Source organism: Phycomyces blakesleeanus, assembly GCF_001638985.1.
Source record: "Phycomyces blakesleeanus NRRL 1555(-) unplaced genomic scaffold PHYBLscaffold_27, whole genome shotgun sequence".
Lineage (NCBI taxonomy): Eukaryota > Fungi > Mucoromycota > Mucoromycetes > Mucorales > Phycomycetaceae > Phycomyces > Phycomyces blakesleeanus.
Window position 1 is genome coordinate 424,539 of NW_017265160.1, and position 136,681 is coordinate 561,219.

At 36.3% G+C, this 136,681-nt stretch overlaps 41 protein-coding genes across 41 annotated transcripts in view; 29 read left to right on the forward strand and 12 right to left on the reverse strand.

The window, feature by feature from the left end:
* Positions 1 to 249: 249 nt before the first annotated feature.
* On the forward strand, positions 250 to 1,705 carry PHYBLDRAFT_188898 (basic-leucine zipper transcription factor). Its single transcript, XM_018439578.1, has one exon. It carries the CDS (start codon positions 738 to 740, stop codon positions 1,539 to 1,541), a length of 804 nt encoding a protein of 267 aa, XP_018285958.1. The 5' UTR covers positions 250 to 737; the 3' UTR covers positions 1,542 to 1,705.
* An 892-nt stretch (positions 1,706 to 2,597) lies between these two features.
* PHYBLDRAFT_173830 (hypothetical protein) lies at positions 2,598 to 4,805 on the reverse strand (the record flags this gene model as incomplete). The annotated part of the gene is made up of 5 exons (XM_018437115.1): positions 2,598 to 3,097; positions 3,148 to 3,432; positions 3,502 to 3,536; positions 3,714 to 3,841; positions 4,341 to 4,805. 5 exons carry the CDS (start codon positions 4,803 to 4,805, stop codon positions 2,598 to 2,600), a joined length of 1,413 nt encoding a protein of 470 aa, XP_018285959.1.
* Positions 4,806 to 5,484: 679 nt separating this feature from the next.
* On the reverse strand, positions 5,485 to 8,851 carry PHYBLDRAFT_79108 (secreted alpha/beta hydrolase domain-containing protein; the record flags this gene model as incomplete). Its single annotated transcript, XM_018443430.1, has 14 exons — positions 5,485 to 5,565; positions 5,653 to 5,902; positions 6,048 to 6,100; positions 6,312 to 6,365; positions 6,419 to 6,544; positions 6,674 to 6,718; positions 6,823 to 6,861; positions 7,002 to 7,073; positions 7,254 to 7,320; positions 7,638 to 7,810; positions 8,208 to 8,258; positions 8,423 to 8,496; positions 8,661 to 8,701; positions 8,795 to 8,851. 14 exons carry the CDS (start codon positions 8,849 to 8,851, stop codon positions 5,507 to 5,509), a joined length of 1,161 nt encoding a protein of 386 aa, XP_018285960.1. The 3' UTR covers positions 5,485 to 5,506.
* A 4,973-nt stretch (positions 8,852 to 13,824) lies between these two features.
* PHYBLDRAFT_173832 (hypothetical protein) lies at positions 13,825 to 14,728 on the forward strand (the record flags this gene model as incomplete). The annotated part of the gene is made up of 4 exons (XM_018437116.1): positions 13,825 to 13,846; positions 13,917 to 14,006; positions 14,371 to 14,429; positions 14,486 to 14,728. 4 exons carry the CDS (start codon positions 13,825 to 13,827, stop codon positions 14,726 to 14,728), a joined length of 414 nt encoding a protein of 137 aa, XP_018285961.1.
* A 1,770-nt stretch (positions 14,729 to 16,498) lies between these two features.
* PHYBLDRAFT_173833 (hypothetical protein) lies at positions 16,499 to 18,451 on the reverse strand (the record flags this gene model as incomplete). The annotated part of the gene is made up of 1 exon (XM_018437117.1): positions 16,499 to 18,451. One exon carries the CDS (start codon positions 18,449 to 18,451, stop codon positions 16,499 to 16,501), a length of 1,953 nt encoding a protein of 650 aa, XP_018285962.1.
* A 455-nt stretch (positions 18,452 to 18,906) lies between these two features.
* Positions 18,907 to 20,727, reverse strand: PHYBLDRAFT_188900 (hypothetical protein; the record flags this gene model as incomplete). The annotated part of the gene is made up of 3 exons (XM_018439579.1): positions 18,907 to 19,243; positions 19,301 to 20,116; positions 20,234 to 20,727. 3 exons carry the CDS (start codon positions 20,725 to 20,727, stop codon positions 19,000 to 19,002), a joined length of 1,554 nt encoding a protein of 517 aa, XP_018285963.1. The 3' UTR covers positions 18,907 to 18,999.
* Positions 20,728 to 24,566: 3,839 nt separating this feature from the next.
* PHYBLDRAFT_178280 (hypothetical protein) lies at positions 24,567 to 27,957 on the forward strand. The gene is made up of 18 exons (XM_018437970.1): positions 24,567 to 24,786; positions 24,883 to 25,232; positions 25,313 to 25,346; positions 25,412 to 25,466; positions 25,535 to 25,542; positions 25,610 to 25,621; positions 25,693 to 25,784; positions 25,866 to 25,895; positions 25,961 to 26,035; positions 26,113 to 26,197; positions 26,317 to 26,454; positions 26,540 to 26,710; positions 26,769 to 26,868; positions 26,933 to 26,993; positions 27,058 to 27,150; positions 27,217 to 27,403; positions 27,468 to 27,564; positions 27,629 to 27,957. The coding sequence occupies exons 1-18, from the start codon at positions 24,600 to 24,602 to the stop codon at positions 27,867 to 27,869; spliced, it is 2,016 nt and encodes a 671-aa protein (XP_018285964.1). The 5' UTR covers positions 24,567 to 24,599; the 3' UTR covers positions 27,870 to 27,957.
* A 915-nt stretch (positions 27,958 to 28,872) lies between these two features.
* On the forward strand, positions 28,873 to 32,903 carry PHYBLDRAFT_68295 (hypothetical protein; the record flags this gene model as incomplete). Its single annotated transcript, XM_018441924.1, has 4 exons — positions 28,873 to 30,030; positions 30,102 to 31,974; positions 32,048 to 32,172; positions 32,235 to 32,903. The coding sequence occupies 4 exons, from the start codon at positions 28,873 to 28,875 to the stop codon at positions 32,901 to 32,903; spliced, it is 3,825 nt and encodes a 1,274-aa protein (XP_018285965.1).
* Positions 32,904 to 33,541: 638 nt separating this feature from the next.
* On the forward strand, positions 33,542 to 34,381 carry PHYBLDRAFT_173837 (hypothetical protein; the record flags this gene model as incomplete). The annotated part of the gene is made up of 1 exon (XM_018437118.1): positions 33,542 to 34,381. One exon carries the CDS (start codon positions 33,542 to 33,544, stop codon positions 34,379 to 34,381), a length of 840 nt encoding a protein of 279 aa, XP_018285966.1.
* Positions 34,382 to 37,563: 3,182 nt separating this feature from the next.
* PHYBLDRAFT_127912 (hypothetical protein) lies at positions 37,564 to 38,886 on the forward strand (the record flags this gene model as incomplete). The annotated part of the gene is made up of 3 exons (XM_018429195.1): positions 37,564 to 37,882; positions 37,967 to 38,108; positions 38,173 to 38,886. Coding segments are annotated over exons 1-3 (1,080 nt in total), but the record flags the coding sequence as incomplete, so codon positions are not given.
* A 355-nt stretch (positions 38,887 to 39,241) lies between these two features.
* Positions 39,242 to 41,724, reverse strand: PHYBLDRAFT_160306 (hypothetical protein). The gene is made up of 6 exons (XM_018434158.1): positions 41,699 to 41,724; positions 41,589 to 41,643; positions 40,552 to 41,479; positions 40,269 to 40,495; positions 39,725 to 40,194; positions 39,242 to 39,641 (listed from the first exon to the last, which is right to left on the reverse strand). Exons 1-3 carry the CDS (start codon positions 41,700 to 41,702, stop codon positions 40,738 to 40,740), a joined length of 801 nt encoding a protein of 266 aa, XP_018285968.1. The 5' UTR covers positions 41,703 to 41,724; the 3' UTR covers positions 39,242 to 39,641; positions 39,725 to 40,194; positions 40,269 to 40,495; positions 40,552 to 40,737.
* Positions 41,725 to 44,749: 3,025 nt separating this feature from the next.
* PHYBLDRAFT_79113 (hypothetical protein) lies at positions 44,750 to 46,100 on the forward strand (the record flags this gene model as incomplete). Its single annotated transcript, XM_018443431.1, has 6 exons — positions 44,750 to 44,759; positions 44,861 to 44,916; positions 44,983 to 45,053; positions 45,198 to 45,297; positions 45,382 to 45,609; positions 45,679 to 46,100. 6 exons carry the CDS (start codon positions 44,750 to 44,752, stop codon positions 45,988 to 45,990), a joined length of 777 nt encoding a protein of 258 aa, XP_018285969.1. The 3' UTR covers positions 45,991 to 46,100.
* A 1,421-nt stretch (positions 46,101 to 47,521) lies between these two features.
* Positions 47,522 to 48,828, forward strand: PHYBLDRAFT_188905 (hypothetical protein; the record flags this gene model as incomplete). The annotated part of the gene is made up of 2 exons (XM_018439580.1): positions 47,522 to 47,695; positions 47,756 to 48,828. The coding sequence occupies 2 exons, from the start codon at positions 47,522 to 47,524 to the stop codon at positions 48,791 to 48,793; spliced, it is 1,212 nt and encodes a 403-aa protein (XP_018285970.1). The 3' UTR covers positions 48,794 to 48,828.
* A 102-nt stretch (positions 48,829 to 48,930) lies between these two features.
* On the forward strand, positions 48,931 to 49,558 carry PHYBLDRAFT_68301 (hypothetical protein; the record flags this gene model as incomplete). Its single annotated transcript, XM_018441925.1, has 3 exons — positions 48,931 to 48,985; positions 49,072 to 49,089; positions 49,143 to 49,558. 3 exons carry the CDS (start codon positions 48,931 to 48,933, stop codon positions 49,556 to 49,558), a joined length of 489 nt encoding a protein of 162 aa, XP_018285971.1.
* A 287-nt stretch (positions 49,559 to 49,845) lies between these two features.
* On the forward strand, positions 49,846 to 50,244 carry PHYBLDRAFT_68302 (hypothetical protein; the record flags this gene model as incomplete). The annotated part of the gene is made up of 2 exons (XM_018441926.1): positions 49,846 to 50,049; positions 50,122 to 50,244. The coding sequence occupies 2 exons, from the start codon at positions 49,846 to 49,848 to the stop codon at positions 50,242 to 50,244; spliced, it is 327 nt and encodes a 108-aa protein (XP_018285972.1).
* A 1,561-nt stretch (positions 50,245 to 51,805) lies between these two features.
* On the reverse strand, positions 51,806 to 52,958 carry PHYBLDRAFT_136683 (hypothetical protein; the record flags this gene model as incomplete). Its single annotated transcript, XM_018429804.1, has 6 exons — positions 52,857 to 52,958; positions 52,695 to 52,761; positions 52,261 to 52,642; positions 52,024 to 52,212; positions 51,911 to 51,970; positions 51,806 to 51,855 (listed from the first exon to the last, which is right to left on the reverse strand). The coding sequence occupies exons 1-6, from the start codon at positions 52,859 to 52,861 to the stop codon at positions 51,806 to 51,808; spliced, it is 753 nt and encodes a 250-aa protein (XP_018285973.1). The 5' UTR covers positions 52,862 to 52,958.
* A 206-nt stretch (positions 52,959 to 53,164) lies between these two features.
* PHYBLDRAFT_117938 (hypothetical protein) lies at positions 53,165 to 54,242 on the forward strand (the record flags this gene model as incomplete). Its single annotated transcript, XM_018428607.1, has 3 exons — positions 53,165 to 53,497; positions 53,566 to 53,850; positions 53,901 to 54,242. The coding sequence occupies 3 exons, from the start codon at positions 53,165 to 53,167 to the stop codon at positions 54,240 to 54,242; spliced, it is 960 nt and encodes a 319-aa protein (XP_018285974.1).
* Positions 54,243 to 54,544: 302 nt separating this feature from the next.
* On the forward strand, positions 54,545 to 55,508 carry PHYBLDRAFT_68305 (hypothetical protein; the record flags this gene model as incomplete). The annotated part of the gene is made up of 5 exons (XM_018441927.1): positions 54,545 to 54,552; positions 54,610 to 54,796; positions 54,862 to 55,113; positions 55,182 to 55,342; positions 55,490 to 55,508. The coding sequence occupies 5 exons, from the start codon at positions 54,545 to 54,547 to the stop codon at positions 55,506 to 55,508; spliced, it is 627 nt and encodes a 208-aa protein (XP_018285975.1).
* Positions 55,509 to 56,363: 855 nt separating this feature from the next.
* PHYBLDRAFT_23190 (hypothetical protein) lies at positions 56,364 to 57,877 on the forward strand (the record flags this gene model as incomplete). Its single annotated transcript, XM_018439798.1, has 8 exons — positions 56,364 to 56,630; positions 56,712 to 56,870; positions 56,902 to 57,009; positions 57,070 to 57,121; positions 57,179 to 57,303; positions 57,373 to 57,593; positions 57,659 to 57,704; positions 57,797 to 57,877. The coding sequence occupies 8 exons, from the start codon at positions 56,364 to 56,366 to the stop codon at positions 57,875 to 57,877; spliced, it is 1,059 nt and encodes a 352-aa protein (XP_018285976.1).
* Positions 57,878 to 58,903: 1,026 nt separating this feature from the next.
* On the reverse strand, positions 58,904 to 60,005 carry PHYBLDRAFT_32712 (hypothetical protein; the record flags this gene model as incomplete). The annotated part of the gene is made up of 6 exons (XM_018440000.1): positions 59,914 to 60,005; positions 59,701 to 59,852; positions 59,392 to 59,618; positions 59,175 to 59,327; positions 58,979 to 59,094; positions 58,904 to 58,931 (listed from the first exon to the last, which is right to left on the reverse strand). Coding segments are annotated over exons 1-6 (744 nt in total), but the record flags the coding sequence as incomplete, so codon positions are not given.
* Positions 60,006 to 60,386: 381 nt separating this feature from the next.
* Positions 60,387 to 61,732, forward strand: PHYBLDRAFT_117908 (hypothetical protein; the record flags this gene model as incomplete). Its single annotated transcript, XM_018428604.1, has 6 exons — positions 60,387 to 60,815; positions 60,877 to 60,944; positions 61,005 to 61,098; positions 61,151 to 61,321; positions 61,397 to 61,543; positions 61,604 to 61,732. 6 exons carry the CDS (start codon positions 60,387 to 60,389, stop codon positions 61,730 to 61,732), a joined length of 1,038 nt encoding a protein of 345 aa, XP_018285978.1.
* Positions 61,733 to 62,657: 925 nt separating this feature from the next.
* PHYBLDRAFT_188909 (hypothetical protein) lies at positions 62,658 to 64,515 on the reverse strand. Its single transcript, XM_018439581.1, has 8 exons — positions 64,225 to 64,515; positions 63,848 to 64,180; positions 63,597 to 63,765; positions 63,443 to 63,521; positions 63,341 to 63,398; positions 63,210 to 63,278; positions 62,995 to 63,144; positions 62,658 to 62,919 (listed from the first exon to the last, which is right to left on the reverse strand). The coding sequence occupies exons 1-8, from the start codon at positions 64,315 to 64,317 to the stop codon at positions 62,728 to 62,730; spliced, it is 1,143 nt and encodes a 380-aa protein (XP_018285979.1). The 5' UTR covers positions 64,318 to 64,515; the 3' UTR covers positions 62,658 to 62,727.
* Positions 64,516 to 66,918: 2,403 nt separating this feature from the next.
* Positions 66,919 to 68,388, reverse strand: PHYBLDRAFT_188910 (hypothetical protein). The gene is made up of 2 exons (XM_018439582.1): positions 68,022 to 68,388; positions 66,919 to 67,941 (listed from the first exon to the last, which is right to left on the reverse strand). Exons 1-2 carry the CDS (start codon positions 68,356 to 68,358, stop codon positions 67,358 to 67,360), a joined length of 921 nt encoding a protein of 306 aa, XP_018285980.1. The 5' UTR covers positions 68,359 to 68,388; the 3' UTR covers positions 66,919 to 67,357.
* Positions 68,389 to 71,439: 3,051 nt separating this feature from the next.
* Positions 71,440 to 72,621, forward strand: PHYBLDRAFT_173853 (hypothetical protein; the record flags this gene model as incomplete). Its single annotated transcript, XM_018437119.1, has 3 exons — positions 71,440 to 71,534; positions 71,648 to 71,803; positions 72,420 to 72,621. 3 exons carry the CDS (start codon positions 71,440 to 71,442, stop codon positions 72,619 to 72,621), a joined length of 453 nt encoding a protein of 150 aa, XP_018285981.1.
* Positions 72,622 to 74,067: 1,446 nt separating this feature from the next.
* On the forward strand, positions 74,068 to 77,120 carry PHYBLDRAFT_178284 (hypothetical protein). Its single transcript, XM_018437971.1, has 8 exons — positions 74,068 to 74,090; positions 74,175 to 74,471; positions 74,554 to 75,053; positions 75,114 to 75,125; positions 75,186 to 75,239; positions 75,307 to 75,365; positions 75,466 to 76,596; positions 76,784 to 77,120. Exons 3-7 carry the CDS (start codon positions 74,990 to 74,992, stop codon positions 75,727 to 75,729), a joined length of 453 nt encoding a protein of 150 aa, XP_018285982.1. The 5' UTR covers positions 74,068 to 74,090; positions 74,175 to 74,471; positions 74,554 to 74,989; the 3' UTR covers positions 75,730 to 76,596; positions 76,784 to 77,120.
* A 181-nt stretch (positions 77,121 to 77,301) lies between these two features.
* PHYBLDRAFT_183433 (hypothetical protein) lies at positions 77,302 to 78,074 on the forward strand. Its single transcript, XM_018438767.1, has 4 exons — positions 77,302 to 77,315; positions 77,397 to 77,529; positions 77,664 to 77,765; positions 77,833 to 78,074. Exons 2-4 carry the CDS (start codon positions 77,403 to 77,405, stop codon positions 77,928 to 77,930), a joined length of 327 nt encoding a protein of 108 aa, XP_018285983.1. The 5' UTR covers positions 77,302 to 77,315; positions 77,397 to 77,402; the 3' UTR covers positions 77,931 to 78,074.
* A 2,570-nt stretch (positions 78,075 to 80,644) lies between these two features.
* On the forward strand, positions 80,645 to 82,185 carry PHYBLDRAFT_68316 (hypothetical protein; the record flags this gene model as incomplete). The annotated part of the gene is made up of 6 exons (XM_018441928.1): positions 80,645 to 80,694; positions 81,181 to 81,273; positions 81,312 to 81,471; positions 81,677 to 81,725; positions 81,914 to 81,972; positions 82,162 to 82,185. The coding sequence occupies 6 exons, from the start codon at positions 80,645 to 80,647 to the stop codon at positions 82,183 to 82,185; spliced, it is 435 nt and encodes a 144-aa protein (XP_018285984.1).
* A 1,093-nt stretch (positions 82,186 to 83,278) lies between these two features.
* Positions 83,279 to 84,652, forward strand: PHYBLDRAFT_173858 (hypothetical protein; the record flags this gene model as incomplete). Its single annotated transcript, XM_018437120.1, has 5 exons — positions 83,279 to 83,444; positions 83,502 to 83,799; positions 83,892 to 83,995; positions 84,056 to 84,326; positions 84,457 to 84,652. The coding sequence occupies 5 exons, from the start codon at positions 83,279 to 83,281 to the stop codon at positions 84,650 to 84,652; spliced, it is 1,035 nt and encodes a 344-aa protein (XP_018285985.1).
* Positions 84,653 to 88,511: 3,859 nt separating this feature from the next.
* Positions 88,512 to 90,299, forward strand: PHYBLDRAFT_127928 (hypothetical protein; the record flags this gene model as incomplete). Its single annotated transcript, XM_018429196.1, has 4 exons — positions 88,512 to 88,566; positions 88,633 to 88,971; positions 89,016 to 89,278; positions 89,939 to 90,299. Coding segments are annotated over exons 2-4 (960 nt in total), but the record flags the coding sequence as incomplete, so codon positions are not given.
* A 2,273-nt stretch (positions 90,300 to 92,572) lies between these two features.
* On the forward strand, positions 92,573 to 94,539 carry PHYBLDRAFT_173860 (hypothetical protein; the record flags this gene model as incomplete). Its single annotated transcript, XM_018437121.1, has 7 exons — positions 92,573 to 92,624; positions 92,819 to 92,911; positions 93,679 to 93,704; positions 93,742 to 93,839; positions 94,114 to 94,204; positions 94,313 to 94,359; positions 94,455 to 94,539. The coding sequence occupies 7 exons, from the start codon at positions 92,573 to 92,575 to the stop codon at positions 94,537 to 94,539; spliced, it is 492 nt and encodes a 163-aa protein (XP_018285987.1).
* A 3,993-nt stretch (positions 94,540 to 98,532) lies between these two features.
* PHYBLDRAFT_23209 (hypothetical protein) lies at positions 98,533 to 99,632 on the forward strand (the record flags this gene model as incomplete). The annotated part of the gene is made up of 3 exons (XM_018439800.1): positions 98,533 to 98,994; positions 99,069 to 99,292; positions 99,362 to 99,632. Coding segments are annotated over 3 exons (957 nt in total), but the record flags the coding sequence as incomplete, so codon positions are not given.
* Positions 99,633 to 99,715: 83 nt separating this feature from the next.
* PHYBLDRAFT_173863 (hypothetical protein) lies at positions 99,716 to 100,485 on the reverse strand (the record flags this gene model as incomplete). The annotated part of the gene is made up of 4 exons (XM_018437122.1): positions 99,716 to 99,826; positions 99,925 to 99,963; positions 100,032 to 100,276; positions 100,350 to 100,485. The coding sequence occupies 4 exons, from the start codon at positions 100,483 to 100,485 to the stop codon at positions 99,716 to 99,718; spliced, it is 531 nt and encodes a 176-aa protein (XP_018285989.1).
* A 712-nt stretch (positions 100,486 to 101,197) lies between these two features.
* PHYBLDRAFT_183435 (hypothetical protein) lies at positions 101,198 to 105,608 on the forward strand (the record flags this gene model as incomplete). Its single annotated transcript, XM_018438768.1, has 24 exons — positions 101,198 to 101,228; positions 101,286 to 101,335; positions 101,392 to 101,524; positions 101,579 to 101,835; positions 101,888 to 101,974; positions 102,049 to 102,178; positions 102,240 to 102,314; positions 102,400 to 102,458; positions 102,510 to 102,744; positions 102,809 to 102,945; positions 103,007 to 103,132; positions 103,188 to 103,302; positions 103,373 to 103,428; positions 103,500 to 103,761; positions 103,855 to 103,918; positions 103,971 to 104,032; positions 104,089 to 104,184; positions 104,244 to 104,308; positions 104,356 to 104,523; positions 104,567 to 104,658; positions 104,736 to 104,905; positions 104,978 to 105,094; positions 105,153 to 105,193; positions 105,271 to 105,608. 24 exons carry the CDS (start codon positions 101,198 to 101,200, stop codon positions 105,430 to 105,432), a joined length of 2,790 nt encoding a protein of 929 aa, XP_018285990.1. The 3' UTR covers positions 105,433 to 105,608.
* Positions 105,609 to 106,333: 725 nt separating this feature from the next.
* PHYBLDRAFT_68324 (hypothetical protein) lies at positions 106,334 to 106,648 on the reverse strand (the record flags this gene model as incomplete). Its single annotated transcript, XM_018441929.1, has 1 exon — positions 106,334 to 106,648. The coding sequence occupies one exon, from the start codon at positions 106,646 to 106,648 to the stop codon at positions 106,334 to 106,336; it is 315 nt and encodes a 104-aa protein (XP_018285991.1).
* A 705-nt stretch (positions 106,649 to 107,353) lies between these two features.
* PHYBLDRAFT_79125 (hypothetical protein) lies at positions 107,354 to 108,468 on the forward strand (the record flags this gene model as incomplete). The annotated part of the gene is made up of 5 exons (XM_018443432.1): positions 107,354 to 107,382; positions 107,473 to 107,661; positions 107,735 to 107,878; positions 107,933 to 108,141; positions 108,202 to 108,468. 5 exons carry the CDS (start codon positions 107,354 to 107,356, stop codon positions 108,357 to 108,359), a joined length of 729 nt encoding a protein of 242 aa, XP_018285992.1. The 3' UTR covers positions 108,360 to 108,468.
* Positions 108,469 to 115,801: 7,333 nt separating this feature from the next.
* PHYBLDRAFT_117876 (hypothetical protein) lies at positions 115,802 to 116,665 on the forward strand (the record flags this gene model as incomplete). The annotated part of the gene is made up of 2 exons (XM_018428602.1): positions 115,802 to 116,023; positions 116,090 to 116,665. 2 exons carry the CDS (start codon positions 115,802 to 115,804, stop codon positions 116,663 to 116,665), a joined length of 798 nt encoding a protein of 265 aa, XP_018285993.1.
* A 6,990-nt stretch (positions 116,666 to 123,655) lies between these two features.
* Positions 123,656 to 124,757, forward strand: PHYBLDRAFT_173868 (hypothetical protein; the record flags this gene model as incomplete). Its single annotated transcript, XM_018437123.1, has 2 exons — positions 123,656 to 123,935; positions 124,705 to 124,757. 2 exons carry the CDS (start codon positions 123,656 to 123,658, stop codon positions 124,755 to 124,757), a joined length of 333 nt encoding a protein of 110 aa, XP_018285994.1.
* Positions 124,758 to 125,715: 958 nt separating this feature from the next.
* Positions 125,716 to 126,184, reverse strand: PHYBLDRAFT_151038 (hypothetical protein; the record flags this gene model as incomplete). The annotated part of the gene is made up of 2 exons (XM_018432590.1): positions 125,716 to 125,953; positions 126,096 to 126,184. The coding sequence occupies 2 exons, from the start codon at positions 126,182 to 126,184 to the stop codon at positions 125,716 to 125,718; spliced, it is 327 nt and encodes a 108-aa protein (XP_018285995.1).
* A 1,765-nt stretch (positions 126,185 to 127,949) lies between these two features.
* Positions 127,950 to 132,636, forward strand: PHYBLDRAFT_68328 (hypothetical protein; the record flags this gene model as incomplete). Its single annotated transcript, XM_018441930.1, has 17 exons — positions 127,950 to 128,063; positions 128,186 to 128,340; positions 128,429 to 128,697; positions 128,777 to 128,894; positions 128,955 to 129,063; positions 129,130 to 129,321; positions 129,390 to 129,568; positions 129,653 to 129,986; positions 130,061 to 130,208; positions 130,295 to 130,566; positions 130,634 to 130,848; positions 130,913 to 131,057; positions 131,118 to 131,198; positions 131,273 to 131,352; positions 131,461 to 132,074; positions 132,150 to 132,249; positions 132,312 to 132,636. 17 exons carry the CDS (start codon positions 127,950 to 127,952, stop codon positions 132,634 to 132,636), a joined length of 3,450 nt encoding a protein of 1,149 aa, XP_018285996.1.
* A 545-nt stretch (positions 132,637 to 133,181) lies between these two features.
* PHYBLDRAFT_89450 (hypothetical protein) lies at positions 133,182 to 134,896 on the forward strand (the record flags this gene model as incomplete). Its single annotated transcript, XM_018443715.1, has 6 exons — positions 133,182 to 133,370; positions 133,467 to 133,665; positions 133,783 to 133,973; positions 134,218 to 134,327; positions 134,408 to 134,582; positions 134,639 to 134,896. Coding segments are annotated over 6 exons (1,122 nt in total), but the record flags the coding sequence as incomplete, so codon positions are not given.
* A 794-nt stretch (positions 134,897 to 135,690) lies between these two features.
* The window catches only part of PHYBLDRAFT_173871 (hypothetical protein), a gene marked incomplete at both ends in the record, with an annotated part of 1,349 nt that continues 358 nt past the window's right edge, over positions 135,691 to 136,681 (forward strand). The window contains 5 exons of the mRNA XM_018437124.1: positions 135,691 to 135,793; positions 135,844 to 135,961; positions 135,995 to 136,004; positions 136,487 to 136,540; positions 136,620 to 136,681. The exon at positions 136,620 to 136,681 is cut by the window's right edge and continues 24 nt beyond it. Coding sequence (XP_018285998.1) covers positions 135,691 to 135,793; positions 135,844 to 135,961; positions 135,995 to 136,004; positions 136,487 to 136,540; positions 136,620 to 136,681 — 347 coding nt within the window. The remainder of the gene's footprint in view (positions 135,794 to 135,843; positions 135,962 to 135,994; positions 136,005 to 136,486; positions 136,541 to 136,619) is intronic.

A 136,681-nucleotide genomic window follows, 5' to 3' on the forward strand; every position in this document is an offset into this window, starting at 1 on the left:
GATAAAGATGAAAAAAAAAATTAAAAGATTATGATGTTGTGGGTGAGAGCGGAGATAGTATATGTATATGACAGTTAGAGTATTAGACCAATCAGAGCTGAGACATAGATTGATTGGTGCGGTTATGGCTAAAGATGAATAATAGTGTCATGTGTGAACTGATGAACCAACCAATCATGACACAAATGGTGTCATTATCGAATATAAAGTCTTGTGTTCTTATTCCACCCCCCTCTTCTTGTTCTTCTTCTTGTTTTTATATATCTTCTTTGAACCCCCCCTTTTTTATTTTTTTATTTTTTTCTTTGGTTAACGTCCATTTTTTTATACTTCCAAGATGTTGGCCATTATTTTCTAATCGTTTTACCCTCAAAAAGTCTTAATATCGTATTGTTGAACCTCGTTTATCAATCTCTTAGTGTCAATCTCAATATCCATGTCTTTCTCAACCTTTGAATTTGTGTCTCGCAAACACCTCTCCTGCTCAAACGACTCCATGCTCGGTCCACCTTTCTTCTCATACACCACAGACAAGCCTTCCACCTGCACCCGTAAAAAAACAATCCAGAACGACAACAATTATTATCAACAGTAATATCAACAAAATCCAGAACAAAATTATTACAAGAACAAGAACAAGAACAAACAAAAATCTCCAACAGAATCAAATTTCCCCCAAAAAAAAACAAACCAAAAAAACAAACAAACCAACAAGAACAAAAGAATATTATTAAGAGATGACCTATCAACAACTCTTTGCCCTGAGCGCTGCGCTCACTCAACCAAATGACATTTCTGATGGTCTGCGTATCCTTGCTGATGCCTTCCCAGATCAGTCCCAACTACCATTCCCAACTTCAGTTGACGAGTGGCTGGCAGATGATCTCTGTCACTCTGGCCTCCTGGCCATGCCACCAATCGACCCTCTCAGTATCTTTAAACAGCAGCAACCAATTCACCACCAGCACCAACAACAACAGCAGCAGCAGCAGCAGCAGATGTGTTCAAACACTTCTCAGCATGATCTTCAGCAAGCATTGCAACAGCTCTTACCTGTCTCGCCACCTCTTACGGCCAGCCCTCCAAACCTGGACCGCTCTCTTGAATCACCAGAACACCAGCTTAGGGTCCCTCTCTTCCCAGAGATCCCTCGCCAGCGTGTCCTGATGCCCAAGACCAGCACCAATTGTCCTCGGACGATTGCACCGAGACCGTCGACAATGCCTGTCACTGTCGAGTCCAAGAAGCGGTCGGTCGATGATATGAATAACAACAAGGACGGCGACGACATTGCTGTCAAGCGCCAGAAGAACACCGATGCTGCCCGCCGCTCAAGACTTAAGAAGCTCAAGCGTATGGAGTGTCTGGAAGAACGTGTAAGCGAGCTCGAAACTGACAATACTCGTCTCACAACCCGCATTGCTGTATTGGAGTCTGAAAAGTCAGGTCTGGAATCTAAGGATAGAGGTCTCGAAGAGAGAGTCCGTATTCTCGAACAGCAGCTGGCAGAAGCACATAGAGCATTGACAAACAATCGCTAAAAAAATTATTATTATTATTTTTCTTATCCTTATCTTTATATCTTTATCTGTTTTTTTTTTTTTGCTATTTTGTTTTTCTCTTGTAATTTTTTTTTCTAAAAAAAAAAAAAAAAGATAATAATACAAAATACACTCAAATAAATGAATATTACTACTATCAACTCAAAACGATTCAACAACATTATATACAGTATGTATAGTAAATTAATGGCAATAATGATGGTAAAACAAGATTTTATATTATAAAATTATATTAATATAAATCTTAAAATACAGTGTCAAAAAAAATAAGAAAAAAAAAAAAAGGTAAAAGGTAGTAAAAAAGGAAAGGTAGTCAAGAAAAAGAAAAGGAAGTGAAGAGACTGTGATAAAATGTTGGGGAAAGTGGAAATTTGGATTTGGTGATGACCTTGGTGATGGGCCAGAATATGTACATAATATAGGAAAATGAGAAGGAATGGGACTATATAAAGTGTGTTTGTGGAAGGGATTTAGGCAGGAATATAATAATAAAAGGGCATGGATAATAAAGGAATAAAAAATAGTGCGTGGTGTAGTGAAGTGTAGTATAAAGAGAGAGAGAGAGAGAGAGGTGTGTGGTGTGCATGTGTAGTGTGTAGTGTGTAGTGTGTAGTGGGTGGTGTATATGCGTCTAAGCGTAAATGATTGTGTCTAGGTTTTTCTTTCTTTCTTATCTTGGAGTCAAAATGATTCCAAAAGAAGAAAAGGAAGAAAAACATATACGCATGCGTCATATACATATGGACATATAGAACATATGAGCGGACGGCCGGGCAGACGGACAGGCGGACGGACGTAATGTACACCACACAAGACACAGAACATGAATGAGATAATATGGGATGGGATGGAATGTGGTGTAGTGTAGTATAGTGTAGTATAGTGTAGTGTGGTGTAGTGTGGTGTAGTGTGGTGTGGTGCAGTGGATAAAAGAAGCACAACACAAAGCAATAGGCTATCCATGTGAGTGACGTATAAAATATATATAGAGAGAGAGAATATAAACCAATAGATAGATATGTGGGACAGCTGGTACTAGTCAATGTAACCTTCGACAAAGTCATTGATTGACTCCCAGGTCATATCTGCCAGATGGTGGTGCTCATCGGCTTCAGAAGCAGGGCTTGGTGTAGCAGAGGCTGAAAATGTGGCTTTGCGGGGAGTTGGCGGGTTGGAGATGGTGTCGGCAGAGTTCATAGGTGGTTTTTGGCCATAGCAGACAAACCAATTGAGATGGGACTGGTACTTTTTACATTCGCGCATAGCATGCTGGATCACTTCGTTTGACAGCACGTCTTCGTTGTCCGGGTCGGAGGATCGGGCCGCTTCTTTGATCCGAGGATTCAGCGACTGGAAAAAGGTCTCTAAGTTCTGAGCATGGACGTCGCCCAGCTGACCACCCCACCCGAGCGGAATTGTGATCCGTCGCTGGTGCACATCGACAAACCCATTGTTGCCTGGTTGAGTCATAAGGAAGGTGGAGATGTGGTGGCTTTTGTAGAGCTCAATGCCTTGGGACATCATTGTCTTGCGAACTATAATGATCATTAAGTAAAAGAAAAATATTTATTTTTTGGTTGCTTACCCTTTTGATTCAAAAGAGAATCACACACAGGTCCAGGTCTTTCAATACGATATTCAGTATCCTTGAGTTCATAGTAGCCACCTGGCTTCAGGACACGCGTGATCTCGGCCAAAAGGTTCATAAATTGGGCGTGGGTTAAGGTGAAAAGCAATAGGCTCATGTGTACATAATCAAAGGAGTTGTCGGCATAAGGAAGTCCCTTGAGGAAGTTGTGCTGGCAAAAATGAGAGTTTGATGGTTTGATGGCAGTTGGGAACATAGTGCGTACATCAGTGCCATAGAATTCTAAGTTCAATTAATAATATGTAAGAATTACAGTGATTTTATGTAATTTAAGTTTATTCTATTTCTTACCTGCATGTGGAAAATCTGTAGCCATTTCAAGAACCCTAAAAAGACGAAAAAGAATAACATAAAATAGATTGTGAGTGGGACAAGTAAATGTGAGGCATCAATAAGACAGGGCATGAGGTGCGGATAGAAAAGAATAAAGAAATAGTAATAATAGCAAAAAATAGAAGCACAAAAATAATACTTTATAACGTATACATAAAAAAATATCTCACCATGTGCCTGGGCCACAGCCAATGTCGAGCACGCGAGGTGGTGTCTTGTCCTCCAGGCGTCGGTCGCGCAACGTATCAGCAATGGGTGCTCCAAAGTTACCACTGAAAGCATATCGTAGTAAAAAGTGCTAACAAAAATAAATCAAAATAAAATAAAATAAATTAAATTAAATTAAATTAAATTAAATTAAATTAAATACATATACATATATATATAAATGTATTTCAATAAATTATAATTATTATATGATAATGGCAATGATAATTGTCGTTTCTATGGTTATTCTTATTCATATTTTGATCTATAATTCTTAATTCTTTATTATACTATATATTACTATTATATAGTATTTATATGTATATACAAAATCCCAAAAAAAAATCCAAAAAAATCCAAAAAATCAGTCGATTATTTCGGGTTTCCTTTTTTGGAGTTTCAGAAGAAGAATTGTCACATTCGCACAAATTACTGTGCTGTGTAAGAAAAAAAAAAGTATATATATATAAAAAAAGGAAAGGCAAAATAGTGACAAGAGTAGAGAAAAGCAAGAAATAATAAGATATTTCTAATTAAAGAAATACGAAAAGAAAAGCAAAAAAAAAAAAAAAAACTAATAAAATACTAACCAAAATTACTAGCCGATCGGCTTCATCATCGTCACAAGGAAGGTAAAAGTGTGTACCTGGGGTGACAAGGTAACGTCTACCGTCAACGACCTCAAAGATAAGATCAGACGTACTGTTGTTGTTACTGTCTGCACACTCTAGTAATGGTGAGACAAGTGTGGATGTTTCGGATAAACCGGATGAAGAACGTGTAGTTTGAGGTACTGGTTGATTTTGTTGATTTGGTAAGGGCGGTAAGGGTGGAATTGATGATCTTGCGTCATTTTTGGACGAAAGCGTGCTGCTGCTGCTCACAGCCAAAGATGGCGTTCTACTCTTCTTTCGGTTGGCGTTCTTTCCAAGTGGAGTTCCCTCAAAAAAACTAATGAATCCCGGGTTTTGCGAAATGCGGCGTCGGACATTTGGTGAAAGAGTAGAGCTGACTGCGTCTGGAACTTGAGTGTGCTGAGAAGAGGAGTTTCCCATTGCAAACCGACAGTATAATATATATATTTATATATATAATGGAAGTGAAAGTAGGAAGTGGTAGCAAAATATAAATATAAGTATAAATATATATTTAAATATATATATAAATATATAAAATATTCGTGTATATTATAATGTGAATGTATAGATGTGTGTAGTGTATATTGTATAGTGTATAGTGTATGTGTTTGTGTTTGTGCGTTGTATGATGATTAGTGCGAGATGTCTAGGGTGAATTGTTGGTGTTGTAAAAAAAGTTGTGTCCAAAGCATAAGCGTAGGCGTTGTTCTATTTGCGGTTTTTTTTTGCACAGCTCAGGATTGACAAAGAGGAAGAAGAAAGAAAAGAAAAGAAAAGTAATGTGCAATAAGAATAATAATATATATGTAAAAATATATAATATATATATATATCGATGGACCATCATCTATTTCAAGACAAGGCCAATCAAACACTATTGAATAACCCTTTCTGCTTCAGCTCATCTGTGCTTCCATCAAATATAAATAATAATAGTAATATAAATAAATAAATAGAAAGGAAAACAAGTGAGGCACGTCGCCTGTTCAATAACACATGCGCCCGAGTTGCAAAAGAGAGCAAAATAAGAAGAAGAAATAAATAAACGTAAATTATGTATACAATTTACTCATCTTACATTCTATAATATGTCTTTAGTATATGTTTCATTTATTTATTTATTGTTTCCAATGGGCTGTCTCGGCAATGGCTTCATAGCAGTAGTCATAGTAACCAACTAGTAGATGAGTAGATAATTAAGAATGAATATCAAGATGTAAAAAATTTAACCATTGATCAACATATAACATATAATTCAATATACCATTATTGTGATCTGCGTGATGCAATTTCACCAACCGAGCGTTAGGGTTACGCTCCAGACTGGTGTACACAGTGGCCTCGTTGGGTATCGTCTGTTGCTTGACCATCCGATCATTTTCGAGCCAATGTTTCGTGAATGGCGCGGGCGCATCGGAACCGTAGATGGCACGATGAAAGAGTTGGTGTGAGTTGTGTCCAGGAATTTCAATATCCGATCCTCCGTATACAATTAAGACGGGGCAGTCGATATGCTTTTAGTCATATAATTGAGTGACAGGGTCGATCAAAAAAAGAAAGAAATACACATACAGTGAGACGGTAAATATCAATGAACAAAAAAGATAAAGTTTTTTCTTTTTCTTCTTTCCTTTTCTTCTATATTTTGGCTGAACTTACCTGGATCCGTGAAATAGAATCAAATGTGTGAACCAATTTTGATAAAACCCAATCTGTCAAATAATTATATAATTATAATTATAATTATAAAAATAAATAGATTATAAGAATAAGCACATGAATAAAATCACAAATTATATGTATATATATATTTTTTTATAAATATAGTTATTTATACACACTCCCTCATACTCACTCACTGAGTAAGTAACTAGGCAACTAACAAAGTAACTAGGCAACTAACAAAGTAACTAGGCAACTAACTCACACCACCATACGTAATACTACTGATACTAATGCTATTACTATTACTATTATCTATTTTTAATATATATATATATTATATAATACACCCTCTTTCTATTACTTACTTTGTAATTGTGGGACATAGTTGAGGGGCCCCAGGATTGGAAATATCTCCAACATACGATACTCAAAAATCAAATTGGGAAGCGAACTATAGGCTGCCTTGAGGATCAATGCTTGAGGTGGAGTTCCTATATATAATGTATACATATTTATTAGGTAGACGATTTGTAAGATGAATTATTTTTTATTGAATTTATTTCTGTATATATTTGTGTGTGCAAATGTTTTTTGATTTTTGATTTTTGATTTTTGATTACCTGCTTTTGTCATGTCGTACGCCAAAGTTGTAGCAACTCCCGTACCTTTTTTTTTTGAATTTTGATGGATTAATTAAGGTTATCCATGGCAATATTCTACCCATTCAGCAGAATCCCACACTCTTAATATATATATATATATATCTCACCGAGAGAATGGCCGATGAGTGTAATTCGGCCATGTGGGACTAAACAATCAAAATAAGAAAGAACAGTATTCATATTCAATTAAAATGGTATATTTTTCTTTTTGTTATTATTTATCGATTATACTCTATTATATTTCATATGTAAAACGATAATAAAATTAATAATTATTATGATTTACCATTTCTTTGAACAAGCCAGTCTATGGTGGCTTTAGCGTCCGAGCGTAATCCTTCTTCAGAAGGAACTCCATCTAGCGTGACATTCAATAAATCACAATCATTATTATTATTATTATTATTATAGCTTTTGTTAGTATTTTAGTATTTTAGTATTTTAGTATTCTAGTCTAATATACATAATCTTATTTTGTCACTGTAAGCGTTCTTTAGAAATAAGGTGTTCTGGCTTTTCTTAGTGCCAAAAAGCTTACCCGAGTCACCAAATCCGCGGTAGTCAATGGTTACCAGATTCACCAGGCCAAATCGGTTGGTCAAGGCCTGGAAAAAGTTTATATGGTGCATGTGCAAATAAAAGTATTATTGTACATCCCAACAAAACCAACCATATCGAACCGAATCAAGCCAAATCAAATCAATGAATTGGAGAAATCGGTATAGATATTACAGATATAGATGCAGATAGATAAAGAAAGAGTTTATTCATTAATTATTTACAACAGCAACAATAATATCTTGGTTAGTTGAATGTAGTACACACACACACATATATATATATAAAGACAGATAGCCAGGCAGTCAAATATATACACACATCTTTAAATTGTGGTAGACCACAAAGATTTTTTTCCCTTTACCTTGTACAGATCGACTCTCCATGGTGCGGCTCGATTCATTGCGTTACCATGCAAATAGACAACCGTCGAGTAACTTGGATCAGCCAACGCGTCATCGTAAATTGTATCAGTAACGTTCTGGTACCGGATGTCCTGACGCCGGTAATAATCGGAGGGAAGAATATGCCATGCACCTTTATATATATATATATATATATATATATATATATAATTTGTGTATGTGTGTATGTGTGTTGTTCATTGTATTGTATTGTATTGCATTGTCATTATTATTATTTTAAGAATAAGAAAAAAAATGAACACACACGCACACAAATATACATACAAAAAACGTACGTTTGTTAATGATCCCTTCGTTATTCTTACTGTAATTTTTTTTTGACTCGTGAAAGATTGAACGCGTGCAAGCAAACAATAAACATCTGACCCTTTGCGCACGCTCTCCCCCACACCCATTAACACCCACACACCCACACACCCATGCGCATGGTCATGGTTATAGTCATGGTCATGGACACCCGATAAACCAATAATTATATATATATAAGTATATAATTCAAGCGCACTTACCAAGCGTCACATTATCGGATGTCTTGATACGTACATTACGAACTTGGTTGTCTAGACAGAAAGTAATATATATAAAAGTAAATAAATTATTATTTTTCGGGAATTCGGTGTAACAGCCAAGAAACGACGTGATTATTATTTTGCAACGTATTCACAGCCTTTTTTTTTTGTTATGTGTTGTACATGGTATTATTCTGCCATGTTCTGTTACTTACGCCCAAACCCATAGTATTCTGGTAGAGAAAACTTTGGTCGAAAAGGAAATTGAACCCAATTACAATATATTATCCTACCCACAAACAAAAACACGAAATAGTATATATATATATATACATTACGTAAAGAAGTTGTATTAATTTGTATACACTTTCTTTTTGGCACATAATATTTACATATGCATGTACATTATTGCATAATATCATATCATATATAATATATATACATTTGACATACATTCTTTGAGGGGTTGGAAATGTCAACAAGAGCAAAAAAGCCTTTTTGATTTTTTTGATTGTTATTATTGTTATTATTTTAGTTTGCTTAATTGTTCATTGTAATCTCAATCTTCTCATTCACATCATTCTTACAGCATAAGATAAAAAGCCAAATGCTGAAACAGCAACAAGCTTCTTCATTATCCCCATGGCGAACAGGAGAAAGAAAAAGAGATAAAGATAGAGTTTTTTTTTTTTTTTTTAAAAGAAAAAAGAGTAAGACACAGAAAGGTGCGTGAGAGAGAGAGAGAGAGAGAGAGAGAGAGAGAGAGAGAGAGAGGGAGAAAGAAGGTAGGGGAGAATGAAGTATTAAACCTAAAGGGCTTGAATACTATTACTATTACTATTACTATTACTAATAGTAGCGTATATAATATTTGGCATTCTAAATGGAATATTAATGTAAAAAAATAAAAGCAAGCATAATAATAAACATAAGAATGGAAATAAAGACTATTGGAGTATCCAGTAACTGAGACAGTGTTTGTACTGCCTGTGAAGCTTAAAGGTATAAACTAGTATAAACACATTTCAGAATACTTCTTTGTTTGTAAGTCTCAAGCCCACCAAGGGTCAAGTCAATGAGGATTTTCTCCTTTTTACTGAGCCACACTTAATCGGAGGTGCGAGTGTAACTGTATCTGAAGCTGCTGGCAGTGAGCTTCCTTGGGTGAATCAAGGAAAAAGCAAGGCAAGGAAAATTAGAATGAGTAGCCGACTTTGTTTTTCTTCTATACAAGATACATGATATGCCGCTATTATTTAACGAGTCCAGAGCTACTCTTGCTCTTCTACTACTGCTACCACTGCTACTACTTTAGATAATAATGGCGATAACAGTGGTAGCTGTAGTAATTGTAATGAACAGGATATCACAGCCCCTTGAATTCAACCTAGGATTATCCGCAAGTTTCACCCAACAAAAAAGAGTTCTAAAAAAAATCACAAAAATACTGTCAGCCTGATACCTGACCTGACCTGAATTGATCTGATGTGATATGATACATTGACATTGGGCAAGTAAATAAAGAGAGGGGGCCTTAACACACACACACAAATATGCATATCTTATTTATCTAGTACAACAAATCAGTGAAACTCCCCCAGAGGTGTTCCTCAATCGGTCTATTCATCGGTAAGCCCATGGTTTAGAACTTTGAAGTCCAGAGTCCAGAGTCTAGAATAAAATGTGGAAAAAAACTACTTCTCTCTCTCTCTTTGCCTGCCTGCCCGTCTTTTTTTCTGTGCCCAATATAGAGTGTTGGTGTAAGACAAAAAGAACAGGGTGCGGCGGCTGTGCGGCCTGCTCTGGCGTTGATTCACGAAATTCACAAAGATGGCCGTACATTTTATTTATTTATTTGAAAAAGACTTGTATTGCCAACTTCCTTTAAATGTTTGAGAAAATCTGGGTTACCAAACACACCCACATCCAGATCTACACCTATACCCATAGGCACACACGCACATGTACACGCACATACCCATTTAAGTGAATTTGAATTTTGAAAGAGAGAGGGAGTGGGATGTCTAAATTATATCTGATTGTCAGAACTCAATGGGTCACAATAATTCCAAAATATTCACTTTGCCTTGATGTGAAAATTGGTTCTCTTCCTTTTGCGGAAGAAGGAACCTTGGAATTTCCAAAAACAATGCCCCAGAGTATCGGCAAGAACTCTTCTTCTTTTCTTTCTCAAAGAACCGGGAATTTAGGGTACTAATGGCAATAAGAATAAAGAGGAGGAGAACGGACAATAGATGAAGACTGAACACAAAAAGAATATAATAGAATAGAAAAAAGGTCAGGATCCATGGTCACAGGCGAGAATAACAAGTGGGTAAACGTTTCATAAACAAAGCAAAATAGAATACAATATAATACGATAAAATTGGCCGAGAGTTCGGTACAAATATTTACTATCCACGTACTAATGTATATTCTTTCTTCTCAATAAAGATAATATATTTGATCAAATTTTGTAATACAATTGCTACAAAATAAAGTAGATTATTATTACCTGTCCAATTGAATTGACTCTGAACTACAATTACAGCACTTGAGAGCATAAGTTCATGCCAGAGTATTCATTTTTATTGTTATTATTATTCAGAATATCAACTTTTTTGTACCTTAAACAATAGCTCATTATCCATTGTTGGCCTGGATCATACTTATATATAATAAGATCTGTGTCTGTCATGCTCACACAAACACAATGTGAGTCTATAAAGCCATAGTAGCTTGTTTTTTTTAGAGCCGACAAAGTCTGTGCACAGACTACAAATATCCACTTGTACAAGCGAAAATATTTTATCGTGATCTTTTCTAAGCCTTACGCACTGTGTCCACATATGTAGTGTCTAAACTTGAGATCGGGACAAGTTTTTTTCTTTAGTTTTTAGTTCTCTAGACAAATAAGGGTTACTTTGTAGACAGCTTACCGCTTAATAATAATTATTTAATCTACCATTTCAGGCAGAGCCGTAATCTGTACGACGGTTTTTCTTATGAAGACTATTGATTTATCATGTCCTTTTCAAATGGAAAATGAGACCTTGAGTATGTTTTTTTATGCATTGATATGTCTATTCCGCAATATACCACAGTCGTTGCATTTCCTCCATCAGTTCCTCAAGATATTTTCCATATTTGCACTGCTTCTTTGACGATCTTAATAGGCATCGAATTTGAATTTGGAAGAATGGAAAACATAAAACAAGAAAATAGTATCTGGATTGCCCAATATATATGCTGAATTTTCCATAGTCTACTGAAGTTAATCGATTTTGTTGTTAGCATGTTTGAACTTATATACTTTACGTTTATATTTTTTCCCCTTCAACTTTTCCTGATAAAGCACTCTTATCTTTGGACCAGCATAACACTGACGTTTTTTGATCCTGTATCTCCTAATTTATTGCTCATAATTAGAATGCCTTATAGTTGCTGTGAATACATAGCGCCAATCAGGATAAATTGCAATAGGTAGAAAATACCTGACAAGCTCTTCTTGATCAAAGTCTGTTAAAGCAAGTACGTTTTAATCTACTCGCTGATCTACTTTTTTTATAGAAAGACTGAAAGAGGAATAATGCTACCAGGTCTGTATATTGCAGCCAAACAAGCCAAACTTGTTATTTGGGTTAATCAATTATTTATACTAAGGACATGTAAGGATAACCTAATATCTGCTGAATGTTCGAATATATATTCTTTTAACGACTTTTTGTATTTTATACTTGAGATCTTAAAAGTCAAAAACTGCACGGAACTGTTTAAAATTTGTTTCATAAATGCCAGTAGCTTTTACTTTCACCAATGACTGTATATGTCTGTTATTGAAAGTAATAGAGAGCTTGCTATCTGGATTTAAATACTGTATACCAAAAGTAGCAAAATTCTTATGTCTGTATTTAAATTATTCATCGACTTAGAATAGGGAGACGATGGTTGTGATGAGAGAGAAAAAACAACCATAATGACCTTGTTAACATAATTTTTACAAATAATTGGCCAATACAATATCTATATTAATATTTTCTTTATATATTAGAGAGCTTGTTAACAGAGTCGATTAAGCTTATACTTCGACTTAGGCTTATCGGAGTATATATTTTCTTATACCGACTACAACTTCCATTTTTGATAAGCCTAAGTTCTCTACTTCGACTTAATTTAGTCGAATAGCGAGAACCTTATCCTACAAATTCATGAAGACATATACAATAATTAATTTTCAATACTCCTTGCATAAAATCAATTATAAGACTCTTAGCTACAATATACTAAAATATCAGGGTGAAATATCAATTAATTCTCTCTAAAAGTCATTATGTTTGTCATGTAATAAAATAATAACATAACATTCCAAGTCTTGGGTATAAAACTCATAATAAATCAACTTTTTCTATTTCATACATCAACTTTTTTTTACAAATCACAATCTTTATTACTGTCATACATTTATAAATATCTAACCAACTATGGTACCAAATAAATCAAACAAAGCTACAAGAAGAAACAGAAAGAACTTGGTCATTCACCAGTACATACCGTCACCTCCAAGAACAAAAGATCAAGAAGGTGAGAAATTTGTCCCTACGGTCAGCTCGTCGGGTTCTCTAGGTAGCTTAACATACTACAAAAAAACTAGTACTACTTCAAGAGGATCATACTTAGTTAAAAAGGTTATAGTTGAAGTATTTTGGATTGATTATAATAAACTTGAGATTGAAGAGATATGAGATGATATGGAGACGATGAATAAAGTGAGACTTTTGTATGGTGGTTTATTGAGAAATTGTTGTATCTGTTGAAAGATGCTGTTTCTAGCTTGATGTTTTCTATCTCTTTTATATCTTTTTCACTTAGAAAAATTTATCTTTTGTTCCTTGATATTCGTTCCTGTTGTTACTGTCTTTTGAGAAAATATTTTCATGTTATATTGTCCGCAATGGTTTAAGGAAGTGTATTGGCTCTTGGATAACAACTACTTGTTGTTGGTGTTGTTTCAGATTGCTACTTTGACTTGAGTCACGGATTTCTAAGTCAGTTAGTTTATATCCCAGATTCTGCAAATACAACAATAGTGTAATTTTTAAAGGTAAAATATAGTTCAAAAAGACATAAAATCGATGTTTAATCTACTTTATATATTATTGATGGTATTGAAATACGCATCAGGCGAATCTAATAAAAGTAGCCTCTTTATTGTAGATATAATTCATAAATACACTCAAAAAGAGCACGGAAAAGCTCAATAACAACAGAGAACACTTATACTTCTTTATAAATCTTCTGACATTAATCTGACAAATTAATGCATAATTTCACTATAAATTTCTAATAATATCCAAATAATTTATGAAAAAAGTGGACAAATAATTGCCACAATCATAGCCTAGTCCTAAGTCGATGAAATAATTCCAGCGGCGAAAATAAACGACTGCTAATTTTGGCAGGAAGAAGTTCGACTCTATTAACAAGCTATCTATTATGTTTTGTTTCCAAGGTTTTACTGCTATTTAAGAAGATTTACGTTATATTTACTTGTATTTGAGCTTATTTTATTAAAATAAGCATATCCAAAGAACAACCTAATACGTTTACCACTTCAATAATGCGCTTAAGAAAACATATACGTAAGATTCATCATAAGTAAGAGTTTGCAGAGGTATGGAGAACATTTTAAATTATATAGCCAAATAACAGACACAGTAACACACGAGTTTACCCTTTTGATAATTGTATCCCGATCCTTTAGGACAGATACTCTGGACAAACAGTTGTATAGAGGTCCGGGTACTCTTATATTAGAGCAAGCTTATTTTTGGTAGTTTACTTTTTATATTCTTTCTTTGGCTTTAATGTTATACCATGCAACCTTCTCGCAATTGACTACTTGTCTTTTTCATATGGAGAAGTGTAACTTTTGAAGATTAACTTCCTTTTACTAATTATGAGACTGTTTTTGAGAGTGATAAAAATCATACTAGCTTGTATATAAGAGCGAAACATGTGAAATAAAAGAAATTTAGCAAGAATGCGAAAGACAAATGTTCTTATTTACACTACACTCTTTGATGTGTTATGCTAATAATTGATATCATGTCAAATATAATGAGTTTTACAAAGAGCTAATTTATATTTCTGATTGACATTGTAGTAAATTTTAGCCAAGGGCCTCCTTCTATATTTTATGCTATGGAATTTGAAAAATACGAGGTAAATATGTCTTCAAGAATCCAGAGGATAAGGTTCAGCTTTAAAGGCTTAGATAGCCGTTAAATCTTCAGCAGATAGCTTTAAAGGGAAGCGAAACACCGGAGTTACAATGTTTTCACAAATTTGGGAATTCACTTGGCCTACGCCTACGCCTACGCCGATGGTTTAACGGCTTAGATAGCAAACTGGCTATTAGAAATTGTTTCTTTATGAGTTTTGCTATTTCCACAAAAACTACCTCCGCTATAACCGCTTTCTTTCTTAAAGAGAATATTCTTGTTTTAGCTTTAAGCATTTAAGTAGATATAAAGTGTAGATGTCAAGAGCTTTAGTTGTCTAACAGCAATTTGTATAGCTATTTCTGATATGCGGATTCCATACAGGAACTTGGTAGCAGACAAGGAGCCAAAATCTATTTTTTTTTACATATTGTACCTCCTCATATCTGAAATTGTATACACTGAAGCAAAAATCAATTGAAAATCTTTATAAATGCACTGTTGATACGCAAATTGTTTTGGACACGATCATAAAGCTTTTTTCCCACTAGTAAGTAGTTTGATAAAGAGGGCTCGTCCTTAACTAATCCTAAAGTTTGCGTGAGAGACGCTTGTTTTAGCAGTATAACACTTCATCGATCAGGTGATTGTCGGTTCTCTTTCCTTCCTTTCGGCCCACTGACTCGTCTTTTCTTGTTTTTTCTTTGTTTTTTATATATTTTTTTGTGTGTAGCAACAACGACAAATTTTTATGAACATATATGTAGATTTTTTTTGAAGTGTAGCATTATAATATAGTCAAATTGTTTTTTGCAAGAATCTTCAAACAACTACGTATGTACGCCTTGAAGATACTCATAAAGGATACAGCCTAAAGCTGTCGTTGTTTAAATACGAGAGCCCATCAAGAAATCAAAAGCCAGTGTAAATCGATAAACAAGAAGTGTCCAAAAAAGCAAAAGCTCGTATTTTTCGTCCTTTACAGCAATATAGTATACCTCATATATTGATTTCATATCTGCCCCTTACTCACCATTTCTTAACCCTATTGAAGAGTGCTGGTCTAAAATTAAAACGCATGTCAAAAGAAACCCACCACTCACCTCATTAGACACTTTGACACCTCGAATTAAAGCTACCTGCATGAGTATTACCACACAAGATTGTCTTGGTTGGACCAACAAAGAGACCGGTATTGCTTGCTATTCCAATAGAATTATCTTTGTTTTTAAGTTGTGCATTGAAGAGTCAGCTCCAATAAAGTATTCAAAGGTATTTGGATGTGTTATACTCTTCCTTCCATTCATGCAAGAAATATGATTGGAGAGACTCTGGATTTAAAGCAGAAAAGTTTACCCAGCTCCACGAGTAGATTGACATTGGTGGTATGTGGTTTGTGGTATACACACCACAATTGAGTGAACAACAGTCTCCGCAACTAAACACTGGTTCCTTCTTGCTAATGAACCTGGCAATTTAACAATCTCCAAAACTGTTGCACACCAGGCACATGTACACTACACACTCATATAGTGTAAACCAACCATTGCACAACAGAGATTTGAATTACAGGGGTTTTAACAGTAACATATATAAGCAATATCATTTTGTCTATTTAATAAATAACACTCTCACCGTATCTACTTTTCTCATTTTGAGATACTGGTCCATAAATTAATTCCGGATACCTCATGGCTCATCCTCATTCTGATGACAAAAGTCTTGGTAAAAATTTGGCCATAAATATTTTATAACCCCCTCAGTTCTTAATAAACACTCTTCAAGAGGTTGGCAAGGATAACAAGAGTAGAAATTGTTTTGTGTGCTGTCTTTCTTTTCTTTTAATTGGGTTTGTTAATCTCAACCTTAATTAATCCTGTGGAAAATAAACAACGGTATATAAAAGATAAAGCAACGAGTTTAAAGGACCAGAACAATAAATACATACGTATATATAACATTTGGTACTTTGGACTAGCTATTAAAATAGGAATAAGGATAGAAATGACAATAATAGTAATAGTAATAATAATAGTAGTAAGAACAAGAATAATGAAAAATATCTAAAAATTAGTCAGAGTTTACATTGTCCACAAGTCTAGGATATAAACCAGCAAAAATATTCCAAAACACCTCTTTCCTTGCAGTCTCAAACACACCAAGAGTAAACGTTTGCTTATTTTCTCCTTCTGATTCAGCAGGCGTGAGAATTACTGGATCTAGACTATTGACAGTAGACTCTCGATGAGCTGCGGATGAGCAACCAGCTTTTCCGTAGGATGCTTGACCACGATCCATATAAATATCATCCAACGTTCCAGCGCTGTTCTTCTTCTCTTTCTGAGGTTGATTGTCTTGGGAATTAGCACGGTTCCACGCGGTCGTCCGGGATTGTTTACGGGTTCCACCCAAAAAAAGGTTTTTGAAAATAGTGTCAATTTGATGTCTGGCCTGGTATGATATATTGACCTGAAGAGGCGAACCATCGCGAATATACGTCTGATAAAATTCCATAAAAATGTCCCAGAGGTATTCCTCAATTGGTTTATTAATCAGCAACCCATGTTCAGACTTGGATTCAAATTCTGGGGCACCCTCTTTTGTGATATCAAACGAAGTATCAATGTTGGTGTCGGTGTCTGTGCTAGTGTGAGACAAAACGGATGAGGTGTGGTGATTCTGTGGGCTACACTGACATTGTTTCACAAGATCACAAAGCTGACCGTACTTTTCATAAAACAGCACGTTCTCTACACTAAAGTCTTCGATTGCCAGCTGTTTTAAACGTTTGAGAAGGTCTGGGGTATTAAAGACGTACTCGAGTGAGCTGGGTGCCATGTCCAGATTGTACCTGACCGTCAGGGACCGATGATTCACAACAATTCCAAATATTCGCCTCGTCTTGATATGGAAGTTGGCTTTATTCCTTTTTCGGAGGAGCACCTTGGAATTCCAAAAGCCCCAGAGTATTGGCGAGAACTTCTCAAAAAACCGAGAATTTAGAGTACTGACGAGGGGGAGTACAACCGACAAGAGATGACAAATGAAAACAAAGAACATGATCCAATTCACAGACGAGAATAACAAGTAGGTAAAAGTTCCAGTGATAAACGAACGTGGCAAAAATACAAAAGTCCAGACGATGTAGATAATAAAGCAAGGAACACCTATTGAAACTTCCATCAGAAGTTCACGCTTTATTCCGTGAGCGTCCTTTTCCGATCGTAGTGCCCATCCGATGTACGGTGCAACCACAAGAAGAAAGCTGGCTGCAAGCCCAATGCAGAGATATATTCCCCACTTTAGATAGCATCGTTGGCCATATTTGTAAAAAGCGATTGCCTGTCCGATTGCACATGCTGCGATTACTATTGCAACGGTGATGATGTAGACAATGGCAGAGCACACATTAGAAAACTCCTTTTTTGAACAATGCTTTACCATCCATCGATAGTCTGGCTCGTCGTTACGTTTTAGGCGCTCAGACTTTGTTAAGCTCATATAACGAACTATCAACTTGTTGAGCCGTAGTAATTTTTGGAGGCGATAGGTCTGTGCACACATAGCGAAAATCCACGTGTAATAGCCCAGAAGAACTCCCCAGAGCAGTACATCACATTTTTCAATGGCGGTAAATGATTGGTATACGAGTACAGTGTCAATAAAAACAAGGTTGCCGAACGCACCAAGTACTGTATGAAATAGACCTCGCTTTCGTAATGAATCTGATCTCCACCGGTGTGGCAACGCCTTTTGTTCTTCTTCTAAGTGGATCACTGATAGGTCGATAACAGCATCAGGCCCTCTGGAAGTGTAATATATAAATAAACCTGTAGTTATGATTATAAATATGGTTGTGAATACAGCACAAGAAAAGTATATTCTGCAAGATAACATCTTTCGTTGTATAAGCATGCATTGTTGGTAAGGTGGCATTGGTGACGGGGGTGCCACAAAGCCTTGGATAGCTTTGGCAGGATCAGAACAATCCGGAAAGCCAGTAAAGGCATTCATACGCTCCATAACTGGATATAATGATCAAAGGGAAAAAAAGGATGATAGAATATATGCATTACTTTTTCTTTATTTCTATAGGTTTAATTTGTATATCTACTATATATATATCTACCAATCAAACTCACTTATATTAATCTATTTATGGTAATTAAAATGGAATTAAGAATTTCTATTGGCTAAAAACATTTTTTTTTTGCTTTACATGTCTAAACTCAGAAATGGGTGTACAAAATGATTGAGAAATGTGACAAACAAAGTAGCCGTATTTTTTTGAGTAGAGTAGTTTTATTCTCAGACAGTACAATTACCCTATAGAAAAAAAAATAGGCGATTTTAGTGAATTGTTGCAAGTTTTTCGGGGTGTAAAGTGTATTGTAGTTTAGTTTTAATTAAGCACCAATTTCTACTCCACCATGTTTTTTTGCAGTCAAAGCAAAACATCTTTTTCTTGGCTTTTTCAACCCATTACAAAACTAAATACCAAGTTATTCAAATCTAATGGCTTACCAGCGGTAGATTGGGTGGGTCCTAAGCGGTAACCAGGACGAAATTTTTTATTTTCTTTGAATTCTAGTCAGTCTTTGTCTCAAACGACGACCCTCCTGGAGATCTTCTTCTGCTTGTCTTCTGATACGTCCAATCCGAATGACGCGGGTGAACCTTACAGGTATAGTCCCATCATATCTCAGATTGTTAAGTATACGTCGGAAGTTCAGGACAGCAGCAACATCCCGATTCCACAAACGATGCATAACCTCTGACCCGTCCATGTTCTCCAAACAATTTAGATTGGTACATCTAAAAAGGACTTGTCAGAATATATGATAATAAAAACGAAGCGTTTATATAATTCACCTTAGGAGACCATGACGTGTCATAGTTAGCATTTGAGAGCGGCGATATGGGCGAGGATTCTCGACTTGCTTGAAGGTTTGAAGAGACGGCTGGTAGCACCTCGGGCAGTATCTAGAAGTAGCATACTCATCGATCAAACAAACATTGAATCCATGTTTGCGAAGTAGATTCCTCATTTCTACACCCTTGATATGTTCGTGGTATCTATTGTGATGGGCAGACCAGTTTACCATAACCAAGACACAATCTTGGCCAAACTTAGCACGAATATCTTTGGCTAGACGTTCGCTGGCTTTACGTTGGTTGATGTATGAGGAGAAGCGAAGCTTGCGGAACAAAGGTTTCTTGCTGGTACGACTTACGGTGCTGGTATAAAAAGAAGAGAGGATAGAGGAGTTGGCTGCTTTGACTGAAGTATGAAAGGCAAAGTTTGTGGTGTTATTGGCTCGTCCCGACGTTTGGGAAATTTCACGTTCTGCAGCAATAACATTGGGGGCTTGAGCTTTGAGATCCTGAAGAATATGACGAAACTTGGTTCTCTTGAGTCTGATGTTCTTTTGGTTGGAGGTGTACCGGTAACATCTCGGTGTTTTCACCGTAGACTCCTCGTGCATGCAGTATAAAAGGCCTCTTCTTCCAGGATCGATAAGGACACAACGCCCGCAGATTATTTCATGCTGTTCTGGGGACAAGTCATGAATGTAAGGAATGTTTTCAGGGTTGATTGTGGTAGCCCTTCTGGGATTCGGTCCTTGGGTGGTGTCTTTGTTCTGCCTGATAATGGAAATACCAACACCATCGGTGTGGATTGTTCCTCTGAACTTCATCACGCCGTTCTGCTAGTCACGGAAAGCCTTTTCGTCCAAGTCCACCACTATTCCACACAGCTCTAGCTTATTCGCTCCTTCTGACCAAGTTCTTTTCAAGAGTTACTGGGATAGTATCCTGGTGTCAATTTGCATATAACCTGGTGACCAGGATCGGCGAAGAGGGAAGCAGTTGAAGGATCTACGCCCAAGGTGTTCTAAGAGTTTGACCATACGGAATAAGGCGAGGAAGTGGTTGTGTGGAGAGGCTTTTGAGTCATAATAGATAGAGTCCTTTTGGAACTCGTATCTTTTAGGATATGCGGTCAAGATGGGGGAGATTTCCATGAAGGCTGTTCTGTATCCCTCTCCGATGAAGACATCTTCAAGTCGGCGAGTTGAAACTCCTTCTTTGAACATCCTGGTGGGTTCGAAGATATGCTCTGTTAGCATTCTTTTGATTCGTTCCTCAGTTGCTCTTTGAATATGCAGTTGTTGGGTAAGCTCTCGCTGTTTGTTTTTTATATCGAGCAAGATATTGATCACTCGGCGGAGATGCTGGCCAAACATCAGCTTGATATTGACTATGTAGGCGGTGTGGATTTTTGTGGCCTCGTACATAGCAATTTGGTGGACGTTTAGGAGGGAGATGCGTGTGCATGAGCTGTTATGAATATAGGTGTTGATGTGGCGGGAAATGAGCTTACAGTTCAGCCTTGTTCTTTCTGCTATTCGGGAGGAGTCAGTGTTCCGGTCGATTAAAGAAAGAAACACCTTGACAAAAAAGGGCTGATTAATCCATCCATTGAGGCCAAAGAATGGGTCAAGTACCAGCTCGGCAAAGAAAATGTGCTTGCTTAGTGCGAAGGTGTGGGTGACAATTGTGTGGAATTTAGCGACAAGGACTTGTAGGGGTCAAAGGAACTCTGGATTCCACCCTGTTGTCTTTATTGATGCCTTGACAGTAAGGGCTAGGAATGGGGTAGCTTCGTTCATTGTATTCTAATCCACAATGGACCAGAGATATGAGGCTTGGGCAGTACTTTCGAAAGTGCCAATTTGTAGTGATATACTAAGATATTGAATAAGTATATATGCTGCAGGTCAGTTAATAGATTACTTACAAGAGTAAAGACCAAATGTATGTAGAGTTTAAAAATTCTTGCCTGTCAATTGTGCTGTCTTTTATAGACCTTTTCTTTTATATATCATATGTTACTTTGACGCATGAGAATATAGTACGTAATCAGCCAGATAAATATAATGCTATATATATTAAGGAGAGCTGCCTAAAGGTATTGATCATTTCGGTAGCATCTTGCAAATACATCAAAATAAGATTTAGTTTCTTATATCTGTATTGGCGTTTTATATTCGTTGTTCCGAATTTTGTGTGCCTATCACTAAAACTTACTGAGAATATGTGTGGGTGTGTATAACCATTGTATTGCTTGCAAACCTTCCTCAAGCCTTTTATCATAGAAATTGAATAATAATATTAATATGATTAATTTGAAGGACTTGTAACTTTGATACTTCTAGCAGTTAGGCTTAGGGTGATATTCAATTATCATTATCTTGGTTTTTAATCCAAAAAGTCATTTTACGTGAATATTAGGGGGTTTCAACAGTCCTTTAAAATTTAAGCCTTGAGTTTTAAAGCAGTAACCAATAATACGTAAGAGTTACTAAGTGTTTTCGAGTACCCTAAATACTTCTTTCAGTTCTATTAGGTATTGTGATAATAGGATATAAGCTTAAAGTAGTATTGAAAGAGACACAGATATTTGCATCAAGGATTTATTAAAAAATTAAAACTCTCGAACAAAATTTAAGTGTTTTAATCTTTTTTTTTTAATGGTTATAGACTCATTTCAGCCAATTATTTCTCAAATTTAAACTCAAAAGCTTAAGTTTAAAAGCTTGAATGACTGTTGAAATCCCCTATTGAGCTTTGGCTGTTATGCATCTTTATTTTGAAAAATGATAACTGGTCTTAAAAAAAGATGTCAATATGACTGTTTCTGGTGTTAAGGACATATATAAGTTCAGATTGGAGATACGAAGAGTTCATAGGGTTTGTTTGACCCTTTATTCGATTTTTTTTAAATCAAAAGGCAATTCGCCATCAGTTATGCGCTAAAGTTGATTATCTGTATTGAAATCAAGAGCTTTCTTTTTCTTAGGAAATATATAGGAATATATATATACTCTAAAATATTGAAACACTTTTGATAGATCTTATTGGTTTAATGCTGTCCAGAGAAAGTAGGAGGGGTGTTTTACTCTTTAACGAATAAGGAGAGTATACTAGAGAAGAATCATCGAACTCCATTATAGTATATACATACAAAATCAACAATATTATATTAAAACACTCTACTGGTACAATAAATGGAGCATATACATACACTGATATACACTTTTGATACTGTTTAGCAACATATTCCCTTTTTCTGCGTGTTACCGATATTTAAGGTTCAATTAAAATAAATATGTTAATTTTTGAGTATGATAACAGACATATATTCTTATAATGATAAATAATATCGTGACCTGTAACACGCATTCATCGCTGCTGGATATTCAAGTATACACACCAACCAACATATACCTATACATAGGCACATTTGTAGATACAATAAACTATATCTTACAAACAAGTACTGGTTCTCAAAGCCCCTTTGGCTTGTGTAAATTGGTTTATTGTGAGGGCTCCTTGCTGATCAGCCCTATCATTTTCATACACATTACAGAACAGCACAGAACAGCATATCATCTGTCGATCATTTTGGGTCCATATTCACAACTGGTTTGTACCTTATTAACCTTTAAATGTTTACTCATACAACTAAACATCCTTTTCGATATCGAGTATTGACTCACTAAATATTGACACACAAGTGTATCTTTTTTTTTAAAAAAAAATTAATACTTGGATAGGAAAGGTGCTCAATAAGTTCTCTCTTTGACCATATAAAGGAATATTGGTTTATGAATTGAAGCTCTTTAAATAATATTAGATCAGCACGTTTTTCTTTCTTTCTTTCTTTCTTTCCTATTTGACAAGTATCAATCTTTAAATTCTTTATTCAACAACTAATTGGCTCGATCGATTCTTCCTTTCCTCCGTGTTTTATTTGGGCTTCATAAATTATTAAACTTATTTGTACCTTATAAAAATGTAGATTTTCTCCTAAAGCTGTGAGTTGGATTAAGGTGCAAAGTTCAAAGTTCAAGTAAAAAAAAAAGATTTATTGGTATACGAATGAATAAATGAATACATAAACTATTTATTAAAAAAAATGAAAGACCAAAACGGCTATATTACATACGCATTTTGTGCAGTAGTTTAAAATAATAGAATATATAATTAATTATTGACCATTTTAAACTGTATTAGAAGAGTTTAAATAGAAAATAAACAAGATATTCGAGTAATGTAGTATTAGGATAAGCTTAAATGGAGAATTATTAAGGATTCTCAGGTACGAGTAAAAATTTCCGAAACTGAAGGATTAATAATCAAGTCGTATAATCAAGTTATATCCCATAACATTTGTTTTTCTTTTATGAGTCTGTCACAAAAAAATACATAGCCAATAGCTATATAAGGACAATATATACTTAGCGCTTTAGACTCGATGACAAATTATGTATGTACACTTATGAGGATCACTGACAAATACTGTATCGTAGGTTCCTTTTTGTATTAAAGGAAAGAGATTTGAATCGAATAAGGCTTTTGTATGCAGTTTTTAGATGTTAAAATCTTCCGTATAACAAATAAGCCAAGCCAACTAATAATCCGAATTAGATTCTGTAAAGGCATTTTTCAAAAGAGAATTATTCACCATATACTGGTAAGCTAGTATCCATTTTCTGGGTTATCTGACAAGTAGGACCCCTTACATCCCAGCTCTAATGGCGTGATAAATGATGTGTGTGTGTATGGGTGTTCAACTGGGGCTACTTAGGGACCATGCAATCATACATTGTGGGTCAATTGTGCCTATAGACTTCTCTCCGGGCATACGGAATCAATAGAAGAGCAAGGATGCTCAGTAGTGATTATATCCATTTGCAGCCTTACAAATATTGTAACACAGTAATGCCCAGAATTACAAAAAGGCTATTTATTCCTTATTTAGCTTTTAGTTTAATTTTTCCCAGCTTGAATATATTTCTCTAGATTCTACTTCATCAGATATCACTCCTAATAGACCAGATGATTCCGATAGGCTACAGACCAATCCAAAGCTTACACACTATATTATCGAGTCCATGATCAGGTTGTGTAAGGTTTGTAGTAGAATCCAGCCAAGAAAATTGCCCTTTACGATTTTCTTGCCAAGAAAGGCAGGACGAGTTTGTCGTGACCGTCACTTACAAAGAACCCCGTTATAAGAGTGCTCTTTTTGTATGCCCTTTCAAAGAATTAAGACTTGTTCTCTCTCTATCTCTTTTTTTTTGTACTCCTATTACTGCTCATCATGACACGCGTTGCTCCTCAGCCTGCTCTTGACTTTAGTATCACTGATGACCAAGTCGCTAACATCATTGCCTCCGTGATTGAGGAAGAGCTTGCAACTAACAACGCCATTGCTGCCTTGAAACCTGAAGAACAAACCTATGAGACTATTGTTGTTCCTCTGGCTCGTATTGAGAACAATTTGTCAGGTAAATTTAAAGAATAATACGGGGGTAAACTTTCACGGAAACCTTTGAGAAATAAAGTGAAATTGACGCGTTTGCGAATTGGGATTATTTCTACAGGAAAAATCCAGCTGGCTAGCTCACTCTCTCAGATCTCACCCGATGCTGTTGTGCGTGAGGCATCCGTTGAGGCCGAAAAGAAATACGAAGAATTTAGCATCGAGCAGACCATGCGTCATGATCTCTACGAAGTTATCCAAGAATTCATTAACAAGACAGACCTTAGTACCCTCGATCACGAGGACGCACGCATGTTGAAGAAGATGGAAACCAGCTTCCGCCGCAATGGTCTCCATCTCTCTCAAGAGAAGCGTGATGAATTTAAGGAGCTCCGCAAGCGTTTAAGTGAAGTCTGCATCGAGTATATGAAGAATTGGAGTCGTGAGAGCAGCAGCATTACTTTTACAAAGGCAAGTCTCACAAAAGAGCAGAAAAAGAACAGTGTGGATTGGTCAGGACATGTGTATTGATTTTTTATTAATTTAAATAGGATGAACTTGAGGGTTTGGATGACGATTTTATTGGTAAGTTTTCAGCTCAAGTTAGTTGTTGAATTCATAAAAAGATAGCTTACCAATATGTATTAAAGGTGGTTTGGATACAAGAGAAGAAGATGGCGTCAAGAAATATGTCTTGACAATGAAGTAAGTACTTGTTTAAGAGACTTTGATTACCAAAAAAAAAAGATGAATTCTGACATGCTTCCCTATAGATATCCTGGTAAGATCTTGTAGTAATGTTAAACACATACAAAAGTTGATGTTTTGATTAACTATAATATATGTAGATGTCCGCCCATGTAAGTATAAAAATATTGTTTATTCTGTTTTATTTTGAGTCCCATATTCATCAAGTATATTCTTCTTTTAGTGCTGAAACTGTGCAAGAACGAAAATACCCGCAAGGTCCACATGACTGCTTTTGAGTCGCGTAACCGTGAGAACGTTGCTCTTCTGGATGAAGTAAGGAGCAAGGCCAATAATTCAAAGGCTTAGTTTTCTTTTTATTTTGACTACCAGCTAATAATCTCAACAATTCTCTAGGCTGTCAAAATTCGTAGAGAATGTGCAAAGGTATACCAACGACAGAAAACACTGTACAAAAACAAGGTGCTTACGATTGAGATAATCTGGTTTAGATCCTTGGTTACAAGTCTCATGCTGCCTATGTTCTCGAGGTCAAGATGGCCAAGTCAGTCGAATCAGTTCGTAACGTAAGCTCCCTACACACACGTACACACATCAAAACGCATGTATTACTAGGTTTAACGTTTCTTGGCTGGTACTTTAGTTTGTAGACGATTTAGCCACTCGCTTAAAAGAGGCTGGTATCAAGGAAATTGAGATTCTCAAAAACCTTAAGGAGGAAGAGAAAGGTAAACTTTAAAGAAACCTTATTTTTCTGTTACACCAGCGATATTATTTATTAACAAATACTTTCTCTCTCTCTCTCTCTCTCTCTCTCTCTCTCTCTCTCTCTCTCTCTCTCATTTAGCTCTGCGCAATGAGCCTTTTGATGGCAAGATAAACTCTTGGGACACCAGCTATTATGAGCGTATCCTTCTTGAGAAAAAGTATTCTGTTGACCAAGAACAGATAAAGAAATACTTTAGCTTGGAGCCAACTATCCAGAGTAAGTAAATATTGTATTGATAAAACACACACACACGCGTATATATATATATATTTAATCAAAAAACACACTTTTTTACATAAAGAAATGCTTGAAATTTATGCAAAGGTCTTGGGTCTGCGTTTTGTTAAAGTACCAAGTGACAAGGCTGTGGTGTGGCATGAAGATGTTCAGTTGTTCGAGTGCTGGGATGATGTGGAGGACAAGAGCTTTTCTGGTTACATGTACCTCGACCTGTTCCCTCGTGACAGCAAATGTAAGTCTTTATCTTTGGCTTCACACAATAGGATAGTTTTTCTGATAAGGTATCATAGATCCCCACGCTGCCTGCTTCCCATTCCAGCCTTCTTATATCAAGGAAGATGGTGAACGTGTAGCCCCAATTGCCGCAATGGTGGCCAACTTCACTAAGCCGTATGTATATATAGATGTTTTGTTTAGTTGAATTCTTTATACCTAAAATTTTGTTTTTTCTTAGTACTGCTGACAAACCTTCCTTGTTGAAACATGAAGAAGTCGTAACTCTCTTCCACGAATTGGTAAATTATCCGTACCCTTAAATAATTTTAAAAGGATATTTTGTATTCATTTCTTTTTTAATAGGGTCATGTCATGCACCATCTTTGCAGTCGTACAAAGTACGCCCGATTCCATGGCACTTCCGTTGAAGGTGACTTTGTTGAAGCACCTTCTCAAGTAAGTAAAGCAAAAACAAATAATACAAATGTAAAATATACTTATTTATTCTCTATAAAAAAACAGATGCTTGAGAACTGGTGCTACGACTCTAAATCTCTAAAGTACTTGTCTTCTCATTTTGAGACTGGAGAGCCAATTTCGGATGAAATGATTGACCTGATTATCAAGTCTAAGAACGTCAATGCAGCCATTTCAAACTTACGCCAACTCTTCTTTGGTATCTTTGATATGGAACTCCACACTTCAGATGGTAACTATAATGGATCGAATTGTTTACGGGAGACTAACAAATATTTGGTTTTTTATTTCAAAAGATGAAAATTTGGACAGCAATAAGCTTTACAATGACCTCCGTGAAAAGGTTTCTTTGATTGCAGCACCTGAAGGAAGCTGTGGTCAGGCTGCATTTGGGTGAGTAGTGTTAGCCAGAAAACTGAGCTACCACGAGTTTACTTATGCGTTTATTTCTTGGTAGCCATATAATGGGTGGTTATGATGCAGGCTATTATGGCTACATGTGGTCAAAGGTGTTTTCAAGTGACATGTTCTATAGCAAGTTTGAGGAGAACACCCTGTCCCCTGAAGTAGGCTATTCTTACCGTAAGTGTATTCTTGAAAAAGGTAGCAGCAAGGACGGCATGGATCTTCTGAAAGACTTTTTGGGACGCGAGCCTTCTTCAGATGCCTTTATGCGAGAAAATATTGGTATTAATTAGATACTTGAAAGCTAAAATCAGGATTTCCCTGGTATTAAGTATTTGGAGCTAAACACCAATAAACACACAAACTCATCCACACACGCGCGCATATATACACACGACCCTTGTAATATTGCCCTTTACCCCAATATATTAAATTTAAGCAAAGATAAAAGGGGGAGTTTTCCTTTTTCTTTTATCTTCTAAAAGGGTATAAAGGAGTTGAGCATGAAGATGTAAATACGTGGATACCTATCCCGCCTCTTTTTAGGCTTTAAGGTTTCATCTCCTTTATGCTATATACATGTACATATTGTACTAAATCTGCAGCCGCTCTTTCTGTTTTCTTATTGATATCGCTATTATCATTTACTCCTGGTAGAAGTTTCCTTGTCAAATATTGTTTACAAGCAAAATATAATCAAATATATTACTGAATAAGTCACAATTTTTGTTCCTTTCCTTTTGATTGCCGTAATAAATTAGGCTTTTTTACTATTTTATATTGTGGATATAAATGATACCATTTTCTCGTATTGCTCGTACTTATTGTTAAATTACGTAATACCGTGGTCATCTATATGAACAAGAACAAGGATATGGTACTTGCCAAGGATCATTAAAACGCCAAGCTATTAGACCAATAATACGTCTTTTAAGCTGAAGCTATCTAATGACGATTGTATACATCAATACACATAGTATCTCTGACAAGTAGAAAAATGATGGTGTGCATGACGTCCTTGGAACCCCGCTCTACCACAGGGACCCCTTTTTTCATTCGATTAGATTTTTCTCATTTCGCTTCTTCAAAGACTTTGTCCTTTTTGCCTTGGATCATTCTTTACACATTCCTTTTTTTTTTAAAAAAAAAAACCTCATTTAATAACTCCCTTTCTCTACCCCAGACGCTAGCTTTATATGTACATCTTCTGGCTGTAACATATTCTTCTTTATACAGCATCAATCTCCTTTATTTATTTTCATATCATTCGTGCTAATTTCCTTTTATTGTCATATAATGAGCTCATTACCAGATGAACATTCTCAAAATGTTCAAGAGCCAAATAAATCAGAATCTTCCCGAGATTCATTTGCGCCGTCAAAGGATCATCCTCCAGTACACACCTTAGCAAGCATGTCCCGAAAAAAAAACCAACATTCCAGTCGACCAAGCTTAGTGAATTTACGTTCAGCATGGTCATCAGAATTTACACCGAGGTTCGTTTCTGAATCAAACCAGATCACCTTACCCGAGCACAGCTTTCATCTGCAAGATCAACCAATTCTCCAAGAGATCAAACATCTAGCTCTTGTAGTAAGTGCACTGTGTCTTGGTAATGCCGTATATGTTGTGAGAGCAACAACATCTGGTGGACTACTAGTATCAATACCTGTCGTTGGCTGGGCTATTTACGTTGTCTGGATATTATTGCACAATAAAAAAGATCAAAGAACTCTTCAATTGGGTTATTTTGGTGCTATTGCAACTGGATTTATTCAAACATTGTCAAACTATCATTATAATAACTACCATTATTATCATTACTCTCACTATTCTACTTACGAATGGGTTACAGTCGGAAACAATCTTATCATCGCAGTCTTATTTTATGGATTACAAAGATTATGGTCAGCAAACTTTCAAGGCCGAAAGTCGGTACAGGATCATTACACAGTTAAACAGCAAGACGCACAGAGCCATGTCAATGAACATCTTGAAAAATACACGCAAGAGCAGACAACCTTTATAAAAACAATAACCGAAGAGATCCAAGATGCAGCCTTGATGGTATTAACAACACTCGAACAGTTCTCGCCATCAAGTTTGTTGACCAACACGCACGAGTTATTGAATGCATGCTCAATTCCCGTACCAGTAGCAAGTGTGACAGCAATCCATACCACAATACGCCAGGTATTTCACATGAGCGCACACCTACAGCTACTATCACAACTCGTCCGCCAAAATACACGGGTTGATTCCGATGATAAACATCTGCAGAGCAGTGTACAACTTTCATTTGATGTGGGAGAAATGGTCCAGAGCGTAGGTGACGCTATTGCAGGAATGGCATCCCAATTGGATGTGGGATTTGTTATCTACCATTCAGATAATGTTCTTCATCACGCCACAATATTAGGAGATGAAGATGCTATTCAGCACACTCTTATTAGTGTAAGTATTGATATCATTTTTCATGAAATGATTGGTACTGAAGTTTTCAGAACCAACCTTGTCTATTTTAGTTATTGCGCAATATTCTTGAAGGAAGTACTCCTGGCGCATGTATCGAGCTTGGCCTTAATATCGTTTCCGTGGACACAGGACTCAAAGTGACATTTGAGATTATTCACACAGTATCACCTGCGATTCCACCCGGATTGAAGGCAACCCTTTTGCCTAATCCAAACCTGACAACACGACTTATTCAGTACATTGGAGGCGAATTGGTAGTAGAGGATTTGGGTAAACAGAAAACACGATTTGAAGTAACTCTTGAAGGAACTAGTCCTGGAAACTCTTTTGAACGACCTCTTGAGCGAAATTTGAGTAGTCTTCAATATTCACGTGAGCCGACCCTTGGTGAACTTGTCGGTTTTATTGGTCAACTCAAGGGCGTGAAGCTGGTTCTCCATGCACCTGAGAAGAGCGTGTTTGCAAAGCATCTGACAAGCTGTTTGGCGAGTTGGAATACTGACATTAGTCACATCCCCATATCTCATTGGGACGATACGGTGATGGAACCAGAAAGCGTTGATACCTCAGTATCGCATGACAGCATCGAGTCATCTAGCGCGAATTCGGGCTCTTCACAAACACAAATTCCTAAATCTGTTTCACCTTCTGGATCTCTCCATTCAAACCATTCAGCTACTTCTCAAAGATCGAACACTTCTTCACAAGTACCATCCCCTGCTCTTGAAGAAGACAACATTCGGGCTATACCACCTGCATTTATCCTGATAGACGATGATGCTGCTACGCTCAAGGCTAAATTGAACGAATTCCGCTCACAGCCACCTGCTTCATCATCCACTTTACAAGCTCACCACCAACAGAGTAGACGTAAACACAAAACACAGATGCCCCACAACTTCTTCCATCAGGGTACGACTGGTATAATCTTCTTCACTTCCTTACACAATTACCGGGACGTACGTAGCATCCTGCAAGTGTATATTGGGGCGAGCCAACATCAACTTCCATTCTCTATGCCACGCGTTGTAGTTGTACCAAAGCCAGCTGGCCCACGTCGATTCTTGACGGCAATCCACACAGCATGGAACAATGCGATTGTAGAACCTCAATTTTTACCCATTGCTACTTCTCCTTCTCATGCACTTGTGAGCGCACATGGAATGTCAACACCAGTTCCTGAGAAAGATGATGTTAATACGCGCATACCTGATCTTAACGCCATAGGGACGGAGATAGACGGTTCCGCCACAAATGAAATGATCGGTGGCGATGGAGTCAGTGGAGTCAGTGGCGGGAGTGCGGGTGCAGGGTCTCCACCTTCAGAACTCCAACGTCGTGCTATGGCCAATAGTGGTGGATTGTTCACAACATCAGTTGGTCTTGTGCCTGATGCTGGATTTGAAAAGGGAAACTATTTCTTTGAACCTATGCACCAGTCTAGTTCAGGGAAAAGGCATGCACGCGCCCAAAGTGGACCATTTGTTTCTCCTGGTCGTCGTGCACTTGCTGCGAGTGACATGGCATCGGATTATGTGACTATAGGATCCACCAATTCAGGGCAAATTTCAGGACATATACATGGACAGGGATCTCCTACTGTCGGCAGTCCTCTCAAGCAAACAATAGCACCTTTAATGGAAGATGATACAACCAATAACAACAACAGTTTGAAAATTACCACTGTTGTATCTAGTCCCGCCAAAAGCACCGGTAGTAGTAACCACAATTCTGGTCAACTAGGAGATGCTTCTGTCGTTAGTTTGGTAGCTAATAATACCCAGACAATCGAAGCTGCCCAGACTACAGCCAAGGTGCCTACCAAAAAATCAATGCGATTCAAGATTAGCAATCGCAAAAAGAAAGACAAGGGAAAGGGATCTGGTGTATCAAGCCCACCGATCAAGGTGTTAATTGTTGAAGGTAAGACGGATCGTTATTTAACAATAGTGACAATGACTGTAAGAGTAACCAATCGATAATTTTTTGAAAACAGATAACATGATCAACCAAGCTATTCTGTCAACTTGGATGAAAAAACACAAGATCAAGTATGAGGTGGCCAGCGATGGTAGGGAAGCAGTGGACAAATGGAAGAAGGGTGGATTTCACTTGGTTCTGGTAAGAATTCAATATATTTGCGTTTACAGAATATTCATTTTATATATAAATATATAACCTAGATGGATATCCAGTTGCCAGTAATGAGTGGTATCGATGCAACAAAAACAATAAGATCCATTGAAAAGGAGCAAAAGATCGGAGTACTACCAACCATTCCCTCCTTTCATCATCAACAGAGCCACGACAGTACTTTATCAGATACTCTTTCACTCGAGGGGTCAGAATCTATGACTCCAGGAAGCTTGCAAGTTCTCCCACCTCCACCTTCACCATTCAGATCACCGGTGATTATTGTAGCACTAACGGCATCATCTCTTGAGTCTGACAGACAAGCCGCGCTTGCAGCAGGTTGTAATGATTTCTTGACCAAACCTGTTAGTCTCGAATGGCTCGAGCAGAAGATTATGGAATGGGGTTGTATGCAAGCCTTAATTGATTTTGAAGGCTGGCGTAAGTGGAAGCAAGCTGCTCAACCCTTGGTAACCGCAGTACCTACGAAAACAACAATACCGACGACAACAGAAGGAGAAAATGAAGCGGAAACGACAGTACTCTCTTTACCAAAAGTGGCACGATCGTCATCTCAAAGACAGGGCATTGTTCTGCCAGGTGCTTCTGGATTAGCTGTTCGCCGTCGTGAAGATCGATCGACACGCCGACCAAATCCAGTCAAACAGGCGTCTGAAAAGACGAGTTTGGAAAAAAAATTTGAGACTAAAGAGTCATAGAGAACGGAAGGAGATGGAGTACGATACATGTAGTGTATATATGATTTAATGATCTAAAAGTCACTGGGAGACTTACCTCTTTGTAAATTATATAATGGAATAGCTTTTAATATATATATACATACACACACACATACACACATACACACATACATATATATATAATTATACATATTATGATAACTAAATTAAGAAAATTAAATGTTTACTGTAATGTAAATCCATTGAATATGTATGTAAATACAAGTACTTTGCCAGTTTAAGCCAAGGTTTTAATGCAGACCTTTCATGCACATCTTGTAAAGAATCAGGAGTCTTGTTCTTTTTAATTTTCCAAGATTATTATTCATTGAATAGAAAATGGAGTTAATAAACAAATGTTGCGCTGCGAGTCAAGACCACAAGGGTAATATCTAGGGGTCAAGAAAGGCATGGATATTATTTGGAGGTTAAAGAGCGTGCTTTTAGTTTTCTGTTTAGGAAGGGTTGAGAAAGGGGTGGTAGTGGTGTTTGGGATTTATTGTTCATTCTCCAGGAATGGACCCTTTTGGTTTCTATTCCATTTGGTTTGCTCTTGACATCCTTTTGCACCCAAAGTGTGCTCTGTGTATGGCTACACTTACGTCCAACATTTCACCATGCTTAAGACTATTACGCCGAAATCTTTTGGCCAGCGCCAACAACAAAGACCCAAGACGGTTACTTTCTTTGACGAAGAAGACCTGTATGATGATGACATTAGTTTCATGACTGACGACGATAGCGTCCATGAGCCTGGCCAAACCACACTTGGGCTGGCAAAGTTTCTTGCGACAACAGGGCCAGAAGAGTTTGATAAAAAAGATTGTTCATCAAATCCGAGCAGCAGTCGAGCGTCAAGATTATTGAACAAATTGCGTAAGCGACCCTCCTTCAAACCTCCAGCCGGAGGGGGAGGTGGTATTGGAGGCGAACGTCGCAACCATATTCCCTTGCCAGTCTACTGCCCAACAACTTCCTCTGAACCGAGACCAACTCTGCGAGACTCGGGGATTTACAGTATGAGCGACAAAGAATCATCCATAGCTCCTCCTCCTCCAGTGCCTAGTTTGCCTTATGTAGCATCACCGCGGCTACCGTCATCGACTTCGTTGAGCGACCTCCACTTCCCTATGCCACCCCTCGCTGCCCCTTCACCGACCTCTTCAACCTCACTCCGACCCCTGCGCCCGAACCCATTGCCGGCAGCAGTGGCCTCTGCTGCAATTGCGGCAGCGATGCATTCCCATCGCGCCATGTCCGTCTGCTCCGATCTATCCGAAAACCCTCAACATCGCCCCTTGCCACCCCAAGTCATTAAGCGAAGGTCTGTAAGGATACGGCATGCACAAGTTCAAACAGATGATCTAGACTATACAGATCTCTTGAAAATGGTAGAGTCCCTTCAGCTCCAATTAGAAGAAGAACGGGCTCTCCGTGAAACCAATACTGTTCCCTAATGAAGTAATTATTTCCCTATTTCTCTTTTTTTTTTTTTTAATTCTATCTCTTTTTTTTTGCTTTTTTTTTTTAAAAAAAAAACTCTCTCTTTTTAAACTGTGTACTTCAACCCTCATATCTCTATCTATCTATCTCTTTATCTCTTTCTCTTTATTTCTCTATATATGAAGGAGCTCCTTCTGTCTCCCCAATTTAATTCGTTTCTATTTCTAATGAGTACTTTTTGACTCCCTTATCTTGATGGGTTCTTTTCCAAAACATTACGACCAGAAATTATTACAGTGTTTTTACTTGATATTTAGGGACCTTGGACAACATCATACAATTTTTTTTGGAAACATTTAACCAAATATATCATTTTATATGGTCTCACGTTTTAGTTCCAACACGTCTATACACGGTCAAAATGTGTGATATTTCAATTATCAGACATGTTAATTTCCTAAGCTCATAAACATAAAAACATACAATTAATGCAATCCAAAGTTTGTTACATTTTGCCATAGGATTATTATAACTGATTAACTTTCTAGACATTAAAGCTAAAACACTGTTGACTACTATTGGTACAAGTAAGATTCTTGCGTAAATAAAGAGAAAGAAAAAAGCTTATGTTTGGGTAATGTGGGCTTCTTTATAAGCTTACTTCAAAACATATATATATATTATTTCAGGTTTTATGACATCGTTAGTTTAACAACAAAAGGTATCAAAAGATGATTGGATAATAAATTTTATATCATCTTTTTATATCATGGAAGATATTTTATGTGGTGTGTCAAAGGTCCCTAATCCCAAGTAGAAACACTGTATTGACAATCTGACAGAACAGTATGTGACGTAAATATATATCCCACAGCTAACGACACTGCGTCCAATACTATCTTTATTTTATAATTATAAATCGTTGAGTGATGTATATATTATTCTATATCCTATATGCTCTTATATATACACATAAAAAGAATTACCATTTTTCTTTGGTCAATATGTTAATGAGCTGTAAAATACTCGATTTTCAATATATGTATACTTGTGTATATCATTTAGTACTTCTAACATGTCCATAACTTTGATGCTTCAATTATTTATTTATTTTCATTGAAGTGTTATAAATGCTAAAGTAAGGCTACTGGGGGATGAACATGGAAGCACACATAAATGTAGCATATTGTCTAGACAAACCCCCCCATGCCAGAAGGTCTTCAAGGTCTTTCTAACCAGCACTCCTATATTTTGAAAAGAATCAAAGCAATAGTCATCCAATACTTTTTTTTTTAAAAAAAAAAGATATCTATTTCTATAAGTTTATAGTTTACTTCTATATAAGCCATCACAAGTATGCGCATACAAAGTATTTTTCTTTTTCTTTTGGCTTCAGTGCAGCCAGGAACACTATTAGATACTACAAGTAGGTGTATTTGATAGTTGGAAGTCCATGTTATCAAATACTACTTTTAGGCTTCTATACAGAATTGAACGTGAATAGATATAAACACAACGGTTTAACAGAGTAAATGAAGGAAGAGTTAATTAACCTATTATCATATTATGGTCTATGACAATAGACTCTAGAGGGGAAAAGAATCGACATCCAATTATTATTATAACTCATTACATGACAATAAGGAGCAGGATACTTGGGTGCATACACTGCGGTAAAAAAAAAGGATGCTTTTAGTAGGTGATTTTGCAAAATACGCCTCTAAGTACACCCCGTAGCACATACAGAAATATATACCCTAAACATGCATTTTTCTTATAAAGACGGATTACTTGGTGAGAGAGCAGAGACCTGGAAGAAAATTGTATAGCATAGAGCACATGATTAATGATACTAGACTTCCAGAAAATGTACACCTTTTTTGACCTATCCTTGGTAAACCAATTTTTACAAAAAATAATAGTTCAAATGCATATTAGATAAAATTGTGCTCATAGTATCAACTCTGCTATCATGTAAAAAAAAATAGTATTGTATTGCGTTCTTTCTAACCCTTTGGAACTGTGGCTTATCTCTCCTATAAAAAACATGCTCTTGTTCTCAATCCGAGTGACAATAGAAGAAGCCTAGCTAGTTAAAGTTGCTCAAAAAATTCTATCTTTTAGTCTGTCCACACCATGTATTTTCTTTTTTCAAAAAGGAACAATATGCTCAAAGCCAAAAAAAAACATCCCTGCTAGAGAGCAGGTAGAATATATTCCTGATGCCCCTATATAAAAGTATATTTTGATTAATTTTAACACTGCCTGTGAGAATCGTTCTTATTTTATTGCCCTGTGCAATTTTTTGCTCTTTTTTTTTTGTCTATAAACAAGCACCTCTTTTATTCAAAGTAAAATAAAACATGGCACATTTGGTAAAGATATTTTTTAATGGTAGTATATCTGTATCTCATTGACAATAAATGTAAAATAAATAGCTTTTCACTTACTATGCTTTCAAGCAAGGCTTTATCTTTGGAGTATAGTACTTGCCATAACACCAATTTATAATTCTGTATACAGTACCTATACATGGCATTTTAGACACTAATATTATTTGTCAATGTATTTTTCGAGAATAGTCTCACTCTCAAGTAGAAAAACTGTAGTAAATTATATTTATCAAACAAAATCCCAGAAAACGAAAACAGGAAAAACACTGCCCTTCAACATTATATAAAATAAAACGGTTCTTTCCTCTACGTTATAAAAATCGTGTCTAGCATCAAAACCCAACTCTTTCCAGAAAAGCGATTTTCTTCTTCTTCAAGTATGAGAGTATTATACGTATATTTTACGGAATTAGATCCAATAAACCTTGCAATAGCTACTGTAATAATCTTATGCACATTTGAACATTATATAGTGTTTTAGAAAGACCATAATGCATTTAACTTGAAGAAATGAACGGGTCAATAAAAGTGATCAAAAAGCGGAATGAATTAATTTGATCTTTACGTCGTATAAAAGAAATCACTATAAGCTTCTATTAAGGTAAACATATATATATGTACTCTTTTCAATAATTAATATGTGTAAGTAACACAATATTGGTGTACCAAGAATTAAACAAAACCAAAAAATAATAATAATAATAATAATAATAAGACGTCAAAGATGCACATTTGGCGGGGTTGTGTTTACCAAGCACCAAGACTTTTAACTACAGATTTTGCCCACACAAAAAAAAAGAGATATTTTCACAAGCAACACGCCCACGCAAATACCCGCGTACATATACATATATTACCAGTGTATTTTATTACAAATTACCTACTTATTTATTAGAAATGACTTGTCTCAGCAAGACACAGTGGATACTGTGCATCTTGATGGGGTTGAGCGCCCTAGCAATTCATGTCATCCTCGATGCATTCTATCATCCTTATGATCCGCCTGCTTGTAGCATGTCCTATGCTCGGCCATCGTATCATCAAATTCCAAATGTTGTTTCTCGCCTCTCTGAAAAATACACACTCTATCTTTATCGTGAAGTTACCGTTGATCGAGAAGATGTATGTATTATATACAGGATACTAAAATACGTGTAAAAAAACACGTTCATAGGAACCATGAAAATTAAAGAGATGTGCGCATAGTTGAGTGGTGTACCCGTTCTTTTTATCCCAGGACATGCTGGTAGTTACAAACAAGTGCGATCCATAGCGGCCCAAGTAGCCAATCATTACTACTATGAAATTCCTCTTCATGAAGGAAGTGCATCGATGGATATTTTCACAGGTAATCAAATGTGCTTGACTTATGAATTTATAAATTTATCATTTGTGTATATCAATCTATCTAGTTGATCTTAATGAAGAGTTTTCTGCCCTGAGCGGCCAATTACTCCAGGATCAAGCGGAGTATTTGAATAGTGCAGTCTCTCGTATTCTTGAATTCTATCCTTCGGCTTCATCTGTAATGGTGCTGGCACATTCTATGGGCGGTATTGTAGCAAGAACCATGTTTACGTTACCAAATTATCAACCAGGAAATATCAACACTATCATAACCTTGGCTACTCCACACGCCACAGCCCCATTGGTCCTGGATCCTACACTGGATAGGCTATATCGGTCAATGGAGACATTCTGGAAAGAAGGTTATGCTAATGGAACATTAAATGATGTCAGTGTAATATCGCTAGCAGGTGGCAGTCTTGACACAACCGTAAACTCGGATTCCGCAAGTGTGGCAGACTGGGTTCCTGAATCGCATGGTTTGACTGTATTCACAACTGCAATTCCGAATGTGTGGACAGGGTGTGATCACAGAGCAATTTTATGGTGCAATCAACTCGTCAAAGTAGTTGCCGCTATGATGGCTGAGGTTGTAGACCAGCGTAAACCACAGCAAACTATCCCAGTAGAGCAACGTATGGCTGTGTTTCGCCGGCATCTTGGTCTCAGGCCCCAGACACATCCTTGGGTTCATTCTTCTTCACTTCGCAACCTTCAGCTCCGTACCAAGATCAATCAAAGAGGTCCCACCAAACGACAAGGAATAAGAATTCTCGTCGAACCAAATAGCACATTTGCTTTGGTGACTAATGCATCCCCAGATAACTTTGGTTTTTCTGTATGGTTGTGTAGCGAAGACAACGGATGTGTGGATATAATCGAAGATATTAAGGCTATGCCAAGTGCATTGGAATCTACCTTGAGGTGGTCCTTGGAATTACAGCCTAATAGACTACAAAACTATGACTATATCGTTTTGGTCCATCGCCAACCGATCACCCGTGAAGATTTCTTTATGGATGCTTCTTTTGTCTCATCAATTACGACTCTAAACAATTCTTTATCCGGTAAGAGTTCTTGGCATCGTTTGATAGCACTCCAGAAAAGGATTTACGCCTTTGAAATATTTGTGTAGATATTGCCCATTCTGGACTCAAGTTTACCTTGAAGCCAGATATCGTTTCCGAAATACAAATACCAGCCATTCACAATCCACTATTGATCTACCGTCTTGAGCTATCGTCTGAGTGCAACGAGCGTATAGTGCGTCAAAGAATGGGTGCTGAGGGAGAGACTAAATTCAGTCACGGAAATACAATACATCTCACCTTCCATCATCACAAGGACGAAGGCTTGGTACTAGAGTTTTGGGGTACACAGAGTTGTGCGCCTTTTGAGGCTTTGCTGAAAATAGATTGGTACGGTAGTGCAGCTCAATGGATTTTGCGTTATGGTGCAGCTAGTATTACCACATTTTGGCTAGTTATCACTCTCTCTATCATAAGCTATCAACTTGAGTATCAATCTTCTGAAGGTAAGACCTATCTTGTGTTGATGATAGCAACATCTATTCTAACACTCTTTTTCTTCTATAAAACAAACAAAACAATATAATAGCAACATTTATACCTTTTGAAGAAGCCTTTTTGCAATGCCTTAAAGGGCGACTCGCAATTTTGACAGGCGTACTAGCGTTGTGTGGATACAGATCCTTGTGGGCTCCATGTATTAATAACATACTACCTTTTACTATAACACCACTTTCATTCCTTCAGGATGAGTTGCTGTTAGGCGATCAAGGAGATTTCTTCTGGTGGATGCCAGTTGGTCTATTTATTTTGGCTGCTGGATTAACAGCCCTTGTTTGGGGTATACTAAGTATCGGATTCGTTCTTTTGAGCCGTGTTTACAAGGGATTGGGATTCTCAACACCAACAGACAATCAATCATCTACCACTGTATTGTGGGTTTCGGCTTTGCTGGCCATCCTGGGCCAGGGTATCATACCTACTTGTGTCGCTTTCTCATTGTTTTATATTGCAAGAATAGTTGTTACTATTTCAGCAAGAGTGGGTGCCCTGAAGCAGGTGGGTCAGCCTTAAACTACTTTATCAATTACACTGTACTAGATACTAAAATTTGCTTTTGCACACTTTTGTAGAATACGGACTATTCATGGCAATCATATTATTATCAGCAAACAATTGTTCTTTTTTTAACTAGCATGTTGCCATTTTATGGACCAGGAACAGTTGTATATATCAGAGATCTCTTGGTGGGTTGGATAGAGTTCCCCTCCATGGCAGATTGGCTCTCCAATCTACCCATTTGTTGGTTGTTGGTATTCATCACCATAGCAGGACAAGATACCAAACACTTTGAACACAGGCATGTAAAAAAAAGCCATCCCCACTTTCTATGTTTCTAACTCGAACCGAATATAGATACCCCTTTATGCCTCGTTTGTTGCATACATATATATTCTTGAAGACACTCTATGGTATCAAAACACCTTTTTTACTCCAAACTATTCTATCCTAACACAATTCAAACCAATACATACAACAATTACAAGCGAAAAAGGAAATCTTTATGATGTGTGTGTGTTTTTTTTTGTTCTCACAAGTGTTTTAAACGCTAGTAAGGACAGGGGGCTCGACAAACTCCTTGGAGATCTTGGCACCGACATCGGAATCACCAGCAGAGGCACCACCGTGGAGAGCCAAGAGGGCAGAGACATCAAACTTGGGTGCCTTAAGGATCTTGACCTTGCGGGTGTAGGTGTTCTGGAGAGGGTAGATACCGTGGCAAGCCTTCTCGATGCGGACAGCAATAGAGTCCTGAGCGGAAGCAGAGGCAGAGGAGGTAACCTTGGCAACCAACTCCTTCAAGTCACAGACGACAGCCTCCTCAGACATGATCTCGAACATCTTCTTGCGAATCTGACGGATCTGGGCGGACTGAGCATAGGTGGTCTTCTTGACCTGATCGCGGCGGCGGGAGGTGAAGGCAACGGTGAAGATACGGACGAGGTAACCGTCAGTGGTCTTGACATCAACGAAAGCCTCAATGAGAGTCTGCCACTTCTTGACCATGGAGCGGAGCTTATCAGTGGTCATGTCCATGCCGTAGAAGTTGGTGAGGAGGTTCTTGCCCTGGATCTCATCAACCTTAAGCTGGATCTTGCGGAAAGCACGAGTCTCATCCTTGGCGAGGTCACCGAGGGAGAGCTCGAGGACACGACCGTCAAGAGAGTCGTTGGCGTTGCGGAGACCCTGAGTACGGTTGACGAGGGTCTTACCGGCCTGACGAACCTCGAACATGGAGGGGGCCTTGATATCGTACCAGTCCTTGCGGGTGAAGGGGTCAACGCTAAGAATTAAGAATGGTTAAGGGTTAATGATTGAGATTTGAGATTTGACATGTAATGCCATGTCCACATGCCACCAGGTGAGGTTATGTATGATTTTTTTTTACTTACACCTTCTTCTTCAATCCCTTCTTTCCCTTACTAAGGCGCTTGTTCTTGCCAACAGCTGCATATAATTTGGTGGTTAATGGATGGATGGATGGATCACTTGGTCTACATACCCATGGTGGACAATAGATTTTTTAAAAAGGAGGGTGTATGGTTTGCACTGGCCGGTTCGTTTAAAGCGGGCCCATCGCTCCCTCTGAGCTCGACCGGCGTATTTTAAATCCCGCTATTACACCGTCCTATTTTTTTATTGTACGCTCGAGGAAGAGAAAAGGACTGCGATTCTGTTCTCCTGGATATGTGTTTACTCTTTCCGAAAATCCATGTCATAGATTGTCAAACATGACTTTACAGGTTGAAAAACGTTAAATCAATAAACCAATAAGGTCTTTAGCTCATGATCAAATATCAAATTCCGTATCTACAGGAAAAATTACTATGTATAAATTTGGGAACTTAGCCATGTATAAATGCGTCAGCAATGTGAATTCTGAGGTTAATTTTAATCTCTTCACCCCTATCTCAAATTGAACATTCGAGTGTTTTTTTTTAATAAAAAGATGAGCAGGATAATTTCGATGAATGTGATTTTAATGAACCTATGAACCTTGCTGCTAATAAGAAATTACAAGCTTTTGAATCAGTTTTTCTTTTCACACGAAATATGCGTGTTTAACTATTAGTATTATTCGGTACAAGTCTGAGCCTGTTACTATTCTTATCACCAAACTAAACGGTACAAATATTCTTAAAGAAATTTATATTCCAGATATGCCGGGATGTCCTGCATAGATCAAGATAAAACAAGGCGTTTCAAACTGGTGATTAATGAGATTGAGTGAATAAGTTGTTGAAAAACAGCTAGAAATACATATTCACTTAACGCAAAGGTGGGTGAAATAGTATGAATTGCTTCTTCTGGTGACATATTTGAAAAACGTAAAATCATTTTTTATATTCCCTTATATTTTATTACAAAAAATGATACTTGCCTAAAGCAGTTGATGAATCAACTGTTTCAGATATTTGAATGACTACAACTACAGATATCAATGCCTCGTAGTTTTTGTAAAGCGCAAATATAACCTATTCTTGAATAATACTTGGACTTTGTCTGTAGACCAAAATGGTGAGGCTGACATCCAAGAAGGCTTTAATTAAGTGTTTAGGCTAGATATAATTGACGCTAGCTTTAGAAAAAAAATCTCTTGATGAAACTATCTTCAATATAAGCATAAAATGCAGTATGGCATGCTTAAAAAACAGTTTTTGAATATTTGCTACCGAAAATAAAATAATAAAAACTATGTTAGTTACAAGCTCTATATTAGAACTGACTGGAACGGGGTTGAGGTTACTACAAATAACGTTATGTTGTTAAAGAAATCATATTTCAGAATTATGGTGGTTTTTGAATTAAGGAGTATAGAAACGTCGGGTAGCACGGATTATACTGTGGATATTTGCTTATAAAACTTTTATTAATCGCAACAGATCAGGACGATTGATTTACTTTACTTGCTTTCACAAAAATAACATCAAAATGGTTGAATATTTGGTTGAATGATTCATTATATATTGATGGTTTATGATCTTGGGATTTTGGTTATTCTTTAATAATATATATAATGTTGGTGTATCATTTTCTACTCCCAGAATAAGATAATATTACACTTTCTCTAGGTAATCACAACAGTGTAAAAGGTTTATTATATATGGACTGTTGATCATGTAATATTTACTATATATAATAATATGGTTACTATAGCAACCAATTCTCTATATTTATCTTCCAATCCTTCCGCCTAAGCGATAAAATAATTTTATCACTCAGTTTTTTTTTATTTATTTATTCATGCACATCTCTTTCTCTTATATTAAGTACCCATACTTTCATGGTAAGATTCTCTCTTCAGGTAAGCACTTTTATTTTATTCTTTAAAAGATAATGCTTAGCAAACATAATAGCAAATTGTTTCCTACATATCCAAATAAGAACATATATATTTTGTATATGCTAAGCCAAACATGGGATTTTATATTATTCTTTGCAGTAAAACACACTATACAAGGTGTATAATTTGACAATATGTGTATGTATTCTCGACACGGCTGTTACGCCTGGGGCGACAGGTGTTCATCATATAATGAAAACACAAGGCGTACAATTTAAGATTATGCGCCTTACAAATGTGTTTTACTATATAATATATATATCGTAGGGCTAGTTCTATATTAAAGGTATGATTTTACTTTACTAAAATTTTTACACTTGATATTGAGACGGTAATAATATTATTTCTAGACAATAGTATCTAGCATGATCTAAGATGCCATCAATTACTGTTTTTTTAACTGCCACCTATCTTTTAACCTGAGACATGAGATGATTCTTTAACCATCTGCACAAGATATATTTATGTCCGTTTGACAACATTTATTAGTATTTTGCTGAAGAGGCTTATACCTATATATATATATATATATATATATATAGTTTATCTTGTTTCTTTTACTTGTTAATGTATTTTTTTCCACGTTGTAGTCGTCGGCATGAGTGTTTAATGTTGATTACATCAAAATCTTCCAAATGAATGTATATAACGTATCCATACCAGTAATTGTCATCTTACAAAGTCTACAATTGAATTAGTTTAATAAAATAATATTGAGATAATATATATATATATGAAAAATATAAGAAAAAATCTCCCCTTTCTAAAGAAATGTGATGGGTTAAGTCCAATCTATAGCATATAACAATTAGTGTCTAAAATAATTTTTTATAGTGCAAGAAAAAAAAATTGAATCGGGTCGCCTAGGCTCAGACGCTGATTTGTCTAAAGTTTATCCGAATATATTTAATAAGAAAAAAAAAAGAGAGAGGGAGGGAGAAAATTGGGGAAGGTGAAAATGTTAAAGTGTGTGTATATAAATGTGTGTGAGTGTGTGAGTGCGTGAGTGCGTGAGTGTGTGTGAGAGAGTGTGTGTGTGCTTTGGACAAAGAAGAGAAAACCTGACTGCTTCCCTTTTTCCCTTGAACCCGATACGAAGGAACCAAGGAAAAAATAAATAAAAATAAAAATTATTCGTTTTTGTCGGCCAACTTTGCGTCCGCCCATTTGTCTTAGTTCATTGCACTTTTCATTTTGGCATCCTTCCTAATGACTCAAGGTAAACTTGACCAATAACCATCTATTCCCTTTACATTTTCTGTCTTTTCTTTATTCGTATCAACTGTGTGAGAGAAACATAATAACTAAGAATATTATCAGACAAGCTTAGAGACAAGTACAGAGAGCTCAAGAAGCGTATCCGGGATATGGAAAGCGTATGTTTGAAGATATTAGCACATATTCTTATATATTGAACTAAAACATACACACACACACACCAGGAGAATGAAGTCCTCCAAGTGAGAATTCATAAAGCTCGCAGAGGTGTCAGGCAGCTTAAATTGGAGAGAACGTGCGTTTGTAGCTTGCAGATAATAATAATCATAACCATAAACAGATACACAAATACATATAGTGGGGATCATTATTACAGCGATTATTTCTACGAGTAATCAACCAAAAGGGTAGACCCACTCAATACTTTTATTGTTCCTAGTGTTCTTCTTGAACGAATGGAAAGACACCAAGGCTCTTTTGGTGACAACGATCACTATGAGATTGGTTCTGATAATGGGTCTCAAGATGAATCTTATATGGTAAGCAGATTCGTTCTTTTCAACCTATTTGAGTTGGATCCCTTTTTTTGCTGTGTTTTCTTATTAGTTTTATTCTTATATAAGTTAAAATACGATCATGGAAAGCACATGGACAAGATCATCGGGAATCATGCAAAGGCGCCCCGGAAGAAAAAGGATCCAAATGCCCCCAAGGGTCCTGGTAATGTCTTCTTTCTTTTTTGTCGTTTTGAGCGTGACAAAATCAAGGATGAAAATCCCCAAGAAAGTCTTGGTGATGTAACTCGTCTCCTTGGTCTAAAGTGGAAGAGTTTATCGAAAGAAGAAAAACAGGTTAGGCACCTCAACTTATACCCCACAGCTTGTCTAACTTTTACCTTTTTTTATTATTATCCTTTACAGGTCTATTATGACATGTACAAAAAGGAACTTGACGAATACGAAGTTGCAATGAAAACATACACAAGTGGCGTTGCAGGATTTCCAGACGTTATGGAAGAATCCACTGCATCCTCACCTGCTATTTTACAGACAGAACCTCTTTTAAATGATCCTAATCCCCAGGACTATACTGAAGATAACATGTTAATGGAAGAAGTTGGGGATGAACCCCTAGAATTAAACTTGCCCAAGTCAGAAGCAGAAGAAGAGGCAGAAGAGGCAGAAGAAGCGGAAGAAGAAGACGACGACGACGAAGAAGACCCTATCTCATAAGAATTGCATCACCCTATTGTTTACTTAGACTATTCATTACATTTTCATTTCTTCTTTATCTTCTTAATTATTAGTACTATATATATAGCTAATGCTCATCTTGGAAAGGAATAGGTCAACCACCAAAGAGTATTTTCCTTTAAGAATTTATTATATCACATTTACATGAATAGTCTTTCTCCTCTCGTGCTCTTCATCATTACAATTATTATTTATCAATATGTCTGTATACACTCAAAGTTATTTCTTGGTCTACCACTTTGTATAACACAATCTTGTTAAAATCACGTTGATGAATCATTTTTTTCTTTTTAAACAAAGACATCACGCTTAGCAGAATATGAAGATAGGGAAGTACGAAAGATAAAATAGATCCAAGAGCATGACGATAAAATAAATAGCTTAGGTAATAATAATAATACAATTACTACTATTCAGTTTTGATTTAGAAAAATATCCACAGAGTATATTGCAACTTGTGGAACTTATATTTGCCGATAAAGCTTGAGTTGAAGGTAAGTGCTAATTTACAAAATACTGTGAATACTAATAATGCTCTTGTCGTCTGAAATATTGATGACATAAATAAAGAAAAAGAAAGCTTGATTGCATCTTTTATAATGGATTTTAGTTGGAATTTTATAAATGTATTTATTTAAAAAGGACCGTAATGTTCTGTTAGATACACTAACTGTAAAAAATATATAAGACCATAACGAACTTTAATTGTTTTATCTTAATTTTCATTCTTATATATCTTTGTTCTTGAGCACAAAGATAATCCCAGCAGAAATGCAAAATATTAAGCTTGTCCAACAAGTAAACTCCCAAGAATACAACTTCCAAGACACTCCACTAGATATTTATTATTCCAGTGTATAAAAATGTAGAAAATTGATTTCTAAATTCTGCCTAGCAGACTTCTCATGGAGATAGAGTAGTAAATTAATACTAAGCCTAAAGACTTTCACAGACTACTTTATTGAAACATAATACAGACCAAGGGGAAAAAGTTTTGATAACTGCCAAAGTCTGATATATACCCTTTCATTAGTAAAACACTGTTTTCTTGCAACTATAAAAACCTTTCATTCAGCTAAAGCGTGTGCATGAATTAGAACTATACAAGTCCTGAATATCTTGCTCCAAGTTTAAAGATAGAGAAGTATATATTTCATGAGCGGATATCGAAATTTATTAAGACTTTTGCCCTATGTCTGTAAATTACAAGCGTTCTTTGTTATTTTGTATTTTGACCTTCTCTTACTCGGTTCTTTCAACAGCATCATAATGGCTTGAGACAAGATTTATCATTTTTTTATTTGTTCTCATACCAGAATAATGTTGGTGCTAAACACAGTTTATTAGTCTTACACAGATACGCTCAATTGTTATAGATCAAGAGCTTACTTTCTAGTATGAGTTTCACGTAATCATAACGCGTGACTGTGGATTATAGTCTCCCCTCCCCCCTCCCCCCTCCCTTTTACTTTGGTTTAGTAAGTTTAAGAGCCATGGGTACCAAACTAACATGTTACGACTCACACAAAGACGATTAACCTCCCGGTTATATTCAACAAGCCATGAACACAAAATATACGCGCTTCCATTCAAGCTTGATCAAAGCAAGGTACCAGAAATTGTTCATTTGGCCTCCTATGTGAGCGAGCACAAATTTCTCGCGTTTTTCAAGATTCTGAAGGGTGTAAGTGAAAAAGATAATACCAAGATGTATACTTTACAGTGTAAGCTAATTTTCATACAGATGTTTCAAAAAAAAATCCCTCATGTTGAAGCATCAGCCAAGTCAATTGAAGTACGCATGGCATACATGCCGATGTGGTACTACGACATGGCCGTCTCTGCAGACGTCATACCCCTCGATACTTCTGGTGACAAGGAAACCACCTTAAAGCGTATGGGACCAGAGAGACAAGCACTTGGGATTGGAATAGACTGTTACTGGCCTGGCCATACTTGGTCTCCTATGTCTTATTTGAGTTTCGGACAGCCAGGAATGTTGAAGAAAGCTGATCTGGTACCGTTCACAAACGAAATGGTTGGTGAAGATGTACAGGTCCTTCCATTTACCGTAAGTCCTCTTGAGGACCTGGCACCAAACGTATCGGCGCTGGAGAATCTAGAACTAGAGTCTAAAGTCTTAAAAGGGACTTGGACGATTAAAAATCCCAAACTGGCCTTCAGTGCATGCTATCCTATCTACTGGCCAGTTTATATTGCCCAATTCCAAACTGAACACACTGAAAATAAGCCAACAACAGTGGTAATCGGAGGGCACAGTCCTCATCCGCCCATATACAAGTGGGATGAGTCCAAGAGTGGCCCTGAGCAGTGGATTAATAACGGTCCTTGGCTCAACCTCGAAGTAACTGAACATTCGTGGCAAATGAATTTTGGCGGATCACCCATGGCTCAATTATTACAAAAGTACCACGATAACGTTGTTGGAAATTTCTCTCCCACTAAAGTTGATTGGGCTGAAAAGAGAATACAACCTTATCCGGTCTACCATGAGCAGAACAAGAAGTATCTAAAGCAGCTCTTCAAGGTGTGGGCCCAGCAAAACATGCTTACCCAATTAGGAACAATGAAGGACGATGAATTAACCATTGGTGTTGGGGACTCCAAATTCCAATTTAAAAAGGCTGGCGACTTTAGAAAAGACATTGAGAAAAAAGTTGGGGATGAATTAGAAGTACTTGAGGAAGTAGAACCAGAGTGGCTTCGAGATTATGTAATTGAGCAAAGGCAGAAAAAAGATGCTTTGAAAGATTCAGAATAAAAATTGAAATTGCCGGATATCACCGGGACTTAAAAGTGACGCGCTTTCAACAAAGCCACTATGATTTCTCTAGGTACCCCTATCCTGTCTGTCTCTTTTTACTTCATTTAAAAAAAAAGTCCCAACCATTGCCAATCATGTTCTCGACCGCCCTCAAGAGCGTGGGTGTTTTGACAGCATCAGCAACACGGGGTGAGATTTTTTTTATGCTTGAAAAAGCATCGCGACAATAAAACAACCAAACTGACAAAACCCCTTGTACAATTGTTGTTGTTTAGCTGTCAGCTTCAACACAGGTAAGACTTACACCAGACAGTACAATTCGTCTCATTCCCAACTTTTTTTTTAGCTTTTACTCGTAGTATACAGACTTCAGCTGCAATTGATACCACCACGAAAACCTCATTACAGAAATTACGCGAACAGCTTCACTACTACGCAATTGCAGAGGTAGCCGGACGCCCCTTTTTGATTACCCAGAACGATAAATTGGTTGTCAATCGTTTAAAAGACGTAAATGTGGGGGATGTTCTCAAGCTTGACCGTGTTCGTGAGCTCGGAAGCAAGGACTATACTCTCAAGGGCGCACCATATGTAAACGAGGCTTTCTTTGATATCAGTGCCACCGTTATTGAGCACCCAAAGAGCAAGCTTATCCAGATCGTTAAAAAGAAGAGAAGAAAGAACTACAAGCGTACAATCGAGCATAAGCAGACCCACACCGTCTTGAGAATCTCAAAGGTGGATATTAATGCATTGGATTGAAAATAAAAACAAAAAAATAGATGACAATGCGTATTATTTATATTACAATGGGGTTGTATGATGATGACGTGCATTAAACCAAAAGAAGGGGGAGAGGAGGGAAATAGAGGAGAAACAACCATGTGGATAAGTATGTATCGGAATGCATTGGGCTGTGTTTGTATAGCAAAAATTGACAATTAAATGTCTTAGCTAGGAGAAGACATAAAGTATAAAATATCTATGAAGCAAACAAAAAGAGCTTTCAATCTTTCTTTCTCCCTACATCATTCTCATTGTTTATTATCATGACAGCACACATCTTAAAATATATATTCTATGGTGTACTTGACCAAGCTTGTAAAGCAGCTACACAGAACTCAGCTATAACGATAATGAAGAATATTGCATTTGTACTGACAGTGACTAATGGCTGGTCCATGTTTTATGCCAATGTAATCTCGAAAGGACCGAAGCAGGCATTTCGAGAACTAATGTTTCGTAGCAAATCGGTAATATTTTGGCTGCTCTATTTATTCATTCATTCGTTTATTTTTAATTCCACAAACTAATAAGTGATACAGATTGCTTCCAAATCATTCGACAATATTCGCTTTCCCAGAGGCAACTCGCCCAACAAAAGCATTGATAATATTGATAATACCGATACTCAATCTCCAATTGAGGAAATCAATGGTCCAGCATAGATTTATTTACCTTTAATTGTTTGATAGTATCGATAATTGTTTCTTAATATATATATATATATTGTAGACTGTAAGAATTGAGTGATACAGTATCTATCCAACTAGACTTTCTTCCCACCAAATTAACACAATTAAATAAATATTTAAATAACTCCTTTATTTTTACTGGTGGTAAAATACCTTTCATAGAATTTTTAAAGAAGTTCTTAGGTACTAGGATCAAATGATCAATTTTTCTTTAGACCGAGTATAGTCAAGACAACACCTGGATTCAAAACCCTTCTAATATTCTTCCCCTCGCCATCTTTTAAAAGTAAAAAGTGTACGTAATATCTCCTAGGGCATATTGGATTTATCCTAACCCTTAATAAATTCCAGGATGGTCTAGTATAGCTTTCTGGTAGAATAAAAAGAATCCCTGTTTTCTCCTTTTGCTAATTTGTAGAATAAATCAAATAAATAATCTCTTTTCCAGAAGTGAGGAATTTTTATACCGCCTGTCAACTTGGAATTTTGAATATATAGGAAGTACTATACATGTCGTTGTACAATTAGAGTAAATACTAATCTTTTACGTACATTCGATTTATTTGGTCAAAGAAGTATTGGATTTCATAATAGACTTTTTGAAATACTGGTCTTTGTATGCTCTCTCTCTCTATATATATGATAAGCACAACAATTCAATTATCTAATATATCAACCACCCTCATAAAGAATAAATTGTAAGTATCATTTCTGCAATCCAAAATATATGTACTGTTTATCAAGTCTAGACTTTGCCAAATAGGCTGTTAAAATTTTGATAATTCCTTCATTCATAGTCTAGGAAACAATTAATAAGGACAATCAAATCAATACTTTATTAATATATTCCGTATACTATGTTGTGTTATGATACAATATGTTATGCTATGTTATGCTATGTAATATGTTATATTATATATATATATATATATTCGGCTTTAATGATATAATTTCGATATTCAACACACATATAAATCATTTAGGTTAAATAGCTTAAAATGTAGGTTCAAATTAAACTGAGCATAAATTGAGAACAATTGAAGGAGAGTCTCTACCCATTTCTAATATATATATAAACAATATATTTTGATAATTGTAAGGAATTATCCATACATGCCCTAAATTATGCTTTTCGCAAAATAAACGCTTGCTACAAAGTCACTGTCTTCTATAAATGAGTCTAAATATCTCTATCATTTAATACTATCATTTAATAATTCAGTCCTTACGAACATCTTAAACTACCTATCCTTCGTTTTGTTATTGGGGTTTATCAACGTCGATCTTATACTTTCTAGATATATAACCAAAGTAATAAAACATAGTCAATATATCACTAGATTTATACAATTCTGTGTAATATATAACATTTAGAATGATTACTTTTTACAAGACCTGCTATTTACTTATAATAATAAAAAAATACGAGAAAATTTCACACAAGCATGTTTCTCAATACATAATAACAAATTTAATTTATAAAAGTTATAGAAGTTATATATATATATATATATATATTACTTCTGTCTATTCCTTAAGAAGATCGGTAGACAGTACGGGCACCAGACTGGTTTGTGGGGAAAACTATCAAGCTTAATTGATAAGTATTCAGAAAACACATATTTATTCTCGATATTACCCAGCATATCACAAATATTAACGTGGGGAGGACGTGAAGCAGTAAAGGTGACAAGTTCAGCTATATATATGATATTAGTTATTGTAAGCTTCCCTCAATTACCCAAAACTTACCAATATCTCGTCCCACCAAAGGTTGGATTCCCTTGTACACCCCATCGGCTTTTTGTTTATCGCCACCGAAACGAACAGTCGAAAATTCGGTATTGACCATACCAGGACAAATAAGACTTACTCGAATTGGGGTATCAATTAATTCATGTAAGAGGGCTCTAGTTATAGCCTCCACTGCATGCTTTGAAGCTAGATACAAAGTGAGTTAATGTACTCCTACAAAATAAGTTTGCATACCACAGTATATGCTTCCTCCTGGGTAGCTCTCTTTGCCAGCCACAGATCCAAGGTTAATTATATGCCCTCTTTGGTTCTTCTTCATTATAGGTAATACGGCCTGAGTGAGGAAAGTAAGTCCTTTAACGTTTGTGTTAAACATGATATCGTAAGCCTCTTCCGTGACCTCAGCTAGGGGATCCATGCCAATGACAAGTCCAGCATTATTCACAAGCACGTCTATATTGTCTCGCAAATCATCCGGCATATGCGACATCGCATTTTCGATAGACGTCTTTTGGCTTACGTCCAAAGACAGAGTGTGGATCTTGATAGATTCATACTTGTTCATTAATTCATTCTTGAGAGCATCCAATCGATCAGTACGTCTAGCAGCGAGGATCTAAAATGATATGTTATGAGTCGAAGGCGTGGGAATTCATCCAAGTAATTACCAAGTTAGACCCTTCACTTGCAAATTCTCGGGCACACGATTCTCCAATCCCTGCTGATGCACCTGTACTGGATATATTTCATAAAGAATAAATATATTGTATAAAGAATAAGGGCAATAGTTTGAATAGTTTCCAAGGTGTTAACAGAATTATTTAACTTACATCATAACATTCTTTCCTACAAGTCTGCCCCGGGTATAGAAGCGCTGATAGATAGAGAGAGAAATAGGCGAGAGTTTTGGGACAAACTGCTTAAGAGCCACACCAAACATCGAAAAGAAAGTGAAGTCTACAGTGCTTGCATACAAGATGTTTAAAAGGCAGAAAGACAGACTGTGGATGACGCATTCTCAAAATTGATGCTCTCTTTGAAATCTCCACCAGAACAGGTCCATGTGAAAAATAGGATTTTGTCAGCGGATATTTGAAGTGAATACCCCGCATTCTGTTCTTCCCTCCAACACTTCAACATGCGTGAGGATCTCATCACTTCGGCAATCTCGTTTTTGTCAGACCCCAAAGTCCAGTCTGCCCCACTTGCAAAAAAAGTGTCATTTCTGGAATCCAAGGGAATGACCTCTGAAGAAATAGAAGAGGCCATGGCACGGTCTAGTGGAAAGGTAGCCACTTCTTCGGTACCTTCTTCTGTCGGTATTCCTCAGGGTCCAGGAATGCATGTTAGTGGTCCAATGGTAATGCAGCCACCTCCTGTACCTCAGAGACCTTCTTATGATTGGAGAGACATATTTATTGCTGCAGTATTGGCAGGTGGTGTTGGATATGGTGTCTGGACATTGGCCAAGGTAAAAAAAAAAGACGCACTAATTTATTTGATAGAAGAAATTGTGCTTATGTAATTATTTTTGCTTAGCGACTTTTTGGCCCTTGGTTTAAAGTTCCCACACAAAAAGAACTCGAGGAAGACAAGGAGAAACTAGATGCCCAGTTCCAAGCAGTAGAGGACTCTCTAAAGGATATCAAAGAACAGACAAACGATGCTCTGGATACCGTTTCATCACAATCCAAGAAAGTAGATGAAAGTATAGTCAGTCTTGAGGGTGTCTTGAGAGACCTTAAGCAAGGTGATCTCTCGCGAGAAGAAGAATTCAAGACTATCAAGGGTGATGTTGAGGCATTAAAAGAGCTTGTACCAAAGGTAACTTTGTCACTATAATTTCTTTCCTGACTCTCTTTCTTTACCTGCAGATGCTGGATCGTAATAAGGAGTCTCAGGGACTCATTCTCAACGATCTCCAGACTGAGATCAAGTCTTTAAAGTCCCTTTTGCTCAGTCGTCGTCCCACCAACGGAGCTTCATCGTTGCTTGAACAGGGATCAAGCACACCTGTATCTCCAGTACACACATCTACTTCAGCCATTGACACCACTCCTGTTGGCCTCTCTCCTCGCCTCTCAGCTGCCTTCAGTTCAAGTCCCCGTGCTGGAATTCCTTCCTGGCAGATTGCAGCAGCAGCAAAGTCAACCTCAGCTGCAGATCCCAAGCCTACCATTGCAACTGCTGAAAATGCCACTTCTACCGAGAACTAAACAATTCTATTAAAAGAAAAAAGCATTTGCAATACACTTATCTTTTATATAAACCTCAATACACATACATACAAACTAAAATAAGGGCTATATATATATCTTCTCTCTTTCCCTTTTTATTTCTATCTAATCATAGTAGCCATAAGTCTGGTAATTGAGCTCGATTGCAACGGAGTTGAATGCTAGTTTGACAGCAATAATGCAAACGAAAAACGGTGGCTTTGCTCTTCTTTATTCCACATTATTTTTTCGCCAATGTTGTACCTTTGTGTTTTCCAAAAAATAAAGATAAATATAAAAATATGGTTAGGTAAGGGTTTTTTTTCAGCTATTAATCGCATTATAATATACTAATTAATGTACACAGCTTTCAATGTGACGGTTGCAGCGATGTAGTAAAGAAGCCTAAGCTTAACCAGCATGGCCAGAGATGCCGTGCAACATTTACCTGCATTGATTGTTCCACTACTTTTATGGGCTATGATTATCAATCTCACACCTCTTGCATCACCGAAGCAGAAAAGTATCAAAAGGCTCTCTACAAAGGAAAGAAGGTGCGTGACTACGATACAAATATTTATATAGTTTGGTTTTTTGATTAACTTTAATTGTATTTTAGGCTGTACCCCAAAAAGCTGCTACTCCTAAATCCACCCCTGCTGCTGTCACAAAGCCAGTTTCACTTGTTGAACAATTAAAGCAGAAGAAGGCAGAATCCGAGGAGCCTTCTGAAGAAACCAAAAAGCGCAAATCATCAGACGAATTAAAAGATGCAGCAAAGAAGCAAAAATCGACTGAATGGAGCTTAACCGAAATCAGCAGCGACATGGCTGAGAACATGGAATTTGCCTTGAAACATGTCTTGAAGGAGGTGAGATGTTGTATAAAATTTTGCTGTGAATAGAAAATAACTGATGTAAATGTATGAACGTTAAATAGAACTCTTTATCACTCAATGATGCCCGTAAAAAAGCATTAGAGCTGATTGAGAACCACCCAAAATCATCATTGAGCAAGTCCGAGAAGAAGGATCTCAAAAAGCAGTTTGATAAGTCTCTTCAAATTACTTTGGAAAACAACACTCTTACACTGAAGAGAAAGTAAAGAAAATTCATTACTTTGCATCAAAATCACTATCATATTTTACTTCAACCATATTAAAACCTACTCGTTTGACATCTATTGAAATCCCATAAAACTACAAAGAAATTATTTTCCTTTCATATTATAGTATAAATACTCTATAGACTATCTTGGAATCCTTAAATATTAAATGTGCTTTTTATAAAACACGCTTGTACCTATTATGCTTGATATAAATATTAATTACTTTGGCAATAGAAAATTGGTGTGGACAGACTAAAAAGTTCAAAATAATCTTAGCCAATCAGATTACCTCTTAGCTCGTACCTTTTTTTTTAAAAAAAAATAGTTCAAATGTATATTAAGTGTTCAAAACACCATCTCTTCTATCAGGCGAAAGTATTTTATTGCGCATTTTTTCAGGTCTTGCACCCTGTAGAACATCTCTCCCATCAAAAGCATGATCTTCTTCTAAATCTAATTGGCAATTAATTTTGATTACTCAATCAGACCCGTTTGATCTTTCTTTGATCTTCGTTTTGAAAGATCAAATATTTTAAAATCTTTTTCAAAACTCTGGTCCAATAATATCGCTTAATTGTTTGACCTTCGTTTCATATTTGATTGATCTTTTCAGTCTGTCCACGCCAATTGATTTTTATTCTTTGCAACAAATCGATCTTTATTTTTACACCAATAATTCCCGTAAAGAGTATATAATGGGTTTTTGGTAAAGCTGAGTGGTAATAAAATATGTATTGTTTAATTAAAAGTATCCTTTGGATTTGATATAATTTACACTGTTAGATGTAAATCTACTTTTTTTTAAAAGCTCAAAATTCACTTGAAAGAGCGTAATAATTTAGAAGACTAATATTTCTTCTTTTTATTTCCTTTTTATACTGCCCAATTTACTCCAATAATATATACATATCTTGTGTAAATACACCAAGTTTTACACACATACACACACATATATATATATATAGACATAAAAGAACCTTAACTGTGTATTCAGCCAGCATCCTCTCAACTATGATGAAACCACGAAAGAAACGAAACTTCAAGAACCTCACCCTGCCAGATTCACCTATTACAAAGCCTACCGAAACAAAGCCTAAAGATGATGATTGGCAAGACAATACACCATTGACGGTTGGACTAGGTACATTTGATATTAGTGTTGAACTAAGATTGGATCTACGTTCAGAAGATTTCGAAACATTGGATGAGCTAGGAAGAGGAAATGGCGGAACAGTACTCAAAGTGATGCACAGAAAAACACAGACAGTCATGGCTTGCAAGGTAATAAGAAAAAGAAAAGAGGTTCAATTTTGAGCTCAAAAAGTCTGAAATACAAACTTATCCTGGGGCTTATTATACCAGATGATTTATGTACAAGCCAACAACGCAGTTCGTAAACAGATCATGCGAGAGCTACAATTTATGCACGACTGCCACTCAAAGCATATTGTGAGTTTCTACGGTGCATTTATCAAAGGAGGAGACATCTCTATTTGTATGGAGTACATGGAATTAGGGCAAGTAAACCATACGGAAAGCAAGCACTTTCCAGGCAATTAATATGGATTATAACATGTGTTTCTCGTACAGGTCTCTCGACACTATTTATAAAAAACATGGGCCGATTGAGATTCTGGTTTTGAATAAAATCACTTACGCGGTATAGTTTTAATCCGAAACCTTTGACATGAATTTGGAGAACTCATTTTCAAATGTATAGGTACTCGATGGACTTATCTACCTCTACGACACTCATCGAATTATTCATCGCGGTAAGAAAGCCCTAATCCAAGAAGGATAGCGATCGACTTTGCTATATATCTCACTAGATCTTAAACCATCCAATGTCCTCGTCAATGCCCACGGCCAGATCAAGTTGTGTGATTTTGGTGTATCTGGCCAATTGATCAACTCTGTTGCCGACACATTTGTCGGAACAAGCTCCTACATGAGTGTGAGTATATTAATATAAGTCCAAGAAAAGGCTCTAAAATCTAGTACCAACAATAAATCCTATTTGTAGCCAGAGCGTATTATGGGATCACCATATTCAGTGAAGTCGGACGTTTGGTCCCTTGGTATGACGGTAATGGAACTGGCACTAGGGAGATTTCCATTCCCATCCGACGGAAGACCGTTGTCTATTTTTGAATTACTCCAGCACATAGTCCACGAGCCGGTACCCAGCCTCCCAGTTCAGCCAGATAAGTATCCGCCTGAAGTAGTGTCGTTTTGCAAAGCATGGTAACTATTTCTCTTATGCCCAAACACCACAAAACAAATTTATTTATCTCTTTCAACATCTACAGTCTCGTCAAGGATGTCCAAACACGCGCCACGCCAAACGAATTAATGGTAATGTGTACTGATTAACCCAATACATTCTTGTGCACAAACCAACCCACATTTCCATACATATATATATATATATAAACACCACCAAATAGCATCACCCATGGATGATCGGTGGAATAACAACCAAAGTCAATCTTGAAAAATGGGCACAGAGCATGATGCGCCCTTGCTAAGGCCACCTTTATTTTCTTATATAATTATACATTATTCTAATTATAAATAGCCAACCAAAGAAGAAGAAAAAACTAGTAAAAACGCCAGACTTTATTACTTTATGTAAATTATCGAGCCGGAGGTGGGAATGGCATGTCGTAGTGTTGAGGATGCATAAGTGGCTGGCCCTGGAACAACCGAGGAAGTGGGTGGATAGGCAATGTACCATGCGACATTGTAGGCTGGCCGCGTAACATAGCCATCAAAGGATGTCCCTCAGCGGGTGGAAAAGGTGCTCCGCCAGGATGTCCTTGGAGTATATTCAACAAATTGTTTCTCTGTGTGCTATCTGTAGGTGAAACACTTTCAGACTCCACGGGAGTTGGCCCGGCAGAAGATGTATGATTTACATTGGCTTTGTTCTTCATCATCTCTTCTATAATCGATGCATGATGCATTGCAGGGGGAGAGTAAGAAGGCTCTGATCTTTGCTGTTGGGCTGCAAATATATGCTGAAGAAGGTTATTATTTCCTGGTTGTTGCATGGGAGAAGCCATGGGGTGATGTTGTAGCTGTAGTTGAAGCTGTTGCTGCTGGTGCTGGTGATGCTGGAGCTGCTGCTGCTGCTGATGTTGATGCTGGTGCAACTGTTGGCGCTGTTGTTCTTGTAGCTGAAACTGCAACTGTTTCGCCTGTTGTGCCATCTGTAATTGCTGCTGCTGTACAAGTATCTGCTGCTGTTGGGATGCGGAGGATTCAGACCCAGAATAAACTTTAGGAGATGATGTACCCAATACACTAGCTTCACCTATACCGAGCAATGACTTTAATACATCAGTAGACTCCTCAGGCTCTATACTGGAGGTTGGGCTGACAGATTCAGGCTCATTCGCAGCGGTTACTGCAGCAATTGCTGCAGAGGCTGATGCTGCCGCTACTGCTGCCGTTGCCGTTGCCGTTGCTGTTGCTGCTGCTGCAATTGCGGTTGTCGCTGCTGTTGAGGGTTGAGCTCTGTGTCCGTCATTTTGGCGTCGTAGAGCCTTTTTACGCTGGCTCACAAAATGTTTCAGCTTGCTATATCTAACGTCAGTCTCTTATAGCTTCCTAGTAAATTCTCTGACCTCACAAAAGGAACTACCATATAAAATCGATAGCCGCCCGTTCTGATGTGGGCTTCGGGCACATTGTTAATTGCTTTGTAGGTTGGCAATTCATCGAATTTGAACCATGCGATTTCCTGTTTTAACACCAAATAGAGAGAGAGAAAAGACGTTCACATTCACTCGGCGGGCCCAAACTTGTCATTATATCACTTACACTAATCTCTTTGCGTGTACGAGGCACAAAGTCTGTATCTTCTGGGACCCCCACAATTAAATACAGCCGAATCCTTTGTTCACGCATTGTGAGCTCAATATAATCTTGCTGTTTCAACAGCGGCTCTACATCATAACCTGTCTCTTCTAACACCTGATCTCAATAGCCCATTCATTTGTCAGCTCACAAGTCTTTCGACCGGACTTATATCATATACCTCTCTGATGGCACAACAATCATACTCCTCATCTTGGTTGATCTTGCCTTTCGGGAATCCCCATCCGGATTTTGAGCTCCATCCTTTCACCAACACACATTTGTCGAGTGCGGCATTGATCATAATGGCTCCACAAACAGGGATTCGGAATCGATATTGCATAAAGTCAGCATAAGCACGCTCATGCTCATGTGCCCATTGGCGTAAAAGAGGGCAATGCTTGAAAAGTGAGAGAAAAAAAGTCAAGGATAATATTTAAAAGAGATGACGTTCAAGTGGTACTCATCAACGAGGTATAAAAAAGGATATTTTTTGCAGAAAATGTCTTGAGTTGAAATGATGGCAGTTCTGGTTTAAGCTCTCGTACAAAATCTTCATAGAACCAGTGAGCTTGTTCCACTTGGAAACAGATGCGCTCGACTGACTTGAGCTCGACGTCGGGAACGTTAATAATAAAGCGACTACGATACGATACACGTGTTAGCCCTCTGCAGTGACCCTACTGCATGGGATGTAGTTTGCCTGGAGAGGTCATCGAGGATTTCTTCAAATGTGGCATTTGCCAAGACAACGCCGGATTGTAATGCCATGGTTTGTTCTTTACTAAATGGAGATGGAACAAGAAGGCGTAAAGAATATGACGAAAGGTCAGAGAACGAGGCACTCTCGCTTTCCCCACCTCCTTTGTGACTTGTTTGCCATAGAAAGATATCTTAGCGCCCTTCTTCTTGTCAAATTTTAAAGCCTTTTATATATATAATAAAAAAAAATTGCTTTGACATGCATTCTTTACAAAGAAGCATGTTTGCCATTAGGAACGCAGCTTTCCCTCGAATTCAGGCTTATTCAACCAAAGGTATTGGGCTAATGAACATAAAAAAAACAAAGGCTCATTTTCTAATTCTACATGTTATAAACAAGCTCTTCCTACATCGAGAATCACTCCTCCTCTTGCTGTTAAACTTGGACAGATGACTCAACGCCATGATACTTTGATGGAGCAACTCAATAATAACTTACTAGACCCTCAAGAACTGGCCAAGGCATCCAAAGAGGTATCATCGCTATCAAACAGCCGTCAGCTTTTCTTAGATTGGCAGCAGTCCAGCCAGGATCTTGCTCAACTGGGCGAGTTATTATCTAATACAGACGACGAAGACATGCTCGAGTTGGCCAAAGAAGAGTTTTCAGAGCTAATGGAAAAGAGAGTAATGATTGAAAAAGACTTGGTTACTGAACTGGCACCCAAAGACTCAGCGGACGAAGCAAGTGCAATTTTGGAAATTAGAGCTGGTGCAGGTGGAGATGAAGCTGCTCTATTCTCGGCAGAGATGACCCGAATGTATGAGCGCTTCTCTCAATTGAGACGGTGGAAGTGGGAAGTACTTTCGTTGTCTGAAGATACCAGTAGCAAAGGGCTAAAGGTCAATTTACAGTTAACGACGACCGGGATCCTTTATATTCAACAATGTAATATGATTGTAGGATGTTACTGTTAATATTACGGGAAAGAATGTGTTTGGTTTACTCAAATATGAATCTGGTGTCCATCGGTAATTGGTTTAAGAAACAAAATGAAAATAAAAAGGCGGGACTCATTCTTTAGAGAATAGTGTTCAGCGAGTGCCTGCCACTGAGGCTCAAGGGCGTATCCATACATCGACTATTACAGTGGCCATTTTACCCCAACCGACAGAGGTAAGTTTTGTTGCACATCAGCACAATAAAGTTTGTACTAAATAAATGAGTAAATTTCAAGGTGGATGTTCAAATCCGTGAAAGTGATCTACGCATTGATGTTTATCGTGCGTCCGGTGCAGGCGGTCAACACGTAAACACAACTGACAGCGCTGTTCGAATGACACATATTCCTACTGGCCTTGTAGTATCTATGCAAGACGAAAGATCTCAACACAAAGCAAGTAAAAGTGTCTTTTATGCTTTGAACCTCACTGTGATATATATGTGTACTAAATACTTACTATTTTACTGATCGCTCTTATAGAATAAAGCAAAGGCTCTCAAAGTGTTGCGCGCAAAGATTTTTGAAAAAGCGCGCGAAGAGACTGACAATCTTAGACGAGACTCACGTAACAAGCAAATCGGTACAGGTGATCGATCAGAGAAAATCCGCACTTACAACTTCCCTCAGGTAATTTGTACATAAATAAACATGATTTGTAATAAATACTTACTCTACGCCGTATAATAGAACCGAGTTACTGATCATCGCATCAACTTGACACTCCATGAACTAGAGCCTGTAATGACTGGCGAAGCCTTGATGAATGTTATTGAACCTCTTCAAGAACATTACTTGGCTGAATCTCTCTTGAATTAAATAGAATGTACAACTAGAATTTTTATGCAAAGTTATTTTTGCTGGCAACAGATAATATATAGATCATGTCTTTTACAAAGTTCGTTTTTTTTTTACTTGGATCAACCAACTAACCTTTTTACATGTGTATATTAACTCGTGAGCCTTAAGACTTTAGCTTATATAATTCATGTGAATAGATTACTCTATATGCTTTTGATTCGTACTTGTATATTTTAAGTCTTATCTATAATGTATATTGCTTACAATCAGGAATAGTAGGATTAACATCATGCTTTTTAAAGTCTATGCTTTCTACTTGCATATTATTTACTGAAAATATACTTTCATCATAAATTTTGGATTCTTTTTTTTGTACCATTTTCTTTCCAAGACTTAACATAGACAAAAGATAAACGTTTGCCAAATGGAAAGGCAATATTTCAAGAGATATATAATCTGTTGGGTATCACTACGGGAAAAAAGTGGGGTTTTACGGCGGTTTTCCAAGGCGGTTTTCTAACGGGGGGGTTGCCAAAAATCCATTTTACCGCCGTGTATCTAAATGTCTCAGAGACAAACTGTTTTTAATACAACGATAGAGTTGGTGTTGGTGTTGTTCCTTGTTTTTATCATATCCTTGCAAGACAGTTGGTCTATGTGTTTCTCCCAGAGTTGGCAAAGCAATTGTCATCATATTTTTACAGTATTAACACCTCGATGCCACAGCTTGTTGCAGGTTTTACTTGAAATTTGATGTGAGAATCTACCTGAAAGAACTTATTAAGAATCGGTCTCTCTACAATATTTTAGGAAGGAATCAAAGTTTAACTATTTGTCCCAGCTGTATATAATATATTTTACGATATTAAGCATAAAGATTAATTCTACATTTTGGATTACACCCAATAAATAAATAATGTAGAACACATTGTAGTCCTCTAATGTTGATACACTCAAGAATACACATCTTTTATTGTTATTTTTTAGGGTAGTGGTGTAGTGAGGCAAATCATTTAAACACTGCTTTGGATACTTTCCCAGATTGCGAGTTTTTGTTTTTCAAGAAATATCTGGCTTCTTGCATATTCACGCAAACAGCTAATCATATCTCTACTAAGCTTAGGCTGTTGTTCTCTCATGTCTTGTTCGATGTGATGGTCAATAGCTTCATATCGTTTCAAGCTATCTCTTTCCGTACGTCGAGCCTAACATTGAATCCATCAATATAGTTAGTGAACCCACCAGTAAAATATTATATGATAAGAAAAAACACGACTTGCAATCTCAAGATCTTTTATGGCCCCATCTGCTCTTGTCCGGTCAATAGAACCCGATGATTTCAAACGTTCTACTTGTCGAAGGCTGTGTTCGGTTTGTTTACGGCTAGTGAGGTATTCAGATAAGGCACCCAATCGGCGTTGCATAGTGGCCTACAATGAGAAATAAGACTTAGTGATGATAGCTGTGCAAAAATAAAAAACTAAACTTGACTCACTTGAGCTGCTTCAGTATTTCTAATCTGGTAATTAACCTCATCTCCTAAAGTTTCTGTTGTTGAACACGCCTTTTACACAATAATGAGAATCAAGATTCGTCAATATTTTTTATTTTTCTTTCTATTCTTACTTGTGATTTTTCAATGGCTGATAGTTGCTGACAACCTTTGGTAATCCCTTTATACAGACTATGCTTGAAGGTTGGAATCATATCACGCATAGAAAAACTTACATAAACAGGCAAGGGTTACGTTCTCTACCGCCATATGTGATCCAAGAAGATCCAAGCTCAACCCATGACTGGCTAAGCACTAAAAGAGAAATAAGAAAGTATTTGGTAAACTTGTTATCAGCACAGCCGTGTTTCTACTGTGTTCTCTACTTACTCTTGTGTTCGCTAGAAGTACGTTCAATCTGTCGAGAAAGGTCTTGAAAAGACTGGAGAATATCGGCCAAGTAGGCTTGCTGTTGTATATAAGCAGGCTCCATATCTCTTTCGGAGACAGGTACGGTTGCAGGTTTGGTTTGGCGACCCTTTTTTAGTAAAGGCCTAAACTACACTTGTGCATTCAGTGTCCCACAAAACAACAACAATGATAAACTGTTGACTTGAACTATTCCCCCCCTTAATACGTACTCCAACTTCACTTTCAACAAATTCCCGGAGGCCTTCACTAGGCTGAATACGAGGGTGATCAACAATACGATCCAACCATCTTTGGAGCTTATACTCGACTCGATCTGTATTATCGTTATTATCAGACTGAATTATGGTATTACGGCCAACATTGAACCACCACTGGCGTACTACACGCCGACCTTCCTTATCATAACGCGGAATAGGACAGGCGGGTAAAACTGGCACAAATACGTCTTCCAGTGTTGCAACAAGATGATCATGGAGTTTCTGAAGTTCACTATAGTATCTCGGAAAACGCCTATGTTTTTGCTTGTATTTTTGCAAGTCCGTCTAAAGCTAGGATGAGTTGCTGAATGAGAAACAATAAAGCTTACGTTTGCTTCTATCCAAAACACTGGGTCTTTGCGATGGTAATCAACTGTTGAGATGAGTAATTCAACTGAATTCATTTGATTTTGTTTGCTCATCTTGTAATTAAGAAAAAAAATAAAGAAAAAAAAAGACACACACACAAAGGGAGATAAATAGAGCAAGAGCAAGAGAGGAAGGGAGAGAGGAAGAGTGCGAAATAGTGGGGAATTACTTTACTCTACTTCTAAGGAGAAAAGGGACAGATAGAGAGAGAGAGAGTGAAGTAGGAAGTGGAATAAGATATTATGCTAAATAAAGAAAAAAAAAGAAACAAAAAGAAAGAAAAAAAGTAAGGTAAAATAGGTTATGCACTATCGTCCTCGAGACCATGTATGCCAAAGTCAAGAACCTCAAACGACGTCACGTTTTCCCTGAAAAGTACAAGAAAAAGATTGAGTGATGGCCAAGAGATAGGGCTCTAATGAAGTGCAAAAAAAAACTTACTTGCGGACAGCTGCTACGCAACGACGTTTATTAAATGCTACACGCCACACACTTGTGACGCCTGTGATAAGGTCTGCCACGTGTCTTCCTGTCTTAATGTCCCACATTTTGAGACCTCCTTCTGAGCCAGATATTACTTTAGTAGCGTCATGCTGGAAGCAGGTTATAGCACCTTGATGACCTGATAATACATGCTCACAGACCCCAGAATCTGGAGACCAGATACGGAGTGTGGCATCTGCTGCAGCAGAGACAAGATGGCGGTCGGTCAAACCCAATAATCCGACCAAAATTGTGTGTCCACCGAGAATGCGCAGACACTCGCCTGTATTAAGGTCCCAAATACGAACAAAATTGTCCATTGATCCGCTCATGCAGTGGTTGTTTTTTGGATCAATTACAACAGAGTACACCTTTTGGGTGTGTCCTTCCATACGATGCAGTAGCCGTCCGCTTTGAACGTTCCATACGCCTACCATATTGTCGTAACTGCCACTGACTAATAAATTACCGTGGGCAGCAATTGCTCGCACTGACTGGGAGTGACCTGTTAATGTGTGCACAAACCATGGGTTTGGCCCCACACCATGATATTCTGGCTCATCTGCTTGTGGTAATCGCCATACTCTTAAAGTAGAGTCACGCGATCCGGTTACTATGAGTGGCTGGGACGGTTCCATCCGACCGTCGACAAGTGTGGGCAGGATTATCTGCAGACATCGGACAGTTGAAGTGTGTCCTGCAAAAACATGTGTACACACCCCGCGTGCAATATCCCACACTCGGATAGTACGATCCGTTGAGCCACTAACAAGTGTATTCCCAACATATTCTAGTGCCCAAACACCTCCTTCGTGGCCTTTCAGTTCGCTTGTGAGCTTCCCTGTGGAAGTGTCATAAATATTGATGAGATAGTCGTCTGCACCCGATATAATTTTTTCATCGTCAAACTGAAGGCATGTCACTACATGTTTAGGGTGTCCACTAAATACTGTTCGTTTAGCTCTTCCTAATTCCCAATTTCTGCTCATTATACTGTGATGCCGGTACATGGCTTTGTATGGATGGAAAGGAAATTGTGTCGTTGAGAACTTGTTAGAGAGTGAGGTGACGTCAGCTGAGTAACCGTCTTGTGCGAGGAGTGTCTGCCAGGTCTGGCTATCGCCATCGATCAAGCGTCGCCACTGTCGGGTGACACAGGAAGCCCTGCAGAGAGAGGGGGCATCGAGGCGGCGGATGATGTTGAGTCCGAGTTCGTGAGGAAGGCTAGCAAGAAAATCACGTTTAAGAACAGGGAGTATGAGACCGTTGACTAGTTGAAGACTATCGAGTGTGGACCGTTTGAGGATCTCGAGGAAAACGGAATCGCGCTGGGAGGGGGTTAAAGAGTCAAATGTTTTTAACATTGCTGGTAGCTGGAGAAGGGCGCGGAGTGTGGGGCGACCAGATGTTGAAGAAGGAGTGGGTTTATGAAGAGGAAAATAGGTGTCATCGATAGGGCGGGTACGATCTGGAGTAGGTGACGGTGATGGTAAAGCGTTGGGATCCACATATGATGTATCTAGTGTACGTCCTAATCTTGCACGTTTGTATGTAGATGTAGGACAGTCGTCGCATGTCACTGATCTTTTGCGAGGTGATAATGACCTTTGAAAAAGTGCCTAGATATTGTACGATTAAACAGATGCTTCATTTGAGTTGAATAGATTGAGATGGGAAAATGCTTACGGTGGTGTCACACGCTAATGATTCTGCGAGTGGGTAGAATGGAGAATGTCTGTCGACAGATCGTACTTGCTGTTGGGTTTGGGGTTGGGGTTGGGGTTGGGGTTGTAATTCAGAAGGAGAAGAGGAAATGCGGACAAGAGTTGAGGGTGCTTGGGAATTAACAGAAGTGGGAAGGGTAAGAGATAGAGGCAGATGCCAGGAGAGACGGTCAGAGGATTTCATTCTTGTTTTTTTTATTATATCTACACAAAAAGACCACTGAACGCTCCTCTGTCTTATCTAGAAGGCTGTGCCAGCACTACCCGATGGTTGAATAAAAAATAAAAGAAGAGAAATGAAAAAGAAGAGGAAGAGAAAGAAGGGGGGTGGAGGAGGTAGAGGAAGAAGATGGGCGGGATGTAAAATGGGCCACGAGAAACTCCTCTCAACTGCCGTCACAAACATTTTCTCCAGCTGCTCGTATTTTATAATACCTTTAATTTTTTCTCATACGCACATACACATACACATACACATACGCATAAGCATAAGCATAAGCATACACAAGTATTTTCTCTCTCTCTATATATATGTATTATGATTTATGATTTTGATTTTGATTTTGATGTTGATGTCGAATTTCGAATTTCGAATTTGAATTTCATTATTTATTTTTATTCACTCTAAGCTTAGGATCGCTAAGAGTGGAGTATAATTCTAGGGGAGGTAGAGTAAGGGGATAGCGATTGGTTGAGACTTAAATAGGATTTGTTTCATCAATAATAACAATAAATAAGTAAATAAATATGTGTGGATGTGTATGTGTGTGTGTGCATATATATATAAAAGGAAGGGGGTTTATAAACAATTATAATACAAGGTGGGTTGTGTATATGTGCATGTATACATAAAGAGAACATGGCAAGCTCATGGCTCTTTGGGAATTTAGGAGCTTCTCTTCTTTTTGGAGCACAAACGAGAGCATTGATTACATTTGAGGGGGCGATTAGCAGCAGAACCACCACCCGTGGATGACGAAGCGGCAGAGTTAATCTGTTGTCCTGGTGTGAGTACAAAATAGCCTCGACTTCCACCAGATTCTTCTTGCAATAACATCGACTCATATAATGTACGGCTGTCAACCCAGACGCTTGGGTACTTTACACGAGCGACATCCATAATAAGTGTCATTCCATCCTTGGTGTTGTGTCCGCCAATCGGGCTGAAATGTCCTTCTCCTTGCTGTCCCAGGTGGGACCGGGCGTAATTCACTACCATTTGGCTGTCTGGGTTCGAAGTAACACGTTCAAGATCCACAAGAAATTGATTATAACCTCCTACTGAGGCCCGCTTAGGCTCGACACTGCAGTGGGTTTGGGCAAGACAAGTGAATTCATCAAAAGGAATTCCACGCTTATATACTGATTCTTTTGGAGAGCATGTCTTTAGCTGGTCACCAGAGAACCATCTCCAGTTTCCTTTCCAGATACGTTTGGGATCAATTTCGAGTGCATTTAAAGCCATGGCGACTGTGTTGAAAGAAAGAATCGGAAAAAAAATGTCAGACAAAAAACAGTCTCAGTGGAATTAATGAGTGGTAAATACTTACGTGAGCTGACACCAGCAAGGGCAGGTGAAGATTGCGTTGAGAAATTTCCCATAAGTTTAAAAAAGCTTTCTGCTTGGCCTTGATCCATGGCTCCTCTAAATAACCGTTTTCCTTCTGTGGAGGTAAAATCTACCAGGTTCACCAAGGGTTTTGGTGCGACAAAGGCAAATAGGGGTAAATAAGGAGGGTAGGTTGCATTTGTGGCATTGACCACAGTGGTGACTTGGCGATGGATTTGTGATGTTGTTGGGAACCAGCTGCGGGTGAATTTGTTTATGTTGTGAGTTGAAATAGACTTTGTGGCGTGTCTGGCAAAGGAGAATGTGCGTGAGGCCATTTTAATTTGTTTTTTGAGGACAATAAGAAAATAATAGAGCGAATAAAAGGAAGAAATAAAGAAAAAGGAAAGAAGGAAGAAAGAAAGGAGAAAAATAATAATTATCAGATCCTGGGGACCAAGTTTAAATAGCTTTTTTTATTTTTCTCTCTCTTTATTTTCTCTTGGCCCCTGACTGGCTAGAAGTTTATCAGATTGTTAATCTTCCATCTCCGCTCATCTCCATCTGATAAAATTTTCTTCATTCCAATTTTTGCGGGCTCAAGATCTGATAAATATTTCAGTTCCCATGTTGGATTACACCTCTGCCCGCCTGTATTGTGTGTCTGATTATTTATATATTATATATTTGATGATTTGCTTATCATTCTTATTATTTCAATTTTATCAGATCTAGTTTGTCTGACATTAAATCCATAATATTAATCACAATGAACCTTTCATTATCATTATATTCTTTTATCCTTCCCTTCATTCATTCCTTACTTGCTTTTAAGCTTTAGTTCTTTCTAAAGTATATTTGGCCCTACATTTCTCTCTATCTTTGTATATTTTCTCTCTTGGCTATTTATAAATACCTATACTTATATTGGCGGTATTGGCTCTTTTTTTTTGTTTGTTTTATTTGTTATATAGGTTTCTAATTTGATGTATTTTTACTTGATTTTTTTCTTTTCTTCTCAATATATCGGTATATCAATAGAGTGACCTATTTCAAGCAAGAATCTAGAATACCATGTTTTATTACCTTTCAATCACTTGCCAATTGGTTGTGTGCCAATAGATTCCATGGTAGATTCCCAAAAAAATCCCATCTCCACACCAAAATAACGCTTAGCCACATAGAATCTGAGTAATAATGATAGTAACACAAATGCAGTTATAAAAGTATTTATACACTGATATGGTTTTTATAATGTTTTCGCACTTTTAATATAACCTTTGTATATCTTGTATTTTAATTTTGTTATTGGTGAATTGTAAGAAAAATGTAGTATCTTATCTCTTAATTTTCATCTCCCTCCATATATATATTTTTGCTTGGTGCATCATAATTCCCTTTGCAGAACACTATTATTGATAATAGCATTTTAAGTTAGTCTCAAATATTTCTATACACACTTTAAATCTAAACAGCTCACATTTTATCAAGGAAACATAAGACTTTAACCAAAAGAAACAAGAAACAAGTAGCAATATTCACATTTTCCAATATTCAACTAATAGAAGCCATATCAATAGCGATAATAATAACAGCAAAGTCATTTAAAAAACGTATGTTGAAAGTGTAAGTTCGCGGAGATTCGGTTTTGGTCTACAGTTGTAATTCGAGCCAAAATATACACTGTTAAAAAAAAAGGTACATATAACCTTGGAGAGAAAAAGGTATATTGTATTGCTTTTCAATCCTACATAGATAATTGCAGGTAATACTTTGGGATAGTATGTATAAATATAATCTTCTTTTTATAAGTAAAGTCTCTACAATATATAATATCTACAGCTATATCTACTAACTATGCCTTTCTTTTTTTAGAAAATTATTATGTAAAGAACTTAACATATTCGTGTATATTTATATTATAAGATTCCAAAAATGTGGAAATAACACAAGAAAATATGTTTTAAGTCCTTGGATCATATGAATAAAATCTCTGGAAATGTTAAGAAAACTATTGGCCGGAGGCACAGCTTTTGTCTATCAATTTTCTTAGAAGACATTGTCTTTTCTCTTTCTATCTCTTTGCATTTCCTTTTGTATAAGACATTTACCAAAATTCTAAAATGCTTTACCCAATATAAAGATTAAAGACACATTTTGAGATATTAACATGAGAACATAATATCCCTCATGTGTGTATTATTAGTAAAGGAGCACAGTCAGTATAATATGAACTATGGATATTTGAATGTCGTAGTTTAGCAATAAAGATAAAAATAATGGAAAAGTAACATAAAATCTTTAATGCCTTTTTATTATTATTATGACAACATCAGCAACAACGACAAAAAAAATAGACATCTGATAGTTAGTTAGAATCATTAATAATCATAAAAATCATTGCTCATTAATATATCTAAATCTTTATGAAGTTACCTTTTTTACATTTTCAGTTATATCTGAGCATAATTCATTACTAAATTGTTATCATTATCGTTATCATTATCATGATGTTTTTGGTAACATTTTATATAAAATAAGTATTACCTTGGGATGAACCCACTAAATGATTTCTTGTTTGTTAATCATATTCGCTAATTTTGTTTCTTCTATTTTATTTGATAGCTACACCAGAGTACCATATAGTACCCCACTATTTTTTTTCTTGGTAACCACAACACAGCACATCACTTTTCAAATCGTTAAAATTTTCACTGCAAAAAATTCACCCAAGTAACTCCCTCCTCCTTTCCTTTTTTCTTTCTTCTTCTTTGGGTGTAAATAGAGCACTTGGTTTTTATATACACTTTCTCATAATTTCTGCATTTTTTTTTAGATATTCCTGATATCTCTGCAAACATAAATTCTAAATGTTTCGAATATGGACTAACTGACTCGTGTTAACTTTACAAAATTTCTATTTGCTTAACAGGGTCTAGCTTTTACTCAGTTGCCGGAAAAATAATAATGGGTATCATCCAATGGCTGTTATGGTGTAAATTGCTCAGTTTGCAGTACTTAGATATTCTAAAGGATAAAAGAAAATTGGGATGTTTTGATGAATATTGAAACAATCGAGATCGAATAATGTTAGAGTAGTGGATATTAATAAACGCTACCAGTTTAATCATACAATTATGTTATCAATTTTGTGAATATATATATTGGTGTTTGGATAAGTTTGATATATTAAGGCAAGTAATATCGTTTCTTTTAATATCCCCATCAAGCAAGAGCTATATAAACCTTTAACGTTTTACACAAAAGTAAATAAGCAAACAAGATACTCTATTTAATCAATTCATATATTTTCTGACTATATTATCCAAATATAGAAAAGAGCAATGATCATCGTCGATGTCTCCTTGATTATTCTGCCTATGATGATAAAATGATAGGAGTCTTTTCTGTAGAAAGCAATGATTGAAACCCAACTCTTTTTTGTTTCTGCTAATTGTAATGTATCGGATCTTCAGGAAAATCAATACAAAAATTTACTAAAGCTTGTAGAATTGTAAATCAACACTCCAAAGCCCTCTACTTTTTTTAGGCCCATATTTACTACTTAATTTCATAGTATTATATCCCACTATCACTTATATAATGTGTCTCATTTTTGACTAACAGATATTTCGTCATAGCCAGATTTCTTTTCTTGAATACTGTGCAAGGACCGTCTTTAGGCGGTTGCGCATGCAGTATAGCAATATGTCTATTACCAAAGTTTCGCCAATTTAAAGAAAAACGATTCATTTTTCTGATAAGTTCTCATTTCGTTAAAAGGTATAGGTCGCTCTGGTCAACTAGTGCTGGCTGTGTTGCTTAGGAAAATCCTTAGCTTGTAGACTTTGATAACTGCGTTGTGTTGTTTATCACCCTCTACAATTTCTACTGTCTCTCTAAAGCCGTGTATGCAGTTTTCTTCCTCTCCCCGTGGATTTTTTTTCTTACAGTGCACCTTATTGCAAAAGTCCCGCTTATCTCCAGCCAAAATACATCATTCAATATTTTGTTTGGCAGAGAGTAAAACTTGGTCAGTTTGCATATGTATATATATATTAAATATATTGCACACCTTCCAGTTACAAATTACTATATCAAGGCATTATTCTTTCTCCATTTGTCACGGAAAATGAAAGGAGTCAATAATTTATATACGCATTTCCTTTATCTCCTATAGTACATTATAAAAAGAAAAGGAGAAGAGGCTGATGAAAAGAAAATCCGGTGATAGACAGGGCTGACGATTTTTATTCAATTGATTTGTACCCAAGAAATGTTTCCTATAGTCTTTCCTTAGGAAATATGGTGCTATCGGACTTAAGTATCTATGTATAATGGTATTTTTCAAAAGATATCAACTTTTGCAAAAATAAATTTAATAAAAATCCTTGAACAGAATTATTAAGCATGCTATTCTCTATAATTCTATTGAAGCGTTTTGTATTAAATTCATTTTTGCAAAAGTTGATACCCTTCAAAGTTTGGGTGTTTTGATAAATTCATTTGCGGAGTTTAACTTTTTTCAGAAGTTGAAACATCTTGATGGCTCCCATAGGCGGTACATGAAAATATTTATCCTAAAACGGAAAGTCATGTGATCAAGAAAGTGACCAAGCTTTAGGAACACACATTTTTCCATACATTTAGCGGAGAGTGAATAATTTTTACATATAAAAAAATTTCAAAGAAGAAATTGAAACAAATGCAAAAACATAGATACTTAAGTCCGATAGCACCATAAGTTCAGGTTTTGTTATTTCTGACAAAAAAAATCTGCCATAGTAAAATGATATATTCATATTGTAAAAATAAAGAATAAGAAAAACATATCCCCTCCTTATACCATATATTATATATATATTGTTTATTTACTTATATTTGACCTTACAATCTTATAATATTAAGATGGTAAGACGGTAAGATAGCAAGGACACACATTCACTTTTGATAGACATTGTGGGTATGGTTATTTTCAAAAGTAAAAATAAAATATAGTATAATGGACAGAAATATAAAATAAAAGCAACAGTCATGAGGCTGAATATTCAAACTGTGGTTATATTCATCCTTAAAGACTTTATTGAAAAATGCTGAGCATATTTTTTTATGAGTATTAAACAAAAAAAATTGCAGTAGAAAGATCTTCTTAATATTATAACTACTGCTACTACTGTTACTACTGTTACTACTATTACTACTATTACTACTACTACTAGTAGTAGTAGTAGTACTCTTACTGATATTATTAGAGTATTTTCTACTGTTTTGCTCACTGAAAAATAAGAAATACAATTGTATGTTTGACAAGAGAACGAGGGCGTACTTCTTCTTATCATCTGAATTCTATTGTATCAATTATATATACCTTAAAAAAAGAGGAATATTATATACATATGCAAACACGTATGCACATACAATATCTTTAAATAGTGCTTGGACGCTTAATCAGAAAAAGTATAATACAAAGCCACCTCAACAGCTTGGTTATACAGCCCAACCTTATATATAAACTACCGGATCAAGTCCTTTCTTTCTTTGCCAAATAACAGTTTCTCAAAATCTCGATTGAGTTGTCATGCTGTCTCAGAAAGTGCTTTGCTGTATTCCTGCCCGCATAGGCGTTATACTAATGTCGACCATCATGTTTGTGAGTTTGATGTACCTTTTTTTTTTAAAAAAAAAACAATCAACATCCCCCATGATGTTATTGTTACTGTTATTAATACTCTTTAATGATCTAGTTGGTATACATTGCAATCATTGTCCTTTCGTTCATCAAGCGAGACGGTAAAGAAAGAAAATACAGCAGACACAATGGCTCATTTCACCTCATTTCACCTCACCTCACAATATGACTCTCTTGTGCGTGATCTTTTGTATTAAATTTTAATATCTCTTACTTTGGTTTTGGCTTTTATGTTTAGAGATGGAGCTGTGGGCCACTACAAAACAGTCGACTGACACCGATTTTACAAAAGAGGCGTTTAATGGCTTATTTTATGCATTTGTTTCAGTATTTATTGTGTATGCTGTTGTATTGGCATATGGTATCCTGTCTGCCTTTATGGTAAAATATATATTGTTAAAACAAGGTCTTGCTCATGGATATTTAATTAATTAATTTCTTTATATATTATTATTCTTCAAAAAGGATAATCACAAATTGGTTCGGATATACCACATCTTGAACTGGTTCTTTGTTTTGCTTGTATTAACTAGCACATTGGCATACTGGATCTATTTCAAGGTCAAACAGACTGTGTATGTCAATGACTGCCAGGAGTATGAAAACACAAAGAACCAGACGACCGACAATACATACAGCCCAGTAGCGATACCAGGCAAGACAACTGTGGCAGGAGGGGCTGACAAGAGTTTCTGTATCGACCTAGTAAATAAGCTGGTAATTGGTACGGGTGTGGTTGTATTTGTTGGAAACTTTATCCAGGTAAGAAAGAAAAATAACAAGTTACGAATGGTTTGCAACTAGCTAATGTTTTTCTTTTATATTAATAATAATCATTTTGTAGGTCTATATTGCTAGTTCGATTGGAATTTACTCTACAAGTCTTAAGCGTAACAACCAACATCAAAGACTCCACTCTCTGGATGATGATGAACCCGAAAAATCATAAACTCACGTGTGTAATGTGACGTCAAGTCAAGCTTATTCAACTCGATTCCTTCATTCAACTTTTTTTTATTTTATTTTATCAAGTCAAAAATAATAATAATCCTCCCCTTCTTCCGTTTCTCTTCTATTTTTCTTTTTTTTTACTAAGAAAACATAATATCAATCTCGAATCGTTCTTTTTTCTTTTTGGTCAAATAGTCTAAAGAAAACATACATATTTCTTTTAACAATCTAAACCAAAAAAAGAAAAGAAAGAAAAGACCTTTTTCAACTCTAAAACAAAAAAGCAACAACAACAGCCATCTATTGTATTTTAATCAAACTTAATTGCAATGTCAACACCATCAAGAAGACGTCTTATGCGCGATTTTAAGCGACTCCAGAGTGATGCACCAGGCAAGTCTTGATTCTAATGATGATTAATGTGGTCCTAATACAATATCATTTATCATGTAGGAGGTGTCTCGGGTGAGAATAAAAATGAACGATAAAATATAGAAACCACTAATGCATAGATGGAGTGTGTAGGTGCACCTTGTTCGGATAACATCATGCAATGGAATGCGGTGATCTTTGGACCATGTAAGATGCATGACTAAACATCAACAAATTCCTAAAAATACATACATACATGCACACATATATATAGCCGATACACCATTTGAAGATGGCACCTTTAAACTTGAACTTCACTTTGAGGAGACTTATGTGAGTCCATATATTATTATTATTACTGCTAGTATTGGATTATTATTATTATTATTATTATAAGCTCTTGTAAATTAATTATATAAATCTTCTTTAAAAGCCAAACAAACCACCACAAGTCAAGTTCATTTCAAAAATGTTCCACCCCAATGTTTATGCCAATGGTGAACTCTGTCTGGATATTCTACAGAACAGGTGGAGCCCAACCTATGATGTGGCTGCCATATTGACCAGCATTCAGTCTCTCCTGCACGACCCTAACCCAAATTCTCCTGCCAATGCAGAGGCAGCCAATTTGTATCGTGAAAACAGAAAGGAATATGTTAGAAGAGTCCGTGAGACAGTTGAGAGTTCTTGGGAATAAACATTTGGTTTTCTTTTTTCCCACTTTTATTGTCTACTATACTGTTTTCTATCTATCTTTCTATCTTCTTCTTTTTTATATTTTATACTTGGATTTATAAATACACATACACAAACACATACACACACACATATTGTTCTTCTTTTCTGTTTCTTAATTGCCGCGAACAGTTCTCATAACCTCATCAGCAAAATCACTCTCCTTCTTCTCAATACCCTCTCCAACCTGCCAGCGCGCAAAGTCAACAACCTCTGCACCTTCCAAGCCAGCATTCTTAGCAACCTCATCAACGTACACGGCCACATTCTGGTCAGGGCGGAGCATAAAGGCCTGTTCAGTCAGAACGGAGTTGGTGATGTATTCCTCAGGGTTGTTTTGTTCAAGAACACTTGCAGGGACCTGATCCTTAGTGAGGTAGACGGGGCTGTAACCAACAACCTGGCGAGCAACCTGGCGAGCTGTCTTGGCCAGCGCAGCACGGCCTTTTTCTTCAAGCTCACCAACAGTAACCTTTCGGGGTTGAAGAACAGCAATTCCACCAATATTTCCTGCTGCAGAATCACCGCCGTGTACGTAAGCAGCAGATACACCATCTACCACAACTGCTGCACGGCGAAGAGTAATGTTCTCGCCAAGCTTTCCAATGGTCTCAACAATTGACTCTTGAACAGTCTTGCTCAAATCTGCTGAGGTCTCATTGGCTAAAGGCATAAGTGGGGCATTCATAAGTCCCTTTACAGACAAGTGTTCGATAGCCTTGCTTCCAGCAGCAGGAGTGTCGTGCAAGAGGAGCGAGGTAGTAGCAATACGAGCAGCAAGGTTTTTGAACACGTCGTTGCGGGACACAAAATCAGTCTCGCAGTTGAGCTAGATATATATATAAAGATAATAGCCTTTTAGGAACAAACTCAGATTTGAGAAACCCATTTTTCCTCTAATCCATTATAACTACACTATCCTCTATCTCTCTGTCTCTCTTTCTGTGTATATATATCTATATATATATATCTTCCTCATGCTCTCACTTCGCATTTAACTTCTTTTACGCACTCACCTCAATCATTGTGCTTCTATTGTTAACCGAGGCAATGGTAATAAGTCCCTCACCCGCAGTTCTACCAGCCACCTTCTCAGCCTTTTTTGCGCCAGAAGCCTGGGCATCGGCAGAAAGCCATTCGAGTGCCTTTGCATAGTCGTTGTCGTTCTTTACCAAGGCTTCCTTTGCCTTGGTCATAGATACTTCGGTCTCCTGACGGAGTTTGGCAAGGAGCTTAATGTTGGGCTTTACTTGGGTGGTATAGGAGCGTGTGAGGCCAAAACGACATGGTGCAAAAGAAGCACGAAGACCAAAGAGCGAGTTCATGAGAAATTGAGCAAGGGGAGAGATATATAAAAAAGGGGGAGGGAAGATTTGGAGCGGGGGTTAATTGAACATGATCCATTTTGACAGCGGTTCAAGGGTGGCTTACTAGTGGAAGAAAGACGTCACGCCTTTGACTGTTGAAAATTTTGTATTTTTCATTCAAAGGGGACCGGCTCAGACGGCAAGTTGTGAACCCTCCTCTTTCGTATCCATCCTCGACTTGGTATGTAGCTTTTTTTCCCAAGACGCTATACAAGCCTGAACACCAGCGATGTACAATCCGCCCTTACCTATAATATTTTAGTTAGCAATGGCCCCCATCAAGAAGACCAAGAAGAACACCGACACCATCGGTTCCCGCCTCCAGCTTGTCACCAAGTCCGGAAAGTACACCCTTGGTTACAAGTCCACCTTGAAGACTCTTCGTCAGGGCAAGGGTAAGTTATATCACAACTCTCCGGGGGACAGGAGCCCAATACAAAATAAAACAAAAAGATTGCAGCCACCCTGTTCTGCACGGGCAGAGATCGTCCCCCCTCATTCCGCTAACACTTGTGAATCCCTCATTTAGCCAAGTTGGTCATCATTGCTGGCAACTGCCCCCCTCTCCGCAAGTCCGAGATTGAGTACTACGCCATGTTGTCCAAGACCGGTGTCCACCACTACAACGGCAGTAAGCACCCTAAACCTTTTTTTTTAAATTAAAAGATAAGACTCTTTCTGATCCATTATGTGTCTAGACAACATCGACCTTGGTACCGCTTGCGGTAAGCTTTTCCGCGCCAGCGTCCTCTCCATCACCGATGCTGGTGACTCTGATATCTTGAGTGCCCAGTAATTGCAAAAATAAATGAGTAGTTTTGTGCTCTGTTTATCCTTCGAGTATTCAGAACATTAAAATCTTGTTTTTTTTTTCAATGAAAAAATTGCCAATAAAACTGTGTTTTTCTTGTCTTATGTATAAATTATCACTTGCTTTTTTATGTTTAATGCGTTTTTCTGTGTGTGTGTGTGTTATATGAATCCTTTTCTGTGGGTTGTTTGATAATCATCAAGTGGCTTGTCCTTTAATTGAGATTTTTTTTGTGACGTTGCTTAATCAATTTTCTCGGGAAATTGTGTGTGGATTAAAAGGATTTTTTTTAAAAAAAACCTATCCATATATATATTGGACTAATAATTTTTGTGTAATAGCTCATTATTTAAATATTTTATCAAAGATAAGAGTCCTTATACTGAGACATGAATGACAAAAGAGGCTCTTCACACTATGTACATGCTTGATATCTTATCAGCTTAATATTTATTTATTTTTCACAGTTCTGTATTGCCACATACTTATTTTTTTTTTTATCAAGATGGATAGGGAGAAATCTGTTGAATGGAGAATAGCAGACCTCAACCTTTATACTATATTGCCAAACGAAACCAATTATGCTCAGAGCATCTGCAGCGGTTACATTAAAATTAATTTTTGCGACTGTTTTAATGTGGATTCCGAAATGTTCTCAAAAAAATCGTCTGCAGCGGTTACATTAGGGGGTTTCATTATCTGTTTTAGATTTTATTTTATTTTTTCTGAGCTTTAAGTTTTAACCAATAATAATGGATATAAAAAGATATTACTGAACCCCCCTCATGTTAGCTAATTTAATGTATAAAGTCTTTTAAAAAATCACTTTTTTGTTTATTATTCTAGATATATTTACTGTTTACATAAAGCTACTGATGGGCTAAAATTTATGAAAAGTCTTTGAATAAGCATGTTTAAGACATATTAAATAATATAATGTACTACTTCTATCAAAATAGACAGAAAATATGAGTAAAGTAATGCTTTTTGTTATTTATAATATTTGAATAAAAATGCTAAGTCAAAAATAAAATAAAATCTTAAAATTATCAAGCCAAGTTTTGAGATTTTATTTTTTGAAATTTTATTTTTTGAGAGATTTTTACCAGCCAATAATTAGTGTTTTTCAATCCCAGAAAAAATAAAATAAAATCTAAAACAGATAATGAAACCCCCTATTACAGACAACATTATAGATAATGTAGTCCATTTTTAAGGTCAGGAACATTACATGTAGTGTTACATTATAAATCGATACTATCTTTTTGAATCGTTTTCTTCCCTCTCGCATCCTTTGTTAAAACGAACAATAGTCTATAGAAATGAGCAAAGAAATTCTCACAAATTATGCTCACTATTAATCTGACAATATTGAAATTATTAAATTCATATTTTTAATGCATATATAGAGAGCAAATGTTCAATAAAATAAATTTCAAGAAAAAGAATATGAACAAAATCATTAGTGAAGAACTGGAAACTTTAGACAGTCAAAAAGCTCAAATTGTTCCTTTGTAATGTAGCCACAATTTGGCAATCTGTTTTTAACTGGTATTCAATCCCCGGTGTGGCTATACTACACTATATATAATGTTTTCGATAATGTAACCGCTGCAGATGCTCTCATCATATGACTTGCCTTGTCCAAAGTATTCATGTAAAATAAGATTTTTTTATGATTACTTTGCAACCCAATTGTGTGCAATTAAATAACTATAAAGATAAAAAAATATTATGGGTTTTTGTAAAAAAAAAAAAAAAAAAAAAAAAAAAAAAGAATAGGAGCCAAAAAAACAGTTCACAAAATGGACGACTTTTTTTTTTGGTTGACTGACGTTTTTGATATTTCTACTGTCAAAGAGATCGACGGTTTAGTAAATTTTAACAGCTTTTAAGTTTTCTAAAACGTTGTATAGCTGTGTAAAAACCGGATAAAATCAGATCACTGAAAAAGAAAAGAATAGCGGAATCCTCTATTCTGAAAATTTATAGCTCTAACTAACAAAAAAGAAGGTTTAAACATAATATTATTGGGGTTTTGAATGGAAACAAGCATATATATATACTTCCTTACGGGAATAAGTTTTCTGTCAAGCCAAGCATAGTACGCAAATTTTTTATAAATTTTGCTTAATAGTCATAGAATATTCTTTACCTACTGACATGTATTGTAAATAGTAGAATAATCCACTTGTACTGATAATGATGTCTAAGTTTTAAAGAGAAATAGCTCTTACCTCCAATGTCATGCTATAGTTTGCAACATTTTTTTTAAAAAAAAACGGTCTAGTTCAGTAGTAACCACACGGCAAGTTGAAGTATGATGGATTCATGAATGAAGTATTGCAGATTGTGATAGAGCTTAATGTGTAAAATACTACATGCACTCAGATTTATGAATGATGCTTGTGTTGGCACTATAAATTTAATAGGTGTTAAATGATTTGAGTCGTTTAATAAGAGCATAGTTGATAATACTGTATTAAATATTATATAGCTAGTAATTCTATGCTTTATACAACCAAGCTTTTGTCTGAGATTAGGATAGTCGTCTTGAGTGGTATACCTAGTAATTAGCCCACCTTTTTGTCCTCTAGACCGCCTCAAATACACTAAAGCTTGCTTTCTGTGGTATAGAATAGAAATCATGAGTGGAAGAAAAATAAGACACATTTAATGCACAAAATAGTCTATAAATCATGTTTGTGACCTTTTTGCCCGCATACCTGGACTTCAAGTTGGAAAAGCAGTAAGGAACGAAAGAGTTATCGATTTATTTTATCCTTTTATATATTGTAATCAAATACCACTATTTCCTCAAAAATCCGTGTGTCTAGCCATAATAGATTGTTAGCTCGCTTATATTCCCAGCTTCCATCTATCAACATTAATATTATTATTTATCTTAAATTACCTAAATGTGTTTCACTATTTTGTCAATAGATTAGAGCACAATGTTTGCTTTTGGTTTTTCAAAACATAGTAGGGGCACATAAACGCTATATAAAGAAGAGTTGCATGTATATATAATAATAGAGCTGAAGCAATGATTAAATGTATTTCATCAAGAAACAGCACCATAATAGCTTTAGTATCTGCGTATGATTAAATAATTTAACGAAATCGCAAGTATGGAAATTTCTTCAACTCTGAACACCCACATTATAATTTATCGAAGACCAGACTATACTCTATAGAAAAAAACCTGAAGTATTTATTCGGATTCTTTCTGTAGCACAATACTGAAACGTGATAAGCTGGAAAGTTTCATTCACAAGATCCTGTACGCCCTTACATTACCAAAACATCATTCACCTGCTGTATTAATGTAAGGTGTAATTAAAAAGCGTTAATATCGGTTGGCAGTATTGTTTACATCAAGAATTCTCACAATTATTTATACCTACACCTACACCTACATAACCTTATCCCTATGCCTATGTTTATGCTTATGCTTATGCTTATGCTTATGCTTATGCTTATGCTTATGCCTATATCTACGTCTACCTTGTTAGTCTTATGGATAGTAAATTAGTTATATATATATTGAGTTATGTACCATAGTTTGCTAGTTATTTCTATCTATGCTTAAAATTAGTTTCCTTGTGCATTAACTCCCCAGCTTAGATTTATGCTCAAGATCGTTGTAGTACAGCTGTGCATATTATTACTACTGTTATTGTTAATATTTGGTTGTTCTATTTTTATTTTATTTTGAACAGGCCTCGTAGTTTTCTTTTCATAGTGGCTTGGTCTGGGATATTCTGTGTGGGCATCATGGTAAATGTCATGAATTGATCTTTGCATCTATTGGAGTAGATATCAAGCTTTACTACTTGGTCATGTGCCAATATGTGCCTCAAATCTTGATTTTTCTTTGGTTAATAGTAGAAAGAAGACGATATTCTTTAACTTTATACATTACAATATATATTGATTTTCAATGCTCATTTTATGGATTATAATAGTATCATTCACCGATCAGAAATTGATGTTATTGCATGCTTATAATATTGATAGCCTGCAGGTATAAAGTTACACTGCATTACTTTACTCGTATAATATTAGCTTTTTTATAGAAGAAAAAGAAGACTATAAAAAATATAACTACTCCAGTTTTGGAATACAAAAATATTGAGAAGTTGTATAAATTCCATAGTTTTGAATGCTCTCAGTGCTATCAATCCAATATATATATATATACATATCATATCAGGTACTACAGCCTTCTGACATCTGAGTATTTAATGTGTGTATAAAAATACAATATTTACAAAATAGTGAATATGAATACATCTTCAGGTGCTATTTTGTATGCAGGCTACAAAATAATATAACTCTAGGATTTATCTACCGATCAATATCCCTTGATAACCATCTTAACGCATAAAAGGAAAAGTCCGAATATCAAGCTAGATGTATATTGACGTATATTGTTACTTTTAAGAAAGAAGAGACACAGGATTTTCAGCATATTATTCTGCATTATCCCCGGTACCTTTCCCCCTTAACTTGTGTATACAAACACGTAGATCATCAAATCCTTAGAAATACAGCGGAAGCTCGGTAGTGCAAAAAGCCACTTTATAGGACTTATTTTGCTCAAATACTATTCTGTTGACAAGGCCTCTAGTAGCATTTATTTTTCGTACAGCTATATCATAAATAAAACTAAAACAAAGAATAATTAGTACTGTGAATATGTTTGTGTTCGTGTCCGTTTATTAGCAAGAAAATAAGAGTACATCAAAAAGGGTAGATACTGTGCAGAAGTCCCAACTACTTGCAGGAATTTGCAGTTTAACACAAAATATACAATATACAATTGGTAGTGATAATGAAGGTACACGCTGCTTTCGAATTATGCGATAGTGCTTTTTGTGCGTATATTTTTAAACCAAATGTGGCGCAATCTACTCGATCGGTTAATATAAAGTCAAATAGGTACATAAACCGAGGTGATAGAACACACATGCTAATCCGGGTACATGGCGGTAAAAATAACGGCTGAACATTCTAAAAGAAAACTTTTAGGTGAAAATGAAAATGAAAATGAAAATGAAAACGAGAATGAGAGTGAGGATAAGTTCGAGTTTTTGTTTTATTTGTTGTTTGATAAAGATCATAATATTATATATGCATCTCGGTGCGTTCAAAACACACTCAAATAAACAATATGCATAATACTAGCAAGTTTGGGATACATGATTGATATGTGGTGTAACTCCTCAGTGTCTACAAAAGGCGTAGCCCTCCATCCCATATCCTATAAAACCAGGCTATTGACAGGCAACCCCCTCTTTAGAAATATACTTTGACTAGCATTTTACAGAATGTCTTATTCGTCTCTGTTGAAAGTCTTCAGCGCTGCTGCCCTATTGCCTCTGTGCTTTAGTGCACCTGAGTCTACACACTGGCTAATGGGTGACCCTCAAGACCATCCCGGACGGTGGATGAACAAGGTACATGATATACCTACATGGGTTATTCCAATTGAAAGTAAGTACTATAAACACTTTTACCTGATGAAAAAACTGAATACATATACCTTTCTAGACTATGACGAGAATACATTCATAGCAGGAAATGTGTTCAGTGGAATGCTCGTTGGATTTTCTGCATTTTATGCTTTTTACCACGTATATCGTGTCTATCTTCCTTCTGCCCCCCAAGGAAAACGCAACATAGGAAATCTTAACAAGGATATCTTGGGCTACCTCAGCAGCTCCTTCCTCGCTTCGTTTATGTACTCTGTTCTTTCTCTCGGAAAGATATGGTGTGGATTTGGTGTACTTCATAATCTGTACGAAGCTGCGCTTTTACTACACATTGTTACCCAGCAAAGAAGTACTTCGTAAGTTTTACATTAAGAAACATATATATATATATATGTATATGGGTGTGTATTCGTATGTGTTTATATATCTAATTTGTTATGCTTTATAGATCGCGAGTTACCTATGGTATTCTTTTTGCTTACATTTTGATTGTTGTTGCTACTTCTTTGGTGCTTCCTTGGCCATTTGATGGAGTCTTTTTTAAGTACCAAGGTAAATTCCTAGTCGCTTTTAAATAACTTACTATTAAGTGTACTAACTCTCGATCTACAGGTCTTGTTGTTGACTACGTCCTTTCTGTTAACATGGTCCGTCTATATCTACACAACAAATCTATTGCTGCGAAGGTCAATGTTCTCACCCCAGCACCAACTGAGAATGGCACAGCAGAAAGCGGTACTGTAGAGGATTCAAACACTTTCAAGGGAAAGCAATCTGTCACTTTTATGCGACCTGTACATGAGAACCTCTTTCTACTTGCTTTTGCAGCTGTGGTACATACTGCTGGAAATACAATGATTATTTTTGCAAATACTGCTACATTGTAAGTAATGAAACACCCCTAATCAACTGGTTTAATTTCTTATTTTGGGGACAAGAAAAAGTAAAACGAAAACGAAAACGAGAATATGAAATTAGACAAGAAATAAGTGTCTTAATATATTGTATCTTAGGTGGCTAGTGTTCCAATTCTCCTATGCGGTAGCCTTCCCAATTTACAGTTATTATGTATCTGAAGAGCCTGATTCCAGCCGCATCAATTGGTACCCCATCAAACTTTTGAAAGAAGTCATTATCGGTGTTGTTAGCTTTGTCGTTGTCGGTGTGCTGATGGCCATAGGATTTATCTCATCTGGTGTGGAATTGTGATTTCTTTGAAGCCAAGTTATAATAATAGAGTCGACAGATTTAAAACAAGTTCAATAATATATGTATATATATTAATGACGATAGCCAAGATTATTAGAATAGTGACTCAACGTTTTTGCGTACATGTGTATGTACATGTATATATATATATATATATTGCTTTGTTAAATAAAGGAATACATTTCATTCAATCTATACATAGACATACATACATAGGTATACATATTAAAGTGTAGTTTTGATATTATTATTTTTCAAAAATAAATCAATCAATATGTATAGTCTATACTCACAATTTTCTATATTTGTTTATAAATTTAGGGTTTATGTCTAGTCTCACAGTATCGCTCTTTTACATGATTCTGGACATTTACATGGCGTTTACCTTACATGCATGTTTTAATATTTAAAGGGGTCAAATCTAGCATTTTATAATATACAGTATTATCTGCTTATTATTACTATCATTACACACCAGGCTTCACATAATACAAGAAACCCAGTCAGTTAAACGGAATGCGGATTACAAAAAAATGTGATTTAGCAAGGTAGTTCCAAAGCAGTCAATGTCTTTTTAACAAGTCTTGGCTTGGAGAAAAAAAAACACTGATAATATTTACATCAACTGAAAGTAAATAGGCATTTTTTTGGATATATTAATGCTAAGTCTACACAAAAACACAAACACAAACACAAGCACAAGCACAAGCAAAATCTTATCAAACAGCACAAGCACAAGCACAAGCATAAATTCACACACATACACACATATACATATACATAGCTTTAAAAACAAATCACATCCAACAATAGTTTATCTAGAGGGAACTTACACAAAACTAATATTCATAATGATCCTCTTCTACAAATATATTGCATGATCAAAATCAGCTATTCTTTTTAATATTAGGAGAATTATATATAAGCTAAAATAAACAGAGCAGCGTTTAAGGTCCAAGGCAACAAGTATTCATTATTAATGCCACATTACTAATATGCTTTGTGTTCACCGAGTGTTTTCCCCAGCTGAGCGCCGTGCTTTTCAGTAGACATACATCAGGCTTCAAAAATAAGTATACTAGGCTAGGTATTAAGTGCATAATGGGTACTTTGCGAAAAGCAGCACTTAATAAACCAAATATTATCTATTTGGTCCGGAAAACATCAAGAATTTTGAAACAATAAAAGACGAAATATTATTAGGGGTCGTCATTCGTGAATAATTGTCGATAATCGAAAAAAGGTGAACTTTTCTTTTGAATAATATGATTGGATAATAATAACTAGACCTTTTTGAAAAAGCTCATGGCCATTTTTGAAAAACTTTTTAAGAGGTGAAAATTGAGAAATATAAAATTTTGTTTAATAGTTTTTTTTATTCTATCCTTTATTTATTCTATAGATTATTATAAATACGGTCTCTTGAACTTTCAAATAAAATTGAGGGTGGGTTGACCATGTTAATGATAAATCACTTAAAGGACCTAACTTTTAAAATACCACAAGCTTAAATCAAAATATACCTTAAAGCTAAATGAGGAAAATGGAAAATATAGGTATTCAAGTGTTGATTATTAAATAATCACCTACACAAATATCGGTTTTTCTTACATGCATTTTTTTTAATATATATAAAAAAAAGAGCAATTATATCAGGCCAATCTGTATAGATATTCTATTGAAAGTATCCTACAAAAATTATAGTCAATCAAGGTATTATTATATCATGATTTTCTCTATTTTATTAAAGGATCAAATATAACAATTTAGTAATATACTCTTTATAAATAATCTGCTTCTTAAGGATAGTGCAGACCATAATGATAATAGTATTTTTTTTATAAACCCTCCAATCTAAATTTTGTGGAATTCTCTTTTCTACACATAGATACAATGACCCAAACATACGGTATACCAATTATAATACGATAAAATTGAAACAAAGTTTTATCATTAATCATTATAATAATAAGAAAATGAAATCTGAGAGAAGTTTTACGTCAATAGATAAGTTATATGCAAAAAAGGCTTGATTCAATTCATTCGTCTAACCAGAAATGCTAAAAGTGTTAAAATAGGAAACATTCAATCATTATGTGGTATTTAAGGTCTACTAGTCTTTTGGTAGTACGAAAAAATAAATGATTCTTGAAAAATGCTTATGGACTAGACTGTCTTAAAAAAAGCACACAAAAAACAAACAAATAGAGAAATATATACTAATTTATTATATAATCGGGTCGGAAAAGGCGGTTTATGCAAATATATTATATATATATATATACACTAACAAAAAGAGCGTATTTAATGTGTGTGTGTGAAGGGAAGCCAAGTATCTAGAATAAATCAAACATTTGAAGACTTTTTAGGGTTAAGGTTGTGTACCTTTGTGAGCCGCGGGCTTGTACACAACATATTTAAGACAGCCAGATTCCACTGTAGTTTGAAGTATCGTTTGAACGGTTCTAATTTCTGTCTGTTGATTTACATTTTGGTATTCAAAGGGTCTTTCGTGTATTAAATCGGTTGTTTTTTTTTTCATGTCACAATTAAGCCTCATATTGCAAATACACAAACAAATTATCACCAAGTCTTAATAAAAGTCATATATAGATATATAGATATATAAATAAAAGAAAGGATAATCTTATCGTCGGGTTTCTGCTCGTCTTTGGAAGGTACTCCCTACTGGACCCACACACATCTGACTTTTACTGTGCATGCTTCTATTAATAAACAGCAGAGAGGTAAATTGGTTGTTTGAACAGACAGCAAGAAAAAAAAAACACGAAAGAAGGTCTGTGCTTTTATATATATATTTCAACCTTGGATTTATAAAGTCAAGACGACTATGAACATGTAATTGCGTCGAGCTGCATCTTTAGACAATACAAATCTAGCTACAGTACCACATTATGAGTACAAAGGTGACACGTTCGGATAACCATTTTCAAGGTTCTCACCGAATGTACCAATGAATAGCTTTAAGGTAACCATAGAAAATCCTGAATATAAATGATTAAAAAAATATATTAATATTTAACTAATAAGAATAGTAACTATAGCAATCTGATAGCAATCATAATAGGCATCCCATCCTTAGAAGTAAATTAATAAATTTTGGGGACCTTCCTCTATTATCAGCTCATAGTGCATATATATATTTATATAATATAATATATATTATAATATTATTTGTGCAATGAGAACCAAAAGAATTAATATAATCAATTAGCGTACAGCCCAACAGTAAATATCAAAACTACACTATTTTAAGACACCTATTTTGATTTTCGATTTTCGATTTTCGATTTTTGATTTTTGATTTTTCATACTTCATACTTCCTATTATTCGTATCTCCAAATAAGTCTTTGAAGGGACAATTGGTGTATCAGCATCTTTGTAGACACTGCGTTGTTTAGCTCCCTATCACTTAAAGCTGGGGTTTAAAGTTATTGATCTATCCAACTTTGTGGTCCTTGTACCAACCTATCAAGGTTTGGCTCTAGATAGCTGGTTAACTCCAAGCTTTTGACTTGAAGCACACAGCTTTAGTATTTATATTTCTCTTTCTCTTTCACAAGCCAAGTAGCTCTTACTTGTAGACGCCACAAGCTAATATTGAATAAGTTGCATTAAAGTCATGCTCAGCTTGTGACTGGATGTGATTGAGTGCGACTGAGTACGATTGTATACTTACGTTTTTTTTTCTGTGTCATACCGTTTTACCTAATCAAGCTATCGAGCAAAGGAATTCATTCGACTAACCAACCCCCCCCCCCCCCAACTCCTCCCAAAGGGCATACTCGCACCAAATCAACTCCACTTGGTTTATCCTCTTTCTTCCTTTCTTGCTATGCTAATTTTGCGGCACAACACCTTACCCTCTGATGAACTATTCGTGATTGAGTGTGTATGTTGCAAATATAGAATAACATATTCCTATCAAGAATAATAATTGTAATCACATTCTCATTAGAAAATGCTCAAGGTGGCTGATGCTAGCCAGCCACTTGATGGTCTCATTGACCTGGTCTTGCTGGACATGCCACGCACCGAGATCTATGGATACATGCTTGGTTTGTTCGAGCGGCTGGATCTCTGTAAAGCAATAGGAATCACATCTTCTGAATTATTGGATTTCCTAATTGATGTCGACAGAGGCTACCTTCCGAATGCCTACCATTCGTTCTATCATGCTGCTGATGTTACAATTGTTCTGTTTGCCATGCTCTCCGATTACGACGCCAAGCAATATCTCACGTCTGTGGACATGGCATCTCTCCTGATCGCTGCCCTCTGCCATGACATTGGCCACGTAAGTCTCCAGCACCACCCTCGCAGGTCTTAACTCCTTCTTAGCCTGGAAAAAACAACAACTTCCAAGTCAATATTCAGACGGACCTTGCCAAGCGATACAATAACAAGTCAGTCCTCGAGTGCTATTCCTGCACCCTCACGATGGACCTATTGACAAAACACCAATTGCTCCAGCACATAGAAGAAGCCAGTGCAAACACCGGGACACCGACTACCGAAGCAGAGGCACGTATATCAATTATTAAGATGATTTTGGCAACCGATATGATCTTTCACTACGAACTTCAAGAGAATTTGGCTGGTCTGTTGGAAATTATCTCAGACAGGGAGTGTACAGAAACAGAAAAGGAAGAGGGGGCTAACCGTGAATGTGGGCATGGAACAGCAGGCCACTGTAAAGGTCCCCAGACCTGGGACAAGCCACGTATCAAAGATATATTTTATAATAGAAACTTTACCAACCCACTATTGTACTTTGAAAGCAAATTGTCGTTCCACAATATTGCAGAAGAGAATGAAGATGAAGACGAGGAAGCTGGGTTAACAGGCGACCACCACCACCACCACCAGTTGTTTCATTCAAGTCATTCTTCTCCACTAATTGCACCGAATGCACCCCCTGCACCAAATGCACCCAACCCACCTCCTTCACCAAATTCGTCTAATCTGCCTAATGCGCCTATTCCGCTCACAAAATCTCATTCGATAAGTGCTCCTAGTGCATCCAAATCTGTTAGTGCACCCAATACGTCTGCCGCACGCACAGCAGCACACAAACACACCGTTACCAGAAGATCCTTGACAGGAAGTCTATCAATAGAAACCCATAGGCACAAATCGATAAGTGGGCCTATCGGAGGGTCAGAGCATCCAAGTACACCTGGGACAATCACCGAGTCTCCTGCGACAATACATGGTTCCACAAATCACACTGGCTCGGTCAATTTACTGCAAACTCCGGATAGTGCAAATGACGGAAATTGTTTAAGCCCTTGTAAGCTCTTGAGTAAACTGGAGAGAGAGGTTCTCTGTCAAATCATGCTTCATGCGGCTGATATCAGCAATGCCTTAAGACCTTGGTCTATCTGTAAAACTTGGTCTAATCTGGTCTGCGTTGAGTTTTTTGGACAAGGAGATGCTGAAAAAGCCTTTGGCTTGCCGATCTCTCCCAATATGGACCGTGGCCAAACAACTCAGGCAACCATCAGTCTGAAATTCGGCGATTACATAGTGAATCCCTATTTTGAGATATTTGCTGCCGTGTTCCCTAAATCTGACAGACTTCTTCAGCTACTAGCCGAAAACAGGAAAGAATGGGCTAGACTTGAAAGTAACGAATCAGCGGCTAATGCGGGTCACACGGCAGAAGAAGGAGGCATCGAAGGACATTTGCCACCAAAAATATTGCCAGATCATCCCATCCTTGACCCTGCCGGTCGAAGAGTATCAACTTCTGCAGGTATGATAGTGATCCCATCGCCAGACGAGATGGAAAGACGTACGGTTGGATTCGGCAAGGCTCAGCGCACATATTGGGGAGTTCGGAGCGCAAGCCACAGCGAGGTACCACGACAAAACGGTCCACATTCGTACATACTCGAAGAGAAAAAAAGACGCAAGAGTGAAGAGCCGGCCCTTTATTTGCGCAAACTTCAATTGAATGCTTCTGGGCGAAGAGTGAGTCCTGCTGAGGCTACCGAGCGTAAGGCGAAGAGGCACAATTCTACTGTACCTAGTAGTGCTTCTTCAAGGCAAGACAACAAACCATTGTAACCTCATTTCTGCTTGCATTCTGACTCAAGCTCAGGCTCATTATTTATTTTGGATATATATATATATTTATATACATATACATATATACATATACATATACACGCACCTTTGTATATACGTGTTTTAAAGAGCAAGTATAACATACACCTTTTTACTCTTTTTCTTTACTTTATTATTTTTTTCTTTAAAATATTTATTACCTGCTTGTTGTAACTTTCTATACATCAATTATGCTATCTGAATATTGTACACTATTACTGGAGCACAATGTATGGATATACCGTAGTATTTAACATTGCGCTATTTAATAAGGGCTACTAGCGAGAATATCTGAAATTACAAAGCCTCTAGAAAAAATCAAATATAATTATGATAGACTGTAAAACCAGTGAGAAGATGAATATAAAAATAAAATAACTTGAGGTCAAAGATCAAAGGGATACCAAGTTGTTTAATTCGTAAAAAGTATTATCAAATTCCACCAATTTTAAAAGAAAAAAAAAGAAAACCCAGTGATTATTCGGCTCCAATGCTTTCCCTCTTGGGCACGACGTTTCTTTTATTGTCTCCTTTGGATTGCTAGGTGCCAGATAGAGTTGGTTGATACCCGGCCGCAAGTCACTTTTTATGAGACTGGTAAAAAGTAATTTGCGGGGATTAAATAAATGTAGTACTCCAGAGAAACATCGTGCCTTAGAGGAAGAGTGTCGGGCCCGAATAATTAGTGAATATAAAATTTGAGATAAAATGGGAGTTAAAATGGACTGCTGGAGATGCTCCTCCTTATTTGAGATACGCTTCTCAATGGCTAAAGGTGCTCTTCAGCGATCTCGGTATAATTATTTTGGCTATAAGAAAAAAACGGGAAACTACAAATAAAGTAGAGAGACTGCTTTTTATAGTAATCATGCTATGCAGCCATAGATTTTGTTCCAAAATTTGATGCTAATTGTATGATTTGATTGGTGAAAAAATTTGGGAAACTATTTGGTAAAATTATATTGAAAAAACGCTGATATAATTAGGAATGATAGGACTAATTGCAGCCTGCTAAAATAGCTATTCATTTTTGGTGGCTTTCTTTAATAAATCTCTTTATATATCTTTTATCTTTGTTCTTGTAATATTTGCATAGAAGTTTCTTTTTTTTAAGAAGTCTATAATATTGAGCATAATTTTATCTTTACTAAAGTTAATTTCAGATAGTAAGCAAAGATATTGCTGTTTATTTTGAATATTTTAAAAGTAAAAAGGAGTGAAAAGAGTAGAGCTTAAAAAATGAAATTTTTAGAAGACGTTTTAGCAAAACCGTAGTTTAAAGTTATTTTTATGATTTTAGCACCGCTTTGAGTTATATTGAGTAGTTTCCCCTGCAAATTCGCACGTAAAACTACTTGGTAGAATTAACATTTTTCGGAAAGTAATTCATGATTTTTTGGTGTATAATTACTATATTTAGATAAAACTTTTCTTTATCACATAATTTTGAATTATACCGAGACCGCTGAAGAGCACCTTAAATGAATATATGAATATATTAAAATACAGAATTGCTATTTTTTATATAGAAAATAAACTAAAACTAATCGACTGTACAGCATGGTTTTGATGTCCTATAGGTGCTCACGGAGTGAAGTGTCAATCGACCAAAAAGTGTCAATCGACCAATTTGGAAATGGAAGCAAAATACAAATATAGATATTGTCCACGTGATAAAATGTCGGTATTATAATAAAATACTATACTCAAGAAACTTATATCTCTTTGAAAATATAACATGAAATATAATTATTTTCCATGTGTTATTAAGAGAAAACATGTAAAATATGGCTTTTAACGCAAGTTTCAACAAGCCATATTTCAATAATACTATTGTGAGTAAAAATATATTAGCACATATAATTAAAAAGAGATTGAAAAACAAGACAAAGTAATGAAATAAAAATGGTTCTCACACACCGTGTTGATAGCAAGAAAAATTAAATACCATATATGGTATTTGAAAATAATTTGTCCCTGGTCAAGAGCAGGGGCATTTTTTGTGGACTTTAAAAATTATATACCATATTTAGGCTTGAGACCCTTCCAAATTGGTCGATTGACACTTTTTGGTCGATTGACACTTTTTGGTCGATTGACACTTTGGTCGATTGACACTTCACTCCGTGAGCACCTTATATTTTAACAATATTTAGACTTGTATCAAGTGTATACTCTTTATTATCATAAATTCAATTACCATTAAAGTGAAACCAGGCAATTAGAGTCGTTTGAACGTTTAGAATATAGAATATTTCTAACCTTTTTTTTTTTAATACATACCAATTAATTAAGAGCTATATGTTCTGCAGAGATTACATACATATACACATTACGTGCAGTATTGATTCAATTGAGAACAACTCAATGAGTAAGTACGCAGTGAAGCAAAAGAAAAAAAAGAATGGAGTTAAAAGCCAAGCAGTGCTTAAGCGCAGCCGCGGCATATAAACATTTTTGTATAACAATATAACGAATATTTAGAAACTATTCAACAAGGTCAGATAACGGATCAATACAGACACGGACTATGTGATCAATTGGGATCTATTGGCCGAGTTTACCCTTCCCACACAACATATATAGGAATGAATATGTGCTGAAAGTATAAACGACACTTCCACGGAAAAGGGAAGCAAGTCAAATGTTACGGTCGGGGAGAAGTTAGTGATAGATGTTGCTGCACAAATAGATAAATTAGCTTGGGATTGAAGGTTTTCAGTATTTCTGCCTTTTGTTTGGCTGTAGTATCAAGGGAGGTATTAAATAAAATCTGATAAAAATACCACTTTACGAAATTATTTGCTTTGTTATTTAGAAAGAGTTTTCTGGCTGTGGCAATGGGTTGTTCTATAATTATTATTATTTTACAAAATAAGTTCTAAGTTACAAGTTTTGAGAAGGCTGGTGAGAAAACAAGTAAATTGATTTTAGGATTAGCATAAATACACTCAAGACAAAGAAGCCTATTGCCTATCGTAAGAGGCTGGCTACAAGGAAGGATTGTATCAAAGAAGCAAAAAAGAAGAAGATCTCGATGGTTCCTACATGTGGGTATAACCTCAATATAATAACATTTTATATCTTCACAATGAAATAATGGGATGTCTGTGTGAGACTGATAATCTCTCATACAAGCATACTGTACTACACACCAAAAAAAGATATTCATCGTACCTGTTACGCATTCCTTCTATATTTAGACCTTATTCATCCTTTTAATACTTGCTCTATCATACAGAATGATGCCTATTTACCCATACTGATCAACCACCATGGGGAGTTTAACAGGCCAATTGAGAAAGAAACTCTGCTTATATATATATAGTCTACATATTTGTGGCGCCACTCGATCCTTATTTATACTGGTTGCAGAGAATAGGATGCTGACAATCGACACAGTCTGGAACCATTCTTGGGTATAATTATTTATAAAATACATAATTTTTTTTCTACCCTGTGATAAACAATTATATGGCTCACCCCTCTTTAATGATCTTACTAGGATCTAACTTTTTTTTTCATAGATAAATCATCAAGCTCCTAGGAATGATTCATTCTGCTCCTTAGTTCTGTAAGTCTGTGAGTAGATGGATAAATTTATTCATGTGACATGTACTTGCTTAAAATTACTATATCTTCATTTAAGTTCATCAATCTCATAGACAGGCCATATTTTCATAACTGGATAAATCCGTTCATCCAGAATCCAAAAGTATTAAACAGGATCAGAGATCATGTGATTCGTACTTGAATCCGTCACGTGTTTTAATAAGAGAAAATAAATAAATAAATAAATAAAAGAATAGCAAAATGCAAAGTTATAAATAAAAATAAGAATAAAACCATACAGGCATATTTATAACGTCAACGGTTGGGCTGTTATACAATTAGAGACATAGGTTAGATTTGATGACTGCATAAGATTCACAAAATAGGTAGATATGTTGAAGTCAATAACTAAACTCTATACAGACACAAGTAAAGTATGTAAAGCCAGTGACTGAGCTTTTTTAGATAGAGTCTAATTGCGACCTACCAAGCAAGAACCGCTTTTATATATATATAGAAGTTGAATATATAAAATGTTATTATATTGAAATCATGTCCACACGTGGAAACCTGTATAATTTCTTTTTACTTTATGATTCTTGCTTCTTTTTAAGCCAGTTGATACTGAATAGTTTGGTCTTCAGCTCGAATGTACAACCATGTGGAACCAGACTAGTGAGAAAACAGGACCAAGTGATGGAGAAAATTTTGAAAATGTTATTTTTGATCTTTTTTTTTTCCATTAGTTAAATTCAAGTAACAATACACACACATATATACAAAGTCTCTAGACATTTGCTAAGATCACTTTTAACTTCTAATCTGTTTGTGTGATGATCAAAGCAAACAAATATCATTAGCCTCCTAATATATTATCATCAAGAATAAGGGGTAAGGGCACCTAGGCCGATGGTAAGCTTACACAGAAGGACACCCAACCATACACACACAAACACATACACACACACACACAGTTACGCTTACACGGCTTTTGATTGACTTTTAACAAGGTTATGTTGTGTGACAGAGGCAGACACTAAGGAAAAGAGGGCTTAATTTTCGTGTTCTTGGCTCTTACAACCAATCATATTTCATTATAGCCTCTAGTGAGCCCCTGCTCTCCTTAAAATGCTCTGTCATCTTTATTTTTTTAACACCCATTTTCTTGAATTTTTCATCTTTCTTCCTAACTTTCATTTTATCAAATTTACACAATCATGGCTCTCCTACTAATCCGAGCAGTGGCTCATGTCTACATGGCACTCTCGGTTGTCAGACCTCTTCAGACTATGGAGATATCCAGCCAATTTTTTCAATTGATATCTACTGAATATCGTACAGTTGGTCTGGCGAGAAGTAAGCGCAAATTGGCCTCACAGGCATGGCGTCACACGGGCCTTTTCTGTCTCTTGTCTGCACGTTTCTCAGTATTGATATTTCTCCTCTTCGCGAGAGCAATACTTGAAGAAGTAAAATATTATCGTATCTCAACTCAATCCAGTTTGCCTGTGTCAAAGACACCACAAAAACCCACTAATGAACTTCCTACTACTCCTACTACTTCCACTACTTCCAATACCACTATCAAATCTATGCCCGCCCACACACCCACACCCACACCCACACCAACTTTCAATATTGTACCAGAGCACAAAGAGCTTCCTGAAAAAAGCAAACCTAAATCAGACCAAACCATGATAAAGGAAATTATCTGCCTCCCAAAGAAAGCACCAATCAAGCCCTCTTGGCCTACTGGTGCTAAGCAAACCAGTGCTCCGCCTACACCTCCTGCCGAGAAGGAGGAGGATATTGAATGCGAAAGCTTGATCGTCTCAGATAGCAACAATATCACCTTTTCCCACATCAAATCAACGAATATTCATCAAAGTGATGATATCGAGCTGAGCCAAAGATATGCGCCTACTCCTCCACCACAGTCTATTGAAGAACCCAAGGTCGCTTCTTCAAAAAATGAAATTAATGATACCACAGTTGCCCAGCTTAGCGCACCAACGGACCTTAGTCTATTTCCAGTAAGCGAAGAAACTGAAGAAGAACTCTTTACGGAGGACCGTATTGTTTCAATTGAACCTACAAAGAGTCCGACAATGGTGTACCCTACACACGAACCCACAATGGCTGTACCCAAAAAGCTTATCTCTCCCTCACAACAACCATCACAATCTGCATCATCGTCGCCGTTGCCGTTGCCGTTGCCGTTGCCGAATTTTAGTTTGAGTACTCCAGTTCCAGTACAGTCCCCTGCTTACAGCTCTGAGCCTAACATGCCCAGAGTTTCCCCTCCAACGACGGAGACAGTAACAAACCGTCCTCCAGTAGAGCACCGCCACTCACATTCATCCACCTCGTTCGATTCTCAACCTAGCACAAAAAGCGGAAAGTCTATAAAAAGTAGATTGCAGACGGCTCTTCAAAAGGCTTCTCGAGTCGCAGCTAAAGATATAAGCCCCACAAACGTTGAACCCTCAAAATCAAAGTCTTCTGTTACGCGCGCGGCAAGTAAAAGCAGCAAGCGTTTCTCAAACCTAGCTGATATACCAATTCCTACATCCAAACCCTCTACTGAAACCAAAGATACCCCCAAGAAATCTGGAAATCGGTTCACTAAGATTTTCAGAAAGAAGAAATAATGAAAAACATAGTGGTTACTATTATCATTACCATTGCCATTATCATTATCATTACCATTACTATTATTTAATTATTACTTTCTTTCCCTTTTTTCTATTATTATTATTATTATTATTATTATTTGCCAATTACTTCTGATTGATTATATTTGTATAATTATTATGTTATTAACACAACACGTCTCCATTATGTAAATAAAAGTGTATAATTTTTTTGCTGGTTACATATATGGTCCATATCCGCCAATGTTAAACTTTATGGGTTTTGTATCCGAAGCATAGTTTGTACCAAATGATGAAGTCGATCATGCCACACCCTTGGTCCTACATTGATACCTTGTTTAATGGTGTACATTATGGGATTTTAATCCGACTATCAAAAAGGCGCTAACATAATATAGTTTATTTATTCATTCATTCATCTTATTTCTTAAATGAAAACAGCAGTCTATTTCAATGACACTCTTGGAATGATACTACCCCACCCTGAGAGCCAAACACACGTGTATACATATAAATACTCAAAGTCTACCTAAAATCTATTGAACTGAGCATTGCTTGTTTAGGGTGAAGCGTGTTAGTCAGCACTAGAATCACCCACCTACTCACCTACTCACTCACTCACTCACTCAATCACTCTTTTTATTTTTATTTTTATCCATGTCTCAAACCTTCATTACTAGTGGCCTTTAGAATCAGACCTTATATCCCCCTTTTTATTCACATTGACCAAGTCTTTGCAAAAATAAGTTACAGAATTACAGCAATACTTCTGTAGCATTCTTAATGAAGAAGCCTTTGAGTTGATAGAAAGATCTTGCTTCTGTTATTAGTATTATTAGTATTATTTTGGGTTTAAGCCAATCTAAAGAATAGCCCGATCTTTTGGATCACAAGCCCTGGAAGTTTGGCTTGGCATTTTCATTTCATTTCACTTAATTTTATAGGAAATTATGATGGCTTGTTTTCCAGTCAATTAAGTAATTAAAATAATTAAATTGCCTTGTTCCCAAGCTCTCTACAGATACAAATACAAGCGAACCCAGCTTAATATAATCAAATATAGATCAATTAAAGCAAGATAAATAAATAGATAAATAGATAAACAAGAACAGGAAAAATAAATAAATAAATAAAACAAGACACTTCTCTAATCCCATAATGAAGACAAGTCTGGGTACCTTAGCAATCATTATACTATTAGTACTCGATCCATTCCAGCAAACATTTGCTGTCAAGTAAGCCTACCGCACACCCGCCTAATAAAATGGCTATTAGATCAACTTAAATAATCATTCTACAGTATCCAGCTACAACAAGGGCAGGGTCCCTACGTCAGTACTCCTGCAAGATTACAGCGAACCCTTGCTAAGTATGGGCTTAGAGGAAAACAAACTATCTCAAGATTGGGCCCTACAAAAGGAGTAGTTAATATGACGAGTGCCTTTATTGATGTAGAGGTAAAAAAAAAAATTGAAAAAGGAAAAGGAAAAAAAAAAGGCGTTGAATTGTGTGTATTACAAACTACAAACACCACGCATTAGTATATTGGCATTGCTTCAATCGGAACACCTCCGCAACAGTTTCGAGTTAGTTTTGATACTGGAAGTGCAGACATCTGGATACCAGACAACCAGTGCATTCGCTGCGGACTACACAACTTTTATGATCCATTGCAATCGTCCACTGCGACACAAGAAAATAAAAAATGGATTATAAAGTATGGAGATCGATCAGCAGTAGAGGGTGTTACTGTCAAGGACACTATCCATTTGGGAGATATTCGATACCCATCCCAGAGAATAGGGCTTGCTCGAAACGAAACACCTACACTAACCAAAGACAGCTTTCTTGATGGAATATTTGGACTCGCATTTCCCTCCATATCACGTACAGGGCTAAACGAATCGGCGGTTCAGACCATGTATCGGACTGGTGCAATTAAATCTCCTGTGGTTGGTGTGTGGATGGGTAGAACTGTGGCTGATAATGGTGCAGGCGAATTGGTAATTTAAAAATTCTATTTATTTAATTTACACACTAAAAATAAATGGATAAATGGATAGTAACCATATTCCAGATTTTTGGTGGAGTAAATCCAAACCATTTTTCAGGCAGGCTAAAGTACATTCCAATTGCAAAGAAGGGGTACTGGCAGATATTAATGAACGGTGTTAATGTCAATGGAAAGGAGCAGTTGGAAGACCCTCTCCAGGCCTATATTGACACCGGATCAACTCTCATTATATTGCCTCCTGCATTGTCTCAAAGTATTCATGGTGTCATCCCTGGAGCCACCTACAGGTTAGACAGACTATTAGAAATAATCAAAGATAATTACTGCAATTAATCCAATCTTGTTTAACTTGACAGTCGTGATGGTGGCTGGCGTATTCCATGCAAGATAAAGCAGGATTCCAAAGGAATTGACATTTCATTCCGACTAGGGAATCATAACTTTCCTATTAAAGTCTCCGACATTGTACGAGAGATTATAGATGAAAATAATCCTAGTCTTTGCTATTCAGGTGTCACAGAAGCTGGAGGTGGAATTGCAATCCTTGGCGATACGTTTCTTAAGAGCTATTATTCAGTCTTTGACTTTGAGAAATCTCGTATTGGGTTTGCACCCTCCAAATCTTGATATATATATATATATATATATATACATTTAAATATTATATGAAGTTTTTTTTTATTGTTATTATTATTATTTGAAAAAGAAGATTACAAGTCATAAAATGTATTTTCAGGGTTTTTAAAATCTACTGCAAGATTTAAACAAGCAAGTTTCTTCTTATTCACATCAAAGGCGCGTACTTCCACTTTGAAAAGAGCCTATATATATATGTATATATACATACATATATATATATATATATCAATAAGTTTATCAGTACTCAAAGCAGACTTGTTTGAATGTATCCATGACTTACCTTTGGGATATCTTTGGGAATGGTTACTTTGTGCGTGAACTAGTTTTTGATTAATGAATTAATTTTTGTGTTGGGAAAACTTTTATTTAATTATTGTTTGAACTCACCTTGACCTTTCCTTTTTTCACTGGGCATTGAATATTTGTTTTATTATCTTTCATTACTTGACAGAGATCATACTGTTTTTTCAAAACATCAACATCACCGACTTTAACCAGTACATCGGCATACGCTCCAGGAAGAAGTTTCTCTTTTATATGACCGGTTGCTACTACCGAAATCTCCTTTCCAGGAACAGGTACAGCTGGGGTTAAGGTGATATCTTTGATTTCTACCATGTAAGATTTATCACCTATACAATAACAGCCTCTTGTCTTAGGTCTCATTTCATTTGGAAATCGCACAGTTCTGTGGTAGTATCTTACCGCAATCCTTTATAATACTGGGTTTGCTTGGATTTGCATGAGACGAGGAAGCCTGCTCAAAGTAATCCAGTTCAAAACCAGAAACAATTGTAGAATTCAGTGCAAGCAGTAAAAGAGAATATATCGCGATCTTCATATTAATAATAAACAGAGAAAAAAAAGTTTAAAGACAATCAAAATACGTTTTATGGAAATGCATTTTATACGTGTATGATAGCGACCATTCCTTCAATTTTCTAAAACGAGATTATTTGTAGTAGCAATGTGTAAATAGCTGCTAGTTGTACCCAGCTTCTTTAAATGTAGTATATGTATATTAAATAAAGTAATCCTGTTCTGGAAATAGTCTTAAAAGATTTACACATAATCTCATACACGACGCATCTACATATAATCAGGCATACAGCCTTTTAATGATTTAGAATCGAAAGGAATGGATAACGAAATATGGTAATTGGGAATATAAGCAAAGTAGCCTTCTGACCACAGACTCAGTTCATAGTTTAACAATCGCTATTTGTTCGAAACAAAATCCATTAGAACTATTAAAAATACATAAACTTTTCTTTTTCTTTCTTGTCTGCGTGGCAGATCTTCGAATACGCTAATATGCATCTAGAGAATAAAATGCTATACTTAGACAAGCATATACAAGAAGCTATCACTTTCTCTTCGCTCCGGTTAAATGCGTCGTGACGTCGTAGCCATGTTAAATTTTAAGAGTGTAGAAAAAAAAAGAGTACGGACGATGATAAATAAATAAAATCGATTTTAAAGACTGGGTACAGGACTTGCGAATTGATTAAAGCAAAATATTTTGTATTTTATTTCATTTCCCAAAGATTGCCATGCAGACCGAAGAAGATCTACCAGAAATCTGTACTTTATCAGCCCCACACTAACAAAAGAGCGTCTTCTAATGTTTCTGTTGTGCAGCAAAACCAGAGGTTCAGACCTTTGTTAGATTCTTTAATTCTCTCTCTCAGGTACATTACTTGACGCTCATTTCAAATCAAGAGCTTGTTACTCATTAAAGCTATAGCCCACCGAAAGAACCATTAGATTCTTTGAACGAAATGCAAACGACACGCAATATTATACTTGTCATGGGCAAGACGCTGTCCACATTGCACACGAAGTTTTCAAATCAACAAGTGTGATCAAGATCTGGACTGGTGTGTAAATTTCATAAGCATTGATTCTTTTTTTTACTAAACAGAACAATCCAGCTAGCGCAAGCGAAGAATTGCAAACAACAACAGTATCAAAAAATGCTGCCGAGAATTTTATTAGAGAAGCACTTTTGCACCAACAACTTCACATTGAGATTTGGGCACAACGTAAAAATACAAGCACTTGGGAACTGTCTCGAAAAGCCTCCCCAGGAAATTTACAGGATGTGGAGGACCTCTTATTTGTTGACACAGGAATGGTCATATCTCCTGTCATACTAGCTGTCAAAATTTCAATCACAAAAGATCACAAAGTAATATTAAATAACATTTCAATTAAACATACTCACATGGTTGATATATTAGGTTGTAGGCGTGGCATTTGCAGACGTTTCAGTAAAAGAGATTGGCGTTTCCGAATTTTTAGACACAGACCTCTATTCGAACTTTGAAGTAAATGAATCAACTTTTTGATCCACATCATTATTAACAAAGTAATTTTTTTTTTCTTTAAAATAATAATATAGTCGTTTATTATCCAATTGGGCGTGAGTGAGTGCATTATACCTGTACAAGATGGAGAAAAAGACGGGGAAATCCAAAGAATCAAGAACATCCTCCAACGTTGCAATATTTCTACAACAGAGAAAAGAAAAGGTTAATATTATTGTTGTTTAATATTCTACTTGGATTTACAAACTAACACACAACTTTCCAGCCGACTTTAATTCGAAAGATATTGTACAAAGTTTGGATCGTCTAATAAATACAGATCTGTCCGTAGCTACTTTGCGTAAGTTAAGATTACTATCAAAATAAACGCACACACACACGCATATATATATATCTAATGATAAAATCAATTGATTGATACACAGCCGAAATTGATATGAAGAATGCTATGGATTCGTGTGCCTGTTTAATAAACTATCTCTCGGTAATACACTTTCAGTGCTGCTCAGAATGAAGAATACTAAACATCATTTAGCTCTTAAACGACAAGGAAAATTTTAAGCGCTTTAGCCTCAAACATCATGATCTATCACAGTACATGCGGCTTGGTGGATCTGCGCTCAATGCACTAAATCTGATGCCCGGTGTTCATGAAGGTGTAAAACAAACAACTCACCTTTATGGGCTACTCAACAAATGCAATACAGCCCAAGGAAGTCGTTTGTTAGCCCAATGGCTGAAACAACCTCTTCTGAGCCTTGAAGATATTGGTGAGAATTTTAAACAAATCATTATGCATCTTAACTTTCAAGGGTTCTCATAAGATTATTTTAGGCTATCGACACGATATTGTACAGGTCTTTTATGAAAACACCGAGTTGCGACACATCCTCAGAGATGAAATCTTGAAACTTATTCCAGATATGAATCGACTAGCCAAACGTTTCCAAAAACGTAGTGCAAACCTCGAAGTAATATAAAGATATTCATAATATGCTTAAACATTGTTAATTGAATTAGTTTTTTTTGTAGGATGTTTACAGAGCATATCAAGTTGTTACTTGTTTACCTCTTTTCTTGACGTGTCTAACGAATTATTTGCCGATGGATCAAGATAAGGCTGATTTGATCCAGAAAACTTACATTGACGTTATCAGTGTAAGTATATATCTATTTATATATTAAGATTATCGTTATTTAATGGCTTTATTAGAGACACTATGAGGAAATGTTCACCATTAAACAGCTTGTGGAGACTACGCTTGATTTAGACGCAATTCAAAACCACGAATTCGTTCTTAAAGCGCAAATAAACCCAGAATTAACAGGTGAAAAATCGAAGAATATTGATATGTATATTTGTGTATTGTGTATTTATAAAAGTGTTTTTTTTTGTAGCTATTAATGATAAAATTGTTGCGAACAAGGACATGATTGACAGTATTCACAATTCGGTAAGTTTAATGTACCACAAAAAATTATGTAAAATACTATTATATTAACAATATCAATGTAATGTTCTTAGGTGGCAAGAGAGCTTCAAGCAGATACCGACAAAGTGCTCAAGTTAGAAAAACACAGCTTGTATGGATACTGTTTGCGGATACTCAAATCCAATGCCGGAAAAATACGCAACAAAAAATCATACATTGAATACTCTACTCAAAAATCGTGCACCTATTTTACTACCCCTGAGCTCAAACGATTGAACAATGATATAAGTGACCTGAATAATGAGTATCAAAGGTGTCAAAGCCTCTTGGTCGCAGATGTAATAGATACCGTAGGTAAGAAAAAAACTGGTATATATATATATATTTAAAAAAAACAGAAACACCAACAACCTCGTTTAACGTACAATACACTTATTGGCCATACAGCTGGTTTCTGTGACACATTTAAACTTTTGGGAAGTGTGATTGCCCATATGGATGTTCTTGTGAGGTAAACCCAAGGCATTTTCTCTTCACATTGTATACTGATACTCTTGTTATAGTTTTGCCTATGTAGCTATCATGGCTCCTATTGCATATGTGAGACCAACCATGTCACCAATGGGTAAGTGTGGAATAAATATTAATGATCTGACTTGATAAAAGTAACACTACATACAGGGCAAGGAAATGTTATATTAAGAGGTGCAAGACATCCGTGCTTGGAGAATCAGAGCGACGTTTCATTTATTCCTAATGATGTAAAGATGATTCGAGGTAAGTCTTGAAACACAAAAGATAACTTTGTTTTTGGAAGCGCTAACGTATGCAATAAGACGAATCTGAATTTTTAATTATTACGGGACCTAACATGGGTGGAAAGTCAACATATATTCGCCAGGTAACTAGTGCACATATATTTTGATGTAATAATAACATATCTTGTAGATTGGTGTTATTGCATTGATGGCCCAAATCGGATGCTTTGTTCCTTGTACAGAGGCAACTATGTGTATTTTTGACTCAATATTGTCCAGAGTTGGTGCCGGAGATTGCCAATTAAAAGGTGTATCCACATTTATGGCAGAGATGCTGGAGACATCAACCATCCTAAAGGTAAAACTGAATAACTTGCGTACAATCAACTTACTTTTACCAGTCTGCGACTAGAAATTCTTTGATCATTATTGATGAGCTTGGAAGAGGTACTGGTACAGCCGATGGCTTTGGTCTTGCTTGGGCACTTTCAGAGTAAGTTTAGATAACGAAAGAATAGTTATTTTGGTCAAAGATTCTTACTTGTATTTGTGTATTCACAAAAAAAATAGGTACATAGCTACGGAGGTTAGGGCATTCTGTTTGTTTGCTACTCATTTCCATGAGCTTACAACTCTAGCTGAAGAGGTACCCTGGATAAAGAATCTCAATGTAGCCGTTGATGTAACGGAAGTGATGGGTAAAGCGAGCGAAATCACGCTGCTTTATACAGTCAGAGAAGGTACTTTTACTTAATAAATACATAATATGTTAAACTTAAAAATCAACTCCATTTAATTTCCTATGCTTCCAGGTGTCTGTGACGAGAGCTTTGGTATTCACGTCGCGGAATTAGCCAATTTCCCATCCGACACAGTGAAGCTCTCAAAAGAAAAGTTAAAGGAGTTAGAAGAATCAGAAGCAAACTCAGGTACGTACACATATCACACAAGATATAATTATATTTCTAATGATAGATACTCGGACAGATAAAAATCTCTATGGCAGTTATTCAGTCCAGGATGTAGAGGTAAGTCTTTGTATAATATCCAAACCGTTAATAAAGTAGAATAAAACTAAATATATATTAATAATTTAAATCTATAGGACGGGAAAAGGCTTGAGGATGAATATCGAACAGAGCTTTACAAAATAGTAAACCGTAATGGCGCAACTGATAGTGAGATCATTGAAGAAGTTTCTGCTCTTAACAAAAAGTTCAAACCCGTTTTTGAACAAAATGCATACTTGCGAGACTTCCACAAATGACTAACGCCATAAAATCAAGTTCAAAATTTCCATTTGCATAATAAATTCTAACAGCTTAAAAGCATCCCCAGACATTACATTTATTAGTTTCATAGAATACATGAAATTTAACTATACTTTCGATGGAATATAGCCCAAAAAAAAGAAGGCCAAATTATGGCTTCATTTATTTTTTCTATTTTAAAAGATTAATTTTTTCACTGGCTGAAGTTGCCAATTTTTTTTTTACTGGTAATTTTATCCACGTTCTTTTTTATGATCATTTTACGGTGTTTAAACATCCAATCCATAAAAGGAAAGTCGCGTGATCATAAAATGGCCAGGCTTTAGATCAACAGCTTTTTTCTTATAATTGGCGTAGATCAAATAATATTTCATATAGAAAAATTTCAAAAACGAAATTGAAACAAATATAAAAACATTGATACTTATGTCCAATTACACCATATTTTAGTCTAATAGATAAATTAAATATTTCCCTCTATTTATATGCTCTTTGATGTAAGGGAAAATCACTTCAGCTCATGGGAAAATCTATGATATATTATAACATTTTCAAAGATTATAATCGAAAAGACCTTGTCTCAGCTTTTGGGTCTCATATTTTATTAACAACAATATTGAACAATCAAGGCTATATAACTACTACTACTACTACTACTACTACTATTTCAACTTTTCAGTCGGAACACTACGATACTTGATTATTAACGGATAATATCACATTATAAATAATGAGGTCCCAGAAGCAGCTCATGTGATGTATATCACTCTTTAAATCAGTAGACACCTAATATTATTTTATTCAATAGAAACATAGCTTTGAATTCGTTTAATTTGAAGTTAAAGAACTTGATAAATCCAATCCAATTTATTTAAACAAAAAAAGAAACACTTAACCCTATTCGGGCTGTTTATCACCAAAAACAACATTTTCCCAAGAAAACAGCACATACTGTTCATTGATCTTTTTGGCACGCTCCGTAAGGTTGCTGTCAATCTTTTCCATAATTCTCAGCTTTTTTTCTTCCTCTTCCCAATCCAGTTCTATGGAGGAAGATTCTGAGTCTGTGTTGGTGATGCTGCCACCTTCCGACGCAGGGGAATCCTCTTTGTAGCAGATCTTTGATGTAGCCGGCTTGGCCAAAAAATTCATGTTGTCTTGCTTTGCGGTCTGTTTCATAAGCCGTATAGCTTCAAAGTTCGAAGTAACCATCCTCTGTAGAAAAGTAACCGGCTGTTAATATATTATCGCTAATGTTAAGGGGGCGACATTTTCTGATGGGGCACTACCTTTTCTGACGGAAAACGATGTTTTTTTTTTGTATGAGACAAAGTTTTAATATTAAATTGCCCAAAAACAGGTCGTACCTCCTAAAGAAGGAGAGGTAAATGCCTGGCGAGAGATTGACGAACACACAAAGTGTGGGGACTATGTAGTAGGAAACGATAAATTACAGAGAAGAGGGAAACAAAATTAACAGAAGAAATCCAGGACACATCATTTTGCCCTGAAGGATTGGAGAAAGACACCAGGACCCGGACAAGTAGTCACAATTAACTGGTCCGGTTAGATAGAAACGTCGTCCCCGTAAGATTAGTGATAAATCAATACGCATAATCTTGTTGAGTACCCCTATGGTAATGAACCGTGGTGTGACCCAAGTCCACCAAAAAATTGAGAGCCTATAAATAATCAAGTTCATTAGCCCGATGCACTATAGCCAAAGTTCGATATTTTAGAGTGTGTGTGTGCAGACTTGTGGCACTTTGTACATTCATGCCGTCAAAACCACACGAGTCATGAAAAAGCAAAGCTTAAGAATTCTGGTATTAAATGTGACTTGTACGGTTACAGTGAGGATCTACAAAATTAACAGTTGCCATCTTAGAGCGCGACTCTAGTTTTACTTTTGCAACGATGGATGACCCAAATGCTGATACTGAATGGTAGATGAACAAATGCACTAAATGTTTGAAAAATAGACAATTATTTACCCCCTTCTCCACTCCCCCTTTTTTTTTAATAAAAAAATTAAGGAATGACATCCTCCGCGCCAAAGGTATTCTTCCTCCGCGAGATGAGCAAACAAAAGATGAGATTGAAGATATGTACGCCGAGGCCTTACACGCACGAAGACGAGAAGAGGAAGACTTGGATAACAAAACACTTGATGAACTTGATGAACTAGAAGATTTGGAAGATGATCGAATTATTCTGGAGTACAGGTAAGAAAAATACTTAAAAGGGCAAGTCGAAAAAAGCGAAATATAGCAAACTGACAGCTCCTATGTTCGCTAGACAAAAGCGTTTGCAAGAGATGCAAGCAGTATCATCCAAAGAGAAATATGGTGATGTAGTGCAAATCTCCAAGCCTGATTTTGTAAAAGAAGTGACCGAGGCAAGCAAAGAATGCTACGTAGTTGTACATCTCTTCAAGGACTAGTGAGTGTGTGGTATACGCCAGTTAATAATTGATATCTAAAGTTGAATGAGTAGTATTCCTGCATGTAAATTGATGAACCAACATCTGGCTGTGTTAGCAAAACAGTTCAAGGCTACAAAATTTTTAAAAATTGTGAGTGATCAGTGTATTCCCAATTATCCAGATCGTAATGTACCCACATTGCTGGTTTATGGTGAAGGCGACATCAAAGCCAACCTTGTTGGTGCTGCTCAGTTTGGTGGTATGAAGATGACAGTCCAAAGTAAGTCAAATCACATATAAGTTATATTGGTTTCTTAATTATATGTACTTTTCAATGTAGGTCTTCGCACACTCCTTGCTCAATATGGAGCAGTTCCGCCAGAGAAAGAATCAGTTGAAAAGGAACAACCAAAGAAGACTATTTATAGCTCGTCTGCAACAGCTGCCCTTAGTAGTGATGAAGACGAATCGGATAATGATGATAGAGGCTATTATTAAAAGAAAAGAAAAAATGAAAACATAAACATAAACCAAACAAATATTCCCAAACAAAGACAAAGGCTTTATTTTATTGTATTTTATTTAAAATAAGAAAAACTGTTTGTTGAAAAAGTAAAAGAATAGGAGCCCTTTTGAATCCATGCCATGAGTTGCTTGCACGTGACGGCTCTCCTTTGCCTTACATCAAGCTGCTTTCTGGGGTGGGGTTTTTAGTTACATTTTTCTTTCTTTTTTCCAATCTACAATCCCCACTAGAGCAAATAATGAGCTCCAAAAAAGCGGGTGCTAGCGGTAGCTACGGAAGAAGCCCACAAAGAGGGCCTCCGCGTGACACAAACCGTCGTCATGATCTATCATCACCAGCACGGCCATCAGCGCGTTCTACCTTGGGTACCTTTCTCAGCACACAAAGCAGTTCAGAGGAAAGAGGTTGACCTTATTGGCTAGATCGTACTACAGGAGAACCCCGAGCATTACAGCTGCTACGCCGTATTCTCTTGGATGAAGACGATCCATCGTACTCACGAAGAAGTGCAAGCGCAACCCAGTTATTGCGCTTGCTCGGGGATTCACGACAACACGAACCTGAATCTTCTCCAAATCGACAGGAGAGAAATCAGCTCATGGACATTTGTCTCCATGGAATAAACAATGGCCCAGATGTACTTACTGTTTTTGAAACGATAAAGGCACCAAAAACATTAAAGCAGTCGGTTGTTCAGATACTGTCATCGCTTGCGTGCAGTACACGCCTCGATATGATTCTTGGTTGGTTATTTGATTACCTAAGTCAATGGAAGGAAGATTATGTTCCATCTGTAGAAACTAGTAGGGAAAGAGAGGTGAAGGTGTGGTTATTACGCACGTTGCAACAGGTACGGAATAAACAATGAAAGTAAGGCGAACCCATGCGTAAACAATACTTCTTGCTCAGATTATCCTCGACATCGGAAGTGATCCATATAACAAAAGGCAGTTCGAAGAATTATCATCGTCAGTAGTGACAAATTTGATAACATTTTTGGATGCTATGGACTCTGCTGATTACCTTCCTGATGTTCTTGACGCTCTTATCGTATTTTCAAAAAACTGCGGCGAGAAATTTACTGCGAGATTCCAGGTAAATAATTTATTTGTGCAATGGTCGAGGACTTGACTGATAAGTACAATTAAAGGACGTGATTGATTTACTTGTTGGATGGAATATTGATACCACCCTACCTGAGCCGAAACGCCTATTGCTTAAAGGCAAGTCTTGTGTAAACATAAGGAGTGTCTTTGGGATTAGTGAGTAGAAAACAGTTAACACATGGCTTTACAGAAGCGTACAAGGAGTTTCAGCCATTTTGGCAAAGTAGACTTCCTTTTGCATTTGAGCTTCTCTACCATTTTTTGAACGATATGCGTGGATATGTGGTAGAGATGGCATCTACAAAACAAGATCAAAAAGATCTTCAAAAAAAAAGTGATATGTTCTACAGCTTATTTAGGTATATTTTTATATTTTTATATTTTTATATACATTGGGTATATAACGCACTTTATAAAGAAGAACTTAACAGGACCCTTCTTTTTCTTTAGCTGTTTCTACTCAATTCTACAGACCGTAATCCTTCTTATACCCACAGAAAATAACTTTCAGAACGAATTGACGGTTGGACAACCTTTTGATCAACTTCGTCTACGTACTCTGGAACTCCTTAAGGCTACCAAAGATATATCTCCATCTAACCGCTGGATTGACATGAGTAGGATGAAACATATTGACTGTAGCCTTATCCGACTTAACAATTCCCAATTTTTAGCGAACCAAGCTATCTTGACGTTAATTTCAGTACGACAGGCAACATTCAGAACATACCAGGGAAGCGTCTATCACTATTTTACTGCGCAACTTCCACAGAAATCTGGAAAAGAACTCCCTGTGGAACCGATTAAATATGTTGATATGTTAATTAAGGTACTGTGTAAATTGGTGAACAAACGTATAATTTATACAAACTAAAATGTGTACACACACATATATATATATATGTATAGATGGTGCACGCATTTGGTTATGATATGGAGGAATCGGTTATTCTGGATTTATTGGATATAGAGTCGTCCCCCCTGTATCGTTTCCGTTCCCAATATAAGGATGATAAACAGCTCAACTCAGGTGTCCTTGTTCTTTTGCGTACACTAATCAAATTGTGTAAAAACCCTCACTCTCAAGCCAGTATTACCAAAAGCTTGGCCAATCGTTTAAAGAACCTTACTGGGGTTATTTATGGGAGTTGTGATGAAGATAAACCGATCACTCAGCTCCAAAGAACAGCCAAGTATATATTTAATAACCAAGCAATGATACAAAATCTGGTCCAGCCATCTAGTCCGTCGGTTAAGGTTTCCTTAACGTGCTCACAGAAAGTTACATCTGTGGCGGATTCTCTTTTCATTGGTTATATTTTGCTAGATACGGCTGTAAATTGGCCAGAATTTAGAAGACAAAATATTCTTCCGGTTCTTAATATACTATCGATGGCATGGGAACACAGATGCACTGATGTTTTTGATGCTTTGCTTAAAATATTCAAAGGTTTTTGGACAAGGTAAGTTGAGAAAAATGTGTAAAAAAAGTTATTTTTGATATTGATTTTTTCTCTTATAGTTGTAATTTTGCTCTAGACTCTTGCAAAGATTTTGGTCCCTTGGAATATTTATTAGAAGACATAACCGACCAGTGGGCAAATGTGAACCTAGGATCAAAGCAGATTATGTGCGCTTTTGTAAAGGATATGTTGAGTGCAATCACTCAAAAAGAAGCTAGTTTTGAGATAAAACCTACTCTACACGATATAATTATGGGATACATTAAGGCATTGGGTAATATTATAATTTTAACTATATCTTTGGCTAACATAAATATAAAATGCAACAGATGTAGAAAGGAACAGCTCTGTAATGGAAACCATGGTCTATTTGGTTATACAGTATTGCCAAATATTTGGATCTGCTGGTGTTATAGATGCTGCTCTAACATACACACAAAAAGGGTGAGAACGTTAGAATTGACATTTATACGTTTTCAAGAAGAAGTATTGAGACTTTGTTTTATTCCCAGGATTTTCAATGCAGCGCCAAATGTACAGAAAGCTAGTAGGGATCTTTTGACGATCCTCAATCCGTTTGCCACATCTGATGCAAAAGTACAACAAAACAAAATTTCTGAAATACTACAGGTAACAAATAATCTTATGAACACAAAAAATGAAAAAAATAAAATACTCAATATAAAACGAATAGACTATTATAATGGCTACACCTCACACAGGATCCTTCCGCCCAGCCCATTATGAAATTGTTATGAAACATCTTGGAATGGCTTCTCTCTTGATAGGGGCTTCCACAGAAGAGGCACAAGAAATTGCGGCACAGGACACGAAGTCTCCTTTGGAATGGGCAAGAAAATTATTCTACCATTGTGATACTCTGGGAAACATGAAGAATATTCCTGCTTTTATTGATCTTCAAGAAGGTAGATGTTTTATGGCTTACCGTTAATAATCGTACTCACAGGAGGCTTTGCAAACAAACACAAAGAAATAGGAAGAGTATCCATCATAAACCATATAAACAATTCGGGTTCATTATTGTTTTATTGGGCGATGTGGGAGTCTGCGCGTTATTGCATATTGTCAAGACTAAGAACTCCTTTTGGTGGTCCCCAACAAGTAATTAAATAATATTTTAAGAAACAAAAGAAAGGGTATATTTGCTTACTATACTTTTTATAGACATTTGCAGCATTCGAGCGAACATTGAATGCGCTCGTGGCCGATCCTAATAATCTTAAAGAAAGGTAACGTAAAGTGTGGATCATAAAGATTATCTATAACTAACAAGTAATATTGATCTGATTCTGCAGAAATATTAGCCACTTGCGATGCCTTCTCTTACTTCTCGATAGATTAGAAGTACAGGTCTATAATGCTGCTGAGGGATGCTCTACAAATGCATTGCCTTCTGTACCAAGATCTAGCTTAGCATTTTTCAGAACTAACAAGAAGACTTGTCATGACTACTTTGCTAGAATTAGACCTAATATTGTAAAAGGAGCCAAGATATTGCATGATAATCCTTTGATAATTCGTAATACATTGGAAGTAAGTGATCATATTACAATGGACACAATTATATTAACATCCAAAAATAGATTCTAAATGAACGAGAACGTACGATGCAAGACAAATTTATAGCTGATCCCTTGGGCTGGTTTAATGAGACAAATCATTTGCTCCGAGATTTAGGTAAATTGATAAGCTTGATACTTTGATTCATTTATTTTTTGTACCGGGTATTTATTATTATAATTATTAGTTGAGGCTTGTATTCAAAATAGCTCAGTTGATATAATTAATGGATTGCAGTCATGGTACAAGAAGGTGATTCGTAAAGCTGGACATATACACCCACCTTTCAATGAACAGTGGTCCTTTGAATGCCTTATTGGTCCAATACCTAAAGGTAATCTTAAAATTTATCGGGACATCTTGAAGCAATCATTAAATGTCAAGAATACCAATAATTTAGGAGCGTCGCCTCAACCTACCACGACCAACTGGATTCATATAGCCTCTCTGTTTGCATCGGTAAGAGAACAATATAATATAACTGTCTATATTGTATAATGTATTATTAATCATCAATAAAATACCAGGGTAAAGACGAAGCAGCAATCAAGTTATTGCAAGTTTTACGTAAACAGATCATGAACAATGATCATAATATTTTGAAGATACTAGATGGAAAGGTATTGCATAATTCCTTTAATAACTTTGTGCTCGTTAGTTATTAATCTTAACATACGTCTTAATAGCTTGTTGACTTTTATACCTGCCTGGAAGATTATGAATCAATAAGATACTTGTCGCCATCCAACACACACATATTTGGAGAAAAGGTTTCCAAAGAGCTCGAAGCATTTACTTATGGACAACCACAACGTGTCAAAAACAACGACTCTGTAGACTTCTCGGCTTATTTCAGAGTTGCACCTCTGAGCGCATGCTTACTACTTGGGAGATTGAGCCAATTCCGTCAATGGCTTTCGATTACAGAAGAGCCAGGTTGGAATAATCGTATCAACTTGATTTTGTCTCAGCGTATTGTATCTTCTCTCCGAGAGGATATATTTTCTGACCAAACAAGTTTACTTGAATTGCAGCTTCAACAAACGTCTTCAAAAGTACTTTATAAAAATGCCGAAGATTGGAGGAATTGTGGAGAAGCTCGTGTACCCTATCAACGCCATCGTGCATCAGATACAAAGTATTGGGCAAGATTAGCCACATACTTCTCAAAGATAGTATCACAATGTCCCAAGGAAATCACAGATACAGCAAACAAATGCTTGGTTGACGTATTGATTAATGCATCCAGAGTTTCTCGAAAGCAAGGCAATATTATGACAGCTAATCGCTGGATCGAGAAATGTTTAGAAATAGACAGCAATTTAAAGACAGTTCTCTATGAGCGTGTAAAGATCCTTCTTGCGCAGTCAAATATTCCTGAAGCCATAAAAACATTGGGAACGATTCTTGGAAATGGCTGCATAGAAGAAGCCCCACAGCTATTGGAAAGTAAAGCGTGCTTAATGGTAGCAAAACTACTGAAAAACGCGTCAGAAGAGAATGCCGTCAAGCTACTTGCCGAATATGATCCACACCCCCTTGCGCCGAAAAACTCAGAGCTTCAATCTCCTGTAGAATTAGCTATCGAAACTGCATTTGAGAAATCGACTGCAGTGGCTGAGTGTTGTGATGGGCCATGGTTTGAGTATGCTACACACAACTATAAGCAAGGGTGGCGTATACTAGATGAGATTTCCCGCGACAGCTCAAATATGACAATAGTGGTCTGGGCTTACCAGAATCTAGAAAGTGCCTTGGTTTCAAATGAGAATCAGCCTATTGATATTAACAATCGCAAAACTATTGAAAAGGTAATTTTACTATAAAAATATCAAATTTATAAGCTATTACTAAAACAAAATACTATCGTAGAGTCTCCTTGGATTACTGCAAAAGTATTCAGGTGCAGTTGGAAACCGCTCATTAAAGAAAGACCCTGGATTTGTTAGAGCTGTTCAGCAGATAATTCCATCTGTGGACGAGAATGCACGATCGCTAGTATTAGAGACACTCGATACTTTGCAAAATACTATACTTTCCAAGTTTCGTACTTCTGTCAAAGCATACTTTCGCTTTTTGTCACTTGGAAAATATCTTGAAAAGGTATTTTTTTTTAAAAAGAATGATTATTTGTAAATATAGAATTCTGACATATAAAATACGATTTTCAATTTTAGGAGCGTGAACTAGATGAAGAAAACAGTGAATATACATCGATGATCATGACAACAACCTTGCGACTATTGAGAATGCTAGTAAAATACGGAGATGCTCTACAGTCCAACTATGCCGATAATATTGAAACTGTACGAATTGAACCTTGGAAGCAGATCATACCCCAATTGTTTGCACGCTTAAGTCATCCAGCCGAGTCTGTACGCCAAGTATTGAGTAAACTTATCAGTAGAATTTGTGACGAATATCCGAGCGAAATTATATACGATGTTATTGTCAGTTCCACCTCCTCAAAGACTAACAAAGATACTAAACAAGCTTTGGATGCCATCGCTAAGCGTATGATTGAAAATAACGATGTTTTGTGGAATTCAACACGAAGAATGGCAGAGGAACTTGAAAAGATTACAGTTCTTTGGGAAGAAAAGTGGCTCAATAGGATCGCATCTCTTCAATTCGATGTTATGCAACAATTTCAAAAACTGGATCAAGAAGTTACACGCCTCAAACAATCAGAATCGCCAGAAGCACAGCGCGAAAGAACTTTTCACGAGAGTTATGACAGTGTTATGAAATTTGTCATTCAATCGATAGAGAAAATGTTGAACACAACTATAAACGGAACAATCACAACACCCCATGAGCAATGGTTCGATAATACTTTTGGAAAGCAGCTTCGCCAAGCCTTCCAACTACTTCAAAGACCTGGAACAATTGCAAACTATCGTAAAGGGTGGGATTGCTTTCAGCAGGTAAAAGTGGGATTTTGAAATATATACTGTATAGCAATAAATATTAAATGTACTGGTATTTTAGCTTCATCGCCAGCTTATGATGGATACCCAAAAAGTTCGAATCCTTGAACTTAATCAAATTTCACCTTACTTGGCCTCTATGAAAGATACCATAGTTGGAATTCCTGGAGTCCATGATGGGGATGCAAATAGCTGTATCCAATCGTTTGGCTCTACTGTTATTGTACTTCCCACAAAAACTAAGCCAAAGAAGCTGGACCTAAAAGGCGTTGACGGAAAGAAATATTCATACTTATTTAAGGGCTTGGAGGACTTACATCTTGACGAACGTATCATGCAGCTCCTTAATACTGCAAACGGACTTTTGAAAGAAGATAAGTCTTCTGCGGATAGAAATCTCAAGGCAAGAACATATGCAGTCATCCCACTCAGCGACCATTCTGGAATGATTCAGTGGGTCAATGATGCTACACCAATGTTCGCTCTATATAAAAGATGGCAGAAGCGGGAGCATACTACACAAATGATATTAACTAACGAAAAACTCGATGAATCCGTTGCGCAAGCATTGCTACGTCGACCAACTGAAAATTTTATGGATAAAATTGCTGCAGCTCTCAAGGAAGATGGATTACGTGTTACAGCAAATCGAAGACACTGGCCAAAGCATATCTTAAAGAAAGCCTATATGAGACTTGTAAAAGAAACGCCCGAAAGCCTGCTATCTAAAGAACTTTGGTGTACAAGCTCTAGCTCAACTGAATGGCTGTCAAAGAGTGTATCATTTTCCCGCTCTCTAGCAGTAATGTCAATTATTGGATACATCATTGGTCTCGGTGACAGACATTTAGACAACATTATGGTGGACTACCAATCAGCTGAAGTCATACATATTGATTATAACGTATGCTTCGAAAAAGGTATGCGACTACGAGTTCCCGAACTTGTTCCCTATCGCCTTTCCCAAAATCTGTACAATGCCCTTGGAATCGCTGGAGCCGACGGCGTTTTCCGAATAGCTGCAGAAGAGACTTTGCGTGTGCTCCGTAAACACAAGGAAGTGTTTATTACTTTGCTCGATGCTTTTGTTTATGATCCTCTTGTCGACTGGGAAAGTGAAGCTGAAGAGATGCAAGAACGCCAGATACTTGAAATCCAGGCAAATCTTGGTCTTATTGCCGCTCGTCTAAGTAAGTAATTTAATGTCCAGTATGTATTTCTTGCTAATTTCTTTATACCATAGGTGAGAAAAAGTCTCGGTATGAAAATCAACAATCGAAAGTTGTCGGTGCCCTTGCTGGATTATCAGAAAATATTCAACAATCGCATCAAGTAATGATTTTGGAAAAGAAGCGACTGACTGCAGAATATGCTAGCCAAGGACTTAGTCGTGCTATGAAAGTACAGAATGAAGTCAACACTGCTAAGGAACATATTCTCGGTCTACTAAAAAACATGCGTATGTGGCATGAAAAGCATAGATCTGCTATTGATGCGGTAAAGGTATTTCGTTAATTTACTAAATCTTTTATTTTATTCTTATTTTCTAACCTTTATATTTCCAGACTCCGTACCTCGACAGTCTTTTTGCCAAAAAGTCTATAACGCCAAATACAATCAAGCTCTCTCCTGATAAGCAAGAAAAAACTTATAAAGATTTCTTTGGGAAGCTTTCTTCCTGGGCAAAACAAAGAGATATAGTATATCGACAATGCTTTGAGGATATTCGGGCGTACAGACGACTTTTGCAACCAGTAGTTCGAAATGCATTGGAGCAGGATTGCTGTGTGACGTATGAAGTATTATTAGCTGAACTTATCCAACAGAATTACAAAGAAAGCAAAGTACAAGAAGTTGTGGAAACTCTCCAGACAAATATTTGTTCAGAAGCACTGCAAAACATGGGTCGCCGAGCATCCATATTCTCAATTGAAGTCAAGAATTTCATATCAAAGGTTAACCTTACTATCGAGACATCTCAAGAAGAGCTTGTCGACCGCGAACAAAAGGCTGACGATGATCAGAAGAAATTACATGCGGATAATAACAGTTGTTGTTGTATGATTGAAGTGCTGTCTGATTCACTTAACGCTTTTGAAGACAATATTCGTAAATTTAATGCTGAAAGACTCGAAATATCTAATGACGATGAAATTGAAACCACTACAATCGAATTACCGAGTAAAGTGAAAACACTCGAAGAAGAATGCTACTTTGGTTGTTTCACACAATCGTATCCAGTCAGTCAAACAAGCTTGTTTATTCAGTTACGAGAACACTTGGATCTGCTATGTGGTAAGAATAAATCTTAGAATATTTTACTTGGATATATATTAAATATTAACATCTAATTATAATATTAATTATTAATAGCCTTTCTTGGAAGCGAGATTGAAACCGTGGAAATTGATACAATTGAATCACTTTCATCATGCTCGATCAGCCTTTATCAGCTGGAAGAAGGATGTCTTTTTATATGCAATACTGTTTTTGAATATATTCAAACTGCTCCACATTGTATCGATGAACTTATACAGAAACTTAAGTATCAAGTAGAGACTCCAGGAGATACTATAATGGTAAGTGGGATTATTTATATACATACAATAAATGGGACTTAATTCTTTCACATTAGATTGATGTGATAGCCGTGAGCAAAGAAAACAAAGACGATCCAACGGTGCTTTTAGATGCAATGCAAGAAACCTTTAAGAGTATCGATGAATTTTGTAGAGTAGCTACAGTAAGTTTGATTGCGATCATGAAACATCGTTACTTATTCTTATATCATCTAATAGAAATTGGCGATTGAGTATGGAATGCCTTCTGGAGAAATCGAAGAAGGTGTTGATAAATATATTCAGATGAAAAATACGGTACGGATTATATACTTAACTTTGAGATATATTTTACAATGACTAACAAAAATTATGACAGGTTCTTTTGAATATTATGCAAGAAGCCGTTGAACAATACAAGACAATTACTTCAGGAACTTGGGTTTCGCCGTTAATTCTGTCATGGAATATGACACGAAATTCAGCTATTGCACAGAGCGTCAAGTCGCTTATGTATTCTTTTGTCAGTGGAATTGTTACACCATCATCTACAATTCTGCTAATATTTTTGAGAGACAAACTGAAGGGATTTGCAAATCAACATGATTCTAAATCTAACCAGGGCCCAAGAGGAAAGGCAGAGGAACATCTTCGTATTCTCCAAGAAAAATGCACTGTAACTGCAGAAATTACTATTCTAAACATGGTAATGATACCCCGTTATTCTCCAAGAGACTTCTTATTTATTTAAGAAATTTGGGTATTGTGTAGACAAAGTCTAGCAAAGAAAATTATGAAAGTTATCTTCGACGCTACGACCTGGATACGGCACGCTTTCAATGGTTAAATGCTCCGTATATTTCTGAGAAAAGACCGCTTTCTCAATACAAGGTATGCTTGTGTTCTATATAAGTAACTTATCTAATATGGTCTATCTTAATAGCTGGTTGCTAAGATGACAGAGGCATCTGACAATCTTAATAAAGTCGGTGCAGACCTTGAATCTTTCAAAGATATGTATACACGACTTACATCGTCCCTTCAAAATTTACCTGAGTGGAAATCTATTACTACAAACTGGCAGGGCGCGTACAATGAAGAAACAAAGAATGTAAGTGTGTAGACAATATGTCGTATAAACAATACACTTAAATTTGTGATATATTACTTAGCACGCTACATTGTCAAGCTGTTACAACCGCATCCTTCATTTTGAGAGTAGCCGACAAGGATTTGAACAAGCAATGATTATAGCAAAGGACATTACGGAAACTTTGAAACCTTTAATCTATTCTAGTACTGAGTAAGTTTTATAATATAATTTTATCAGATTCCTTAATTCTGCTTACTCTATTTTAGTGGCGAAGTTATAAAGAAGAATGAAATATCCCCGGAAATGGTAAGTCAATGATCTGAAACATCTAAAGCTGGATATCTAATCCAAACGTCTGTTCATCCCAAAGTTCCCTGTTCCGTTGGATCTCATTTCACGTGTTGAAGAAAGACTCAAGGAAATCACTGAAGCTCTTATCGAGCTTCGATCACCGACAGATGGTATAGTTCCACTTCTCGAATCAGTTCTTATTGTAGAGACAGAAGCAGACAACGAATTGAAGCCAGCGCAACAAAGTGCAAAGGTTGGTATTCCATGCTTTGGTAGCAAAAACATGAAGAGATTTCAGAAAGCTAATATAAATTTATTATTCTCAGACCACGCTTGACGAGCTTTCAAACATTGAGAAACAATTGATCGCGTTGAGTGAGCAGAAGAATGCTTATACATGGACATTTGCTCAATTGGTAAGATTATACAATAGATAATAATCATAAATTTAAGTCTAATATCTTCTTACACGCTTAATAGAATTGTACTCTCGAGAATATCAATAAGAGCTTCAACGAACTTTTCTCTTCTCTCCGTACTCTGGAAGGGTTTGGAACTGATACCAAGACTTCTGGTCTTGGAGAATATTCATCTAAGCGATCTGAAAGTGAACCTATCAACAATGATGAAAGATGTGGGCAGCTGTCAAAACCTCTTGAAGGAAGCGACTGTCCAACTCAGAATGCTAGTGCTAGTCAAAGATCCATCTATGGAGATCAAACTGGTCCTTCTCTATCTACGTCTCAGACGATTTTGAAAACAGATAAGCATACTGTCTTTGGATCGAATCCTGATAACCATCAACTAGTTCAAGATGGTACAGTAACAAAATCCACGGAACTAGTTCAACGGGCTCATAATCCAGACCCTTCACTTGGTGCACCTATGCTGACACAACGACGTAATGTTCACGTACTTGGTATCATGCGTCGTATCCGTACAAAGCTTGACGGAAAGGACTTTGGGGCTCAGCACAAAATGACAGTTTCAGAACAGGTGAATTTTTCTAGTATATTACATATGTAAGATGTGACTTTAACAATAAGTTGCGTATTCTATAGGTTGCGAGAACAATAGATCAGGCAACGTCTATTGATAACCTATGTCTCATGTACGAAGGTTGGACTAGTTGGGTTTAATCTACTCTTCTGCTTTGCATATTTGTAACGGACCCAGTAGCGACTGGTTATTAAATCAGTTGCAAAGACAAGCCGTGGCACAGTCTCTTGACAAATGATAAGAGGCCTGTATGTGATTGAGTTACAACAATAAACACAATATTTTCTTGGAGCTTTTTTATTTTATTATAAATAAAAACCATATTAACAACCAACTCGAACTTTTTCTGAATTCTACATTATTAAAAAAAATGAATTTATTTATTGTTAAAGAAAAAATAAAAATTGTCTCGTTAATAAAAATGTAAGCAATATAGTGTAATTTTTAGCAAGTATTACCGAAATGAGATTTTTTTAAACGAGTTGAAACACTTTGAAATCACTTTTATCAAGTCGTTTGAATATGACAAGATGTACAAGATGTACAAGATGTACAAGAATGTTCTCTATCAATCTAAATTAATATTTTGTCTTTTCTGGACAGAACATATTTTCTGCGATCTCCTCAAAGGTTAAGTGAAAAATAAATAAATTTTGGTAGTAGCTTAAAGAAAAAGGGACGATATTAAGATACGAAAAGCATTGTACCCGTTGAACCCTTGCATCCAAACAAAACAAAACAAAATCCAAAATAGATGTCAGCCATATCAACTAATCAGCTGTAATAGCTAGTATGCATAAATCAAAATTTCATTTCACTTCATGCAATCATCATCATCGCATGATGTAAAAAGATAAAAAGTTACTGAATCTTCTATAACTTTAAAAAGAGGGGAAAATACTCTGCACATGACTTACATTTTGTCTTTATATTTTTAAAACAAGTTCATGAATTACTCTTGCACAGGTAACTCACAATGCAATTATGTCCCTAATTGAAATGAACAATAAGGACAAGCAAAGTAGCAAGAATCTTCCTTAAACTAGCCCAATATTTAAAAGAGATTCTTTAATGACTTTTTCGAAGGTATAAAGAAAGCAGTTCACTGAATAAAATATGTTTTTATTTGCGAAGAATCTAAGGATATTGTTTTAACAACATAGCAATTTAAAGATTTTCTAATTTTCCACTTTATTTGTTTCTTAAATCACATCAACTAAGAGAAATGTATAATAATCATTGAAAATTAGATTGTTATTTAAATTTAAAAAAATCGATGAAGATTTTACTTTTCTATTAAATAGAGCTTTGACTATATCAAAAAATCAGATAATTAAAAGAATCTAGCAGCATTGAAAACTCTGGAAACTTAAGAGTCTTTAGAGACTTGAATATTTTAGGTGTTTTAAGGATTATTAGGGGTATAAAGGTTATAGGGGGCCCTAATGACTTTAAGGACCCTAATAACTCCAAGAGCTCTAGGTGCTTTAAAGACTTCAAAGACACCAGAGATTTTAAATAATTCAATGATATCAGAAATATTCTTGTCATCATTATACATATAATTATGTATATAATATATACAATGGTAATTGTGTGCCTAATTGAAATAAACAGTAGAGAAGTAGCTAAAATTAGAGGTAAAATAGCACACTATAAGGGGGTTTCATTATCTCTTAGGATTAGGATTCGGATTAGGATTCGGAAAGCGGGTGTTTAAAAAATGAAATGATTGGCTGAGAAGAATTTGAATAGAATTAAAATGTGTAGATTTAATCTGAAGGAAAAGGCTTTCGGATTGAAATTTAAAATTGCTCATTTTGACGTCTTGAAATACTTAGAGCAAAAGTTTATCAATTTATTTGCCTCTCTTAAATATTTCTACTTTATATATCAACTTTTTATAAGCTAAATGTCCAATATAAGTAATAGAAATTAACTCAATTGTTTAGAATAAAATATTAGGTTCAAGAATAAAACGATTAATTAAAAAGGGAGACTCAATAATTTGCATTTTATATTCACTATCATTGGCTATATGTTTAACATCCGCTTTCCGAATCCTAATCCTAATCCTAATCCTAAGAGATAATGAAACCCCCTTATATATAGGTAATTGAATTTACACAAGATAACTTTTGACTGTCAAGACATCTATACAAATTTGAAAGGCTTTCATAAATTTAGACAGATGGGTAGTGCAAATGAATAGTGAATACTTTAATTGATAACAGTATAAGACATATGATAAACTTTTGAAAGAAGTATTATCATAAATTCTAGAAGATGAGTATATAAAGTATGAAATCAAGCAAAAGAAACTAAGCAACAAATTCAATTATTGCTATTTTATTTGAACCAAAAGTTTCAATTTTTACATGGATTATATTTGTTTTTGTTTTAGTATAAAATATTTATAAGAATAAAATATTTAAATAAACTTGGACGAATGGTTTTTTCTTTCTTAGAATAGCATGGTTATTGCTTCTTAAACTGTCTCAATGGGGAAAACCGGGCTATCTAGTTTAACATTACAATATGTCTCCTTTATGATATATACGTCTTATGTACTCAAAATACTCTATGTCTGTCAACTTATTTTTAAAGACTGTTATATAAAAAATGCTTGCAGATAATGGTAGTTGTTTTATAGATATATCTATATTAAACTTATTGTGTACAGTCTGTACAAATACAGTGAGGACATTGCTTGTGTATTCAATTTACCTTTGTCTTTTCTGCATCTTTCAAATACGCATCTCTTCATTCATTCACATTTCTGATTTCCCTTCTTTTTTTAAAAGAAAAAAGACTTTTCTCTTTTTTCCTTTCTCTCATTTCAATACATTCTCTTTACAATGTCAGTTTTCATTAGCCAAATTCAATATCATACATTTTATGGCATCGGTATTCTCAAAAACTGTTCTGGCCTTAATCACTATATACTCTAGACAATAACAACCTCTAAAGTTAGACACGGTTATTGACACCACTTTAAAATATACAAATAGTATTTTATTTCTTTTCAGATTTGTTTGACTAAATTAATTCTTTCTTATAAATGAGCTCTCCTAATTACAACATTGAACTCTTCAATCAAGCAAAAAAAAATTAAAAGCGTGTTTTTTTATTAGAGACGATACTAGTTAAAAAAGACTTTATTTACTTAAAGATATACATAAGGAAGCTATTTTATTTGATTTAATTTCACTTAATGTTCTTTTGCATGAGTAAAAGAATAAAAAGCATGACACCAAGTTCTTTGTCCCCGCATTACGCGGCTCAATCTCCTTCAGGACGTAAACCTGACTTGGTAGCGAAGGAGGTGCTGGAATGGTGGCAAACCAACGGAAAGCACCCGTTCATCCAGCCCCACATCTCGTCACCGAGTAATGTGGGTGCGAACTCGCCAGAGAACTTACCACTAGGTGATAAGGTCCAGCTCATTCGACTACCAGTAGCTTCACCGTCAGCCGTTAAAGAGTTCAGTCAGGTTAGCAGTGAAGAGCCAGCACATCTCACCACAGGTTAGACCTCCCTCCCCCCAGCATCATGATTCCACATTGGCAATGCGATGTACACAGTAGTCCTTCCAAAAATGAAAAGAGACCATGCCCCACGACTTCTCAGAATTAACTGAACTGGCGAGTAACAACTTTCACTTTCCGATGCTTGTAGCATGGAAGAATCTCCCTGCAACGGCCGCAAGAGACGCCTCACTATGAAACTGGGACTGTTGTTGCTCAAGGAGAAAACAAACGACACGCGTTGGAGGAGGTCTATATGTAACAGAATTTTTTTATCTGCGATTAAAGTTTAGGACTGCGCTTTTTGTCAGTCTTAGATGTCCACGTCAGAGCAAACGTGATATAGCTATATATTCTTTTTACTGGGTTTGTGTAACTGCTCTACGGCAGAAGAGACAGCTAATAATATTCACTCAGAGTACTTATGAAGTCAACTTTGTAAGGTGAAGTAAAGTAAAGTAAAGAAGCAAATAAGTAAAAGAGTAATGAAGAGTTTGGTTTCGATCGGTGTAGCAATAACTCTTAAAGTGGAGTACAAGTTTCTATAACAGCGATTTGCAGGTTACTCTAAAGTGGTCTGTGCGCTTCTTGCTTGAGAACGCAAGAAAAAGTTTTCTTCTTTCACTCATCCAAGAGGACACAAAAGAGACCCAATATTCACTATAAAATAAACTCGTGCATATTTTAAAACGATATTAAGTAATAAGCAATAAACAGAATAGAAAGCAGAAAAATATATACACACATAATCTGGATTTTAACACCATAGGTGACGGAATTTTGAAATCCGGGTTGAGTTTTATTGAAGAGGTTATACTGTGAAGTTAAGTGTCAAGATGATTTTTCAAGGAAACAAGTGTTTGCCATAAGATACTAGGGATTATGGTGCAGAACGTAACAGACGTCTCAATTTTCTGTAAGAACCCAAGATATCATCAGTAGTCCTATATAGTAAAAAGGATAGCAGTTAGAAGATGCATATTACTGAAGAGATCGAGCTTTATCCTTTTATTATGAGGTATAGTTGGCACCGACAAGCCAGCTATTTCAGATTATGGAGTATAATTTCAATGCTGGGGATTCTGGTAAGGGTACATTCAGAAAAAAATAGTTTAGTTATATATTCAGTTTACTCAAGACCGATTTAAAGCTGTTCATGAACAAGGTTGATTAATTGACAAAGGTAATGCCGATTCTACAGTAAAAATGGCTTGGCACTTCATTGAGATATACAGCCAGAATTATATTGATGATTCTACCTACGAATAAATAAAGCAGTTATTTCAGCAACGATCTAATCTTCGCCAAGATAAATAGCGTAAAATGATGATACTATTCGCGAAGAAAAAATACTACTAGGTATTAATATATATCTCTTTATTAAATAGCGAAAAATCGATTTTTTTTCTAAACTTGTTTCTTCTGCTTTGCTTCTAATATATTGGTGTTTTAATACCAAAGGATCCCAACATTTCGGATTTTAATATTGAAATGATTTCTAAAGAAATATATATACACTTGACTCGGCTTGGCTTACACTATAAAATATAAAGAGGAGAATGATAGGGATATGAAATAAGTGAAAGGAAAGATTATTTATAAGTAGGGGCAACCATTTAATATTGATGAGAATATAAAGAGATTATAAAATTTCTGCAATCATGCTTGTTAAACTTCTTAAATGTGCTCCGGTAGATAGTTTCTGGAACAGCCCACAAAAAATGAGTTCAGAAACAGTTGGTCATTTTCTAGAAATAATTTTCAAAAAATCTACTATTGTCTAGTGATTATTATTAATATGATTGCGTATCAGAGGTTGTTGATTTTCGGATTCATTGCTTAGGAAAACGAGAGGAAGGAAATTCGCACAGAGCATTTTGGGACTGGATGGATAGATCCTGATTGGTCGCTTGTTAGTTTCGGCAGCTAGTTGGTCACAGTGGGATGTGTTAGACCATATAGTGGTCTTTCTCCAAATTACATGGCCAAAATTCTTGGGAAGGTGATTAGAATGGTCACTACCCTTACAAGAATGAAAATGTGCCTCAAGCTTTATATTATATTTCATAAAAACCTCTGTTTTTTAATCAAATTGGGTTATTTTTTTTTGGTTTTCTCATTGTAGATTCAATGAAAGAATGGCGGCAAGATAGACTATACCAGAGCTTGTTCATACATTCGTAGAAAGTACTAATTTCACATTTTAGCAGAATGCCGTAGTCTATCACAAGTAATGCTCGCTTTGCCATCTTTATTAGCAGAATAGACAAAGCTTATTTCGCCCAACAAGAGGGTATGCTGTGGTGGATTCTCTGATTTCAACGTTCCTGAAGCCTTTCAAAGGCAAGATCCAAAGAAGCAATCGTGGATATGACTTTTTCAAAGCGTGATAGCCACTTTCCACTCTTTATGGCGTTGTGTATCTAAAATCTATTATCTTGCAAGCAATATAACTCGTCTACTTCTCTTAGAATGCAATCCACCTGTCATGAACGTAAATTGAAACTAGAGATTTTATCCTACCATCGTCTACTTTAGTGGTACACTTTAAGTAAACTCGAGCTGGTGTACGGCCTTTAATTGTAAGAATGAAGTTGTTAAAAAGTACATAATAATTAATCTTAGAAATCTCCACAGTCATATTAAAATAGCCATGGGTTGATGTAGTAGAGGGTCTTGTTAGACGGAGTGACATTAATTTCTGTCGATAAAAATTGATTCTATATTGATAGAGTCCAGGTTGAAGTGATTTTTATGGAGCGATTGTATACATCGTTTTTACAAAGCCTAATTTGTGATTACAAAAGTGGCGCTCTCGCTACTCCAGAGAAAAACATAATTTAATGCAAAAGATGTCTAATTCTTACAATATGAGTATATAAAAGGAAAGAAGGTTTAGTAACAGGTTTTTTAATAATTTCTTCAGGACACAATTTTCTTTTACTTTAAGCTACTCTGTTGCTACTAAATGCTGAGCCATAGCCACTCTTAATGAGTATGAAATAGAATTTCGCATTCAAAAATAAAAAAAAAGCAAAGCTTTTTTTTTTTGGAAATAGCTTCAGAATATCCATAGCAGTAGCATTTCCATTTTCAATAAATTAAGTGCTGATAAGCCATACCGGCATTTGAACACTGTAACAAAATGGAGGACTAAATTTCAGCTACATAAAAAAAAGAAGCATTTAAATAATTATACTATTTGATATAGTTTTCATCATTGGTAATTCTACTCGCCTTTATTTTTCTTATTTTTCCAAAATAATTTTACTTAGCCTTTGTCTTTTGATTAGAATTTAACAAAAAATCAAGCTAGATACTTTCAATATTATTAGTTTCGTAGTGAACATAATTTTTTAGTCTCTATAATCATTGTCATATATTATTATTTGATTTAAAGAAAAACGGTTAAAACGCAAAGGGAACTGCTTTTAAAGGTTGTATGTATTTTGATTCTCAAAGTCCAAAAAAATGATGGCATAATAGAATAAATATCATCGAAAATGCTACTGCTGCAGATAAGTTCTTTGAACAGCATTTCCAAAAAAAAAAAAGCATTTAATTAAGGAAAAACTGAATTTAAATGCTACTGCTACTGCTACAGATGCTCTTAGCCTTTTTCCTATATAAAGAAAACGACCTCTTCCAATTTGAACCTCTTTTTTTATTTGGCTTAGAAAGTAACAAGTGCTTATATCTAATATATTGGGTACTACCATATCAGACTGTTTGTTAGGTTGACTTCTTTATCTATCTACCTCTTTATTTCATAACCTTTAATCAAGTCTTGCATCAAAGTGGCTTGGCTTCGCAGTCCATTCCCCGCTTTCCTACCCAGAAAAAAAAGGTCTATACCACAAGAGACGCATTCAAACCAAAATCGTCTGGCTTCATCGACAATCGGCGGAAACGTATATCTGCTTTCTTTTTCTTCCTTTCAGTAACGACCAAAAGAATTAAAAGAAAAGAGCAGAAGATATGGCCAAATCCTCGATAAATAATAAAGAAACCCCCATGGAAGTCGATTCTCCAAAAGAATGTGACAAGGATCATGACCATACTCATTCTAAAGATGGATTCGAACCTCTTAAGCAAGAGTATTTCGAAGGCAAACACTTGAGTGAACCTGTTAAAGAAATCAAGGCAAGAAGCAATGATTACAAAGAGAATGATATTCTATATCATTATGCGATTCAATTATAATATTTATATTATTTTACTTATTTGTAAATGGATTTCACCCTCTGCAGGACAAATGGAAGCTCTTGCCTGCCTTCCTTAGGGTCAAGGGTCTTGTTAAGCAGCATATTGATTCTTTCGATTACTTTATCAATACTGATCTTCGCAAAATTGTTAAAGCCAATGAAAAGATTACCTCTGATGTCGATCCTAACTTTTATCTCAAGTAAGATTAATTTTAATCAAAAAAAAAGCCAGATGTTCTTTTGAGTCTTATGTAAACATATTTCTGTAAAATCATTTATAAAAAAAAGATATACTGGTATTCGTGTTGGAATGCCAGAACGTACCGATACCGATGTAGCAAACCGCAGCTACACGCCTCACGAATGTCGCCTTCGCGATCTGTCTTATTCAGCCAACATTTTCGTCGATGTCGAATACACTCGTGGAAAGCAAATTGTCAAACGCAAAAATGTTATTATTGGACGTATGCCTATCATGTTGCGTTCATCGCATTGTGTCTTGAGAGGAAAAAATGAAGCTGAGTTGGCACGAATGAAGGAATGTCCCCTCGATCCCGGTAAGGAAGACAAATAAAATAAAAATAGCTAGTTAAGTTTAGAATCAATATATTGAATACACTTGCCGTGATTTATTAGGCGGTTACTTTGTTGTAAAGGGTACAGAAAAGGTTATTCTTGTGCAGGAGCAATTGTCCAAGAATCGTATTATTGTTGATGTGGATAAGAAGGGCAATATTATTGCAAACGTACAGAGGTATGATAGCGATATCAACGTGCTATTATTTGCTAAAATAAGCTGGCTGTAATTTTTTAGTTCTACTCACGAACGTAAATCAAAGACGGCCATTTTTGTGAAACATGGAAAGATTTACTTGAAGCATAACTCCATTGCTGAGGATATACCTGTTATGGTGTTTATGAAGGTAATTATACCGAGTTTTATGGTTATTCAAGTAATGTGTCAATTTAATATTAACACATTAAAATAGGCTTTGGGAATTCAATCGGACAGAGAAATTGCTCAGCTTGTTTGTGGAAATGACCATGATCTTCATGACGCTTTTGCTATTAACTTGGAAGAAAGCTCCAAGCTGCGTGTATTCACGCAGTTGCAAGCATTGGAATTTATTGGATCTAAAGTCAAGGTTAACCGAAAACTTGCTACATATAGAAAGACGCTTGTAAGTCACTCTAACACATCCATTAAATCCTTATTTCGATTCTAACAAAAGAACGTGGCTACTATTAGGCCGAAGAGGCACTCGAAGTTTTAGCTACTGTAATTCTTGCTCACGTACCTGTTGAGAATCTTAACTTCCGTGAAAAGAGTATTTATGCTTCAGTAATGATCAGACGTGTGCTGGTTGCCATGGGAGATGAGGTTCAGGTGGATGATCGTGATTATGTTGGTAACAAGAGACTGGAATTGTAAGTTTATACTCTAATGTGTGGGTATTGTACTTATATATTTAATTATCTTGCTGACGAATTACATCATATTGTCCTATGTAGGGCCGGCCAATTGCTCTCGCTCCTGTTTGAAGATTTGTTCAAGCGATTTAATTCCGATCTTAAGATGAACGCAGACAAGGTTCTTAAAAAACCCAACCGTACCCAAGAATTCGATATTTTCAACCAGCTTATGCTCCACGGTGATCATATTACCAGTGGCTTTATCAGAGCTATCTCGACAGGAAACTGGGTCTTGAAGCGTTTCAAGATGGACCGAGCTGGTATCACTCAGGTCTTGTCCCGCTTATCTTATATCTCTGCTTTGGGTATGATGACTAGAATTTCTTCCCAGTTTGAAAAAACAAGAAAGGTTTCAGGTCCTAGAGCACTCCAGGTAACATCTTACTTTGCTTACAACATTCAAGAAAGCTTTGATCTCAACATTATGTATGTCCATTATCGATATAGCCTTCTCAATGGGGTATGCTTTGCCCTTCTGATACTCCCGAAGGAGAAGCATGTGGCCTTGTAAAGAACTTGGCTCTTATGACACATATTACAACTGACGATGAAGAAGATCCAATTAGAAAGATTGCTTATGCATTGGGTGTAGAAGGTGAATATTAGCATACTAGATATATCTGACCAAGTATATATATAAAGTTTCTCAAACTAATGTCTCTTGCTATGAAAAATAAATAGATATTAACATGCTCACTGGTGCTGAAATTTATCAGCCCAACACTTTTGTCGTAATGATGAACGGTGTAATTTTGGGTGTTACTCAGCGCGCTCAAAAGTTTGTCACTGATTTCCGTCGACTGAGACGTGCAGGCCGCCTGTCTGAATTTGTTACTGTTTTTGTTAACATTCATCAACGTACTGTCAACCTGTCTTCTGATGGAGGACGTATTTGTCGACCTTTGATTATTGTTGATAAGGGAAAGCCCAGGGTCACACAACAGCATATTGATGTAAGAAACACTTTTATGGTGAAAATTGTTATAAAAGTATATAAATTTAATGAATTTCTTTTATTAGGACCTTATTGCAGAAAAGTTAGTTTTTGATGACTTTCTTAAAAAGGGTTTGGTGGAGTATTTGGATGTAAATGAAGAAAGTGATGCAAACATCGCAACTTATGAAGCAGACATTATTCCTCAAACAACCCATCTTGAAATTGAACCTTTTACTATCCTTGGTGCTGTTGCTGGTCTGATTCCTTATCCCCATCACAATCAGTCTCCTCGTAATACGTAAGTAACCTTGAATTTTCCGACTGGCGGCTGCCAGGTGCCAACTGTTTTTTATGTTTTATAGATATCAATGTGCAATGGGTAAACAAGCTATTGGTGCTATTGGCTACAACCAGTTAAATCGTATTGAGACACTTATCTACCTGATGGTGTACCCACAACAACCCATGGTTAAATCAAAGACTATTGAACTAATCGGATACGACAAGGTGAGCATATATATAAATATTTAAAATGTATAAACAAAGTTCTGATAAAATATGTTTTAGCTTCCTGCTGGTCAAAACGCCACTGTTGCTGTCATGAGTTACTCTGGCTATGATATTGAAGATGCCTTGGTCCTTAACAAGGTAAACGTTATTAACAACTTTTTTTTAAAAACAAAAAAGATATTAATTCATTGAACTTATCTCTTGTGTTATAGTCTGGCCTTGATCGTGGATTTGGTCGTTGTCAAGTAATGAGAAAGTATGCCACTTTAGTAAAGAGATATCCAAACGCAACGTAAGTTTTATCTTTTAATTGGATAGTCATAAATGGTTTCTTGTTTCTCTTTATATAAAAAAGAAGACATTCTAATCTTGTGTTTATGTTTTTTGCGTCTTGAAATAGCCACGACCGACTGGCTGATCCTCCAACCCAGGATTCTGATTTGTGGAATCCCAGTTATGATGCGATTGAACAGGATGGTATTGCTGGTGTTGGTGAACCACTTGAGGCAGGCTCGATTTTTGTGAATAAGCAAGTTCCTACAAGTAGTGGTTTGGATCCTGGCGTTGCCAGTTCTGCACAAACTGTATCTTACAAGAGTGCTCCTATGAGATACAAGTCTCCCCAAACCGGTTACGTTGATAAGGTTCTCTTCACGACTACTGAGAGTGATCAAACTTTGATCAAAGTTAATATCCGTCAAACTCGCCGTCCTGAACTTGGAGACAAATTCTCGTCTCGTCACGGACAAAAGGGTGTGTGTGGAATTATTGTCCAACAAGAAGACATGCCATTTGCCGATACGGGTGTGTGCCCAGACATTATCATGAACCCTCACGGTTTCCCATCTCGAATGACGGTTGGTAAGATGATTGAGCTTTTGGCTGGTAAGGCTGGTGTACTTGCAGGTAAACTACAGTACGGTACTGCCTTTGGTGGATCAAAGGTTGAAGATATGAGCCGAATCTTGATGGATCATGGCTTCAATTACTCTGGAAAGGATTATGTTACATCTGGTAAGTCTATCGATATCTATAGTCCTAAAGTTGCCCAATTTTGAGTGCTGCTACTTAACGGTTTTCGGGTAACAGGTATTACTGGCGAACCTCTTTCTGCCTACATCTTCTTTGGCCCTATTTACTACCAAAAGTTGAAGCACATGGTTATGGATAAGATGCACGCTCGTGCTCGGTAAGCTATTTTGGTATACAAGTACTTTATTGGTACGGTGGCTGACACTGAATCTGTTATAGTGGTCCTCGCGCAACACTTACACGCCAACCTACAGAAGGTCGTTCGCGTGATGGTGGTCTTCGATTGGGAGAGATGGAGCGCGATTGCTTGATTGGTTATGGTGCAAGTATGCTACTATTGGAGCGTTTGATGATTTCATCTGATGCCTTTGAGGTGCATGTGTGCGACGTATGTGGTCTTATTGGTTATGCGGGATGGTGTCAGTATTGTAAGAGTAGCAAGAGCATTAAGAAGATGCAGATACCTTATGCCGCCAAATTGCTATTCCAAGAACTGATGGCAATGAACATCTCTCCAAGGATGATCCTTGAGGATGCTCTTTAAATGGCTCTCATCAATCAACATATGCCCATAATATATAGGATTAATTGTAAATAAACAGAAAGACCGCAAGAAAATGCATAATTCTTATGGTCGTGTCTTTGTCGATCTCACGTTTTGTGGCGAATTTGACTAATAATTACTCTCCCCAAAACCTGCATTTCATTTTATGCCTTGATATAGACAAATTCAGTCTTATCCTGGAATAGACTTATATGAAAATGACTATTTAAATGTGTGTTGATGAGGTTTGGTGAGGACGAGCCGATGGATTCACAATCTCTCCTTGTTCTTCCCAACTTCCTTTATTTTATCCTATTATTGTATATCTAATGGATCCCACTACAATGGAATCCAACACGTCTTCTGCTATTCACTTATGCGGCCACTCTTCTTCAAAATGCTTATTCCAAGGATCTACTGAAACCACGCTCGCAATCCCATCTTCATCATCAGACGCAACAGAGTCGAATAATCGTGCCAGCACACCAGAACATGTCAACTTCACTCCTGACAAAACAAAAGCATACTCTTCTGGACCGACACCTATTCAGGGTCTATCTGCCATATTCTTTTCTTCGTGGCTCAACTTGCTCTTAATATTCATTCCTTTTGGGATCATATCTCATTTTTTATGGAGCCCAACGGTTACATTTATTCTCAACTTTATTTCTATTATTCCGCTCGCCAGAATGCTTGGCTTTGTTACTGAAGATATATCTTTACGCACAGGAGAGGTATGACATTCGACTATGACTGGCCCTATAGACCATTACAAGAGGAGGTGGGGGGAGAAATGAAATTGAGATCCATCTTGTACCTTTATTGATTAGGTTATAGGCGGACTCTTGAATGCTTCCTTTGGGAATGCTGTCGAGCTGATTATATCAATTATTGCTCTCACCAAAAACCTTGTAGTAGTTGTACAGGCATCTATGTTAGGATCCATCATATCCAATCTTCTTCTTGTTTTGGGTATGTGCTTTATCGGCGGTGGACTTAAGTTTAAGGAGCAATCTTTTAATGTGACAGGTAAGCTCTCATTCCACATAAATTATCAACAGATTGTTTGTGTTCCTCTATTTCAATAAAACAAACTTTATATTTATGTATATTTTGACCTTTATTATTATTATTATTTTGTTCTAGTGGCCCAGACATCAGCTTCATTATTGTTTATTGCCGTGTCTTCACTCGTAGTTCCAGCCGCTTTTTACAGCTCTAGCCGAGACTCTATGTCGCCTTTAGACCTTAGTCGTGTTATCTTGAATATTTCTCGTGCGACTGCTATAATTTTGCTCATAATTTATTTCTCCTACTTGTATTTTCAAGTAAGTTTGGTGCTAAGAATATGAATAAAGGGGGAACGTTTATTAGTTTATATATAATTAAAGGGGGGGGCAATTTACCTAGTACTGAACTGACAGCATACGTATATTTCTGTACATATTGATTTTCTTCTTCTAGTTAAAAACCCATAATCATCTTGTAAGTTTACCCTTACGGACCAATTTTGATCCTTATGTCTTTTAATATTCTAGTTCCTACAATTACCTTCAGAATCATTTCACAGCAGCAGAAGAGTCTCTCAAAATACACGCGACACCGAAAGAAATCAGACACAGCCAGGAATCTTTGATGAAGAAGATCAAGAAGCACCTCAGATGCCTGCATGGATGGCTATTTTATTGCAAGTCATTATATTATATATAAACATGCATTGTGTTTATCAATATTCATTTTGATTTTTGATCTTTGATTTTGATTTTTCTAGTCTTTTCTTGATCACTGTCTTGGTTTCCATTTCAGCTGAATTTCTTGTCTCTGCTATCGAATCGGTTGTAGAACAGTGGCACATCAGCCAAACTTTTGTTGGTCTTGTATTGCTGCCTATAGTAGGCAATGCAGCCGAGCATGTATCAGCTGTAACAGTAGCGATCAAGAACAAGGTAAAATAAAGCAAAGCATCATTTCTGAGTTTTTTTTGTCTAAGTGGATTTTATAGATGGATTTGGCTCTTAGTATTGCAGTAGGAAGTAGTATGCAGATTGCGCTGTTTGTCACACCTCTGATGGTCTTGCTTGGGTGGATATTGGACGTGGATATGAGCCTGTTTTTCAATATTTATGAGACAGCAGTGCTATTTATTGCGGTTATTATGGTGAGCTACCTAATTATGGATGGCAAGAGCAACTGGCTTGAAGGTATGATGCTTTGCTCAGTGTATATCATCATCGCTATCAGTTTCTATTATTACCCAGACTCTGCTTCAGGGTTGGCATAAGGTTTTGATGTTTATTCCACCGACTCTTCTATTGTTTTATATACTTTGCATAATCTTAACTCTAATAAAAAATATACATATTTTGTTAATCATAATATTTGGAAATACTCATATTTCACATTAATTTATTGAGATGGTAAAAACTGTATTTTCCGGTTCGGACTTGAGCAGTCTGTCTGTAGGAAAATATACTTTTTTATATTTGTATTAGCGAAACCAATTCAAACTCAAAATATTTGTTTTTTATATGTCCGACATTTACTTTTTGAGAGAACGCCAATTCCATAAATTTGACTATACAACTGAGGATACAAAAAGGAAGAAGAGAAAGGCTGATATTCGCATACCCAGATTTAGATAAAGGATATTTGTTAAACTTATTTTATATTATGCTAGTGTAATAATGAGATATATCCATTATACTTTACTGTGGCTTCTCTTGTTACACATCTGGCTTTGGTGCGTCATAAACCAGCCGGTGTGGTCGTAGCTGTTTCTAACGTCGAGAATACCTGTCATAAGTAAACGATATAAAACCAATATTCTTTATTTATCTATTTAGTTTTATTTTATTTTGCATCTCCATCGTTCTTATTTGGTTTACCATAAAAAAAAAGTATTATATATATAAATATATGTATGTATGTGTATTATATCTTTTTTGTTCACTATTAATTTTGGTATTCTTCTCCAATACTATTGTTTTTATATTAGACTTATTGGTAAATGTTGATAGGAAACTGTTTTCTATAGAATACCCTATCCTCTGACGCATGGCTCATTCAAATGTTCAACCAGTCTATGCTGCTCCGCCTGTTATGGTAGAGCAAGTACAGCAGCAACCGCCAGTAGCGTATTGTGCTCAGCCCACACCAGGTATCATTTCAATATCTTGCCAGCTATCATTAACATCTTTTCTTTTTCAGTCTACTATTCTCCTAATAGAATGTCGGTCGTTAATACCCCAAATGTTGTCCCAGTAGCACAGTATGGACCTTATCCCAGAAGTTTTTGCGAGCCCCCGGACTGTTGCTGTTTTAGAGGGTAAGTGGGAAAGGCGTAATTTGTGTATACTAGGCAACTTTGTGTAAGTCTTAATTTCCAACTTAGAGTGGCTGCTCTCTGTCTTTGCTGTTGCTGCTGTGAAAACACTTGTCAGTGTTGTTGAGGTGAAAATCCGACTGAAGGATAACGACTACGACTTCCTCCTTATATATCAGACACAAGCACTACAAAGCTTTACAATCAATATTTTATAAATTTTATAAATTTGACAAGCCTATCCTTTGTTTTCTTTACTGCATTTTTTTTATGAAAATAAAAATTAGAGTTATATTAATACATGTTCTCATTTGGACACATATAATATATATATATAACCGTACAAGCTATTGAATGGCTGTCTGTATGCTGCCATTATTATCAATTGTAGACAATTGACAAATTCTACTAAACGCCTTCTTCAATATGAGCTATAGTAATCAAAACGAAAGAAGAAGAAGATAAGAAAGATAATAATTACCCCCAAATAAAAGTAAATATATAATTAAAAATAATATTATAAATAAGAAAAAGAAAACTATTAGCCGTACAACTTTACCCAATCCAAATACAGTGCGGCTGGTAAACTTTGTCCGTTCTGAAAAATAAAGTAGAATGGACCTTTTATGTTTTATAATAAATTTTTATATATGAAAACCAGAAAACGATTAGAGTTTATAGGATCTTGGTATTTTTGAATTCTGTTATCACCAAGCTGTTCTT

What these genes read in the sequence shown, in the direction of transcription:
- PHYBLDRAFT_183433 (XM_018438767.1), top strand. Translation starts at nt 77,403, where the DNA reads ATGGCCCCCATCAAGAAGACCAAGAAGAACACCGACACCATCGGTTCC. An exon ending in GACTCTTCGTCAGGGCAAGG is followed by an intron (nt 77,530 to 77,663) that starts GTAAGTTATATC and finishes TCCCTCATTTAG; the next exon opens with CCAAGTTGGTCATCATTGCT. An exon ending in TGTCCACCACTACAACGGCA is followed by an intron (nt 77,766 to 77,832) that starts GTAAGCACCCTA and finishes TTATGTGTCTAG; the next exon opens with ACAACATCGACCTTGGTACC.
- PHYBLDRAFT_178280 (XM_018437970.1), top strand. Translation starts at nt 24,600, where the DNA reads ATGACACGCGTTGCTCCTCAGCCTGCTCTTGACTTTAGTATCACTGAT. An exon ending in TATTGAGAACAATTTGTCAG is followed by an intron (nt 24,787 to 24,882) that starts GTAAATTTAAAG and finishes TTATTTCTACAG; the next exon opens with GAAAAATCCAGCTGGCTAGC. An exon ending in CAGTCGAATCAGTTCGTAAC is followed by an intron (nt 26,036 to 26,112) that starts GTAAGCTCCCTA and finishes CTGGTACTTTAG; the next exon opens with TTTGTAGACGATTTAGCCAC.
- PHYBLDRAFT_188910 (XM_018439582.1), bottom strand. Translation starts at nt 68,358, where the DNA reads ATGGCCTCACGCACATTCTCCTTTGCCAGACACGCCACAAAGTCTATT. An exon ending in CCTTGCTGGTGTCAGCTCAC is followed by an intron (nt 67,942 to 68,021) that starts GTAAGTATTTAC and finishes CTTTCAACACAG; the next exon opens with TCGCCATGGCTTTAAATGCA.
- PHYBLDRAFT_178284 (XM_018437971.1), top strand. Translation starts at nt 74,990, where the DNA reads ATGTCAACACCATCAAGAAGACGTCTTATGCGCGATTTTAAGCGACTC. An exon ending in TGCGGTGATCTTTGGACCAT is followed by an intron (nt 75,240 to 75,306) that starts GTAAGATGCATG and finishes ACATATATATAG; the next exon opens with CCGATACACCATTTGAAGAT. An exon ending in TTCACTTTGAGGAGACTTAT is followed by an intron (nt 75,366 to 75,465) that starts GTGAGTCCATAT and finishes CTTCTTTAAAAG; the next exon opens with CCAAACAAACCACCACAAGT.
- PHYBLDRAFT_188898 (XM_018439578.1), top strand. Translation starts at nt 738, where the DNA reads ATGACCTATCAACAACTCTTTGCCCTGAGCGCTGCGCTCACTCAACCA.
- PHYBLDRAFT_160306 (XM_018434158.1), bottom strand. An exon ending in AAGGGATTGAAGAAGAAGGT is followed by an intron (nt 41,480 to 41,588) that starts GTAAGTAAAAAA and finishes CTTAATTCTTAG; the next exon opens with CGTTGACCCCTTCACCCGCA.
- PHYBLDRAFT_188909 (XM_018439581.1), bottom strand. Translation starts at nt 64,317, where the DNA reads ATGAGCAAACAAAATCAAATGAATTCAGTTGAATTACTCATCTCAACA. An exon ending in TACTTCTAGCGAACACAAGA is followed by an intron (nt 63,522 to 63,596) that starts GTAAGTAGAGAA and finishes TTTCTCTTTTAG; the next exon opens with TGCTTAGCCAGTCATGGGTT. An exon ending in GAAATACTGAAGCAGCTCAA is followed by an intron (nt 63,145 to 63,209) that starts GTGAGTCAAGTT and finishes TTCTCATTGTAG; the next exon opens with GCCACTATGCAACGCCGATT.